Here is a 140,083-nt window from a genome sequence, read left to right on the forward strand (position 1 = left end):
TCCTGAGGTTGAGCCCTGTATCCAGCTCCCAGCACAGCAGGGAGCATGGTTCTTCTCCCTCTCCCTCTGCTGCTAACCCCTGCCTGTGCTCTCCTGCTCTTTCTGTCAAATAAATGAATAAAAAATCTTAAAAAAAAAAAGCTTAAAATATTACATATTCTTGGATACAAAAGCCATTGTAAGATATTAGTTTTCCTGGGTGCCTGGGTGGCTCAGTGGATTAAAGCCTCTGCCTTCGGCTCGGGTCACAATCCCAAGGTCCTGGGATCAAGGCCCACATCGGGCTCTCTGCTCAGCGGGGAGCCTGCTTCCCTTCCTCTCTCTTTGCCTGCCTCTCTGCCTACTTGTGATCTCTGTCAAACAAATAAATAAAATCTTAAAAAAAAAAAAAGATATTAGTTTTCCTTAAACTGATCTAAAATGTAATGCAATCTTGATTTCTAAAAATGCCAATCAGATTTCTTAGGAAGCAGACAAACTGATTCTAAATTTAACGTGAAGAGGTGCCTGGCTGGCTCAGTCAGAAGAGCATGTGGCTTTGATCTGGGGGTCGTGCATTTGAGCCCACATAGGGTGTTGAGATTACTTAAAAAAATGAACTTAAATAAATCAAAGAATGAATAAACACATTTAACATGAAAAATAAGGTTAAGAATGGTTGGGAACTTTTTCTTTTCTTTTTTTTTTTTTGAGATTTAATTTACTTATTTGACAGAGAGAGAGAAAGCGAGAGAGGAAACACAAGAAGAGGGAGTGAGAGAGTGAGAAGGAGGCTTCCCGCTGAGCAGGGAGCCTAATGTGGGGCTTGATCCCAGGTCCCTGTGATAATGACCAGAGCTAAAGACAGACGCTTAACAACTGAGCTACCCAGGTGCCCCATTTGGGAACTTTTCTTAAAGAGTAAGAAGGGCATACAAGCTTCTCTAGATATAGATTATAAAACTAATCATTTTAAAAGGTGGAACCGGCAAAAAGATCAACAGATCAATGGAACGGAACATAACACAAAGTCCAGAAGATCAAAATACATCTGGAAATGTAATGTATGATAAGGTGGCATTTCAAAGCAATGGACAAAACATGGAATATTTAATAAATGGTAATAAACTACCATGGATAGCTCTCTGGAAAAAATTAAAGTTGGGTCTTTAAATTCCAGATGATGGGCACCTGGGTGGCTCAGTTGTTAAGTGTCTGCCTTGGCTCAGGTCATTATCCCAGGGTCCTGGGATAGAGCCCTGCATGGGCTCCCTGCTCAGTGGGAAGCCTGCTTGTCCTTCTCCCACTCCCCCTGCTTGTGTTCCCTCTCTAGCTTTCTCTCTCTCTGTCAAATAAATAAATTCCAGATGAATCAAGGATTTAAAATTAAAAACAGGGTGCCTGGGTGGCTCAGATGGTTAAGCATCTGCCTTCAGCTCAGGTCATGATCCTGGGGTCCTGGGATGGAGCCCTACAGTGGGCTCCTGGCACAGAGGAGAGTCTGCTTCTCCCTCTTCCTCCCCCCTACTCATGCTCTCTCTTTGTATCTCTCTGTCTCAAATGGATAAATAAAATCTTAAAAAAAAAATTAACATGTACTGAGGGCTTACTAATATGCCAAGCACACCTTTAAAGAAATAAAAATTAAATTAAATTAAAAACAATGGCAGTTAGAAAAAACCATGAACATTTTTTTTCCTTGATAATCTGAGTAGAGAAGACTTCTAAAATGATACAAAAACCTAAAGGTCAAATGAAAGAAATGACAAATTCAATTATACGCAGTGTAATTTTTGGAAAGCAAAAAATAAATACTGTAAACAACTCAAAAAGATATACTGAATGCTTAAAATGATTTGCAGCTCTCAGAATAAAAGTCTTTATTTCTCTAACACATAAAGAACTCTAACATCAATAATAAAAAAGGGCACCTGGGTGGCTCAGTGGGTTGAGCCTCTACCTTCGGCTCAGGTCACGATCTCAGGGTCCTGGGATCAAGCCCTACACTGGGCTCTCTGCTAAGCAAGGAGCCTGCTTCCCCCCCTCTCTCTGCTTGCTTCTCTGCCTACTTGTGATCTGTCAAATAAATAAATAAAATCTTTTAAAAATAATAATAATGATAAAGACCACTCAATAGAAAAATGTGCAATGGATAGAGAGAGGTCTCAGAGAAAGAAATTTTTTTTTAAATGATTTTATTTATTTGAAAGAGAGACAGTTAGTGACAGAGATAGCGAGAGAGCACAAGAGGGGAGAAGAGAGAGAAGCAGGCTCCCGCTAAGCAGGGAGCCCCACATGGGGGTTGATCCCAGGACCCTGGGATCATGACCTCAGCCGAAGCAGATGCTTAACCGCCTATGGTGCTCCAGAAATATAAATGGTTTTTAATGATATGAGAAGATACATAATATCACTTGTAATTAAGGACTTACAAATTAAAACTACAGCAACATACTACTTTTCATTTATCCAATGGAAAAAATTTAAGAACTGACAGCCAATCACTGATAAGGAAGAATACAGAATAGGGTATATGGTGGGGTGAACTGGTTATATGAAGAACAGACACCCTTTTTGACTCAGCAATTCCAATTCTCTTTTTTTTTTAAGATTATTTATTTATTTATTTATTTGATGGACAGAGATCACAAGTAGGCAGAGAGGCAGGAAGAGAGAGAGGAGGAAGCAGGCTCCCTGCTGAGCAGAGAGCCTGATGCGGGGCTCGATCCCAGGACCCTGAGATCATGACCTGAGCTGTAGGCAGAGGCTTTAACCCACTGAGCCACCCAAGTGCCCCAGCAATTCCAATTCTGAATGTTCACCTAATAAATATGCTTACAGACATAGAATATTCACTGTAGCACTGTTGATAATGTGCTGGAAAAAATTTAAACGTCTATCTGGAAGGGACTGGGTAAACAAATTACAGCACATCTGGTAGTCAAAAAGTATGAGACACCTCTATCTCTAATGATATGAAATAAACTAAGATACATTAGCCAACAATGCAGGCTGTAGAACAGTGCATGTAGTATGCTACCATTTATGTGTGTGTGTGTGGAGAATTACTGAGTCCATGGATACCTCTAGAGGAATTCACAAAAAAGGGTAAATAATAATTGCTTCAGCAGAAAGAAAATGAGTGAGAAGAGAATAAAGGAAGACTTACTTTTCACTGCAAATCCTTTTATACCTTTGGGATTTTATAATACCTAATACATTACCCACTCCAAAAAAGCAATTAAAAAAAATTCTTTTGTAAAGATTTATTTATTTTTCTGACAGAGAGAGACACAGTGAGGGAGGAAACACAAGCAGGGCAGAAGCAGAGGGAGAGGGAGAAGCAGGCTTCCCGAGGAGCAGAGAGCCCGATGTGGAGCTCAATCCCAGGACCCCGGGACCACAACCCAAGCCGAAGGCAGACACCTAATGACCAAGATACTCAGATGCGCCCCCAAAAAACAATGTTTAAAAAAGTCTACAGGGGTGCCTAGGTGGCTCAATGGGTTTAAAGCCTCTGCCTTCGGCTCAGGTCATGATCCCAGGGTCCTGGGATCGCACCCTGCATTGGGTTCTTTGCTCAGGAAGCAGGGAGCCTGCTTCCTCCTCTCTCTCTCTGCCTGCATCTCTGCCTACTTGTGATCTTTGTCTGTCAAAAAAAAAAAAAAAAAAAAAAAAAAAGTCTACAAAGTAAAATACTCAAGTGCGAAACTATCAACATTGGCCGTAATGTATAAACTGTCCCAGTTTCTTGGGACGTTAATTATACTGAAGCTTGGCCCAGCAAATAGGAAGAAGAAATGAAAATCAGAACTAGGTACAGAATGTCAAAGAAAAACCTAATCTTCAATTTCTTTATTACATCTGACAGCCTGCCTAAGCCAGCTATGATTATTTTCCTGGAAGGCAAGTGTACCCATTGTGTATATTATACCAGTGGTGACCACTGTATTTCTGGTCTACTAAAACTACTGAAGATTGCTCAGGCCATGGCTATTAGCAAGTTTATATCAATAAATATTTACCAAGGAACTAACACTATATTGGCACATAAGACCAACAGAGCAAAAAACAACATAAAATAATGAAGCTTCTTCTTTTCTTTTTTAATAAAGATTTTATTTATTTACTTACTTGAGAGTGAGTGGGTGAGGGGTAAAGGGAGAGAGAGAGAGAGAAACTCAAGCAGACTCTGCACTGAGCTCACAGCCTGATGTGAAGCTCAATCTCACAACCTCATCATGACTATGCTCAACTGATTGCACCACCCAGGTGCCCCAATAACGAGGCTTCTAATTAGAAGAACAAAAGCTTTGTCAGAAGTTACTTTGCTACTATCAGCGATTACAAATAATTAGTAAGCACTCAAGTAATTGTTGAATACAGATACGAACTACGAGCTAGGTGCTGTGATACTGGGCTGCCCAAGACAGATATTACTTCTGACTTTATGAAATATACAGAACAGACTAATGGTGAAATAGGCATTATCCAAATAATTAATCAAAATTGTGATAAACCCTATAAAAGAGAAGTGCAGCATGCTATTAACTGAATCAAGGAGGATCAGAAGATTTCTCCACAAAACTGCTATTTAAGCATATTTTGAAGAACTGAGGAGCCACCTCCCAGGCAGAAGAATTAGCTACTACATGTCCAAAGGCCTTGGGTGAGCTTTGAACCTTTAAGGAATGGGGGGGGGGGGGAAGGTCAGCAAGACAGACCACTCATAATAAGAAGGTAAGTACAAAGACATTATGCTGGAGGAGTAAGCAAGGCCAGATCACACCTTGGTTTGTTTTTTTTTTTTAAAGATTTTATTTATTTATTTGACAGAGATCACAAGGAGGCAGAGAGGCAGGCATAGAGAGAGGGGGAAGCAGGCTCCCTGCGGAGCAGAGCCTGCTGCGGGGCTCGATCCCAGGACCCTGGGATAATGACCTGAGCCGAAGGCAGAGGCTTTAACCCACTGAGCCACCCAGGCGCCCCCAGATCACACCTTGTTAAATGAAGAGGGAAAGTCTTAAAAGGAAAACAGAAGTTTTCAGGTAAGTGACTTGCTTAAATTTGTTTTATAAAGACAATTCTAGCTGTTCTAAGAAGAAAAGATGAGGATATACTGCTTAAGGCATATATGTATGTAGTAAAAGTACAAAGAAATGCAAAGGAGTAATAAATTCAATTAGTGGGGTGCCTGGGTGGCTCAGTTGGTTAAGAACCTGCCTTTGGCTCTGGTGGTGATCCCAGGGTCCTGGGATAGAGCCTTGCATTGGGCTCCCTGCTCAGCGGGAAGCCTGCTTCTCCCCTCCCACTCGCTCTACTTGTCTTCTTCTCTCTCACTGTATCTCTCTCTCTCTGTCAATTAAATAAATAAAATATTTAAAAATTAAATAAAAATAAATTCAATTAGTAATTACCTCTGGCAAGGAGGTCTACAATGGAGGTTGGGGAAAGGAGGATGCAATCAGGTGGGGAAACACCAGAACTTTACTGGCAATATTTTATTTTCCTAAGCTGCAAGGTGGTTATGTTAAGTATTTATTGTAGTATTATTTATTACTTTTTCTATCTTAAATATCTCATACTACCCCCCCTTTAAAAACAAGAGTGAATGTGGGAAGACCATTTATAATTGATTGTAATAATCCTAGGAAAAGGTGACCTAGACTAAGATGGAGAGACTAAAGGTAGAGAAAAATCACAAGTCTGGCCTCAGTAAGTTGTTGATAGAGCCACTTAATTAAGTAGTACAGTGAAGAAGGTCTGGGTCTGGAGCCAAGATCAAGAGGTCAGTCTGGGCATCTCGATGCAAAGTGCCTCTTGAAACTAAGTACAGATGTTGAGTAGGCAGCTGGGATCAGAAAAGAAGTCTGGGAGGCAGACAAAAATTTGGGAGTATTCAAAATACATATTGTAACTGAAGCCACAGAATGGATGAAATCAGAGGACCAAGACTTGAGAAAGTACATCAATTTAATATCTGGTAGAGGGGCACCTAAGTGGCTCAGTCGGTTAAGCATCTGCCTTCGGCTTAGGTCTTGATCCCAGGCTTCTGGGATCAAGTACCTCATTGGGCACCCTGCAGGCAGCCCGCTTCTCCCTCTGCCTCTCTCTCATGAATGAATAAAATCTTAAAAAAAAAAAAAATCTGGTAGAAGAGGATGGCAGGCGGCCGCCAAGGGGGACTTGAAGGAATAGCCAGAGAGCAAGGCGGTAAAATCAGAAGCCAGGAGATAAAGAGTACTTCAAGAAGAAATTTTTGAATAGAAATAAACACCTACTGGGATGCCTGGGTGGGCCAGTTGGTTAAGTGTCTGCCTTCCACTCAGGTCATGATCTCAGAGTCCCAGGATTGAGCCCTATGTCTGGCTCCCTGGGAGTCTGCTTCTCCCTCTACCCCTCCCCACCTCGTGCTCATCACATGCACGCTCTCTCTCTCAAATACATAAATAAAACAAAATATTTTTTTAAAAAATATTTTTATTGGGGCACATGGGTGGCTCAGTGGTTAAGCCTCTGCCTTCGGCTCAGGTCATGATCTCAGCGTCCTGGGATTGAGCCCCATATCAGGCTCTCTGCTTGGTGGGGAGCCTGCCCCCCCCCACCCTGCCTGCCTCTCTGCCTACTTGCGATCTCTCTCTCTCTGTCAAATAAATAAATAAAATCTTAAAAAAAAGAAAAAGAAAAAAAATATTTTTATTTGTCAGACAGCACAACCAAGGGGAGCAGCAGGTAGACAGGCAGAGGAAGAAGCAGGCTCCCCACTGAGCAAGGAGCCCAATGCAGGACTTGATCCCAGGGTTCTGGGATCATGTGAGCTGAAGGCAGATGCTTAACCAACTGCGCCACCCAGTCACCCCAGTAAATAAAATCTTAAAAAATGGAAATAAAAATAAAATAAAATAAACACCTATTCTGAAATGGCATTTTAGGAACCTGAGGTTCAAGAATGAGTCAAATGGAATTCCCTAAAAACAGAAAGTTCAGATCTACCTTGTTCTGAACATCCCCCTCCCAAATGTTATAACTCAGTTAAGTAGCAATAAACTCAGTCAAAACTGATAAATCATACAAAGATGTAGATGAAAATAATTTTTGTAACTATATAAGACTTGAACATCCAGTTTAGAGATTAAAGGATAATAGAAATGTATGAAGTTTATTCCATTTCTATACAGAAAAAAAACAAAAATTTACTCCAAAATCCTGTACATTTCTTTTGTTTCAAATATTTCAGAGAATTTCCAAATTGCTAAACCTTTCATCATGTTAAACTGTAAGCATTTTGAGAGCAAAAACCACATAGTATTCATCTTCAGCATCTTACAGCATTCTTGAAAATAACTGAATGGAAAAAAACCAAAAACAAAAAACTTCCCTAAATGAATGAACAGCCACCTGAGTACTTTTGTCCAAGTTGTGCTGACGCTATAAGCAATACAGCTCAAAAATACAAACTTTAACTGAGGGCTCTACTCATTCCACAGAACACTTCTTTTCTCAGAAATAAAATGGTATCTGCAAAGAGATCTCGTCCCTGTCCTAAGGGGGGAAAACCCTTTGGGCAACACATTCCACACACAGGTTTCAATGACAAACTTGAAGGTTGTCAACCCCTACAATGTTTCCAAAATTCAAGAATGTACTACTACAGTATGCCAGACAGTACTGTCTGGTCATTCATTCTAAAGAGCAGTAGAAAATAGTAATGCTCAGACTTAAAAGAGTAAGTCCTTATATTTCCACAAAAACTAAACTCATCAGTTGCAGTAGTTATGTCTGAAAATTGTTGGCACTTAGCTGATATCAACAGTTCTGAACTGTGTTTTAGGTTAATGATATCAACTAAAATCTATTATCATATGTATTCTCAAAAAAATGGTCTAAAAAAAGTAATCCCGTTTTTCTTTGCCTGAATTTCTTTCAGATATTTTGGATAGGAGCCACACATGTTTCTACGCAACAAGCACCAATTAATAAAAATACATACATTTGCAAGTAAAAAAAAAAAAAGAAAGCACCGATTTGGAAATAAAGTATACTCCCAGTTGCACTAACTATCCAGACTAATGATAATGGGGGAAAAAAAAAGGGAACACAGCTCATTTATTTTGAAATGTGAACAAACCTCAAATAAAAAGCCCAGCTTTTTGGAACTCATCTCTTTGCATTGAATTAGGCATAGAACAAACCATTCATTTATTAAGACTATGATACTCTAGATTTTAATTATGTATTTTGTATTCTAGGATCCCAGTTACTGACTTTATAAAGTCCAGGAGAGCCTGGAGTTAGGGTGGTGGTGCCGCTAATCAGAGACAGACCCTCTATTCCTTCCCTTTTGCTAATTTACACAAATATAAAATATGAATAAAAATAATTATTAAGGGGGACAGTATTTAAGTAAAATTGTTATGATGAAGATATGTTAACTTCTTAAATCCTTTGGATTGAAGGCTGAAAGTCAATTCTACCTTCATGAACTGAACTGAAAGTCTCTGGGTCCTTTGCTTTTTTTTTTTGAGAGAACTGTGCTGGCTACCTAGCACAGACAGAAAACCAATTCTGAAGTCACACAACCTAAAAAAGAAGCTAAAAGTTTGGCTTTTAGAAAGGATGTTTGAAATGCTCTGGAAAACTGCACAACAGTTTAAGACAAGCAGCAGACAGTACCAAACCACTACAGATCAGGACAAACAAAAAAAAGAAAGAACTTCCGTATGGCTCCTATGTATTCTCTTCAAAATGCCCTTTCCTTACAATACTCTGCTCACAAAGATCTGGCGAACACTAAGACCACAGCTTTTCACCTTCTACCCAGAAGGGTCGGTGCATTTCTTCAATTCTGCCATTGTACAGCACTTAAGAAATCTAAAACAACTGCAATATACTATGCTAAATTCCAAAAAATATAAAACCAACAAAACTCCTGGAAACGTGGTTAACTACAATTCACAATACCTTTAATCAGAACCTTTGGAATTAAGTTTATTTTTCTGCATTTTTACTCTGAATAATACCTAAACCCTCTTTAGGGGGGTAAAGGATTTGATCCCTAAATTACATTATTAATCCCCTTTTCTACAGATATGTGATGTACTCGAGATATGCTGTTCTCCCGTTTATCAGAAACCAAAACCCCCTTCATGTACACAGTTTGATTTTTATAGCGCTTTCCCATATACTCACTTCCAAGTATACACAACACGAACATATAATAATTTTAGACTAATCAGGCGCAAGATAACGCTTATCCAGAACTTATTCTATCTTGATTTACTCGATTCCACCAAGTCCGGTCTTGAGGCTAACAAAATAAAGCGTGAGCACAATGAAATTTGGAGCATCGCAGGTTCTCAATGAACAAACATTCCTTCAAATCATAAATCCGAACCCGCCCACTTCGCAAAGAAAAAGTAATCCCAATCTTAGAAAACAATCTCAAGGGAAGGAAAACAACCCAAATTCTAAACCACACATTCACGTAAAGCCTTTCAACTCAAAGCTCCAAACGCAGCCACCAACCACACAATTGGCTACAATCGCAGCTTTAGCGCCTTCTCTTAATTTTGAATCTGCAGATCGAAGGGAAAACAAAACAGTTGTGCAAAGTTTCACGCAGCGGGAGGGGAAAAACCCATTTTAAGTAAAGGAAACATGTAAATCAAGAGGCGACCGCGCCATTCACCGCCCCCCCGCCCCCCCCCCATTCCCTCCTTCCAGCCCTCGAACTAAATCTTGTCTCAAACACTGACGGGAGGCAGGAGTCCCGGCAGCGGTGTTCGAGGAAGGAGTCAAACGAACCGCACACCGCCCGGAGAGATGTCAGGGGCCGAGCGTCGGGAGACAAAGACCAGCCCGCGAAGCGCCCGGGCGGCGAGGGGCGGCCCCGGCGCGGCCCTGCGCCCCTAACCGCCTCGAGGAGTTGCGAGCACCGCCGAGCGCCGCCCAAGTGCGCGCCCGGGGTCCTCCGGGCTCTCCGCCCGCCCGGCGCGGCCCCCGCCGCCCGGGCCCACCCCCGGGCCGTTTCCCTCCCAATTTGGGAACCGCGCGCCCAGGGACAAAGAGGGAGGGCGCGCAGGGGGCAGCGGGCGGCCGCTGGTCAGACGCCCCTCCGGCATCGGCGGGAAGTCTCGGCAGCAGCGCCCCCCCCTCGCCGCACTCTTCCCGGGACCCCCGTCCCCAGCGTTCCCCCCCCGCCCCTCCTCCAGCCTCCCCACAAGTTCTCCCGCCCCCCCCGGCCCCGCCCCTTGCCCGCTCCACAGCCGGCCCTGCGGCCGCCCCTCACCGGGCGGCGTGTTCCCCCGGAGCCGCCTCCTCCGCCGGGCCTCGGCCCGTCCCGCCGGCCGCCGCCTCATGTGCCCCGCATCGCCATCGCCTTCGCCGCCACCCGCGCCTCTCCTCCAACTCTCGCCGCCGCCACCGCCCTCGCCTCAGTCTCCAGTCGAAGCCGAAGCCGCTCCCGCCGCCGCCTCCCGCTCCCGCCGCCGGGACCCGCGGGGAGGCGCCTGCGCACTACGCGCCGCGGTGGGGGCGGGGGCGTCCCGCCGCGGCCTGGGAGCAGGGGGCGCGCGGCACGTGGCGCTCGGGTGGGAGGGGGCGCCCCGGAGCGCGCGGGCGGCGGCGCTGGCGTCCCAACTTTCTACGGTCGGGCCCTCGCGCGCTCTCGGGCGGTCCCGGGGGCGCCGAGCGTGTCGGTGCCCCCCGAGTGGAGTCTGGACCTGGGTGGGCGCAGACCTCGCCTGCGGGACAATTCATTCCTCTAGCTTGGCTCTCGGGACAGCCGTCCCCCGCGGCCAGTGCCTCACTTTGAGCGGGCTACTAACGGCGCCGTGAGGACACGCCTTACCTGAGCATCCTAAGTCGGTCCTACGAGCCCCGGAGTTGTCTTCTGTGGGCTCTGCCGAGGCCTGGGTCCAGTGTGAGCCCCGGAGTTGTCTTCTGTGCGCTCCGCCGAGGCCTGGGTCCAGTGTGACACATCAGGTTGCTGACGCCCGGTTCTAGGTTCTGCTCCTACTGGCCCTCGTCGGGTTAATCATCCTAGCTCCTTTGAGTCTTGGCTTTTAGTGGCGTTCTAGATACTTTCGAGGTCCTGGACTTCTCAGATTAGCAAGACCCTAATAGGCCATTTCCTCTTAACCCCTTGCATCCCAGCAGGATCCCATTCGAAGGACTTTCTGAAGAATTTGTATGCTTGGGAATCTCCAGCTTTAAACGGCCTCGCCTCCAGGGAATCTGGAAACTCCTCAAATGCTTTAAGTCCCGCCAGTCCGTGCATAACAACGGAAGGCATCCCAAGGAGATGGGAGAGTACTTCACTTTGTATGGAGTTTGACAACTCCTATACTCCTGAATTATCTCATCTGACCATCAAGAATAGACTTCCATTTTACCCGTTTGACCACAGAGGAAATTAAGCTCTAACAAATGAGGTGACTTGCTACAGGTCAAACCCTCCCATCCCCAAAGCCAGGCCGGAACTAACGGCTAGTCCAGAGGGCTGGCCGTCTGGCCCACTGACAAGTTTTATTTGGCCAGTATGATGTTTTCTAAAAGTATGAATTAATTGCCAAAAGTTTAAAATCCAGATTTTTGGCTTCTCTCTAAATAGTGAAAAAAAAAAAATTGTTCCCTTTGAGCCCTCTAGTTTCACCGGCTACTTCTGAGTAGTATTTTTTATGCAGGACTTAGCTGCTTGAATCATTTTCATTACCTGCTTGGCCTCTGTATTTAAGTTCTCCTCTCTCCCCACGGAACTTGCCATGCTCCAGTCATCCCCAACCACCTTCATTATCACATTCCCTCTCTACAAATGTATTTAAGATGACAAGTGCGAGAACCTTGTAAATATATGGAAGTATGATAAAGAACATGTCAAACTAAACACAGGAGACATCACTATGCTGATTAAAATATTCAAACTAACGTCCTGCTAGTGCAACTCTATATTCGTACAAATTGCTTTGGAAAATGACAATATCTACTAAGACCAAAACTATGTCTACACTGGAATTCCATGGAAATTCCACAGAAATGTGTACAGATGTACAACTACATGTATCAGTGTGCTCATAGCACTATTTGCAATAGCCAAAAAAACTGGAAACCCCCCAAATGTCCAACAACTAGAGAAAGGATAGATGAAATGTTGTAGTCACACAATGGTCCCTTATGCAGCAAGGAGAATGAACAATCTACAATTACACACAATATAAATGAATCTCTTGGGGTGCCTGGGTGGCTCAGTGGGTTAAGCCTCCACCTTCACCTCAGTCATGGTCTCAGGGTCCTGGGATCGAGCCCCACATCGTGCTCTGTGCTCAGCAGGGAGCCTGCTTACCCTCTCTCTGCCTGCTCCTCTGCCTACTTGTGATCTCTCTCTCTGTCAAATAAATAAATAAAATCTTAAAAAAAAAAAAAAAGGGGGTGCCTGGGTGGCTCAGTCGGTTGGGCGTCTGCCTTCAGCTCAGGTCGTGGTCCCAGGGTGCTGGGATCGAGCCCTGCGTCGGGCTCCCTGCTTGGAGGGAAGCCTGCTTCTCCCTCTCCCATTCCCCCTGCTTGTGTTCCCTCTCTTGCTATCTCTCTCTGTGTCAAATAAATAAAATCTTAAAAAAATATATATATAGATGAATCTCACAAAACTCCATTTATATGAAGTTCAAAAACAGGCTAAAGTGTCCTGTGCTGTTAGGTTAGTGGATACCTAGGGGTAAGTTTAGTCACGGGGAACATGAGGGGGCTTCTGGGGGACTGATCCTGTTCTTTTCTTGATCTGGAGGTTAAATACACGAATGTGTTCATACACATCTGAGCTATACACTTTTGATAGTGCACTTTTGTGCAGCATGTTAAGACTTCAACAAAAACCTTTAAAATGGTGGGGCTCCTCGGTGGCTCAGTTGGTTGGGTGTTCGACTCTTGGCTTCTGCTCAAGTCATAATCTCAGCGTTGTGGAATTGAGCCTTGTGTCAGGCTCTGCACCTGGCTGGGAGCCTGCTTGAGATTCTCTCCCTCTGCCTCTTGTCCCACACCCTCTCTCACTTAGATAAATAAATCTTTTTTTTTTTTTTTGAAGATTTTATTTATTTATCTGACAAAGAGACACAGCGAGAGAGGGAACACAAACAGGGAAAGTGGGAGGGGGAGAAGCAGGCTTCTAGCTGAGCAGGGAGCCCGACGTAGGGCTCCATCCCAGGACCTTGGGATCATGACCTGAGCTGAAAGCAGACACTTTAACGACTGAGCCACCCAGGCGCCCCTCAAATAAATAAATCTTAAAAAAAAAAACCCACAAAAACCTTTAAAGGGTGTCAAAATATTTGATTATATATGTATATATTCTATATTAATAGTTTATATTAAATGTTCATTAGGTATTATTTTCCTGTTCATGGATGAAACTGCTGAGGAAGGCTCACGATCTTTTAGGATTGACCATTCCTCATGATGGAGCTTGGGAACAATACACTTTCTATAATTGTTACCTTACTACCAAGCCTGTAGCCCGTCTCTCTTCTGGTAGATGGAAATAATGAGGGGCGCCTGGGTGGCTCAGTCAGTTATGCATCTGCCTTTGGCTCAGGTCACTATCCCAGAGCCCTGGGATCGAGCCCCACATCAGGCTCCCTGCTCAGCTGGAGAGTCTACTTCTCCCCTTCCCTGTCACTAACCCCTGCTCATGCTCGCTCTCTCTCAAATAAATAAGTGAAATATCTTAAAAAATGGAAATAAAAAGACCCATGGAAGCTAAGTTGTTTTACCTGCGGATAGTTGAAAATAACCCCAGAAATGTAACTCTTCTCTCTTTTATCACCTTCCCAGATAATGACATCTTTTAATTTAGTTATAGGTGATAAACTGAAGCCAGAAACCCAAGCCAGAGGATCTCTGATCCAGGCGGTCACCAGTGATGTAGGAAAGATGTTAGGGATCAAAGCCAACAGCCAAAAAAGAATTCTTGAGACGTCTTTGGTGCAAAAAGGTGGTTTTATTAAAGCACCGGGGACTGGACCGTGAACGGAAAGAGCGGCGCAGGGGTTGTGAGAAGCAATTGATGAAGTACTTGGAGTTGGGGGAGGTAAGGGAAAAGGGAGGTTTTCAGAAGAACTTTCATATGCTAAAGAGGACCTACCAGGTGCTAGAGGCTTTGCCCTTGTCAAGCTAAGGTTGTTTTTCCCTCTAGCAATGCATTAACATTAAGACAGTTGGGAGCTTCCTGGAGGAAGTTATACTTTGCCTGCCTCAAGTATGGGTCAACGGGCTGCAGGTATAAGAACATTTAATTTTATCTACAGTTCCTTCTGGAAGCTAGGTTATTGATAAGAATGCTTTTCCCCTGTAAATCACTCAGACAATTGTAAACGGAGGGAAACTCGGGTCTTGAAGGAGTGTAACCTCTATAGTGGTTACCTAGGGGAAAGGTTCGTCATGGGGAGCCATTTGTTTTTCATTCCCTTAGCTGTAGGGCTGAGGAATGTCACATAGATCCCACCTGGGTGGGGGAGGGGGTCGTCGCGTGTCAGCTTGTGCTGTGTCCTCAGCTTGCCTTCTGCTCCCTCGTCAACCAGGATCTAGAGCAGAAGGGCAACCGCTAGAATGTGAGTTCCCTGAAGGGAGGGCCACTGCCTCTCAGCTTCTAGAGCAGAGCACAGCACGTAGTAGGTGCTTAGCAAGTACATGCAGAGGGAATGAGTGACTGAGAGCATGCCCTGGCTAGCACAAAAAGACCGGCCACCCGAGGGAAGGAAAAGAGCCCCAGCTTCAAACAGGGAAGGGGTCTGGTTTCCAAGCCTCTGGCAGAGAGTGGTGGAGGCGGGTGTTGTGAGAACCGCATCACTTTTTATTCACATGGGGCCCAGGCAGGAAAGGATCAAAACCCAGTTTGAGAACTTGAGAGTCACCCTGGGGCTCTGTGGTTTGGGAACTGCAGGGTCAACTTGAAGACTGCAGTGTGTCACTATTTCCATTACACATTTTCCAGGGTCCCCACTTGGCTGATAAACTCAGAGTAGATTGCTGTGTCCTGGGGGATGGGAGTAAAGGCTCAGAGAGGTAGGATTTTCAGAAAGCTGCCTGCTGGCAATGGGAAGCCCTGTGGGCCCCAGACCGGCTGGGTAGTGAGGAAGCTTCCCGTTAAACCAGGTCTTGATTGCGTGTGCTAGTGGGGGGGGGGGGGCGGCGAGGATGAGCAGCACACCCTTCTCCCCAGAATCCCCAGAAGTTTCAGTTGACTTGTGGGACACATTATTTCCCCCTGCCTCCAGGGATGGTGGGTGAAGCAGATTTTTTTGTTGTCAAAAAATTTTTTGAATGTGTTTACACAAGTAGTGTAAGAAAAAACAGTAGGATGATCCCCTTCCTCCCTCCCAACTCCCCCCCTCCGCCCAGTGCTTCCCTGAGCCCAGTTAGCAGTTCCTGTGTACTAAAGCAGAATTTTAGGGACGCCTGGGTGGCTCAGTTGGTTAAGCGGCTGCCTTCGGCTCAGGTCATGATCCCAGCGTCCTGGGATCGAGTCCCACATCGGGCTCCTTGCTTGGCGGGGAGCCTGCTTCTCCCTCTGCCTCTGCCTGCCAATCTGTCTGCCTGTGCTCGCTCCCTCTCTCTCTGACAAATATAAAAATAAAAAAAAAAAGCAGAATTTTAAATTACGGTCAATTTACTTGCAAATGAGGGATAGGTGAAGTGTGTGCTGGAGATAGGGTTGGGGAGAAGCATCTGGGAGAGGACCGGTTCTGGTACCACCCACCAGGCGAGGACTTCTGAGAGCACCTAGATCGCAGTGTGCTGGCTCAGGAACTACCCTGCGTTGGTGAGAAGTGGTGTGGTAGGTGCAGTCTTTGAATTTCTGGAAGTTCTCTCTGCCCAGCTGTTTGTACTTGTTTACTTATATTTTTACGATGGTGGATGGTGGGAGAAAGTGATGGTGAAATGTACATGAAGTCCCATTATTATTTGCTATGTTAATTTTCCACTGTCAGCTGGTCTATAGTGGTTAATATTATTGGTTGGATAGCTCGGCCATTTACTTGCTGTGCGATCTGGCCGTTACTTAACCTCTCTGAGCCATGCTTTCCTCATCTGTTAAATGGGAACCAGATCCATCTGTTGGGGGCTGTTGTGAGGATTAGGTGCCTAAATCTTGTAGGCTCCAAAGGCATTAGTCCTCCTAGTGCTCTTCAGAGGAAGCCAGGTAATTTGGGTATTCAAAAGCACCCAACACAAGGATCTTAGCAAAACATTCAAATCTCTGGCACATCCATTCATCATCTGAGACAGGTGTGCTCAAAATTGGTCCTTCACAAGAAGTGATCCTACATCGTCAGCACTACTACAGCAGGAGGCAGCCTTCCAATCACTACCATCCACACCCTCTTAGAAGCTTTTTAAATGTGTGAGTAGTCTCCCCAGCAAGATTGGTGGTAACAAAGGCACTTTCCTGGCCCCAGGCCTGTGGCTCTTGGGGCTGTCCTTGGACAAATACTGCAACTGCAAGGTCCTTTGAACTCACTGCCTGCTTTTAGGGGAGGGGATGTTACCCCAGGCACTTTTGAGAGGCTGCCTTAGCCTAGCCCTATTATCTGGAAACTTCCACTGCCCCAGCCTGCTCCTGTTCCCCCCCACTCCCGGCACCTCAAGTCCCTGAGACACTACTATATATGGCCTCGTGTTTTCTCTCCTGTGATTTCCCCCAGCCCTTCAGCCTGGGTCCTCCCCCATTCCAACCCCAATTCAAGCATCTTCTGTTCCTCGTCCAGTTCATTCTTCAGCTTCCCCTCACTCACAGCACTCCTTAGCTCAAGGTGAAAGAGTTGCTGGCCCTCCTTTCCCTGTCTGGTCCATCAGCTCCCTTGGGCTATATATAGCATAGCAAATGCCTTAATTCATGCAGCACTTCAAGTCCTAGCCACCCGCCTCCCAACACAATAGGGAGAACAACCCCGAAGCTTCCAATTAGGATAAGGAAGGCCAAGAAAGAAAAGAAGGTTGGGGAAGGACAAGGGTATGCTGAATTGGGACCACCCGGAACGTGGCAACCTTTCCATCTGTTGTTAGGGACTTTCCACTTCTCCCCCAGCCTGCTCCCCCTTTCCTGACGCTTGCTCATTCTGGAGGAATAGGAGCAGGCCGTGTGCAGGGGGATTCTAACAATCATCTTATTTAACTCTTACAATGATCCTATGGGTAGATGCTACCTCCATTTTACAGATGACGGCATAGACTCAAAAGACAGAGTGGCAAAAGACCAAGTATTCAGAGAGTGGTCATTCAAGCAGCTGACTGACCCCATGTCTGCTTGTGGCCTACGCTCCAGATCCATTAAGTCTGTCTGCATCACTCAAATAGACCCTTTGAAATTAGAATTTCTATGAGTGTGACATGACCTGGAAGGAAAAAAGGTTTACTAAGTAAATTACTAATGTAGAAATGCTTAAAGAGAAATAATTATTGAAGACTTGGCATAGTAACAAAAATGCTATCGTAATTTATCTTAGTTGTTTACTGAAGTGGTACTCTACAGAAGTCTGTTCTTTGAAGTTTTAGTGTGCTTTCAGAAGTAAAAAGCAATTTTATTTCTTCTGTTTCAAGAGCTTCCCTCCAGTTTACAATCCTTCTCCCATTAGTCCAGAGCAGTGAGATTTGATTTTAGGAACAGTTATTAGTCTGGCTGGTTTTTTCTGTCACTTACTGTGACCTGGAGCAAGACATTTTACCCAAGCCTCAGTTTTTCATCTGTGAAATGGGAATAATAGTACCCACCTTAACAGAATTGTGAGGATTAAATAAAATAACCTACTTAAAGCAATGAGCACATTTCTGGCCCTGTAGGTGCTCAGAAAATCATAGTAACCATGTGCACTATTCTTTTCTCAATTCTGGGCTGAGATGCTCCAGGAGAATCAACAGAAGCCCCAGCAAGAAGGGAGAACCTCTCAAGGAAGTTGAACTTTGCTCTCCATAGCTTGGTCCCTGTTCTCCAAAGAGCATGAAGTTGATCCTGATTCTTGCTCTGTCTCATCCAGGCATTTCCATCCCCCTGCCTCTGGCCCAGATCATCCATCTCTTGAGAATTCAGGCCACCGTTGGGACCGGGAGAGGCGGCCCGGGAGAGTGTGTGTGAATGACTGAGAGGAGAGTTCCCATGGACGCTGGGGATATGTGAAGGCCCTGGGGAGCTGCTGTGACCCCGGGTCTTTTCCTAGAGCAGTGAGTGCTGGGGAGAGAAAAGAAAGACTTCAGCTGCTGGACAGATATCCAGGGCTGAAAAGGCCCTTTTGGACAGACACGTGGGGCTGAGGATCTAGGGAAGGAGCAAAGGCCTGGGATGGAGTGGGACTCTCCATAGTGTACTTCGATCTTTGTCCACTTGCTTAGGAACAAGAAGGTTCTTTCCTCCTCTTCTCTGAATCCAGGGTGCCACAACTGATCAGCAGTCCTAAGCTTCAGACTGGATGGAGGGTCTTTGTTTGGTCAGCCTGTGGGAAGCGGACTACAAGTACAAAGCCTGGAGACGGTCAGACCTAGATTCAGATCCCGACATGGCCAAGGGTGCTATGCACTCTTGGATAAGTCACTGAGCCTCTCAGAAGCTCAGTTCCCGGTCTGTGAACAAACTACTACTTACTGTACAGAACAGTTGGGAGGCCTGAAATGTAAGCACCTCAAACAAAATAGATGATAATGCAGGTTGTTGTCATCTCTGTCCCGAGAGAGCATGAGCGAGCATCTCAGCCCTGAGGGCAGTCCAAGGAGCCCTGGAGACGTGAGGAAGTCCTAGTGGTTATACCCTGGATGAATCTGCTTGATCCAGAAAGCCTCCTTTGAAGGATCAAGACCACAATTGGGATTTGGGGCGTGTTATTTACATCCCACATTGTTCGTGTTTGAAGCAGTGTAGCTTGCAGGAGAACCAAGGATCTCTATCGTTTCTCGCCTCTGTGTTTCCAGCTCTGTTCTCCGTAGCAAGTCCCTGTCTGATCCAGCCCCTTACTGCCATGGGAATTAACAGACCGAATCTAGTTAAGGGCTCCCGCCATCTATCTTTCATTACTTTCCAGTGCTTGGAGCTGCGGCCTGGAACTCAGCAAATGGGGGGTTAAGACAGATGCCCTGGCCTATCTCCTCCCCTCTCCATTCCTGACTTCAAAGTCCCCATTAAAGCTTGCTTCCCTGACCCCACAGTGGCAGCTCCATCATCGGCTCCTGGCCGGTTCAAAACAGCAGATGCTGAGCCCTGGCCGGGCTGCTCGCACTCTACTTTCTAGCCATCTCCTAGGGTAAGCACCAGCATGCTGAGAACCTGTGGGGCCGACAGTCCTCGCTCCTCCAGGAGAGAAGAGGCAACTAGGAATGGAGGCCACCTCCCGCAGGGAGGCAGTCTCATGGTCAGACCTAGAAGGCACCTCACAGGCAGAAGCCCTGGTCTGTGGACCAGGACTCTGCGACTCGGTCTAGTTTATGATCAGAGCAGATGTTTACTGGGGTTAGCAAGTAGAGCAATAGGTGTCACCTGCCCAGGGAGGGAGGCAGGGGTTCGGCAATGGCAAAGAACTTGGCAAGAGATGGAAATGGGAGCAGTTCAGGGACCAGAATTAGTTCCATTAGTACTAATGTCCAAAATCTATGCTAAATTATTCACAAATCAATGTCCACTCATTTTAGTCTTTGGCTCTGGTGATTCAGTAACCAGTGCTCTAACACTGGGATGACTCTAGCTCCCTGGGGCCAGATTCTGTTCTGTAGCTCCCTCAGGAACAACCGTCACAGATTCAAGGCCAGTGGGGGTCCCAAGGCTCAAGGCCTGTTCCTCCCACCCTCATCTGCGGATTTTTCCAGCTGCTTTTCTTGACCCAAGGATCACATAGGGATACAAATGGAAGTTTGGGGAGGGGAGGGGAGAGCAGGGAAAGAGTGAAGTCAGAATGAGCTGAGGAGGAGGCATATGTTAGAAAGAAGGGATGGGAGAAATGGCACTAGTGGTCCAGCCACCTGACACAGGAGACTTGGGACATCTTTTCAAGTAGTGGCTGTGCTGGGGCATGGTAAGAGAGGGTCTTAGCAGGCAACTCCCTCCTTCCTACCCTAGACTGAGGAGAATCAGAGTTCTTGTTATGGGGGTTCCTCTTTCTAGGACTGGGCTGAAGCCTCAGAGACCCAGCTGAAAACCCTGGGGCCAGGATCATGTCTGCTAACAAAGGCTGGTGGGCACCACCTGAGGGCGAAGACACTGTGTCTCAGAAGTTCCTGAGGAAGACCAGGGAGTCTCCGCTGGTGCCTGTCGGTGAGTAGGAAAGTAAGGGAAGAGGGCAAGGAGGGGCCTGCCCTCAGAGAATGGTCTAGTCTTTTCAAATGAAGCAGAGAACTCAAGTGTTCTGCCCACTGAGCACTCAACAGCCAGGAGAGGAGTGAACCAGCAGCAAAGGTGCCAAGGAACAAAGGGACATGCCCGACAAGGAAATGAGGGAGTCTGGATGGGTGGAGGTGGTGGCCAACTGAGGGCTTGGGGTGCAGGGAAACGTGGGGCATCAACACAGCGTCAGGAGAGGAAGGAGCAGCTTGGGGTCTCCCAGGCCTTCCTTCCTCAGGGTCTTGAGAGAGCAGGAAAGCGGCTGTGGGAGCCAACAGCGGTTGGAGAAGGGCCTGAGCAGAACCAGTGGGGGGAGGGGGTTCAGAGTGGGTGACACTGGAGGGAAGCAGCCACTCTGAAAACACCACAGAGTGGAAACAACTCAATATTCAGATGATGATCCCCCCTCCCTCCAGGAAGTGGCAGGAAAGCTGTGGTTTATTCCAGAGGCCCAGGCTGCCTAGTGAGGGGTCGCTCATCAGGGGAGCCATGTGAATGGTGACTGAGGCCCAAAGGTCACGTTCTCTGCCTACAGGCTTAGGAGGCTGCCTGGCAGTGGCAGCCTACCGGATTTATCGGCTGAAGGCCCGTGGTTCCACCAAGATGTCCATACACCTGATTCACACCCGTGTGGCAGCGCAGGCCTGTGCCGTGGGTGCAGTCATGCTAGGTGAGTGGCTGCTGGGGTCTCAGGAGAACAGAGCTGATTAGGCAAAATCTGGCTGTTGAGTCTGGACAGTTAAGGGATTACGATTTTAGTCCCTGTTCCCTATACTGGGCTCCACAGCAAGTCTTGGGTGACGTCCTCAACCCAAGCCATTTCAGGGTTCCCTGTTTTATCTCCCATCCTGGGGCCTGTGGGGGTGGTGCTCCGTTGGTTTTGTGACAGTCTGTCCTAGAGATGAGAAGTATCACACAGCAGAACATATGCTGAATTTCTCTTCCTCTCTGGGTTAAGAGGCAGACAGCTCCAGACTAGCTGTGTGACAATGGACAAACGCCCTTCTCTGAGCCTCGGTTTCCCTGTCTGACAGGATGATGAGCACCCTGGCTGGCCCACCTCGCAGGCTGCTGTGAGGTGTCCCAGGCAGGTGATCTGCGTGGAAGTGCTCTGTGAACTGCCAGCGGGGTGTTTCCCTAGGCCCTGTGGCAGGGTGCTGACAGCAGCTGTTGAGACCTAGAGCAACAAGATGAGCAGGGAAGCTGGACTCTCAGGGGAATGGCTAGAGTCAGACTCCTGGGCGAGCCAGACGATGGGGACAGGGTTCGGTGTTTTGGAACGTTTTCCCTTCTCCCTCCTGCAGGTGCTGTGTACACGATGTACAGAGACTACATCAAGAGATCAGCACAGGACCCCGGGGAGAAGTAGGACTCCTGTAGGGCCTGGGGCAGCCAGAGCCTCATCCATCAATCCCTGGTACGTTCCTAATAAAGCAGTTTTGAAGAAAATCAAGTCTCTTCTTCACAAGGGGGATAGTAGAGTAAGGGACCGACAACAGTGTGTGTCTGTCTGTGTGTCTCTGTGTGTGTGTGTATGGTTGCGAGAAGGGTTTAGAAGTCAGAGTCCTGGACTGAAGCCCCCAGCCCCAGGGCAAGGGAGACAAGAGCCTCTGGTCCCAGAAGCCTGACACCTCCCAAGCCAGCCCAGGTACTATCAGGAGGAGGAAAGTAATGAGGCAAGTGCGGGAGGGGGAAGGCAGAGGTAAAAAAGTGGCCTCAACATTCACGGGAGCACTGAATCGAGAGATAGGCATCCCTGCCACCACAGGCTGCTGCCCAGGGCATCCAGGCAGGAAGACTGCAGCTGGGAGAAGAGACATAGGAGACAACACATATTCAGAACCCAAGTGGCAGGACCACACTATGCTGGAGGGAAGGGGATGGGGGTGAAGATGAAAGGAACAGAGCAAGGCAGAGGTCAGAATGTTCTGTTCACTTAAAAACCATGTCTAAGGTCAAACTTTAAAAAAAAAACATTCCATGTAAATCCTGAAGACAGGGCCCCCTGGGGTTAAACACTTCATCCCCTTCTCCCTCCCGCAGTCCAAGCTCCGCTCTGGTCCCTGGGCATGGAGCCAGGCAGAGGCTGCAGAGGAACTAGGAGGCCAGATACTTCTTCCTTGCTGGAACTCTGGGTCGGAGGGTTTGGGGTGGTTAAAAACGGCCACAGCAGCTCTCCTGACGCTGACAACATGGAGTCCGGGTCCGCCAGGTCCCAGCTTCAAGTGCAGGACACAGCCTGCTGCAGGGAGCAGGGGCCGCTGGGAGCCCCAGCACTCACATGGGGTAGTTGAGCACAACATCCTGCTTGGCGAGCTCCAGCAACATGGGGTCATCGAAGAACTTGCTGATGCTTACGTCCTCGCTCAGGCCCTGCAGGAGTGGGGGCGACGCAGGGAAGAGCCCTGTGTGGTGGCCGACAGAGCTGAAGGCCATCTGAGACCTGTGCTGGTGCGGGAGAACTCTGGGCCAGCTATTTCAGGAATCGCTAATGGGACGAGGTGCTCCCCTGCCAGCCGGACTGGGCCCTGGGTCTGGGGGCCCGAGGGCTCTACAGACCACCTCTCTGCACTGTGCAGTGAACTGCTCCCACTCTTTGGGAAAAAGGTCCCAAAGGAAGAAATGAAAAGAAATCCAACTCCTGCCAAGAGCCCTGGGGAATGAGGGTTGGCCATGGGCTGGAGGGATGCATACCTTCCTGCGACGGGTTTTGATCATGAATTCCCGGGCCAGGTGAGGAGCAGGCTGTGGCTCCAGGGGGCGGATGACAATGCTCTTGTCCAGAGGATCACCGGGCACAATCTGAAAGGTAAAGTGGTTTCAGGGGGTCTAGGACTCTTGTCTAGGATGTTGGAAATCTCACTTGGGGCTTGAAAGGGAAACAGGCCAGAGGGGACTGGCCTTGAACAGGTGGGAGGCCACACTGGCTGGCCTGCACCGTTTTCTCACCTGCCAATGGTGGAAGACAGACAAGGAAAAGGCTTGCCCTTGGGTGTGAGTCCGCAAATCAGTCTCAAAGCCAAAAGAATCAATGGCGGGGATGAAAGCTTTGATGGTGTAGAGAGGGGAGCCTGGGATGGGTGCATCTTGAGTCACATGCCCCCTGCGATAGAAAAAGAAAGGCTGAGTCCCTTGTCCTACGGAGACCAAAAGCAGGGAAAGAATCCGGCCCCAAATGTATCACAACACAGAGTTCCCATCAAAGAAAGAATAACCACAATCATGCTACAGTGGGCAGAAAAGGCTTGGGGCCCTCAGTGTCCTTTCCTGTGGTTGTCAAAGGGGGCAGTGACCGCTAGGCAAGAGTGGAAACACTTGACGAGACAAGGTCCTACAGACATTCCCCTCACTGACACATTTCAGTCCTTTCCCCAAGGGCTCTCCAAGGAGAGAGGACCCAAGAAGGAATCTCAAAATTTTTATCTGCGGTGAAGCTGGGGATTGCCTTAAATCTTTCCCACTTCCTTCTGAAAAACCAGCTTAGTGGGTTTTTAGGAACAGAGACTGTGCAGGAGGCCCATCTGCTTCCCCACGGGAGCCCGGTAACTTCTTGCTGTGCTCCTGCTCTCTGCACCCTCCCTGACACACCATCCCGGTGACTCGCCTGCGCCTGGCTAGGACGGTGTACACAGCGGAGACACAATCCGCAGGGGCCTGGACCTCCACAAAGTAGTAAGGCTCCATCAGACGAGGAGTGGCCTGCAATGGGGCAAGAGAGGCTTCCTCAGCTTGGGGAAGTCTGGGGACCAAGGATCCGGGTAAAGAAAAACCTGGAAGGGCGGTAGTCTTGATGCCCCCAAAGCCTGGACTTCTACCTAACGCCCCGCACCAGGTCAGTGCCATCCACTCACCATGAGGAAGGCAGAATAGACGACTCTCCTCGCCGTGGGGATGATTTGGCCCCCGCCTCGGTGCAGGGGCTCTTGGGCAACCACTGCATCCAGGATCTTAAACTTCACATTTCGAATCACTGAAATGGAGATGGGGGAGCTGCTGAGCAAGGAGCAGTTGTAGTACTCGTCAAGGGCCCAAGAGCAGAGCAGCCAGGAGCCTCCAGCAGCGTGGCAGCTGGCTTGAGGCCACACAATCACCCTGCAGATGGGCGTTCTGATAGGGTACCAAGGCCTACAGCAGAGCACAGAAGTAAAGCACACATTCTTCGTGTTCGTTTCAGATCATGCTCAAGCATCGTAAAGGCTTCCTAAAAGTTTATGTGTTTTTCTTGCAAATGTTTAATTGTTTTTGGATAAAGACTAAGTTCGAGGAATTGCATATTGCTTCCCACTAAATCCAATCCTGGTCTATAAACCACTCTGATCCCACCTCCCACCTGATACCCCTCCTCGAACACATTCCTTCTCAGGACCGGGGAGCAAATGTCAGTCTAGGAGTAACTTCATTTCCAGAATGTCCCAAGCAATAGCACTAGGACAGGGAAGGACGAGGGGAGAAGGTGCTGCCCCAGGACGGGGGTTGGCCCTGTGTGTCCCAAGCTGCTTCTCCTGCCAGGGCCCATAGATCAGCCCAACTCACCTCAAATGCCCAGGCATGAGGCCCCTAGAGGGTTGGGGCAGGGGAGGCCGAGGCTCGGGTAGAACTTACACTCATCACAGAGGGGCCCCTCTCGGGTTCCCCACTGGAAACCTTGAACGATACTGTCCTTCACTGAGCCAAGAAGAGCCTTGTCCACCTGCACAGAACATGAGGGCACGTATGAGCAGTGACCCCGGCAACAACCAGAGTTTAGAGGGAGGAGAAGGTAGGTATACTGGTAAGAAGATTCACCAGAAGCCACAGAACACTCTGGGGAAAAGAATTACACTTTGTAGTTTCTTCCACTCAACAGCAAAGAAACCACCCCAATGGCTCCCACCAGTTCTGCTGTACCTCAGAGGGCAGGGTATCATCCACCAGGATGTTGGGGCCGGTGGCATCAGGGCCAAAAGCCCAGATGGAACGTGCAGCCAGCAGATCCCAATCGTACTTGGTCTGGAAGAATTCTCCCAGTTTCTTCCTGGGGGGAAGGAGGAGACAATGAAGGCATCCGGCAGCTCTGTTGATTCCTGCCTGCTGGGGTCACAGATCCTGCCTTCCTGGAGGACAGTTCGCTTCCTGGGACAGGTGGCATTAGAGACTGGGTAGGCAAGCTGTGGCGCCTCATCTCCTTTCAGCCTGGGAACCACAACCACGTTCTCACCTGTTCCACGTGATCTGGACCACCTCGTTCTCTATGTCCTCGGCGAGGCCTTTCTCAAGAGGCTCAGCAATCATGGTGATCTTGTTCCTAGTAATAAAGGACACAGGTAACGATGAAGATCAGCAGGACTTGCAGAAGGGGCATTCCTAAGAAAAGGCTGGCAAGGCAGGGACACCAGTAAGAAGCCAGAGGGCTAGAGTAGAGCAAAAAGGGTTCATCTTCTGTCTTCTTTCATTCAAATCTATCACCCTTTAAAACAGTGAGGTCTTGGGGTGCCTGGCTGGCTCAGTCAGTGCAGCAGGTGGCTCTTGATCTCAGGGTTGTGACTTTGAGCCCCACGCTGGGTGTAGAGACCACTTAAAAATAGAATCTTAAAAAAACCAAAAAACAGTGGAGCTGCTGCAGGGCAAAATTTTAAGATGATATTATACAGAAAGACAAGGCCACTCATTCTTGGGGTACCTCCGGCAAAGAACCCCACAGCATCATGTCTACAGGCCTAAGGGATGAGAGTGCTGGGGTAAAACTCAAGCATCCTAAGACCCCATCCCAAGGCTTGGGGGTCTCTTTCTCCACAGTGCTTGTGATCAGGGTGAAGAGGCATGGGGAGAGGAGAGTGTCCCCTGTTAGTCCCAGGGGCACTTGGACCCACCAGTTCAGTTCTTTTTTTTTTAGGTTATTTATTTATTTATTTGACAGATCACAAGTAGGCAGAGAGGCAGGCAGAGAGAGGAGGAAGCAGGCTCCCTGCTGAGCAGAGAGCCCGATGTGGGGCTCGATCCCAGGACCCTGAGACTATGGTCTGAGCTGAAGGTCCCACTTAGCTTTAACCCACTGAGCCACCCAGGTGCCCCCCGCCCCCAGCTCACTTCTTATTGGGTGTTTCAGCAAAGCACTTGAGTGAAGATGTTTCCACTACTGTCTCACAAAATGTGACAACAGGGTCAGCCACCTGGGGAACAGAATAAATTGTTAGGCAAGGTCTGAATTCATTGGAAGGACAATCTTGTGCCAAAGGGAATTCTGAGGTCTGCTTGGCACCACACCACCTCTGTGACAACACTCCGTTCTCAATCAACAAGCCCCACAGTGGGCGCAAAGTACAGACTGGCACTAAGCAGCCTGAGAAAACCTAGCAGACTGCGGAGTTTGTGTTCCTCAGCCAAGGGTAAGTGTGAGTTGAACCTGGGTGTAAATGATAGTCCCCCAAGGTCTCTTCCAACATCCATTCAGCCAATCCCCCCACCGCTCACTGAACATCCCGTAGCTTTGTCACTGTGGGCACTGGGGACAGCCTGGCAGGTCCCCGTTCCATTCTCAGCCCCTCCCTGAAGCTCCGACAGGGCCGGCTACCTGGAACTCAGTGTCTTCTAGAGCATCCATCCTCGGCACATCAGGAGAAGCACTTAAGACAGGTATGTGAGGGCACCCGCCCCCACCACCACAGGGGCTGGGAGAAAATATGTCTACCAAAGAGGAGCACTGGAACTGAGGGGCTACATCATGACCTGACAGCAAACTCAGGAAGGCCAGTCCTCACTCCCTGAAACCATCCACTGAGCCCTCATTTCCAAAGATGGGTTGTGTAACTGTTTTTTTAACGGAAGACCAAGAATCACTTTGGCTTGGGAGCTTTGACTTTAAACGTATGACATTGAGAATAACCCTGCAGAAAGGGGCAAACCAGATCTCAAATACCTTCCCATATAGGGAGCAACAGGTCATGCTCTACCCAAACACATCTCCTCCCCTAGCACCCCCCTCTTTACGCAGGCCTTCCAGGCGGATCAAGGGTTTGGCTACTTATAAAATCAGTCTGGAGCTGTGAGTCAAGCTCCTGGCCCGGCAGGCACTCAAGAAAGGGAACGCTAACTTACCTTGATGTCGATCTCTGAGTACATCTTCCGCAAGTCGTGCATCACACAGTCCAGGTAGAGCTCCCCAGTACCCAGAATCACATGCTCCCCGGACTCTTCCACCTGAAATGCAACAGCCCTGGGGTCACAGCCTGGACCTCTTATGCCAGCCACAACAGCTAGCAACAGAAGCAACGCGAAGAGCCCAGGAGGCGGTGCCTGAACCCAGTCTCAGCGAGCCACTGCTCAGCCTCAGTTCTAGCCTCTTCACGAAGGACCAGTGGGGAGCAGGGGCCTATGAGTTAATCCTCAAGACACTTGGACCATTCAGCATGGTGCTGCTAGGCATAAGGTCACTGACTTATTCCCGTCAGAACCGTTTAGGGAACACTCTGCCCTATGCCTAAGGACATAAACTGACCCTTCAGCTCCAGCCAGCTATTCAGAGAAGTACGCCAGAAGTCTCAGGAATGTAGAAGGATCAAAATGACTCACTTTTCCCTCTATATTTTCTGGAAAAATAAATTCAAAGTGTACTCTCCAGGACACATCTCTTTCCCATACTGTGGGCTATGAACACACACGCGTGCATTGTCACCCTCTCCCCAACATATCCTGCTTTGAAATGACAGCAGCAGATGCGAACATCTGCTCCTGACGCAGGCTGCTGGAAGCAGATCAGACACACCTGGTGGACAAGAAGCCGTGGGCAGCACCAACCCGTCAGCTGGGCAGTGGGGCCTGGCAGCTCGTGCACGCCCTGACCGTACCTTGGTGGTGAGGGATGGATAGCTCTTGTTGACCTTGCGCAGACCGTCCAGCATCTTGGGCAGCTCTGAGGGGTTGACTGGTTCCACAGCAATCTTGATGACAGACGTGGTGTTGAACTTCAGGGGCCGGAAAATCTGAGCCTGAAATTAAAAATGCAGAAGAATGAGGGCACCTGGCCTGAGTGGGCACGAGAGGTGCAGAAGTCAGAGAGGAGCAGACCACCCCCACCAGGAGCCATCGTGCTGCTTGGAGTTACTCCTGCACATTCTGGCAGAACAAAGAGGGAAAGATAAAGGAATTCCCCGTAGTTCCTAGCCTCTGAGCAGAGTACAGGGAGAATCAAGCAGGGTCAGATGTAGAACACTGAGCCTTGCTGAGGCCCAGGACCAGGAAGTAGCCATGACTCCGAGTTAGTACCCTATGAGTTCTTACTGCTGGTTGTTCATGGATGGTATGGCTCCGTGTGACCCTCTAGCTTAAACGAATCCAGCTGCCTTTTCAAACACTCTACCTCCTCATTGCCTCGAGGTTCAGTTATGGTCGCTGTCTTCACAATTGGTTGATCAACACCTTCGATCAGAACCCAGTTGCCAGCAGGAACACGGTTCACCTCAATGTGGTACCTGGAGCCACAGAGAAGCGAAATAAGGAGGGGTGCCAGGCACTGAGCCAGGAGCAGGGGTGAAGCAGACAGACACATTCCAGCAGGGGAGGGACACAATAAACAACCAATCATAAAACCTCACATACGTATAGGTGACATCTCGACAATGCAGAGGTCAGGGGCGCCAACCCCCCCCAGTGGAAACGCCACGTATATGTTCCGACTCCTCCCAAAACTTAACTACTAACAGCCTACTGTTGGCTGGAAGCCTTACTGATAACGTAAAAAGTCGATTAACACATATTCTGTGTGTTATATGTATTCTACACTGTATTCTTACAATAAACTAAAAAAAAAAAGAAAATACTAAACTAAGCTAAGTCCTAAAGAAGAGAAAATATGTTTATAGGACTATAGTGTATTGAAAAGGAAAAAAAGAAAAAAAAAACCCCACATTAAAGTGGACCCATGTAGTTCAAACCTGTGTTGTTCAAGGGTCACGTGGAGTTACCAACAGATCAGCACGAGAGAAAAGCCCATGGTACTCTAAGAGGACAATATAGGAAAACCCAGTTCCAGTTGGTACTAGTTGTAAGCAAGGCACTGGCCAAGGGGTACAAGGTAAGGACATGCCAAAAGCATCACAGAAGATACTATAACTGTCCTGGCTCATCAGTCTTCTGCCTTCTCGGGAACGGGTGGGCCTGGAGGAGGGGACAGGGGCTGTTGGCAAGGTGCGGCAGCAATGTCAGGAACGGGACTGCCTCCGCTCTGCTCGCTAGCTGAGAAGCCGAACTCAGGAACTCACAAGCAACCCGGAGGCCCAAGCTAAGTCTGATTCTGCAGATGGGGGAGCTATAAGGGATCCAGCAAAATCTTCTTAGTCAAAGAATAGTCAGTGGAGGCTGGGAGACCATTTCTTTTGGGAAGAAACATAAAGGTTATAACTTAGGAACACAGAAAAGGAAGAGAGGATTAAGAGTAAAAATAGAAATCCTGCCACCAAAGTTTATACAAGCCATTCAAAACGCAAAGGCAAGGCTCTTGGCATTATCCCAAGAGTAGCTGCCTTTTGGCCCTAGCAACTCTGGGTAGTAAGAACTGGAAGTCAACATATGTGAGGGAGGGTCAGCTGATCTATTGTAGGGGGTCATGCAGCTACTGTGCTTCCAAGCAGGACCACTCCCTCCAGCTCCTTGTGGTGGCTCCAGTGACAAGGCCAAGGTGTGCCTCTATGGGGGCTCTGGTTGGCAGTACCTGGCCACAGAGATCCAGAGGCGGCCCACGGTGCATATCTGGGAGTCCTCCTCATCCTCCAGTGTGTAGTTCTCCCCCAGCACTTTCACAGGCTGCCCGGCGTGGATGGTGCCGCTCAGCACCCGGCCAAAGGCATGAAACTGAACTCCATCATCTGTGCTGTACATCTTGGTAGTGTGGCACATCAGGGGACCCTGGAGATGGGGACAGAGTACGGGCTCAACCACACATATTCCCACGGTAAATACCATGGTCTCTATCTCCCTTGATAGCAATGACATGAGCTCCGAGAAAAGACTGCCCAGACCTAGAGGAAGATGCGTCAATCTCCTGGGAAAATTCCAAACCACGCCCTGACCCCTGCTTAGTTAACAGATGCCACAGGCAGAGCAACGACACTCTCTTCCTTTTCTTTAGGGGGATGAGGGCCATGGCAAAGAAAAGCAGATTTAAGATGGCAGACAGGCACTATTCACTTGCAAAATTACAAGACTTGCTTGTCCCAAATTCTTTCCGAAGATGTAACTCAGTTCTCAACTGGTTGGGTGTTTATGCCGAGAAACTAGACTGACTTAGGAACGGCTGGGAAAGACTGTTCTATTTTTTTATTTTTAATTTTATTTATTTACTTATTTTTAAAGTAAGCTGTACACTCAGTGTGGATCTTGAACTCATGACCCTGAGATCAACGCTCACACGCTCTACTGACAGAGCCAGTCAGGCGCCCCTGGGAAATATCTTTTTAAAGCCTAAGGCTAACAAGGTTAGTTGAATCTTTACTCTCTGTCAGGCACCACGCTGAACACAGTGTAATACTTTCTCTATCTTATTCAATTCCTGTAACAATCCCATACAAATTATTACCCTCATTTTACAGACCAAGACTCTTAGAAAGACTGAATAATGTTCCCAAGCTCACGACACCGTAACACCGGGCTCTGAATCCAGGTCTCTTTGCCTTTGCTCACGGAGAGTGGGTGACAAGCAAGGATGGAAAGAAGGCATTCTTTCTATGACCCAGAAAACGGCTTCCCCACACACGAGGGAAAAAACATTAAGAGAAATGGGGACTTTCCCTTACATCGGGGTCACAGTCGCTCATGGCCTCGCCGAGATCAGAATCCACGCCACCGGTGTAGGTGTGCTCAATCTTGGGCTTGGCGCCCACCTTTGGAGAGGGGATATGCTGCACACACATGTCCACAAAGCCTGTGGAGGGAGAAGAGCAGGCCATTAGCATATGCTCTTACGGGGGAAGTGGGTGGCGAGATTTGGGTCTACTTGTGGTGGCCAGAGAGCTGAAAGCGAGGGGACTGATGTTCAGCTCTGAAACTTGCGGCGCCACGCCTATGCCAGGGAAGAGCAAGAAGCAGGGCTCAGTGGTTCCGTGGAACTCAGCGGACAAAAAATTTCAAGTATCTCTACCAATCCACAATCTTGTATAGAATATAAACACTCACTGAACGCTTACACTAAGGAAGTACCCCATCTCTTTAAGATCTACTTAAAACAATCCCTCAATTGACTCTTTCCTTTTGGGAAACATTGCACACGTTTCTGTTCTATACATGTTCCTGTTTTTCTAACGGCTAATGAGCCACGCCAGAGAGGATCTCCGTTAGCACCCTGCGGAAGGCAGATCTGTTTTCAATGGGTATCTCCTAGGTTGGGCTGATGGCCTGCCCAGAATGAACTACTAGAATTATGCCCTAATTCCCACCCGACTCAGGACCAAGAGACTGCTGAGGGGGCCCTAAGCCATTGCTTTTTCTGCCTCCCTTATTTTACAGATGAGAAATTGAGTCACAGAAGAACTGGGGGGCTGGCCCAGGGTCTCACCACATGGAAGGGTCAGGGTCACAACAGGAGCAAGACTCAGGTCTTTTCCTAACCAGGCTGGGGCTTCTTCCACTGAGGCACATGCCTTCCGTGTCACTCAAATAGAGGAGACAGGAGCTCGGGGGAAAGAAATCCGAGCCTCGTGCTTTCCCACTACTTCATGTCCCTCAGGAGTCTACCTTCCTGACGGGCCCCTGGCAAAAACACTAGAACCTCAGAATCTGTTTCCCCATCTCCTTTATTTGCATGCTCCTCCTGGTAGGGAAATTTACTTGCTTCTGTTTCCCAAGAGAGAGTCCTTGGTACCGTCCACTGAAGAAGAGAGTTGGAAGAAAATCTGGGTGCTAGGCATCCCAGCTTGCAGTTTATTTACAAGAACCTCACACCTCTGAACACCCCTGTGGGATGAGGAAGAGCTCCGCGTGACACCTGGGGCAGAATGTGATGATAGGGATGGGAAAGGGGCTGTGAGCTCTTGTTACCTGTGAACTCGCCAAAGAATTTTTTGCAGACCAGCCTGAGCAGGGGCCGGATGTTCAGCTTCAGTTCCTCCTTGGTCAGGTGAATGCCAAGCTCGTCCAGAGTCCTGGGGAGGCTGGTGTCCACATCACCCACCACCTGTGTGGGTACGAGACACGTTAGCTGCAGTGATAGCCCTAGTGTGGTGCCTGCTACCAGAGAAGGCCAGAGGGCAATTTGATGGGTCACTGCACTAAGTTCTCTTCTACAGGAAGAGCTCTTGGCAAGGACAACCATTAGGTTCCAGGGAAATCTTCGGTACCTACTCTTTAAACCAACCCCGGGTGAAAAGGGTTTGGTTAAATGCCCACACCAGGCAATAAACCTGGACCTCTCAAATGGACCTTTAGTACTGCCCCCCAGGGTCTGCAAAGCAGCATCTCCTCAAACTCAGGAAATCCCTCACCCTTCCCTATTTTAGAGACTTCTCCAACTGAGAGCATCATTGTACTGGAAGGAACCAAAAAAGGTCACCTAGCAGTCCATCCACTGGTAGGGCAAAGCCAAGCTAAATCATTCTCAACAGACTCAAGGTCTCTACTGAGACGGATTCTATAAATTTCTTTTATTAATCCATTCCAGTCTGACACAAGATACTAAGCATTTTTCAGCACCAATAAATTTTAATCATGCTATTTTGTCTTATTGTTGCTATGTTCTATTTTTTTGTCAGTTGGAATGGCCACACACATTTTGTGTATGTGTGTGTGCCCACTGTGCACTGGGCTTATTAAACACTTGAATATTTTACAACTGTCTTGGAAAAAAGGTCTATGAAAATTCCCGTACAATGTCACCCTTTTATTTCTTACTTCTGCCTTTTAGGTAGCACAAATTCACACAAATGCAATGCTATTATGCTCTTTTCTATGAAGCATCCCACGTGTTTTTTTGTTTTGTTTTTTGTTTTTTTTTTAAAGATTTTATTTTTTTATTTGACAGAGAGAAAAATCACAAGCAGACAGAGAGGGGGAGGCAGGCTCCCTACTGAGCAGAGAGCCCGATTCGGGGACTCGATCCCAGGACTTGGGACCATAACCTGAGCCGAAGGCAGAGGCTTTAACCCAGTGAGCCACCCAGGTGCCCCGCATCCCACATGTTTAACTACATCCTTACCACTGTCTGATGGATCCTTTCTTCTTTTTTTCAAGTGAGCTCTATGCCCAACACGGGGCTTGACCTCATGACCCGGAGATCAAGAGTCGCATGCTCTACCCACTGAGCCAGCCAGGGGCCCCATGATGCATCCTTTTCAATTTGACAAACATCACATACATCCATACCCACAAAAGTCATTAAAAGCTAGCTCATAAGCCATTCTGTTAATGGACACAAAATACTTAAATCATTTGAGATGTACCATAATTCATTTAATCTGATTCTCACTGGTAAGCATTTAACTTATTTCCAGTTTTTTTCCCCCGGTGTTGTAAATAATGCTTTAACTTATACATTATATACATATCTTAAACCTGGAGCACTTTCTCAACTCAATCTGTAAATCAAATCCCCACAACTGAAATTATTAATTCTCAAGCATCATGATCTTTTGAATACAAAATCTTTACACCCATTTCTCCAGAGCCTTTTCCTTCTTCTGTATCTCTCCTCTTCACTCTAAATTCAGCAGCATCTAGAGGACTGTAGTGTTCTAGATCGAGAAGACTGGTGATCAACTATCCTCACACTTAGTGATACGAAACTGAGCCGGTTTAGGGGCAAGGGGAAGTCTGAGTTCACTAGCTTTTTCACCTCATGCTTACGAGGGCAGACCTGAACCAGGCGGCCTGACACACTCACCTGAGCGAGGATCTTATAAAGGGGCTCCAAGATAAACTCCACAAAGCTCCTCTGGGAGCTGCTGGTTGGGGCCTTTTTGGTGAACTTTCGTCTAAAGAGGAAAAAACAAGAGTTATGGGTGAGCCAGCAGGGAGAAGGCATGTCACCGATCCTAAGGGTATATCTCCTAAGTTCTGAATCTGAGCAGGGTCAAAGGGAAGGAGTGTGTATGTGATCACAACATTTCCAAAGAGAGATTCCTGAGAGAGCATATGGTTATGACTCGCACTCACGCCTGAACTGAGCTGTGATGTCCTCAAGAGGAACAGCCTCATTCTGCTAAGAGCTCATGAAGCCAATCCACTTACAGGAGGAAGGATCATGGCTTATGAAACTGTACGTTTTTGTTTTTGTTTTTTTTAAGATTTTATTTATTTATTTGACAGAGACAGAGAGATCACAAGTAGGCAGAGAGGCAGCCAGAGAGAGAGGGAAGCAGACTCCCTGCCGAGCAGAGAGCCCGATGTGGGGCTCGATCCCAGGACCCTGAGATCATGACCTGAGCCGAAGGCAGAGGCTTAACCCACTGAGCCACCCAGGCGCCCCGAAACTGTACGTTTTAATGTTAGGAACTCTTTCTCTGTCCTCACTTCCTGGGAAAATGGATTCTCCCTCTAGAGAGTCATTTCCCCACTCTACTTACGTTTTGGGGTTGAAATAAATGTCACCCCAGAGTCTTTTAGCAAATTCCTGGTAGTTAATGTCACCTGTAAGAGAAGACATACGATTATAACCTGTCTGAGTACAGTTTGAAAGCGAAAGTCTGTTTCAGGTGCGTAAGTGGTTTACAGCTGAGGAATTCTAGCATCTTCCTTTCCAAGGTCCCGACATTTCCTTCTACCCAGGCAGGCAGACAAGGATAGGACTGGCCCAAAGTCAACAAGACTATGCTGGAGCCAAAACGAGCACCTAGATGGCTCTCCATGTTTAGCAAGCAAAAAACTGAGCTATGGACAAGGGTATGGTTTATACTCTTTCCTGTGAGAAAACAGGCTCAGCTGTTCACGTGTTACGCTTTGCAAACACTGTTCCTTCTAGAAGTGGAGCTTAATGGCTCCCTCATTCTTCCCAGATCTACAGAAACTCTCTGCGGCCAGTGTGGGCAGTCTCCCGGCTGCAGTGCCATGCTGAAGTTCTGACTAGCCCTAAGCTTCTGGAAGGCAGACAGCCAGTCCTCTGGAGAGAAAAACACCAAAGCCAACCTTCATCTCATCTTTTACCAATTAATCTTTTTAGTTTGACTGTAACCCTTAATCCTGGTCAGTCTAAGCCAAGCAATGGGGCCTTTTAAAATTCAAGATCTCAGTCAAGAGCTCCTGTAACACAGTCAGCTGGATCACTGACGTCACCAACTAGCTCCCGAGTATTTCTATCCAGATGTCAGACTGTTTCCTCTCACTCGAGATGGCATACAGGGAATTCATCACCTTTTCCCTAAAGCTACGTTCCCCTTCAGACTGTTCTCTCTCTCAAGTAGGCTCCTTGGCACTTCAACCAAGTTCAAAATCTTTTTCTTCTGCACTTTGTTGATTACCAACTTCTCCCCTTCTTTCCCCCATTAGTGAAGCTCTCTCCTCTGCACCACTGTATCTATTACACATGTACCTCTACTACTGCGCTCAACAGACAGCAGAGCACACTCACAAGAACCAGGTCTAGCATGCTACAGAAGTATAATAAATGCTCACTGAAAGAACAGGAGGACGGCTCTCCAACCTATCTTCTCCTTTTCCATCTCACAGGTAACAGGAATCCAATACTCACAAGCCTGTATCTGAATATTGGTAGAAGTGTCTAAGTGGGTGTTCCTTTCTGCACCCTCTCCTCTCTCTGGCCCACCTTCCATCAGCTTTGCCCATGTCAGCCCACCCCAATCTTTATTTCCATTTATTAATTTTTTAAACATTACTTTGTGGCATTTCCCCCATTTATTTTACAAGTATATCTTTCTTAAGCAGGTTGTGAGGGAGAACTTGGATCTTGGGAAACACATACAGCCCTCAGGATACTACAGGGGCTGGGAAAGTGGCCTGGGGACATGGATTTCATGTCTTGTTTGCTTGAGAGGGCCTGGGGAAGGAAGCCGCCTCAGGACACAGGCTTCTGTCCTGCCCAGAAGCATCAATCTTACTCAAGGACTTCTGGGATTGGTGTGTGAACAGGTGGGGGAACAGGGTGGAGGGAATGTTGTCAAAGCACAGAGTCAGGTTTAGGTCGGCCACAGCGCAGGAAGTCTAGCTCCTGGGAAAGGAGAATTAGTTGAGGTATTGATTTTTGCAAGAAATCTTCCCTGTCCCCCCTCAGAGCATTCTCTGGATGTTTGGCAAAGAAGGGTCAGGGCCGCAAGCTGGTGTGGGGGAGCCTGGTGAGGGTTCTGCCCCTCAAGGTTAAGTTCAGCCCACAGCCGATGCATGTCCCTCTAGCAAAGGACAGGCTCTGTCTGCAGGTTTAAATGGTTGACTAAACCGAAAGAAGAAGAGTATTTTGTGACACGTGCGTTCATATTTCACTGCTCGTAAGTAAAGTTTTATAGGAACACGGTGAAACTCGTTCACTTACACATCGTCTGCGGCTGCTTTTGTACTCTGTCAGGGAAGTGAAATGGTGGTGACAGAGACCATGTGGCTACAAGCACCCCCAATCTTTAATAGCTCCCAACTGCCTAAAGGATAAAGTCAAAATTCCTTTGTCGGGCATTTCAAACCCTCCTTGATGTGGTCCCACCCCTGCCTGCCCACAGTTTTACTTCAACTCTTCTCCTTGGTGAGACAGTCCACCAATATTAAAGCAGGCCATGGGTCCAAACCACCTGCCTCTGGGCCTCCTTGCCCAACACTGTGAGTCTGGGATTCCCAGCTCCCTACTCTACACCTGTCCACCAAACCCCATCTCCTTCTGCCCAAGCTGATGCCATACACTGCTGTTCATCACTCTGTGGGTTTCTGTCTACCCCCTCCTAACTAGGACAGGGCATCAACTGTGGCAGTATGGTGTGATGGGAAAAACCCCCAAGTTGATTCTAGTCCCCAACCCATCAGGTTCTGTAACCCTGGGCACACTTTCCCATATTTGAAATGCAAAAGAAGGATTCAATGATCTCTGATATTCCTTCCAGAGATAACTTTATAGAAGTCCATGTGTGGCTTTACGCGATGACGTCAGAGCCCCCAGCTGGCTGCTCTGTAAATGAACAGTGTGTCTGAGGATGGGTGATACTCTCCGGAGGCTTAGGGCCATGTCTAGTCAGGAGTTGAAACATTAATACATGGTAGTTACAGAAACAGTCTTTGCTTCACATGCTGATATAAAGAACATTCAGAAACCTATAAACTAGAACCGTGCTCAGAGGAGTTTCATTTACGGTCCATCTATTTCCCCCGTTCCAAAGAGCCAGCTACAAACAACTAAAATATACGCCTGATGATAAAGCAGTTAAGTTACAACACATCTGTCTGTACCCTGGAGCCACAGGCAATTACAGAAAATAATTTTTAGAAATGAATTTTAATAAAACAGGCAAATGCTTATAAGCCACTGCTGAGTAAAAATCTATCTTGCATCATTATATATTTCATATGTGTTATCTCTCTCTAAAATGTGATCTCACTTATGTTGAACACTATACAGAGAGAGCACTGACAAACGTCTGCAGCACTTACGATAATGAAGTTAAGGGTAGATTTGCTTTCTGGATTGGATTTTACTGTATTTCTCAGTTTTCTACAGTGAGGATGCGGTAAATATGTACATATTTTAAAGAAGAAAGTTGTATTCGCCCATTTCTTTCATAAGAGCAAGCGAAGGACAACTCAGGAGAGAATAGAAACACTGGAGCTCCAGCGCCTGTCAGCTGCAATCCCGCTCCCAGAGCCTCTCCTCAGCTCTCAAAATGGGGTGATCATGACCCCCTAAGGGGGCAGAGCATTCAACCCTCAGGACACGGTTGTTACCATCGGAATCTGAGGGAACTGGGAGGCCCAGAGGCAGAGAGTGCCCGTCTCTTGAGTTGGGAAGCGGGTCCCAGGGCTCTGGCGTCAAGGCTCCCGGGACCTGTAAAATCATTCGGCCGGGCATCCCAGCGGGCTGCAAATCCAACATGAGCTCTCGGGTAGGCCTACAAAATGTTGATGTGCCTACATACAGTCAGAAAGACAGCGGGAAGCACACTAGCGAGACAGATCCCACCTCTGAGGAAGAGGTCTGAAAGGGCTGCGTGGGCATGGATCACTCCTTTCGGACAGTTATCTGTCTCACACGGGGAGAGATTCCTATTCCTAAAACGAGCTCCCCCTTCCCCCACTTCTTCCCCAGGCACCTTTATCTTTCTATTCTTTAGGAACCACTTAGCCAAAAGAAAGGACCTACGGGCCAAAGAGAGTGACAATAATGGTTGTGACAATAACAGTTGATAAGATGCTCCCCCAACAGGGGACGCCGGCATGAAGCCACTTCCGAACTCTTCCGCAGGCAAGGCGCACATGGCTCCGGGGAAGCTGGGAGGCAGACTGCCAGCCGGGGCTTACCGAAGGTGTCAGCATAGATCTTGGCAAAGGAGCCCAGCGTGAAGCAGATGCTGTACTGGGAGCTGGAGAAGCAGACGTTGCCCAGGAGTGGGGAAAGGATCAGGTTCTCGTCGGTGGAATACATGCTGAAACAGAGAGAGTCGTGAGTGCAGAGCCAGGCCAAGCAGCAACACCGACACCGCGCAGGGGTCCCACCACTCAGGGTCCCAGCCTCTCTCCAGCCCTTGCCCTCGGCACGCGCCGGCATCACACACTCAGCTTTGCCAGCGGCCTGGCCCAAGAAAGTGACACGGTGGAGTCGTGCCCTAGCTCCCAGTAACAAGCTGATTTCCCAGAGCCGGGAACTTCATGCACAATCCCAGAGAAGTTAACTGCACCGGACAGACAAGGGGAAACTTGGAGGTCAAAGACAAAGCTCTTGGAAAACAGGAAATCAATCTAATGTGGAAGAGGAGTGTATTTTGGAGAAATCTCAATTTCACAAATACAAACAGACATAAACACTAGAAATGGATAAATAACAGATGATAAGGGTAACTTTGCTCCTCACTCTAATTACCCTGTTCTTTATTGTTTTGTTTGGCTTCGTTATACAAATTCACATTAAAATTTTGTCTTAAAAGCCATGCAGAAGCCACAGCATCCCACGTTCACTGACGTTTAAAAGAAAACCAGTTGAACACGGGAATCCAATCCATAATCCTAGCCTTACTGACAGATTGTTTTACGGAATTTCTTTCTTTTCAAATTTTATTTATCTATTTGACAGAGACAGTGAGAGAGAGCGTGTGCGCACGCGAGCAAGGGCACAAGCAGAGGGAGGGGCAGGGGGAGGGAGAGGGAGAAGCAGCCTCTCCAAGGAGCAGGGAGCCTGATGTGGGGCTCAATCCCAGGCCATAACCTGAGCCAAAGGCAGGCGCGTAACCAACTGAGCCACCCAGGTGCTGTTTTACAGAATGTCTTAACTCATTTTATTATTATTTTTTTAAAGATTTTATTTATTTATTTGAGAGAGAAAGAGAGAATGAAACATCATGAGAAGGGAGAGGTCATAGGGAGAAGCAGACTCCCCATGAGCAGGGAGCCCGATGCGGGACTCGATCCCCGGACTCCAAGATTATGACCCGAGTTGAAGGCTGTTGCTTAACCAACTGAGCCACCCAGGCATCCAAGAATTTAGAGGTGAAAGTACTGGCTTATAAAAGCAGTTCCCTACCTATTCCACCGTGTCTCAAGTTATGTTCCCCAGAAGCAACAGCTTTCAACTCTTTTTTTTTTATAATTTTTTTTAAAGATTTTATTTATTTATTTGACAGACAGAGATCACAAGCAGGTGGAGAGAGAGGAAGGGAAGCAGGCTCTCTGCTGAACAGAGAGCCCAATGCGGGACTCAATCCCAGGACCCTGGGATTATGACCCGAGCCAAAGGCAGAGGCTTTAACCCACTGAGCCACCCAGGCGCCCCTGCTTTCATCTCTTTTAAAGCTCTCAGAGCACTTGCCCCATATTCCTAAAGAAAATGTTTATGCTGCCGTCAATTTGTTTAGAGGATGAGATCGGACTTCCTATTCTGGTGATCAGGATTTACTCCATCCCCCACTTTAATGGGGAACATCAAGACATCTAACATTTCATTTTGGGGGCTCCTGATGTTATGTTAGTCTCCAGTCATTCTTAGCTCTTCTGGGGCCAGGGAGAGGAGATCGCTGTTGAAATTAGGACTACACACTGAGGAGGTTCCTGAAGGTAAATCTGTCTCTGGCCATGGAGATGCTATCCCCAGTCCTTAACTGGAGAGGTCTTCCCTCAAAAGGACAGCCTTGTCCTGGGCCCTTTGAGGGGCCTCAAGAAGTCATGCAGTCCATCTGTCAGCCTGCAGATAAGACTGTGGTTAGGATATATTTAACCTATTCTTCCAAGTCACCTTGATACCGCGTTCTAAGGTCTCCCAGCCGTCACTCATACTTGTTAATAGAAGCCTGAGATGCATCTTGTTGAAAAGCAACCAGGGCCACAGAAACAAGAGCCAACAGTTCCTTCATTTACTGAGTCTGCGTTAGAAGGTAACAGCAGCTAACGATTCACCGGGCAGGTCCCGTATGCTAAGAAATGTGCTCAGCGTGTTATATCAAATATCTATCCAGCTTCTTAAAACATCCCATTAGGCTAACATTATTATATTCCCCTTTCACCAAGGTGGAAGCTGAGGCTCTAGGAGCGTAAGTCACTTGCCTAGTAGGTTTACACACTTGGTATGGGGTGAAAGTGAGACCAGCTCTAGAGGCCCAGGTACTGAGCACGATGCAGAAGTGAACATGTGTCTTCAGCTGCACAGCTGGTGAAGGCCCAGGGTCAATAAGGCCAAGGGTGTCGAATCAAACCCTAGAGGAACCTGGAACATGCCCAGAGCCTGGTCCAAAAAGCCCATTAAGCACTCCCAAGAGATCAGCATTGCCCCCTACGGGTGTTCAAGGTTAAGACGGATAAAACACAGAGCTCCTGAGGACAGGAAAGCCATGCCCAGGGTCCTATACCTTATGAGTCCATTGACCTCATCCACGATGTGCCGCAGCTTGTAATAAGCATCGGTGGGAGGCAGCTTCAGCTCCAGAATCAGCCGGTCGATCTTGTTGATGCACACGGTGACCGCCAGCCTCTCCTGCACCGCGTGCTTGATCAGCCGCTCCGTGTTCAGCATCACCTGAGACACACAAGGCCCAGAAGGTGGTGAGAAGAGCAAAACGGGCAGAAAAGTCCAAAGCAAAGCCAAAGAGGGTACTATCAGAAAATATGAAATGTGAGGAAAAGAGGACCTGGGGAAATAGATTGTTGGGTGGAAGCAGAGGGTATGTTGGCCAGAGGCTGATTCAGGACCTTGAAGAGGGCACCTGGCAGGACAAACAACCGCACGAATGATGCTGGGAGCCGGGTCTCTCAGGCCTGGAGAAGGGGTGGAGCCAGGCCCAGGGAGCACTTGGGGTGCTGGATGGAAGTGCGGATATTACGATCGACACACACTTTCTTCTTTTTTTATTGTTAATCACGTTTCCTGTACATGTGCAGAAATTGTTATGGATGTGTGCAGGGATGCAATGCCTGTGTTCAGTGAAAGGGTCTAGAAGGAATGGACCCCAAAGCAATGAATACATCCTGACCTTTATTTCTAAATACTAGTCCCCACTGTAAGGAGCCAGAACTCCTTAAGAAACAGCTGATTCCAGGTTTGGGGCAGAGAAAGCACAAAATGAGTCTAGAACATCTTTTTATGCCTAAGAGAAAGGCAGTACTTGAAAAAAGATGGGAAATGTCAAAAAGACAAAGAAGCCAACCCGAAGGAGCTCTACCTAACTGAATCTGGGATAGCCGGAGTATCAAGATATGGATAAGGGTATCAAGGATACCAATGGAGTATAACCCACCGATGAAATAAAAATCTGTATATCCATACTGACAATAAGTAAACAAATGAGGGAGAAGGGAAAGTTCTTCCTTACAACAGAATTCCAACCAAAAAATATAGAAGGAATAATAAAAGTTAGAAAATCACTATGTGCAACTACTATGGAAATAAACTAGGAATGATATATGGAAGATACAACTTCGGGCTGGCTCAGTCGGTGGAGGGTGTGATTCCTGGTCTTGGGGTCATGAGTTTGAGCCCCGCGTTAGGTGCAAAGAGTAAAGAAATGTGGGGCACCTGGGTGGTTCTGTTGGTCAAGCTTCCAATTCTTGGTTTTGTCTTAGGTCGTGATCTGATGAGTCATGGGACTGAGCCTAGCATCTGCCTCTGCACTCAGTGGGGAATTGGCTTGAGATTCGCTCCCTCTGCCCCTCCCCAACCTGTATCCACTCTTTCTCTCTCAAATGAATAAATAAATCTTAAGAAAAAAAGTAACATGGACGCCTGAGTGGCTCAGTTGGTTAAGTGGCTGCCTTCAGCTCAGGTTACGGTCCCAGGGTCCTGGGATCAAGTCCCATATCAGGCTCCCTGCTCACTCTGCCTGCTGCTCCCCCTGCTTGCGCTCACTTGCTCTCTCTCTTTCTCTCTGGCAAATAAATAAAATCTTAAAAAGAAAAGAAAAAGAAGAAGAAAAAAGTAACGGATGATAAAACTAGCATGCAAAGTTTGGAAAGGAGAATATATATGCAGACTCAAGATATATCCTCACAAATTATTTACTACTAAAGTGAAAATAGTAACTTTACACTGGGGAAACCTGGCAAACCCACCTGAACCGAGTGACCAAAGTTAGTATCACCAGTAATGGGATAAAGTGACACCGAGGGCCTCCTGATGTGATGGACTAAGAAGGACACAACTATGTTCATGTAGCATCCCTGTCAAAAATAACCTGAACGTAATCATGAGTGAGCATTCAGCAAACCCAAACGGAGACATTCTATAAAACAAATATAGCTTACCCTCTTCAAAAATGCCATCACAAAGGACCAAGAAAGGTTACTGAACAGTTTCAATTAAGAGACTCAGGGAGATATGGGGACTGAATGCTAGCCAACATCCTTGATCAGGAAAAAATAAATTCCATAAAGGACACTACTGGGACAGTAAGATCCAGAGAAAAAGATCTATACAATATATTGTATCAGTGTTAAATTCCCTGATTTTGGTAATTGTATTTTGGTCATGTCAGTGAATGTCCTTGTGCGGGCATGTGTACAGAGAAAGAATTACAAAGCAGATGAGAGTGCGCTCCTTGTACCGTTTTTACAACTTTTGAATAAATTTGAAATTATTCCAAAATGAAGTCAATTAGGAAGGGGGAGGAGAAAAAGCAACTCTAGCTCCCTCTGCTGGCTATCTCATCAATGACAACATAAGTGGGGTTAGCCAAATTACCTTTCAATTTAGAAATATACAAGACACCTTGGGGCTTTTAACTCCAGTATCTCTAGTTTCGAAAAGCGCATTAATATTTAAAATTCATTTACATTAATATACTTGCCTCCTTCTCTTTTAATTACATTTGTCATTTTATTTTGGGTCCTATCATTTTGAGCCTCACTGAGCAGGGAGTGAGGGACTCATACTGAGAACTAATTTTGAACTTCATATGCTGCCTTAATTTCAGAGCAAACTTGAGCCTTAATCCCACAGACTTGTAATCTCTGATTACACTCTGGGCATTGGGTGGGGCAACCCCAACAGGGAGGAGGGGTCAGAAGAGTAGAGGCAGACTCACGCCTTCAGCGGCATCAATGAACAGGACAACTCCATCTGAGATGCGCAAGCCAGCTGTGACCTCATCAGAAAAATTCACATGTCCTGTAAGACAAATGCCAAGTATGTCACTACCCGCAGGGTTCCAGGATGAGGCACAATTAACGTGTAGAAGGTCTGAGGGAACACTGCAAAAAAACACGTGAACCCCCAAATATGCCCTTTCCCTTCTCCCCACGGCTCCCTGCCGTATATAAAGTTCCACCAGTTAGAGTCACATGCTTGGATTAAACTTTCATACAGCAGGTCCCCAAACATCAAAAGAACGAAGTACTCTGTATGCCCTAGGAGGACATAACAGATCAACATTCACACACCAGCTTGGTCTCAACAGCAGTCAGCAGAGTTCTGCGGGGGCACAGGACAATTCAGAGGCAGGAGAAAGGGCCAGAAGGGCCTGGTGCACAGGAGACAATTCCTGGCAAGGTGCTGCTGGTGGCGGACAGAGGCTGAGAGGTATCAGGGCACTGGGCGCCTGAGGGTGAGAAGGTCAGTTTGTCAAAACTCCAATGTTTCTATTTAAAACTCTGCCCCGAGTTGATCCTTTCCCTAAGATGAAGACAGAGGCAGCCACAGGGCAAGGTACGCTGCTCCTGCGGTGACCTATATGGGCACTACCAGTTGGTGTGCTGACCCCATGGCCTCCTTCAAAAGACTGGGAGTGCCTGAGGCCAAGGCCATGTCTGACTCACCCTTGTTAGCAAGTGCCTAGCACGGGGCCTGACACGCTGAAACAAGTAAATGAATGAGGTTTAAATATTTTAGAGCAGAGCAAAGAGAGGAGCGAAATAGAAAGCCTGGTGCACAGTCCCTGCTAATTAGCTAGTCAGAAGCAAAGACTGAGGAAAACGGAAATTATTTCAATGGAAGGAGAAGTGAAGGGAACGTAAATGCAAAGATGAAATGCTCTGTTCTGTGCTGGAAAGAGCAAAAGCACAAAAAACAAAGAGGGTAAGGTTCTGATAGTAAACGGAATGTCCTACCTGGAGTGTCCATGATATTGAAGAGGTAAGATTTTCCTTTGGTATCTGGCAAGACCACCGTCACAGGAGTGCTTTTGATGCCAACACCTCTCTGAAAGTCACAAAGGCAGAGAGGTCAAGACTGCGTCCTACACAAGAGGGCTTCCTTCTGCTCTTGGGGCTTGCCAGTTGTGAGTAAGTTACACTGACCTCTCTCCTTGAGTGGCCTCTAACCAGAACAGCCCTTGCAGATGAAATATTTTGGTATTAAACATCATTTTTAAAGGGGTTTGGTTCAAATTTAAAAAAAAGTAAAAATAAAAATGAACAAGTAAAGCAAGATTAAACCTAACAGAGAACCCAGTGTCCTACAATCTTAACTTCATACACAGTTAACAAAAATAACTGAAGTATTGGGGCGCCTGGGTGGCTCAGCCATTAAGCGTCTGCCTTCAGCTCGGGTTGTGATCCCAGGGTACTGGGATCGAGCCCCGCATCGGGCTCCCTAATAAGCGGGGAGCCTGCTTCTCCCTCTCCCACTCCTCTGGTTGTGTTCCTTCTCTCGCTGTCTCTCTGTCAAACAAATAAAGTCTTAAAAAAAAAAAAACAACTGAAGTATCATGTAAGTAAAAAGAGACATCCTAGGCATTTAAGGATTTAAAAAAACATGGTACCCTTTCTGCCCCTGCTGCCACCATGGACCCTGTGAAAAAGCTTGTGGCGAGGGGGGGTGCACCCCACCCAGCAAAAAAAGCAAATTCTGAAGTCTACCTTGACTGCACCCACTCTGCGGAAGATGGAATCATGAATGCCTCTAATTTTGAGCAGTTTCTTCAAAAGAGAATGAAAGTGAATGGCAAAGCTGGGAATCTTGGTGGAGACTGGGTTGTATTGAAAGGTGCATGAGCAAGATTACTCTAACTTCTGATGTGCCTTTTTACAAAAGGTATTTGAAATATCTCACTAAAAAATATGTGAAGAAGAATCTACGGGACTGCGTGCAGTTGCTAACTGCAAAGAGAGTCGTGAACTGTGTTCACTTCCAGATTAACCAGGATGAAGAGCAAGATTAAAATGTATTTATCGGAAATATCTTATATGAGTTCTTGAATGAATCTTGGGAATCAAAAAAAAAACAAAAACAAAACAAAAAACCGACTCTCTGCAACACACATACATATATAAAAGCTCTAACAAGGGGGGCTCCTAGCCAGCTCAGTCAGAAGAGCAAGAGACTCTTTACCTTGAGGTTGGGAATTCAAGCCCCACATTGAGTATGGAGATTACTTTAAAAAAAAGGGGGGGGGGGACAAAAGACAAAAAAAATCTATTAAAAAAAAAAAAAGATAAGGGCGCCTGGATGACTCAGTTGGTTAAATACCCAATTCTTGATTCAGAGTTGTGAGCTCAAGCACAGAGTTGGGCTCCATGCTGGGGGTGGAGCCCACTTTAAAAAAAAAAAGTGTTACTTTTTAAAAAAGATTTATTTACTTATTTATTTGACACAGAGAGAGAGAGAGAAATAGATCACAAGTTGGCAGAGAGGCAGGCAGAGAGAGAGGCGGAAGCAGGCTCCCTGCTGAACAGAGAGCCCGATGCGGGGCTCGATCCCAGGACCCTGAGATCATGACCTGAACCGAAGGCAGAGCCTTATTAACCCACTGAGCCCCCCAGGCGCCACCCCCAAAAAAAGTTTTAACAAGAAATAAGTGTTTAAAAAAATCTAGCCAAACATATTAAAAAACAATAATAGCTAACATATGTTGATTGCATGTCATAAGCCTGCACCATTCATAAGCCTGCACTATTTCAAAACTTTTCACAGTTACGAACTTGAGCTCTCCATATGGTGATTTAAGAAAAAGAGACAGCAGTAAATAAAGGAGAGAGGAAAGAGAAGGGTTAGAGAGTAGGGGAAAGATCCAGATGGAAGAAGGACCCACCAGCTGGAGTGGGAAAGACGGCGATGTATGCTCACTGCTTTACACAGCAGACAAGCACAAAGACAGAGGAAAGCACTCTCAAAGAGAAGTTACTCCTAGAAAGAGATCATCATATGGATGGAATCATTGTACAGATATTTAGAATGATGTTATTTGGGGCGCCTGGGTGGCTCAGTGGGCTAAGCCTCTGCCTTAGGCCAAGGTCATGATTTCAGGGTCCTGGGATCAAGCCCCACATCGGCCTCTCTGCTCAGTGGGGAGCCTGCTTCCCCTTCTCTCTGCCTGCCTCTCTGCCTACTTATGATCTCTCTCTCTGCCAAATAAACAAATAAAATCTTAAAAAATAAAAAAAAAAGAGAATGATGTCATTTAAAAAATTCTGTTGTGGGGCGCCTGGGTGGCTCAGTGGGGTAAAGCCTCTGCCTTCAGCTCAGGTCATGATCCCAGGGTTCTGGGATCGAGCCCCGAATCGGGCTTTCTGTTTGGCGGGGAGCCTGCTTCCTCCTCTCTCTCTGCCTGCCTCTCTGCCTACTTGTGATCTCTGTCTGTCAAATAAATAAATTAAAAAAAAATTCGGTTGAGTTTCTGTATAACTTACAGCATAAATGTAGACATCATCTCTTAGCATTCCCCTACTAAGCAAAATTAAATCCAGTCAAGGGTAGGAAGGTCCCTCCACCCACCCAACCACTTGCCTGCCCCGCCCTCTTTTAAGTATTACATCAGGGGCTAACTGGCAGAAGCTGCAAGATAAAGAGGTACGAGGTGGGAATGAGAGAGGGTACAGAGCAAACTGTTAGCATAAAGGCTCCCCCACGTTCCCTGCACAGCTCCTGCTGGGTGCAGTGTGGGGAATAGTCAGACATCCCCAGGCACACTTACCTCCTGCTCTGTGAAGAGGATGTCAGTATAGCACAGCTTAAAAAAAAAAAAAAAAAAAGAAGTGCTGTTACTGTTACCACCTGACTCCAGACTCCTCTCCCACACAAACCATCACTTTCCTCCACCAGCTCCCAACTCAAGGCTTTCTGCCTCAGGAGGACAGATGGAAGACAGAAGGGTATCCTACAGAAATTCTAGACAATAAAACCAGTGCCTCTCAGATGGAAAATGCTCCTGGATGGGTGTTTTTTTTTTGGGGGGGGGGGTCAGGGCGGTCACTGAGGACCAGGTATGGCTGGATAGCTAAATTTTATCAAATGGACTGAATCCTAAAGTGGTAAAGGGAGACACGTGTGGCCTTTATGGAAACCCCCGTGTGTCAGAACACTCAATCCAGCAGACACGGAGCATTTATTGAGCTGAGACCTGTAGCCATATTCGGCCTCATTCACAGGCATTTAAATTTATCATGGAAACAACAAGGTCCAATTGTATTATATTTATAGAGTAGGCTATTAATACCAAGACAGGAAAGAATAGGCTATAAAAGTCAGGATATATCAGAACAGAGGAAAGATCCCAAGTGCAGAACACATCATCCAAAAATACTGCAGGTTAATATTCTCTACGCTCCTAAGAAAGTTAAAATTACTTTCTTTAAGGCTATGAATAGAGATTACAATTATAAAGCAGCACTTTGGAGGCATCATTATTTATAATGAAAATGGGAAGGTGGAAGGAAGGGGAAGGAGAGAGACACCCCTGTATATTCTCAATGGTTCATCCTAAACCCTCCACAGATTTTCTACTTACATCTTGGTCATAGCGCTTCCTGATTTCCGGGTGAGTCTGCTCTATTAAGCAATCTACAAAACACGTCTGAAAGGGAGGAGAAGGTTAAGATCTGCCAAACACAAAGGAAAATCTACTCTACCCTTCTCTCAGTGCCCAATACACCACATAATTTAGGGATAAGGAGAGGAAGAAGTGAGCAAGGAGGATTATGGGACAGCAAGGGATTAACACTGAAGCCACAGGATTATTTTCAAATGAAAGATGAAATCTTTCTTGGACAAGCATTCCCCCAGGAAATGAAAACTTATAAAATCAGAGTACGGCTCAATTTCCCCTCTTCTGTCCAGATGTAGACACAAGGCTGGAAGTGGCTTAGAAACAGGCTCCATCTGCTGCTCAGGAAAAGCTAGAATTTCACAGCAGTTTTCACACTAGGCATGGAGGGCCTCCCCCACACACACCCGGAGTCGGGAGGTCCAGCATTATGGCCTCAAACCCCAACCTGTGACTCTGAGGGCTGAAAAAATGAGAAGGAACAAAGAGAAATCCTATTCCAAGTAGCTGAAAGTTCTCTCACCTTGCCGTGGTGGAGATGGCCACAGAGGGTCACATTTCTGATGAGTTCCGAGTTATCCATCAGATCTGCCAAGAAACTGAAAGGAGATAGGAAAAGAGAAAAGGGACTTTGGCAAAAGCTTCCAAATGCAAAGTGGTGCAAAGGTGTTTCATGTATCTTGTCAGGAACAACTTTCAGACCAACTGGAGAATGCTCAGAGGCAGACATGAATTTCTATATCTACATAGGTCTGGCTTTGGAAACGGAACAGACTTATGTAACACAACCCACGAAATGAGATTTCAAAAGCAAGCAAGAAGAAAAAACAAAAAAAAAAGACCAGCAGGCACGCATGCACATACACAAGCCTGGTTCCTTTCAAAATCCTCAGGTTAGATTTGTTCCATTTATGCATCTACTCTATTAATGCAAAGGGGACTTAAAATTACTGTGAGTTTCTCTCTCTTTTTTAAAAGATGTAAAAAATTTTAGAGATAGAGATAGAGTGTGGGGGGGGTGGTGAGGAGCAGAGAGAGAGGGACAAGCAGACTCCGTGCTGAATGCAGAGTCTGATGTGGGGCCTGATCCCGTGACTCTAACATCACGACCTGAGTCGAAATCAAGAATGGGACACTAAGCCCCTCCAGGCGCCTCAGCTTCTTTCAAAATTGCCCTCAGAGCCAGTTAACGAAACTTTTCAGAAAACTCCACCTCATTGATGATTCCGAGGAGTTGCAGCTTGATCAAAACCAGCACTGTCTTTCTTGCTTACCACCCACATTAACTCATGGCAAGTCGCCTTCAGAGGACTTTGGCTCTTTGGAACATCAAGCCCACTTTCAAAGATTTGAGATTTTACAAAATCACCACTGAGAACACAAGGGAATCTGAAGCAAGTTCTAAAGATAACTGAAAAGCTATTTTGAAAATGGCTGAACGTTGGTAGGCGAGCTGAGCATTCGGAAGGGACCCCACTCTTCTGGACAAATTAGATGTCAATATGTTTAAAAAAAAAAAAAAGAAAGAAATTTCATTATCTAATAATGAGTCCCAAGCACTTTAATAAATGAGGACTTACAAGTGCATTTCATCAATGAAAATATTTTCAGAAATCCTGCGGCATGAAGTCTAAAGCCCTCTCCACATGAATCCACCTACCTGCACCCTCGTCTCCAAAATAAAGAGTTGTTATATTCCCCAAACGCTAAGCGATCCTACCACGTCAAAATAGGTTCTGGTGGCCCCAACACTGACAATTAACAATCCTCAGTTCTGCCTCAAAGGCCAGCCTCTTTTACCCAACTAAAGGGTTGGAAGAGAAAAGGCTGAGATCTGAATGAGAGCCAAGAGAAAAGTTAAGATGGGCTTAACTTTTCCAGCAACCATGCATGCTCAAGGAAAATTCTGGCAAATTGTAGGAGAGGATCTTTGCTTTTTCAGTTCACTAGCTACTTCAACCACACACCACATCCCACCTCCAGAGAAAAATGAACCCATACTATTTGTGCAGAGAGATAGAGAGACCTGAAAACTTACTCCATTTCATACACTGTGACAGGTAATGTCTGCTCCATCAGAGTGAATTTCTTGGTTTTCACCGGCTTAATAATAGGTTCTGGGGGGAAAAGAGTAGTGATGTGCAGGTTGGCATAACAAAAATACACAGCTCCATTCCGTTAAACTGAGCTTTCATTTTTTTTTTTTTAATTTATTTACTTATTTGACAGAGGTGGGGGGAACTGAGGCAGAAGGAAAAAGAGAATCTCAAGCAGACTCCCCGTTGAGCACGGAGCCTGACGCAGGGCTTGATCTCACAACCCTGAGGCCATGATCTGAGCCAAAAGCAAGCGTCAGACGCTCAACCGACTAGGCCGCCCAGGCGCCCCTAGACTGAGCTTTCATAATGTGTATGTGACATTAATTTATGTTGTTCTAAGGACTACTCATAGGTTGAAACAAGTTCTGGAAATGCTGTTCGGCACAAGACAGTGAAGGATCTGGAACTGTGGACTGAGAGACTTGGATTTCACTTTGCGGAGAAAGGGAGAGGGACTGGATATAGGCTGAGGTTAATGTCAGTTCAAAACCTCTCCTCCCATTTATAAAATCTAACCACTTCCCAGGAGGTCAATGAAAAGGATAAAAGAAGTAGAAAATCGGCACTATGAGGACTGGTTAAAGGAGTTAGGATTATTTCGATGGAAAAACAGATCACACCAGAGGTAGAACTTAAAAAACAATCTTGAAGTTGGGGCACTTGGGTGGCTTAGTCGGTTAAGTGTCGAACTCTTGATCTCAGCTCAGGTCTTAACATTGGGGTCGTAAGCTCAAGCCCCTTGTTGGGTTCACCCCAGGCATGGAGCCTACATAAAAAAAAAACAGGGGATGCCTGGGTGGCTCAGTCAGTGAAGAGTCTGCCTTCAGCTCAGGTCATAATCCCAGAGTCCAGGGATCAAGTCCCACACTGGGCTACCTGCTCGGTGGGAAGCCTGCTTCTCCCTCTGCCTGCCGCTCCCCCTGCTTGTGCTCTCTCTTTCTCTGACAAATAAATAAATAAAATCTTTAAAAATAAATAAATAAATAAATACTAAAAACAAAACAAAAACCAAAGATCCCCAAAACAAAACTAACAAAAATAGTTTTTAAGCGCCTAAACAGATATTCAGTAAATAAAAAAGTAACTCCCATTTGCTTCGTAATAAGCTGCGAGTTGTACTGAATATTAAAACAGGGTAAAAGGAAGCTCAATCCAGAAGCAGTACCAGAAAGTAGTAGAGAAACGAATCAGTTCATTCACTGACCTCTCAACACTGCCAACGACCATGACCTCAAATTCTAGATTCCCTCTCACCTCTCCCAGCCCGCCGCCTCCTGACTCACCAGTGAGAGGCTGGGTGTCTTCCTCCTGAACGATGGTCTCCACTTCGGGGCCGTACACCTCCTCGGCCGTGGGGTAGTACTTCTTGTCCTCGTGCAGCACCACCTCCATCCCTGGGTGGTCCTCATCATGGTCTCCTACGTCATCCTCGTCGTCATCATCGTCCATCTAAGAGCAACAGAGGGGATGAAGTCAGGAGAGGTGCGCGCCCTCCCTTCTCAGTGACTATGTTGTACCCGAGTTAAGAGCAATGGCTCCTCAGGTTGGATAGCTTCTTATTTTGAGTTCTGGGCCAAAGAATCAGCAGGGCAGGTCCTGCTCTTGTGCGGTCCTTCACAGTAAGCCATGGCTACCGCCAGCAATCCTGCTCCAAGCCAGCCCCTTCTTTAAATGTGGGTCACCGCTCACAAGTGGATTGAGATTGGAGGAAAAAAACGGCTTATCATAGCATATCCTTTTTTTCTTTTTCTTTTTTTTTAAAGATTCTATTTAGTCCTTTGACACAGAGAGAGGGAGAGAGATAGCGAGAGTGAGAGACAGAGCACGAGCAGAGGGGGCTGCAGGCAGAGAGAGAAGCTGGCTCACTGCTGAGCTGGGAGCCCAAAGCAGGCCTTGATCACAGGACCCTGAGATCACCACCCAAGCTAAATGCAGATGCTCAACCGACTGAACCACCCAGGCGCCCTGAATGAATTCTTTCTACATATTCCTGCCCCTGTTGAATACTTGCAGTAACATGGCACTCACTCACAAGATGGCGCATTCCCCCTCTGGAAAGCATAGCTGGAAAGCAGGTCTTTATAAAAGACTTTAAAACACCTCCTTAAAAGTGAACCATGGTCATAAGCAACACTGAACGAAGCTATGCCCTCTTCTGCCAAAGAGTCCTTTGAATAATTAAAAGTGGCTACTACACCACCTTTTATGTTCCAAAACATCCTGTTTTTTTCATTTATTCAACAAATACTTTTTTTTTTAAAGGTTTTATTTATTTATTTGACAGCGAGAAAGAGACAGCGAGAGCAGGAAAATGGGCAGGGGGAGTGGGAGAGGGAAAGCAGGCTTCCTGCTGAGCACAGAGCCCGATGTGGAGCTCAATCCCAGGACCCTAGGATCATGACCTGAGCCGTAGGCAGAGGCTTAATGACCACCCAGAGCCACCCAGGCCCCCCTCAACAAATACCTTTAAAAAAAAAAAAAAAGACTTATTTATTTTTAGAGAGCAAGCAAGAGTGAGCAAGCATGGGGAGGAGCAGAGAGAAGGTGAGCGAGAGACTGAAGCAGATTCCATGTGAAGCCTGACGAGGGGCTCGATCTCACAACCCTGAGATCACTTGTGAGATCATGATGTGAGCCAAAATCAAGAGTCAGAGCTTAACGGACTGCGACACCCAGGTGCCCCTCAACAAATACTTACTGGGCACTTACTACGTCCCAGGCACTGCTCTGGTATTGATAATACAGCAGTGGAAAAAAAAAAAAGGTGATGACATTTGAGTAAAACTCTGAAGAAAGAGAGAAAGCTCTACAAGTGGCTGAGGAAGAACATTCTAGTTGACTGGAACAACAAATTCGAAGGACCTGGGCCAAGAGGATTAGCAAGGAAGCCAGGATGGGGAGAAGAGCAGAGAAACGTGAGTCCTTAGCGAACAGAACGCATTTGATGGATGAGCTCACCGGGAGCGAGTGTACTGAGAGGAGAGGTATGGGGAACGGAGTCCTTGGGGTCTGCTGACACTCAGAGGTCAGGGAGATGAGGAGGCCGCAGAAGCAAAGACGATGAAGGAATGGGCCAGGGAGAAGGAAAACCATGGGGTTCCATGGAAGCTGATGGAAGAGGGGATTTTAAGGAGCGAGTGATCAGCCAGGTCAGACCCTGCGAACAGGTCAAGTAAGATGAGGACAGGGCCTGGGGACAAGGTTACTGGTGACGCTAACAAGAGCAGGTGCTATGAAACGGGAGAGGCAGAGGACAAAAATGGGTTTGAGAGGATGTGGAGACAGTAAGTATCAAAAACTGTTTTGAGTGTGCTGCAGAAGGAAGCAGGGTGATGGGAAGGGGGATATGGGATGAGTTCAGAGAAATACCGACACGCCCGTATGCGGACGGGGATGGTATAGCAGAGGGAAAACTGACACAGGAGCGGGGGAACTGCCAGGGTGAGTGTCTGGTGCAGGTGAGGAGGGATGGGACCTAATTTCTGGTAGATAAAAACATAAACAGATCATCCCTATGAACAGGAGGGAAGACAGATGGCACAGATGTAGGGAGGCGGGTGGAGGTACTGGTGGGAGCCCGTTTTCCTTCACACAAATCCCAGCATGTCAACTGCTTTCTTAAAAAGAAAAGAAAACCCTCCAGTGGTGTGCTGACCACAACCACCTTCTCCCGTCCTTACGCTCTTCTTCAGTTAACATGGCCTGACATTACAGTAGTTCCTGGCTTAGCCATACATATCCCACTGGTGGGGGCCCCAAAACAGCTATCAAGCCAGTTTCTTCCTGCCCCACACTGCTGAATGCACTTTGCAATTAATTGTAGGATTTTATGCAATAATTTCCAACTACCTGTAATTACTTCTAGCTGAGTGTCCTATTAGTAAGTCAAACGTGACCAGTCTAAAATGAAACTATGTAAGCATCTTCCTCTCATTTCTGTCTGTTAATAACCAGTGTTCTGCTAATTATCCCACCCACCCCAATTTCTCCCCTCCAACTCCAAACCTGTGCAGCCTTCCACCGTGATGAGCTCTTGGCCTCCTGACCCTTTCTTCAGTAAAGGAAGGGTCCCAGCATCTTGCTTTGATCATGTCACCCCTTCCTCCATGTTCTCCAGCCAAGGCATTCCAGGGTCTGGTCCCTCCTCTTGAGCCGTCCCCCAGGGACCAACTGCTTTGGCAATTGGGAGGAGAAATCTTTTCCTCTTAACATACTACCTCTGGGCCCCTGGTCACTGCATGCCTTTCAAGAATGTCCTTCCTTCTCTCCTGTCTCCATTATCAAAATCCTGTGCAACTATTTACTTGTATATACTTCAATAAAAAAATGTTTATGGGGCACCTGTGTGGCTTAGTCAGGTGGGCTCTGCCTTTGGCTCAGGTCAGGATCTCAGGGTCCTGGGATCGAGCCCCACGTTGAGCTCGCCACTCAGCGGCGAGTCTGCTTCTCCCTCTCCCTCTGTGATCTCTTGCTTTTGCTCTCCCTCAAATAAACAATATCTTTTTAAAAAAAAAAAGTTTTTAAAGAACATCCGTGCACCCTGTGTGGACTGGGAGACTATAGGAACTCCCATTCTGCCGGGAGGAGTATGGACTGGTGCCGGTAAGCTGAGGCGCCATCTGACCGCACTTATTAAAAAACGCTTAATTAACTACAAACACATTAAACATGGACATGATCCTGTGATCAGCAATTCTGCTTTTGGGAATATAACTCAAAGACGTTTTCATGTGGTGCAGGAGGGACATATCTGCAAATCTCCATCCACTGCAGTGTTATTTATCGTGAGGGAAGGCGACAGTGGTGGCAGGTCACCCTGTGCCCATCACTGAGAGAGTACTGCACACCAGGGATGACCAAGCAGCAGTCAGATGCCAGACCAGACAGACACGTGGCACCAGAGATGGACCCTAAACTGCCTCACTTGCCAGGGCTGGGTGGCAAACGTGAGAAGCAGAATGAGGCAGATAAGCTGACCCTTTACACTATTTATATCAACAACGCAATCGTTCACATTTGGTAGCTCATACACACGAAAAGACACACACACACGCTACAACAATAATTCGTGAGAAGGAAATACAAAGGCATTAATAAGTTAACTACACAAGAGCAGAGCCCTGCCCAAGCGACATTACCGAGGAGCCAGAACCGGAGTGGGATGAACTCAACACTCGGTACTGAGGTGAAAACATTCACACAGGGCCTAAGCAGTCCTTTTCCTTTACAGGGTATCTTTTTTACCAGCTTTAGTAAAATAGAATTCACATGCCACACAATTCACCCATTTTCAAGGCACGATTCAGTGGTTTTTAGTATATTGGGAACTGTGCAGCCATCACCACAATGTCAGACTATCACCCTAAAAAGAAATCCTGTACCCTTTGGTCATCACTCCCCAATTCCATGCCCCAAAACAAAGGCAACCACTAATCACTCACTCCACTTCCTCTCCCTACAGATGTCTACTCAGTCTTCAGCTCCACTAGGAATGTCACTTCCTCAAGATACTTTCTCGGTCACATCAGCCGAGAATGATTCCCCCCTTACTAGCTATTACTACAGTACTAAGTTAAAATGACCTGAATGGGGCACCTGGCTGGCTCAGTTGGTGGAGCACACAACTCTTGCCTTAGGATTTTGAGTCCCATGTTGGGTGTGGAAATTACTTAAAAATAAAATCTTGGGGCGCCTGGTGGCTCAGTGGGTTAAGTCTCTGCCTTCAGCTCGGTTCATGATCTCAGGGTCCTGGGATCGAGCTCCCGCATCAGGGTCTCTGCTCCGCAGGGAGCCTGCTTCCCCCTCTCTCTCTGCCTGCCTTTCTGCCTACTTGTGATCTCTCTCTGTCAAATAAATAAATAAATTCTTTAAAAAAAAATAAAATCTCAAAAAGAAATAATAAAGTAAGATAAAATAATCTAAATGGTACTTGTCCTTCCCTGCTTTATACTTAAATTTTTTGGTACTTCATCTCCCCTGGTGAGCAGTACATTCCTGGAGGGCAGAGATAGTGCCGTGGCTCTCAGTATTGTGATTCCTTGGGTATAGGGATTACAAATATAAGTGATTGCAAATATTTATTTATTTATTTATTTTTAAAGATTCTATTTATTTATTTGACAGAGAGAGAGAGAGATCACAAGCAGGCAGAGAGGCAGAGAGAGAGAGAGAGAAAGGAGGAAGGAGGCTCCCCACTGAGCAGAGAGCCTAATGTGGGGCTCCATCCCAGGATCCTGGGATCATGACCTGAGCCGAAGACAGAGGCTTTAACCCACTGAGCCACCCAGGTGCCCTAATTACAAATATTTAATGAATGAATTTATTTATTTACTTAGCCTAGAATTCAAGTATGTTGAGATCACTTTGAATTTAGAGTTTCTTATCCAATGTGTTAGCTTATGTAATGTGTGAATTTTTTTTTTTTTTAAGATTTAATTTATTTATTTGACAGAGATCACAAGCAGGCAGAGATGCAGGCAGAGAGAGAGAGAGGATGAAGCAGGATCCCTGCAGAGCAGAGAGCCTGATGTGGAGCTCAATCCCAGGACCCTGGGATCATGACCTAAGCCGAAGGCAGAGGCTTTAACCCACTGAGCCACCCAAGCACCCCGTCATGTGTGAATTTTATAAACTCCCCTATCTTCACCTAAGCCATAGATAAAAAGGTTGAAAAGAATGGAACCAAGTATGGATGACTGGGGCATGTCACCTCTGATGGTGATCCATTAATCAACGACTCTTTGGGTCTCACAGTTCTATCAGCTGTGACTTCTCCTAACTTTATTGTGACCCAACCCATATTCTTTTCACATGGACATCATGAGTTACAGTGATTACCTTAGGAAAAGTGAACCGGAATAAGGACCAAGAAGACTTTCTATCTATTAGAACTGCATGAAAAGTATTCACAAATTGCTTGTAAAATGAAAACTACCTCTTTAAAATATTTTTAAAAAGAAAAACCTGGTTTATAAAAAGAATTAAAAATTGAAATGCCTTGCTCAAATCAATATATATAATATCCACAGCATACCCTTGACCTGTATCTCAATCTAGTAATCATATTGAGAAAATCATTTTTATAAAACTCATAGGAGCTTCCTAAGAGTTCAACAATCATTTGTTTTAAAATTCCTTCCATCATTTTTACCGTGGATATACATTACACATACTAGCTGGTAGGTTTTTTTTTGGTTTTTTTTTTAAGATTTTATTTATTTTGGGGCGCCTGGGTGGCTCAGTGGGTTGAGGCCTCTGCCTTCGGCTCAGGTCATGATCCCAGATTCCTGGGATCAAGCCCCGCGTCAGGCTCTCTGCTCAGTGGGGAGCCTGCTTCCTCCTCTCTCTCTCTGCCTATCTCTCTGCCTACTGTGATCTCTGTCTGTCAAATAAATAAATAAAATCTTTTTTTTTTTAAAGATTTTATTTATTTATTTGACAGAGAGAGACACAGCAAGAGAGGGAACATGAGCAAGGGGAGTGGGGAGAGGGAAAAGTAGGCCTTTGGCTAAGCAGGGAGCCCGACGTGGGGCTTGATCGCAGGACCCTGGGATCATGACCTGAGCTGAAGGCAGATGCTTAACAACTGAGCCACCCAGGCGCCCCACTAGTCAGTAGTTTCTGGAAACATAGTGCCATATCTCCATCTTTGAAAAGTAGAAAAGTTGCCTAATTCACTTGCTAGCATCACAGCCATTCCCCAGTTTACTAAAGATGACCACAATGGCTCTCTCGGCTTACCTCTTCCAGGTCTCCCCCACCACGCTGACCCAGGAAATAATTCATCTGGGCATGAAGACTTGAACACGCAGGACTTTGGTTCTGCCTTCCTGCCGTCCTATTAGTATCACACCTCCACTGATCAGAAGTGGGCCCATCTACTTCTTGTTCATCTTGTTCTGAACACTGCTAACCTCTGATGTCTTCTGCAAGCCTCAGACCACTCTGGACTCATCCTCCATAGCTCTCCCGAAGGGAGTCGTGAGAATGTGTATCATCCTCCCTCTTTTTAATTAGAGAGAGAGGGAGACAGTGTGGGCATGAGTGGGGAGGGGCAGAGGGAGAAACAGACTCCCCACTGAGCAGGGAGCTGGATGCAGGTCCATCCCAGGACCCTGGGATCATGACCTGAGCCGAAGGTAAACTGTTAAGCGACTGAGCCACCCAGGTGCCCCTGTATCTTCCCTTTCTATTGCTTTTATTCACCTTTCAAAACCTAAGCTTATGAGGAAGTTGTCAGTGCAGCTGCACTTGGAAAAACGGACTACCTTTTCTAAGTTGGTGTTACTCATAACTGTCAAAAAGAACTTCAGGTAAGCGGAAGTAGAGCTATTACCGTGAACCAGAGCTTATATTATAAAAACACCCGGGGGGTACCTGGGTGGGTCAGTTGCTAAGCATCTGCCTTCAGCTCAGGTCATGATCCCAGGGTCCTGGATGTGATCGAGCCCCACAATGGGCTCCCTGCTCTGCGGGAAGCCTGCTTCACCCTCTCCCATTCTCCATGCTTTTGCTCCCTCTCTCACTGTGTCTCCCTCTGTCAAATAAACAAAATCTTTAAAATATAAAAAAATAAAACCACCCCACGCATGAAACTACCTTATATCCTCTTTTGGACCTTCAGTAGCTAAGCTTTGTATGGGAAGAGTAAGACCCCAACAAATCATATATTTAAAAGGTGCAATGTGAGAGATGTACACAGGATATTATGGGAGCACAGAGGATTCAGTGTCTTTTTAATTTTTTTTTTAAAAGAGAGAGATGAAAACAGCAATATATTTGTTTTACCTCATCAAGATCTTTGGTCTCTCTGCCCAATTCATCATCATCTTCATCAGAATCAAGCTCTGGCCCAATATAATTCCCAAACTCATCATACAAGTCGGTATCCATGATGCTAAAATTCAAGGAAAAGAAGCATTAGATTCCGGCAAGGTAACCAAGGCCTCCACAACACGGCCCCACATTTCTAACCTTATGGTTGACCATATCCCTTCAACACATCTCCTTTCCAGTTAGACCAACCTACTGGCGGCTCCTCCCAAAGCCCTGTACTTTACCATCCTCATGGTTCTCTTCTCCCACTCTTATATAATACTAAAAAATTTTTTAACTTAATACCAGAAAGTTGCAAAGTAGCACAAATATTTTTCTTTTTCCTAAATGACTCAAGGATAAGTTGCTGACACAGTGCTTCATCACCTCTTAATACTTGAATGCAGGAGTTGGCAAACTATGGCCTGGGGCCAACATGGCCTGCTGCCTGTTTTCACACAGCCCCCAAGCTAGAAATGCCTTTTACATTTTTAAATAGTTGAAAAGTATCAAAAGAATATTTCATGATATGTGCAAATTATATAAAAGTCAAATTTCAGCGTCTAAAAAAACAGCTTTATTGGAACACAGCCAGGCTCATTCATTTATAATGTCTGTGGCTGCTTTCACACTGTAACAGCAAAGTTGAGTAGTTGTAACTGAGACCATATGGCCCACAAAGCCTAAAATATTTACTATCTGGCCCTTGGTAGAAAGTTTGCCAACCCCTGCTTTAGTGTGATTCCTACATACCAGGACATTTTCCCACATAACCACCATATGACAATCAAAATCAGAAAATTAATAGTGACACATTACTACCACCTAATCCACAGACCTCCATTATTAGAACAAACTTCTTTCTTCTTTTTTTTTTAAAAAGTAAGCTCTGCACGCCCAGTGTGGAGCCCAACACGAGGCTTGAACTCATGACCCTGATATCAAGACTTGAGCTGAGATCAAGAGTTGGACACTTAACCGATGGAGCCACCGAGATGCCCTTAGAACAAACTATTCTAATAATGTCCTGCACAGCAAAGGTTCCAATTCAGGATCATATGTTTGCATTTAACGGTCATGTGTTTAGTCTCCTGCACTCAGGAACAGCTCCTCAGTCTCTCCTTGACTTTTACGACCTGACGCTTTTGAAGATTACAGGCGACTGATTTTTGTAAAATGTCCCTTAATTTGGGTATGTCTGTTTCCTCATGATTGGAGTCAGGTTTTGCATTTTGGGCAGGGATATCTCAGAAGTAATGCGGTGTTCTTTTCAGTACATCTCCTATCAGGTGGTATGTGATTTTAATCTGTCCCATTAGTGGTGGTGTTAATTAAATTGCTTGATTATGGTAGTATCTGCCAGGCTTTTCCAATGTAAAGTTATTTGTTTTCTCTTTGTAATTCTTAAGTGTTCTGTGGGTTTTCTCCACTTCAATTACTAAAATTCTATCCAAAGTAAAAATTCAAATGCCACCTCCTTCAAGCTTTTCTAGATCCTCAATTTCTCACTCCCCTACACTGCTATAACCTCTCATACCTTAATCAGCATTTAATTCGGCCTTGAATGGCAGTTAACTACTAATTACCCTCCCCCAACAACCATACAGTTTATAACCAATAAACAACAAACCAGAGGTCGTGTAAGGGTTACGGCTCTGGGATTGAAAGGCCTAGACTTGAATCCTAACTTTGACACTTATACAAGGTACTTTCAGGTTAATTACATCACTTCTCCAAATCTATTTCCCCAACTGGAAAATGGAGCGAGTGATCCCCCCTGCATGAAGTTTTCAGACTTAAACAAAATAGTCTGCGTAAACAACTTATCACAGTCCTCAGCTCAATAAATGTCAGCAAGCATTATTTTCTGGCCGTTCTTGAATACAGGAACCCTGTGTTCCTTGTGCCTTCCTGCCAATGCCCAACACAGCACCTTGCATACGCAGGAACTGGATGTTACCTGAACAGAATATTTAATTTTCAGATAGCGGTATTTATCCAAGTAAAGGACTGGCTCCAGGGCCTTGTAATTAAATGTAAATTATAACGGAAACTTTCATATCCATAGGGATTCTTTTTATTTCCCAAGAGCTATCACATCTGTGCTCATTTCATTCTTCCAAGATCCATGAAGTGCCTGCACACATTTTTATAAAAGGCTGCACGTAGGGGCACCTGGGTGGCTCAGTGGGTTAAGCCTCTGCCTTCAGCTCAGGTCATGATCTCAGGGTCCTGGGATCGAGCCCCTCATTGGACTCTCTGCTCGGCAGGGAGCCTGCTTCCCCCCTCTCTCTGCCTGCTTGATATCTCTCTGTGACAAATGAATAAATGAAATCTTAAAAAAAAAAAAAAAAAGGCTGCTCGTAGAACAAATCAAGCGCATTTCTGCTCCAGGGCCGTTGCACTTGAAACTCTTTTCTGAAATGCTCTTCCCTTGGATATTTATACCTTGTTCTATCGTTTCACTCAGGTCCCTACTAAAACGTCACTTCTGAGAATGTCACCATAAAACAGTCCTCCCATCACACTCTCCAACCCCCCACTTTAACGGCTTTATTATTACTTTATTGGTGGTAGTACTAGTCCCTCGCTCACATATATCTATTCACGTTACTTTCACTATCATCTCCCCAACTACAATTTAAGCAAAGGATTTTTTTTTTCTCTTAGAACTGTGCTGGCATAAAACGAAACCTCGATAACTTTTTGTTGAATGAGTGAATGGCTCCTACAAGGCACAGAGAAGATAGCTGACTTGCCCACAGTTGCACAAAACTAGTCACCAAACCTCACTGCAGCTTCCCGCTGTAACACCGGCTCTCAAACGAATACACAGTAAGGACGGAGGGAGCTTAGTAGAGAAGGGGTGAAGAAGGCACAGATGGAAGAGGGAGTAAGACAACGATCCCTGTCCAGGGAAGGAATTTTATGGATGGTCGACAGTGAGGGAACCCTGGAATCGAGATATGTGCTGGAGGTGGTGGTGGTGGTGGGGTCTTTCATTCCCTTTCCCGCTCCACGTTTCAGTTTACCCATCCGTAACGTGAAAGGGGACAGAAAACCTAAAACGTCTTTTCCAGATCTGACATTATTTAATTTCCATCCCACCCGGAGCAACTTTCTCCCACCGCTGACCCACGCCAGCTCACCTGTCGGCCCGCTCAGCCTAAAGCTCCAAGTCCGCCGCCGAAGACCGCGCTTCCGCCCCACGCCGCCGCACCGCTGCGCCCGCCGTCAGGAAGGACCCCGCAGACGCTGCCGTCGCGTTTCTGCCTCGAGGACAGCCCTCTGCCTGAGGACCGGCTGGGAGGAATGCCAACCACGGATCCAGACACCGGCGACGTGGGGTCGTGGGCCCTCAAACCAAGGCGTGGGCTGCTCCAAAAAGACCGAGGCCTTAGGAGGCAAGAATCTGGTCAGGCGCTTCGGAGCCACCCTGAAAGGGGGGGGCCTTCGGGACGATCACGTGGTCAGGCTGTTTGAGCAGTTGCTGAGCAACCACAGCTGCTGGGCGTGGTCTACGCTGAGCTGTGCGGTTCTCGTCTAGGTATTCCTAAAGAAAGCAAGGAAACCTAGGCCTGAGGTCCTGGGGTGAAGTGCTGGGGGGCGGAAGGGTTAGTTGTTCTCTCTCTTCAATTTGGGGGGGGCTCAGAACTGGACAGGAGCCGGGACACCTGAGTTCAGTTCCTGGCCTGCCCCGCCCCTTTCTCGGTGTTCGTTTACCCACGCCGGCGTGGAGGGAAAAGGTATGGGGTTGGTCGCAGACCTCCTGCTTCCCTGCCCTACGGCTGGCCACAAACTCTAGCTCAGCGCGCCAAAAGTCCGAGGTTCCGGGAGGTCTCCCAGGAAGTAAATGCCAGAACCCTCACTAGCACTCATACAGATGATTTCCCTGTAGAACGGATCAATCAGCCTCACATACGCAGAGGGTGCAGAAGTACAGTGGCAGAACTAAAGAGGATGCTCAAGAACCTACAGACCTGTGATCCAGACCTGGTCTGGACCGAGGGATTTGGGAACGGAGATCCCTGAACCCCTTCCTCTGCCACTTCTGCTTGACTTCCTACTCAGTCATTGCATCTGGTTTGGGTGAAAAGTATCTTTCCCCATTGAAAACACTGAATGATGAGTGAAATTTTATCCCAGGGCTCAGGAGTATACTTCACAATAGTTCTGCTTCTGTGGGAGGTCCTCTGTCACTCGGTATGGAGTGAGCCCATATGGAAGAGTGAAGGGACTGAATTCTGAGATCCAAATGTGTCCTCAGCAGAAGCACCAAAATTAAAATACTTCTGGAGGCAGAGAACAAAATTAAGACAGGACTCCAAACTGAAAGTCAGAACTCTGTATTCTATTTTCAGTGGCAAGTCTTAAGCAAGTCCTCACTGTGCAACAACTCAGCTCCCCTCTGTAAAGTAGAGGACTAGATTGTTTTAACACCCTCCAAGATAAGTAGAAAGTTATCCAGAGCACTTTGGGGTCATTCTGTAGGCTGGCAAAGAATACAGACACATCCTCCTCCCCCGATATTGATCCTCCACTGATGTCCATTCCCTTTGCCTTCCTAGAAACAGGCCATGGAAAGGAATGACATCATTGACTTCAAGGCTTTGGAGAAAGAGCTACAGGCTGCACTCAGTGCTGACGAGAAATACAAACGCGAGAATGCTGCCAAGTTACGGGCCGTGGAACAGAGGGTGGCTTCCTATGAGGAGTTCAGGTTGGCGTGATGCAATTTTTCTTTTTTTCAGCTTAATGCAGTTTTTCTCAGACCCTCCTGTTTTGGTGAACTGTAGGGGATAAGAGCATGTGCTTTGAAGTCAGATAATTTGGGGGCTCGGTCCTGGCCCTACCTGTGTGGTCTCATGCAAGTTGTTTAACCTCTCTGAGCCTCTATTCCTCATCTGTAAAAGAGAGCGACTATTGTTATCATTGAGTAAATTATTACGTGTAAGATGTTGAGCGCAGTGTCTGGCACGTGGGAGGCGCTCAAAATGGTCAGCCATTGTTGCCGCTGCTGTTGCTGTCCTATTGGCTTGCTGGAAGTTTCACCTCTAACATGCAAAGTGCAGCCACCTCACAGCCGCGCCCTCTTCATAGCATGAAGTCTATCCTCTGATCTCTTTCCTTTGCCCACAGGGGGATTGTCCTTGCATCACATCTGAAGCCACTGGAGCGGAAGGACAAGATAGGAGGGAAGAGGACAGTGGCCTGGAACTGTCATGCTACTCAGAGAGAGACCTCTCAGGATGAGGCCACTGAAATCTCCCAGGTAGGGGAGGCCCAGCCTCCTCAGCCCAGTAGGATCCTCTGCCCTAAACCTCCAATCTTGTTTTCTTACAACACACACTTCTTCCTTCTTTCTCATGTTAAGCCAACAGAGGCAGGTTTCTGCCTCCCATCCGAGAGAAAAGCAACCAGCAGATGGTGAGGGTGAGTTAAACTGGGCGGAACAAGTCAGAAAAGTGGGCTAGGCTGTTCTTCTTCACTCAGAATTTGGCTTGCACTCCCAGATCAGATTTAAGGTGCTCTGCCCCCATGTTATATGGTATATAGTGTAATCTTTTGTGTCAGTGTTGGGAGAGAGGCCCAGCCCGCCAGATTTTTTTTAAAGATTTATTTATTTATTTGACAGACAGAGATCACAAGTAGGCAGGGTGGAGGGGGGAGCAGGCTCCCCGCCAAGCAGAGACCCTGGTGCGGGGCTCGATCCCAGGACCCTGAGACCATGACCTGAGCCGAAAGCAGAGGCTTAACCCACTGAGCCAGCCAGGCGCCCTGCCCGTCAGATTTTTAACACTCACCTTGAATTCCTTTTTCTCTTTCTGAGGCTTCCAATCATCCCCTGTGCCCTGCTCAGAGTAAAGCCTGACTTACTCTCACAGAGCAGGACTGTGTTCACATTCATCAGTGGAAAATCCTGGTGCAACTGAGATTCTCAAATCGTGGCCTGGGTTCCTTGGGGCCCCCTCCCTCCCTGTCCCTTCCCAGTTCCCTGATCTGAAAACCAGACCCACAGGGACCACAGCCTACCCAGGGCTCAGAGAGCAACGCTACAGCTAAGACAAAACCCCACAGGCTCCCTTCACTGTCACTCTCTCACTGCCGCAGAGCAGCTGGAAGAGCTTGGGACTTTCTTTCCTTCCTTGTGATCCAGGAGAAAACCCTTTTCCAGCCTGAGACATCCGCAGAGTTCTACCGTGATTGGCGGCGGCACTTGCGGAGCGGGCCAGAGCGCTATGAGGCCCTGCTGCAGCTCGGAGGTCCAAAGCTGGGTCACCTCTTCCAGACCGATGTGGGGTTTGGACTTCTAGGGGAGCTGCTGGTGGCACTGGCTGATCAGGTGAGGCCAGCCGACCGGTTGGTGGTGCTAGGGATCCTGCACAGCCTGGCCGGCACTGGGCGCTTTGCCCTGAACCTGAGCCTGCTGAGCCCCACGGAGAGAGAGAGCTGCAGAGGCCTGTTTCAGAAGCTGCAGGCCACGAGTGCTCCCAGGCCCACAAAGGAGGGGCTCAGCCAGAAGGAGCGGGGTTTGGAGGAGCAGCCTGGTGAGCTCCAGGAGGAGGAGGAGAGGCTCCTGCAGGAGCTGCTAGGGCTGTACCAGGTGGATTGACAGGACCAGTTACCTGCAGAGGCCCCCAGTGACTACTGGAGGCATTTTTTGCTTGTTGTCCTGGGGGCTGCGCAGGACTGTAATGAGTGCCCACACCTAATTCCCTTCTCAACTTGGAATTTACAGAGGATATGCAGGAATCGAATCTTTCCCACTTCTCCAGCCACCTTGGTGGCTCAGTATTCTGATCTATGTAGAGCAGCAGGATGGTCAAAGGCCCAAGAACTTGAAAGAGGTTTGCTTCCCACCCTTAGAGTCTGCCAAGCCTCTAGCCTGCAGCCCTGAGAGATGAGTGTGTGCCCAACCAAATGCTGGCTATACCAGTTAAATCCTCTACTTAAAAAGAAAAGAAAAGAAAAGAAAATCATCAACCTTCCGTGGTAAACAAATACCGATCTCCATAGCGCTTAACAAGAATACCCCAAATCAATGAATGGACATTTAATCAGCAAATAATCAAATGCTACCTCATCGAGGTCCAGTATTTTCCTCGGGGCTGAATTCCTATGTAGGCTGGGCCTGGGAAAGCCCCAAGCCATCAGCTTGGGTCAGGCCAGCCTCCCAGGCTTCAGATGGCCAGACGTGCAAGCAGGTGGGTCTTCTTCAACTCCTGGATTACCCAAAGGGAAGACCTTTCCACCAAGCAAGCAGGCAGGGCCTGAAGCAGGAAGGCAAGAGATTTGCCTGTTCTAGCACCTGTGCCCTTGCTCCTCATTCCGGTTTCCCCTGACCCTTTCTTGGGTGAGTGCCAGTGTTCTAGAAAGGAGAGAGAGGGCCAGGTTCTAGAATGGTCTTTCCCTCAAGATCGCATCTAGAACATGAGAAGGGCATCTTGTACATCAGCTGGGAATAAACTTGCCTTGCCTTTGGCCGCTTCCCCGGCAGATTCTTACTCTTCTCCTGGCTGCTCAGTCCTTTCTCCTAAGACACCCACTCCTGGGAGGGATTTCTAGAAGCCCCGTAGGCCTTGAGGGCCTTGGTTTTGCCCTGCCCCCTCTGACTTTTGCCTCCTGTGGGCATGAACCTCGCCCACACCACTGTGCTCCTGTGGATGTGGGGGAGCCTCCAGGCCTTCGAAATTGTGGAGAAGGAGAATATTTTCCAGCGGACCCCCTGCCCAGCCTTTCTGATGTTCGACAACGCAGCCTACCTGGCAGACATGAGCTTCGAGCTTCCCTGCCGCTGCAAACCTGAGGAGGTGTCCACCGTGGTCTGGTACTATCAGAAGCACCTGGGCAGCGACCACACCAGAGTGCTCACGGACTTCGACGGGCGGGTGCTGACGGAGGAGTCCCAGGTGCACGTGGGCAGCGACATGCTGGTTCGCTTCAGCATCCGCATGTTCAGCCTGCTGGTTTTCCGGGCACAGCCCGAGGACTCGGGCTTGTATTTCTGCGGCACCCGCAAGGGGGACTACTTTTATGCCTATGACGTGGATGTCCAAAGCGGGGAGGGCATGGTAGCCACCTTCAAGGACCAGGGCCAGGAGCCGTTCGCAGACGAGCACCGCGGGAACCTGCACATCTTCACCACCTTCTGGGAGTGGACCCCGTGCGACCGCTGTGGGGTGCGAGGGGAGCAGTGGCGGATTGGCCTGTGCTACCTGCAGAGCCCGGGCCTGTCCCCGCGCTACCGCAGGACCCTGCCCGACGTGGTGTCCTGTGGCTCACAGGCCGTGCCCCAGAAGCTTCGGGCCCAGGCCAGGGAGCACACCCCCGAGCTCCTGGTGCAGAGCTGCGTGGTGCCCTGCGAGAAGGAGGAGGTTCGTGAGGGCTTGGTGGCCATCCTCAGCTACGTGTCCAAGGTGGGCAGCCGGCCCTGGCTGCCTCAGGTGCCCATCCAGTTCCACCAGCAGAGGCTGGGCCAAGGACTCATTATCTCCTGCCCCGGGGCCCGGCCAGAGCACGCCGTGGCCTGGGACAAGGACCGTCAGTACTTCTACCGCACACAGTACCTGCGAGGTGTCAACCGGTCCATGCGGGTGTTCATCGACCACGGCAACCACCTCCACATCCGCTTCACCCAGCTCAGTGACCGGGGCATCTACTACTGCTGGCGGCAGGGCGTGAGGGTCGCCGGATTGCGGCTGGGTGTCACAGCCCGAGGCCAGAACCGGGTCTCCTTCTCGGACCCTGAGACTCGCTCCGCTGTGCAGCTCACCCTGATAGGCTACCTGGTCATCACGGCCGTCTTTGTCAGCATTCACCTCTGTCGCTGCTGCTGTTACTTATCTCGCTGTTGGCCCAACTACTCCCCCTAGGTCCCCTCCTCTTCCCCGGCTTGGAAGACCAGTTGTGCTCAGATGTGTTTGTTAAGTGATCCTGGATGCCTCTGGCTGGGCTGTGCGGCAAGGGTGTGTGTGTGCCTGTGTGTGTGTGCACGCGCGCATGGGCATGCACACGCACATGCGTGTGCGTGTAAATCTGTTAGTTACAACCTGTTCCTGGCCGGTGGAGAAGCCTGGGGCAGATGAGAGATGGGGAACGGAGGCCAGTACAGAAGGAGCCAGAGTGTGCTTCTTCCAACTTCATGCTCAGAGAAGGAAGAAGTGAAGCTGATATTTATCAAATGGCCTTTTTGATGTGGGAACAGTGTTTGGGGTGTTTTTATTTTCTGCCTTGGAGGATTGCCAAGTGGTCGCTGGTTGAATTGGGGGCAGCAGGGAGAGGAAGAGGGAGTGGGGGAGTCTAGAATATGTCCTCGTCTCTGGAATGGCAGGTTTGGGAATAAAGGTAAAGACCAGAACAGGGAAAACGGGTGAGAAAAGTGGAAGTCAAAGTCAGGGCTTTCCCCAGGGCTGGGAGGTGAGTGAGAAGAGGGGCCGAGTGGAGGGCACTGGGGTGCCATGTGGAGTTGGGATCTGTCCTGTGGCTGCCACTGGGGGTTTTGGGGTCCCAAGACGATTAGCAGTGAGCAAGTTGAGTCTTGTCCAAGGCTACTTCCTGCCCTCTCCCCAGCCCCAGCCTCTCCTGAACAGATCAGCATCCACTCTGGTGAAGGCCATGGCAATTGTCTTTATTTACCTTAGTGAGTAAAGGCTGTAGTGGTGCCCGGAAGGTTAGCAGCAGTGGGTGGCAGGAGGGAGAGGGGGGAAAGGGCACCAGGACTTGGAAAGAGGGAGGGACTCTCATTTCTCTGGCTTTAGAAGGGCAAGGGAGACCCTGGAGTGGGCCCTTTCAGCCTACTTCTGGGCACAGATAGTCCTGTGGCTGTCCCCCACAGTCTTTCCATGGAAAAGCAGAGCACAAACCAGAGCCTTCACTCTGCTCGTGCCTCCACTTCCCGAATGGTGAAATAGAGTGCTACCTACAATACGAGGGTACATTTTGTGTTTGAGTAGGAGGGGAACCACAAGAGCCCTTGGTTAGGGAAAAGCAGCAGGTCACTGTAGGGTGGAGAGTGTCGCATGTACGGCGGAGGCTTCACGCAGCCGTGTTTGCTGGGGTCGCGAGGCAGCAGCTACGGTGGCTCCGAGGCCTGGATGGAGGGGTTATGCAGCAAGGAAGGGGCCTTTAGAAATGGGACAAAGCGTGTCCTGGGGACAGCAGCCCCTCTGTCCTGTTTTAGCAACTTCAAGAGGATGAGTCACTTCCTTGGTTCCCACAACCCAGAGGCCAGAGGCATCTGGTTACCCACAACCCCCAGCTCTGATGTCTGGCGTCTTCCCAGCTGCTTCCTCCACCATCTCCACCTGCCTCCCCTCCAGCCTTATGGAGGGAGGACTCCTGGGCTTGACCTCTCTCTGTATCCAACCTAGGGGCCAGGCAGCCCCCCTCTACTCCTTCCCAGCACCCCTTCCCTCTCCACTTACACTATAGATCCCCCAAGTGCTGAGAATCACACTCCGACACGCCCATGGCATGCCCACAGTGTGCCCCCATGTCAGCTCAGTGGGACTGAGACACTTGAATCGTCACTCAGGAGGCCCCTTGGGGATCCGGGCAGGCCAGACATTCTGTCTGGGGACTATTCCCAAGTGGTAGGATGTCACCGCCCACTCTCAGACTGTTCAGGGTCAGTCTAGAAGAAGAAACCTCTGGCCAGTGCTATCTTGCCTATGGGGAGTTCCCCTTCCTGTCTCGGAGTCTCTGTTGTCCTCCAGCAGCCCTAGGAAACTCGAAGGCCCACTTCCCAGTTACCCCCAGGGACCTCCGGCTCTGGCAACAGTTGCCATGACAATGGGGATTAGGGATGTGGAGGGCGATTTATGGGGTCCCAGGCCCTCCCCAACTTCTCCCAGTTCTAACCCCAGCTGCTGGCCACGCCCCTCCAGGCCGCCCCTTTGGGTGGGTGCCTTGTTAGCTGGAGTCACTGGGTGTAGGTAGGTGCTGTCTGCAGGTCTAGTACCCACAGAGTCTAGGGCAGCAAGCTGGTGTAGAGGTGGAGGGATGAGGGGAGCAGCCGGGGTGGGTGGGAACTCGGGTCTGGGGAAGTCCGCTATCAGAGGAGGTGGTAACAATCCCATCCGCTCAGGCCCACTGTGGGGCCACCAGCTGGGTCCTGCCTCACATCACATCCTTGTGCTCCTGCTTGGACTCCTTAATGACCTGCAGGGGACAGAAAAACACATAGTACATTAGTCAGGGGCTCACACAGACACCAGACCCACCTCTGCTAGGCCTTGTGACCTTGGAGAAATCCCCAGACTTCCTGGGTCTTTCTTTTCTATGAGAGTAACCAGGACTCCCGCCTCGCAGCCGCCAGGAAATGAGGTAACACTAGTGAGCCTTTAGCACCCTGCCCAGCACGTGGTGAGCTGATGTAAGTTTGGCGAGGACTGTCGTGGGTGTGACGGGAAGGGCTTATGTCAAATCCCCCTGCTTCTTATTTCTCCTGCTGGTTCCTTTTGTCAAGCCAGAAATTGAAAGTTGGGAGTGAAAGCTACTAACTTTAATTTTCTTTCTCTCTTTCCCCAGGCCTGGTGCTGGGGGAGCCTGCAGGCTTTCAGGGAGAAAGTCCGAATCAGGACTCCACCCGGTAGTCTCCACACCCAGGCTCCCAGGATCCGCTAGTGGAGGGGATAGGGAACTGGATTACATCCAGGGTCCTTCCCCTCTTCCAGAGCCTCCCCGAAAGCTCTTCCAAGTGACTGAGAACCTTCTGTGTGCCAGTTTAGGCTTTCTTCCAAAGCCCGCCCTCAAAAATTCCTGGAGGGAGCCCAAGCGGCCGGGGCCAGAATTTCAGGTCTTCCCCCCCTTACCTCTCCGTCCCGCATCTCCACGGTCTTTACCACGATGTTCCTCTTGAGGTGGCCTTCTGACACGGACTTGGTGTCCAGGCTGGTTTCTGCAGGCACGGGGACAGGAGAGGTCTCCTGTTGGCTCCTGAGGCACCAAACATCCTCCCCCACCCGGCTTCCCCATGAAACCCACAGTGATGGGGACTGAAAGTCTATCCAACCAGGCAGAGAGAGCCTAGGCTCTCTCAAAGGGGCTGGAGACCCCCAAATCCCCATGGTGCTAGGCAAGACCTGACCGCTCTATCCAGTGCTTTGCCCATTTTCCTGGTCTGGGTGCATTTCAGTCTCTCTGTAGGCTCTCATCTGCCCCCTGGCCTTCTGACACCCCACCGCTGGGCTAAGGAAGGAGCACACGGGCTTTGAAATCAGGCAGGCCAGAGCTCAAGTCTCAGCTCAGCCACAAGGCAGTAGGCAAGTTAATCTACCTGTCCCAGCCTCGGTTTCCTATCTGCAAAATGGGGATGATGGCGTCTACTTCTCTACGTGGGAGCAAAGAGTCAGTTCACTGAGATCATACGTGTTAAGTGCCTAGCACATATTAGTGTCCAATACATGTGGGTCCCTTTCCTGTTCCCCTGTCCCTCCTTCCCTCCTCTCTGCCACTTCTCTGGGCCCTACTGACCCTTTACTGTTTGGCGCTTGGCAGTATTCCCTCCACCTGCTCTGCCTGATTAAACTTCTGATCCTGAACTTGGCCCCTAGGCCACATATAGCTCATGTTCTTCAATTTCTAGAGCAGAAGAAGGGTTTTTTTTCCCCCCCTTTAGATAAGAATCATCTGAGGGCCACATCCAAGTAAGAAGTAATTTAGCTCCCCCATGCCCCCGAGAGAAAAATGTAACATGTCACACTCACTAATATTTAAAATTAAGAGCAGGGAGCATAAAACTTTATTCACTGCAAGAGCAGCGGTCCAGGGGGAAATAATCCTGTGGGCTGAATCAGCACTGAGCTGAGCCGCGGAGCCTCGGGGACAGAAGAATTGAGCAGAGAACCCAGCCACCAGGCACGGCAAGACCTGAGGGGCCCTCCCAGGGATAGGAAGAGGTGAGGCAGAGGCTGGCACTCGCCCAGAGGCCCCAGAGCATCTCCTCCGAGCACCAGAGGACATACCACTTTGAACAGCCACCAGCTCGGCTAGTTTAGCCTACATTTACCCTGTGCCACGTTCTGGGCTGTGCACTGAGGTCGCTGGGAAAATGACACAAGCTTGGCCCTTTAGGGAAACTTGGGAGGAAGGAGCCCAGGAGGGCAGGGAAAGCGAGAAAAGCACCATGTCTGAGAGTCTGAGGGGCAGGCTGCTAACCGAGAGCCGGCGGGGCTCCATTTACAATCTGGTGAGCCTGTATTGGTATAACTTGTATTGTGAGGCTTTTGAGATGTCTTGTGACCTGGTGACTTTCCCCTTCTTTGGTGCTTTTGCCCCCTGTAGTGACAAGCAGTTAAAAAGCAAAAAAAACAAAAACATAAAACACTCGGATGGGAAGAGCCTGCTCAGGGATCTGCAGACAGGGCAGAGGCTGAGACCTTTGCCCAGTTCTGCTGTAGGAGGGGGTGCAGGGGTAGGGAATGGGGCACAGGACAGGAGCAGCCACAAGCCCCACCTGGAATGCCCTGGGCTGCTGTGTTCTGGCTGGAAGCTCTGCGGTGAATTATGAAGATCCCAAGGAGACCCCTGGACTGGACCCCTTTGCCCTGGTCCTCAGCCCCAGGCCAGAGTAGCAGCCCACCTGGGGGAGAGGGCAGGAATCCAACCCCTTGCACACAAGGCCCTACTCTACTGACCTCGGATCTGCAGGTTGGAGAAGGTCTGCACGGGAATGGTGATGCTGCAAGACAGCAAAGGCAGAAGAGTGACCGCGCTGCCCAGGGACATCCCTGGAGCCAGGCCCTGGTCCGGGGTTAGCATGACAGCCTCAAGGCCCATCTCCTGGCTTTCTCCAGCCTCCAATATGCTCCCTGGGGCTGCAGGAGTCTGCAGGGTGCTTGGGTGTTGTCCGCTAGGGGGAAAGTCTCTATTTGAAAGAGTGGAGGCCTGGAAGATGGCAGGGGGAGGAGGAAGTGGGGGGAAAAGTTCCAAGTCCAAAAGAGACGGGTCAGGGGAAAAGAAGTCCAGTCTTCATTGGGAGGGGGGGTACTGAGTCTCTTAATTTGGGGGGTGACCCAAGTCCTCACCCTGTGGCCTCATCAACATTGCTTGAGTTGAATCCATTCATTTCTTGGCCCTTTATTGACTACCTGCTGTGTGTTAGGTGAGCAACGTGCTGAGCACTGAGATAGGAGGGGGCAGGACACAGGTGGAATATGACAGTCCCTGAAGGGAGAAAGGAGACTCCAGGGAGGGACAGCAGAGAGGATGCTGCAGGGCCATGGGGTGGGGGGTGGGGGGGTGCTTTGCAGCTCACCGGTTCTCCTCGCCCTCCAGCAACTTCCTGTATGTGGCGATCTCTATGTCCAGGGCCAGCTTGATGTTTAGCAGGTCCTGGTACTCCTGCAGATGGCGGGCCATCTCATCTTTGAGGCTCTGCCCCTCCTCCTCCAGCCTGGCCAGCGCCTCCTGGTAACTCGCCGCCTCCCGTGCGTGGCGCTCCTCCTGCTCCCGCATCTGCCTCTCCAGGGACTCGTTCTATAGGGTGGAGTGGACAGGTGCCTCAGTGCGGGGTCACACTGCCCATCCTAGCCTGTCCCCAGTCTCCCCGCTGCCCCCCAAGTAAGTTTTCAGAGCCCCCGCCCTCAGTCCCGGTCCTGTCCCTGGCTTGCAGGTCCCCCTGGGGCTCGGGCTTGCGTGCACCCGGGTCCCCTCCTCTCCCCTGGTGGCCCTGCTGGCACTTACCGTGCCCCGCAAGGACTCCAGGTCGCAGGTCAAGGCCTGCAGCTGGCGACGGTAGTCGTTAGCCTCGTGCTTGGCCTGGCGGAGCAGCTCAGCGTTGCGGGCCGCGGCGTCGTTCAGGTCGGCAAACTAGAGGGGAGAGGGCCCTGCGCTGAGGGGAGGCTGGGCCCCACATCGCGGGAGCTGTGTGGGCCAGTGGGTCTCTGGGAATTCAGGGAGATGGGCAGGACCCCAGGCTTGATGTCCAGGTCTCCCCAGGACTGGGACCCCTGGGTAGAGGGCACAGGAGGCCCCTGCCACGTCTCTAGCACCTAGCACAGTGCCTGGGTAGGGAATGAAGGACCAAATGATGTTTGCCGCAGAACCCAGACCCAGAATCTCCTGCACTATCCAGGAGCCTGAACCCTGGCCTCTCTCTCGGTGGCTGGGGCGTTCTGGTGAGCAGTACCCTGGGTTCTGATCCTTCTCTCTCCCCTAGCTTGCAGTGAAGCTCTCGTGGCTCCACCCAGCCTTGACATGCTTGGAGCCATCGCCAGCTTCTGCCACTCACGTTGCCCTGGGCTGGCATCTCTGGGCCCTTGCCCTGTGCTTTCTTGTACTCCAAATGCCCCTTCCCTCTTCTCTTCTTGTTCTTTGGCTGCCAGGCCCACCTAGCCCCAAGGCCCGCCCTTCTATGATACCCTCCCTGTCCCCCACATTGCATCTGTATAAACTCTGCCCAGCAGTGTTCTCTCTAGACACCGTATTTGGGTGCACATCACGTCCCCCGGGTGGGACAGGTCTCTGGACCCCGGGCAGTGCTGGCACACAGTGGTTGCTCAGTAACCCAGGACACAGACAGCAGAGGCATCAGGAATGCAGGCTCCCAAGAGCAATGGCTGGGGTTAGACATCCGGCTCTACCATTGACGAGCTGTGTGACTTTGGACAAACTTGTTAACGTCTCTGGACTTCAGTTCTCTCCTCTGTCAAAGAACAGTACTTTCTTCATAGTAAGTAAGTAAGATAATGCATGTAAAGCTCAAAGCCTGGCACGCAACGACATTGGCTAATAATAATAGTAACAACAATAATAATAGTAATAAGAAGTACTTATTCGGGGGAGCGCCTGGTTGGCTCAGTCGGTTAAGCGTCCAGCTCTTGGTTTCGGCTCAGGTCACGAGCTCAGGGTGGTGAAATCGAGCCCTGCATGGGGCTCCATGCTCAGCGGGAGTCTGAGACTCTTTCTCCCTCTGTCTCCCTCCCCTTCGGCTCCTCCCCCTGCTCATGCTCTCTGTCTCTAAAATAAATAAAATCCTTAAACAGAAAAGAAAAGAAATACTTATTGGAAGTAATGGTGCCTGTGTGACCCTGGGCAAGCCACCTCATTTCTCTAGTGACGGTCAGTCACCCGGAGAGGATCCTCTCCCAGCTTCCTCCTCCCTTGTTTCCCAGTTCTCTGGTATGGAGCCAGTAGGGCTGGCTACTGGCCCACAGTCAGGGCTACCTTGGACCGGTACCACTCCTCGGCCTCGTGCATGTTGCTGGACGCCATGGCCTCATACTGTGTGCGGATCTCTCGCAGGGCCGCTGTGAGGTCTGGCTTGGCCACATCCAGCTCCACGTGGACCTGCTGCCGGGCCAGCTGCTCCTGGAGCTCCTGCACCTCCTGGCCAGAATGAGAGAAGTGATGGCCAGGCGGGGGCCCAAGCTGCCCCTGGGGTCTCCCCACGGTTTTACGCCCTTGTCCGTCTGCCCCTTGGACACTGACGTTGGCTAAGGGAAACAGGGCAGTCCTGGTTAGAGGAAAGGGCATGGCCCAGGTTAGGGGAGCAGAGGGTAGTTTGGGGGCCTCATAGTGTCCTCCTTCCAGGTTCGGCTAGGCAAGAGCCCTGAAAGCGTGCCTGTGTTCTTGTGAGTGACCGAGTCCCTGTGGTGTGGGTGTGTCTGTGGGTTCCCAGATTGTACCATATCATGAACTCGGAATCCATAATCTGAAGGCAGAGAGCTCAGTGGTGTCTTTTTAAAATGAATGGCTTTCATTTAAATGGAGACAGGTGGCAGTAGGGGTGATAACAGAGAGATGTGTGACCTCAGCAAGTTCTTTAGCCTGTCTGGGCTTCGATGTCCTCCTCTGTTTCACAGAGGTCATACTGGAAGGGTTCCTATCTCACAAGGCTGTAGTGAAATAAAAAATGGGGCAACAAGGTCTATTATAATTCTTAGTAAGTGGGGTGTGTCCGTGTGAATTTCACCAGGGGCTGAAGGTGCTCTCTTGTCTCTAGGTCTGTCTCCTTCAGTCTCTCTCTTTCATTTTCTTTATCTCTCTCTGAGTATTTCTCAGGCTCAGCCTCTCTGTCTCTATCCATCCCAATCTCTGTGTTGGCCTTACCTCCTCATGGATCTTCCTCAAAAACCGAATTTCCTCCTCTAGAGACTCAATCTTCCTCTCCAGATCCAGGCGCGCTAGGGTGGCTTCATCTGCCTCCTGGAGCAGGGAGGGGCAAAGGCTGCTCTGGCCCCAGACTCCTCCTCCCCACTCCTTATCCTTGTCTGATCCCTCCTCCTGTGGCTGGGGAGAGCCGCACATTGCTCTGGAGAGCTGGGCTTGGGGGCTGTTTGTGTGAACTGCCATCAACCAATTGCCCCCCCTCCTCTCCCCTCCCCTTCCCTCCCCTCCCTTCGTGCCCCACCCCCCCAACACCTGTCGATAGGTGGCCAGGTTGTTCTCAGCATCCAGCCTCAGGTTGGTTTCATCCTGGAGCCTGGGGTAGGGGAACACATCCCTGGGTGAGGCTCTTCTGAGGATCTTGGACCCCTCCCCAGTCTCCCTGGAGGGTGTTGCCAGAGAGACCCCTCCCCTGACCCCTGCCCAGAGCCAGTGGAATGGCAGGAGCCCTAGCCGGGAAGGTGAGCAGATAAGGGTCTTTGCTTTAGCTCATTACTAATGTGTTTTATCAAGGCCGGTGCACCTGCTCCTGCTCACACCAGTGCTTTCACCAACACACAATCACTGCTGCGTGCACAAACACACTCATCCTCCCACCCTTGAGGGCACACAGGTGTGCCCTGCCAGCTCAGCAAAACCCGCCATCCCTGGGATCTCCTCTGACCTTTGGAAACAGTTTCATTAGAATCCCTGCCTCACAACTCTGCAGGCCAAAGCGGCTTGACCAGGGTCATGAGCTGGTGACAGGCAGCATCACCTGTGTTCCGAGGCCAGGCCTGCCTGCTCTTTCCCTCTCCTCCTCTCCTCCGGAGCCCCGTCCCCCTGGTGCACAGCAATCTTCCCTTCCCATTCCTCCTCTCTACGGACCCACAAGGCCATCAGGCCCCCCAGTAAATGAAATGCGAAGACCCCGTCTGTGGGGCCCCTGCCTGTGCGGTCGCTGCCTGTGGAGTCCCTGACTCCCTGCACAGCTCTCCCCACTACAGAGGTGCTGAGAGTACTCTGGCTCCTTGGCAATCAGACCCCTGTGACTTTGGGCCTCCTCCGTGTCCCTCCCATTATCTCGGGGAGCAAGGACAGCCCTACCCTCCCAGAGACGGGGAAACAACGGAGCCAAGCATCATGGAGGCAAAGTCCCCTGCCCGAGATCATGCAGGTCTGCAGGTGCTCCCGCTGGGGCTGGGCTGGGGTACGGGGGCATCTCCCCTGTTCATGAGGTCCCTCTCCCCGAGCCCACTCCTCACTTCTGCCTCAGGGTGCCAAGGTCCTGTGCCAGATTGTCTCTCTCGACCTCGAGCCGGGCGCTGCTGGCCGTGAGCTGGTCGAGCCGTAGCCTTAGCTCTCGCAGCTCAGCCTGGTAGACGTCGGCCAGCTTGGTGGGCTCCTTGGCCCGCAGCTGGTTCAGCTCTGCGGCCAGGGCCTTGTTCTGCTGTTCCAGGAAGCGCACCTTCTCGATGTAGCTGGCAAAGCGGTCGTTGAGCTCCATCATCTCCGCCCGCTCACTGGCCCGGGTCTCCTTGAAGCCGGTGTTGAGGGCCCCGGCCAGGGAGAAGTCCACCCGGGCCGGGAGTGGAAGTGGCATCCTGGCCAGGGAGAGGCGGGTGCCCGGCCCCAGCCGACGGCCAGAGACCAGGCCTCCCCCTACCACGTCCAAGGAGGAGGCATAGGAGCGGCGAGCAGCCGAGGCGACCCGTCTCCTCTCCATGCTGGCTGGGCTCTGGCCGCTCCTGGGAAGTGAGGGCTTTATGGAGGCGTGGGCTGGCCTGGCGCTGCCCAGGCTGCCCCTGGCAACGCCCACTGGCATAGCCTGAGGGGGAGGGGCTGGGCCACAGCTCGGCCATGGGGAGAGCTCCTCTCACCCCACTGAGGTCTCTGTGCCCAGAGGCAGGGCGACCCCAGCCTGGCCACCAACAGAGGTCCTCATGGGCCGTGCCTGGGGCTGGATGCTTGGTCAGTGTCCGCAACCACTGGGCCAGGAGGCCCTTTCCCTGGGAAGATGGGCCAAGAAAGGTCTGGATCAGATAAACTCTGACCTGCTTTCCACCTCTTAGACCCTATCACAGCGCTCCTCCTGCTAAGTGCTGGGAACTTGCAAAAAACAAATGTGTTCCCTCCTCTCAGAAAGCAGCCTGTGCTACAGTTTCCTGCTGAGCCCCATTCCCAGCAGACTGTTGGACTCCTTGGTCCGAACATGGGTGCCCAGCATTCCTGCTTGCTCTCCCTTCCCCGGAGGTCTAGGGCTTTGGGCTGCAACCGGACACCAGTCCTTTGTATAGAGGGTCAGTTGAGGCCTCTGTCTAGCAGTTGGGGGGTGGTAATGAAGGGAGGAATAGGGAAGCTTGAGGGGGCAAGAGCGGCGGGTGCTGCACTCCCTGACCTTCTCCCTGGACCACACATAAGCCCCTGTCTCAGTCCCACGGGGCTCCCTCACCCCTTGCCTGGCTGCTCTGCACCCCTGTCTGGAGCCGGCCCTGACAGCCACACAAAACACACTTACGGATGAGCTGGCTGTCCCTGCTCCCATCTTTGTTCCCGCATCACCCTGTTTCCCCAGCTACCCCTCACCTCCCTTTCACACTGGAGATTTATGTCCTTTGAGTTCCCACGCATCAGGCTGAGAGGATGGAAAGACCTCTGGGGACAGGTCAGTTTGGGAACCCAGGAGCCACTGGATCAACACTAGGAACCCAGGGCCGGCCTCCTGTAGCCTGACCCTTCAGATCTGTCCACCCTTGTGTTCTGATCCTACTGGGGGCCAGAGCCTCACCCAGGCCCCTCACCTCTCTGTGCCCTTGGACTTCTGGGAAGCCCTCCTCTCCCCCCCGCCCCGCCCATGCCTGGGCCTCTGATCCCTTCTCCTGGACACTTGCTGAATAGAGCCTTGTTTTCCACCACTGGTCAGGGCGCCACACGGAGAGGGCAGCCCCCGGAGGGCTGCGCTGTTTTTAATCCCAAGATGCCAGGCTGTTAGGCAGAGTACAGCCCAAGCCCCCAGCTCAAAGAGCTTCTCGGAAGCCTCCGAGGGGGCCGGGGTGCAGTGAGGAGCAGGCTCTGTGCCCACCCCCGGCCATTGTGTCTGTGCCAAGGTGAGTCATTCAGTGGGCACAAGAGGAAGGCCCCGTGGGGGTGGCCAGCTGGGCACTGCCAGGTCTCCAGCTCTGCAGACAAGGCCTGGCTGCTTGCCCCTCCCCAGCTCCCAGAGCCAGCTCACATCCCTGAGCTCCTACCCCACGCTGGGGAGACTCGCTCCATTTTGGCATGTTATGGGCTGCCTGCCGAGGTTTTCCCTGGTGAATCCCAGCACAGAGAGGGAAGGCGAGGGCCTCTAAGTCTTCAACCACACCTGACCCTGGACCTGAGCAGTAACATGGGGAAGGGACCCTTGGGGATGGGATGCCCTGTGACTTTTGATCCTGTTATGAGTGGAGGAGCTGGGAAAGTCATGGGGCATTAAAAGAAGAAAAAGATGGGACAAACCCTCATCCCAAGTCTCTCTGTGACTAGGAGTGGCTGTCCATCTAGCTCATTGGGCAAGTCACAGTGTGCAGCCTTCTCTCTTTGTTCTAGTGAAATGTAGTTGCAGTGAGTGTAAAGCAGTCTTGGGGAAGGGGGGAGATGGAACAAGAGCAGGAAAGGCTTGTCAGTGAGGCTCAGTGATGGGTCCCTGTGTGGTGTGTGACCCAGGCTTATTTCAGCAGCAGCAGCAGCAGCAGCAGAGAGAGCCCCCCCCACCCCGCCCCGCCACCGGACCTGTGTCACCCAGGCTTCCTGGCTCCACCCTCAACCTCCATCTGACCCTAGACCCATTCCCCACACTCAGCCCTTAACTATCCATGGATGTCCACACAAGAACCAGAAAGGTAGACAGATATGGCTGTGGTTGTTTGCCAGACTTTCATTATTTTGTACGACACATTCGTGGTAGAAAAATCAGAAAATACAGATAAGCAAAACGAAAAAATTTAATTAGCCATGATTTCACCACCTGGGGATAAACAGTACCAGATTTCCCCCCACATATATAAATTCATTTTTTTTTACAAGTGGGCTCATGCTGTACAAATTATTTTGTAATTTGTTTTTTTTTCACTCAGCAGTATGTTGTGAACATCTTTCCATATCAATAAATATTTATCCGCATCATCATTTTAACAGCTGCATGGTTTTCCACTGTATGCATTAATTTACCCAAGCCCTACTGTTAGACACACAGTTGTCTGCTCCCCTCCCTCCACTCCCACCCCCACCCCCTGCCGCGCCTCCCTCCCTCTCTGGTTCTGTTCTAGATCCCACTATGCAGCACTGTTGCCCCAGGCAGATGCAGCTCCCAGCCTCTGACTACTCCCATCCTCCTAGCTGGGCTCAGGCCCTGTTATGTGGCCTCTCCTTTCCTGGTTCCCTAATCGGAGGGCCTCAACGTTCCAAGCCCCAACCAATCCCTAGACTGACTTCTGCACAGACCACAGAAAGCTGCAGGCTTTGGAGAGAGGATGCCCAGATGCCTCTCGGTGGGACCTTCAGCCAAGCCATGCCCCACTTCAAGCTGAGAGGGAGACGAGATGGTCTCCTGCCCCCCACACCCCTCCCCTGCGTGGGGAGAATCTGCCAAGATGTCCTCCTGCCTCTTGGGACAGATCAGTACCGCACCTGGCCTCAAAGCACCCACGAGGGTGCCCTGCGTTTTCTAAATTGCCAGCCTTAGATTCAAGCCACTAGACTGCTGCCCATTGGCTCCCCTCGGGCCCCCACCCCGTTCCCAGTGCCTGGCACAGCATGGTGGTCCTCATGTGCGGGAGGGAGGAAGAGAAGTTGGGAGTCTCGAAGGGGCGGACTCCTTGGCTACTACTGAGTCCATCCCTCCCGCTCGAGCCCCCTCCCTGAGAAATGGAACCAGGCCCGGCTGGCCACTAGATGGCAGTGTCCGAGCGGCAGCAGGGTCCTGCAGTGGGGAGGGAGCGGGTCTCAAAGCCACAAGCCTGCTTTCCAAAACCCAGATTTCTATCACCCAGAAGGATCATCCCATGTACTCTCAAGCGTTGCTTCTGACTGCTATGACAGTGCCCTCTAGAGGAGAGCGAGGTCACGGCCATTCAGCTGCTCCATGATCTTGGACGACTTCAGGAACTTCTCAGAGTCTCCATTTTCACACCTGTAAAATGGGGACTCACAACACTTACTTCCAAGGTAGCGGGGAGGATAAATTCAGGGAAAGCTGGACACAGAAGTTGCTCGACAAATCACAGCTTGCATTTAACAACACCTACCCGGTGCTCTACTTATTTCTGTGTCATCGATGGGGTGGGCCTGGAGGGACGGGGCTGCGCCTGCCCCTGGGCGCTGCCGTGTCTTGTTGACCCTGCTGGGGGTGGACAGGGACACCATATAGGTATCTCCCCAGCACCGTTACCTGGGAGTGTGGACAGGACACAGGTGGCAGCAGCCAAGGGAGAGAGGGTGGGAGGTGACCCCATTTGCGCCCAGACCACAAGTTGCTCGAGGCTTTGGGTCTGCCAGGGACCACACATGGGTCATCTCTACCTGCCCTGGAGGAGACTGAGAGTAGAGGCTGTTTCCCAGCCTGCTTTCTCACCTCCCTGACTCCCCCTGGGGCTCTGTCCCTCCATCCTTGCCCTTCCCCAGCCGTAGACTTGAGGCCCACAGTTCCATCAGTTTGAGAAGTTCTTGGTGTGTTATCATGTCCCGTGGGAGGGGGTCTCTCCTGTCCCTCAGCCTGAGGCTTCCCCAGGAGAAGGGCCCCCATGGATAGGGGCTTCCGAATGTTAGGACCTATGACCTCTCATCAGAATGGAGTCTCCCTAAGGATGGGGTCCATCAGGACACCCTCTCTGCTGTGGGGGCTCCTTGATGTGAGCACCCATGGTTCACTGTCGGATGGAAGCTCCTCGAGGGCGGGGGCTCTCCCCCTCTCAGCCTGGAGGAGGGCTGCTTCAGGTCAGGGTCTGTCCCCTCTCCTATCATCTGTCAGCCTGTGCCAAGCCAGCTCCGCGGGTGAGAAGCACCCAGCTCCTGTGGCTGTTGAAGGGTTCCTAGAAGAACACCCCCAAGACTCCTTCCCCTGCCTCCTTCCTGGCATCAGTCAGCACATTGTTGGCGGCATCAGCTCGCTCACTTTGCACACCAACGTGGCAGGCTGCTGTGCTGGAGTTAATAAGTGCGGGCCCTTTCTCTCCAATCCCCCTCTTCCCACCCTCCTGGGCGCCCCAGACTGCCCCCCACTTTCCAGCCTCTAACCCTGAGACCTGCTTTTTAATTGCTTTCCCTGATCTGTTCTGCTCTCTGCTCCCCTCTGTCTCCTTGCCTGACTGCGTCCCTCTGGGAGGGTGAGAAGCGGGGGCCCAGATGTGTCCCGGGTGGGAGGAGAGGGCTGGCGGGCAGCCTGTTATTTCCAATCCAGTGGTCCTCCAAATGGACAGGATGAGCCAGGGAACAGGATGGAAGGGCTGTAGGCGGGCTCAGGGGAACGCTTCGGGAGGGCTGGAAAACACAGCCATGGTCTCCAGGCCCCTCGGGGTGACTCTGGTCCCTTTCTCCCCCCAACAGCCTCCATCCCAAGCCCTCTGAGATCCCTCTTCAGGAAAGAACCATGAGGGTGGGGGAGACAACCACAAACTAGATTCTGTCTGGGAGCCAGGATCCCCCAAACTTAGCTAAAAGCCAGAGGGACATTCCTGGGAAAACCCAGAGATAGTCAAACAGGGACATAAGAGGGAGGTCTCCTGAGTTAGTAGCTGCCAAAGGCTCCCCATGTGGTGACAGAGTCCCCTGTGGGGGTTGGTTGAAGAGCTGATGGCTGGGGGTGGGAGGACCCAGAAGGGAGAGCCCAGTCCCCCCACCTTGACAGGTCCCAACACCAAAGGAGGTTTGGGCTTACCCTCAGGTGACAGGGACAGGTGCTCCCCTGACTCCCTGCAGGGAGGGACAGTGTCTTGTTCTCTGTGTCTGCCGCTCCTGGCACTGAGTCTGGTTCTCTGGGCAGGACTTTGGACTCCAGGGTGGCTCTGCGCAGAGCCCCAAGGTAGGAGAAGGCCAGCGAAGCAGGGCGAGGGGTCTGCCGTGTCTGGGGGAGCCACTGATGGCCACGTCTCAGGGATGACTCTCTTTATGTAAGAACAATCCGATCTCGGAGCTTCGTCGCGGCCCACAGAGGTCAGCTGGGAGCTGGCTGTCAGCTCGCTGCCCCCCCTGCCCAGCCCCTGCCAGCTTCCTGTGAGGCTGAGACCAGCCAGGCTGCCCCCCCCCCCCCCCCGGCCAGCAGGACGCCATGCGGCGAGCACTCTCCCCCCGACCTCCTGTGATTGAGGGCAGGAGCCACACGTCCTTAACTCCACTGGCAGAGTCTTTGTACATTTAATGGGTCACACGAGAGCACATTTTCCACCACGGAGCCACGAATGTTTGCCAAGCCAATGGCCGGGTGCAGAACATCCTTGTCAAGAGTGACCCCTTCCACTGGCAAGCTGCCCCCAGCCTCGGAGAAATCTGCCTCGTGCCGCGGACCCCATCGTGTGAAGCTTGCCCTTCTGGCCCTCGTTACCAGCCGCCTTGTCCTGTGCCCGCTGCCTCGGCGCTTGCAGGGGTGACGGTGACCATCAGATGAGATAATATATGTGAGCGCCCCAGGAAACGGGCAAGTTATTCAATTTGAATCCAACCAGCGCTCGGCGAGGCCTCCCAAGGTCAAGGCACCACGCCAGGCCGCTGGGGGCTACAGATGGGAGGCTGTGGCGGCTTCTGTGGGAATCACGGAGCACCAAGGGGGAAAAAAAACTCATTAAGACTAATTGCAGAGGCGGGAACGCCAGGCGCACGGAAAGAAATGATGCCTGTTTGCTTCTAAAGGGAAGCAGTTCGGTGTCATGTGAAGAACCAGACCCTGGTCTGAATCCTGGCACGGCTGCTTGCTGTCTAACCCTGGGCGCGTTCTGTGAACCTTCTGGAATCTGTCCTCATTATACCTCTTAGGTCACAAAGTTTTGTGTGCTGCCTGCAGCCGGGAGGGACCCAGTGCTCCTCTTGTGGGTTCTTCTCTCTCCTCCTCCAAAAATGGAGGCAAAACTGAATGGGGCGGGGCTCACCAGGTAGAGGGGGCGGCTGCTTCCCCAGCACAGCAAGGACTCATTTGAAATTAGCAGCGTTATTTACACACGGCTCGCAATGTGCTAAATACCTTGAACATGTTTGTTTTCCCGAGCAAGTTAAACAGACTCCTATCATCCTGTTTACACTATTCATTCACTCAGCCCGCCGCATCTTCCTAGAGAGACGGAGGTAAACTTGGGTGGAACCCTCACCATCGGAACAGGTGCAGAGGAAAGCCACGAACTGAACCGGGGTGGGAATGGGGCTTCTGGGGCAGCGGGAGGAAGACTGAACGGGGTTCCTGCAGTCAGGGCTTAGCCTAGGGCCTCGCCTGACGTCTGGGGCCCCTAAACACTGTCTCTGACAGCAGAACTCGTTGCAACTTATGCCCAACTACAGATGGATGGAGCAGGCCTGTAGGTGTGACGGCTTCTGCACCTGCTCAGAAGAGGCCCTTAGTGGAAGATGGGGCCGCAGAGTAAAGGGGGGACTCACCCCGAGGCCCCAAACTAAGGCCCTGGAGGAGGCAGTAGGGGATGTTTTCTACACTTAGAAGTTTCCTGAAGTCTGGGAGAGCGGGGAGGTGATGTTATCCCACCCAGGTACACAGAAAGACACATACACTGACAATGGAGATGGTTTATTAATCATTATAATAAAAAAAAATCTATATCTACATGTACATATAGAAGTATATATGCAGAAATAAAGGATCAGAGGCTATAAATCGAGTATGAACAGCGCTCATGCCCAGGTAGTAGCATTAAAACTGAGTGTCCCTTTCTTCTTTATCCTTTTTTTTACACGGAGTGTGTATCCTGTTCCCAACAGGGCAAAAACAATAAAGCTGACCTCATTTGGAAATCGAGACACTAGTATCCTCTGCACCATCGCCAGGATGGTAGCCTGGGGCTGGGGCTCCTGCTCCAGGCCGTGGGGATGAGGCTGAGTGTGTCCCCCTCTCTCACCAACCAGGGAGTTGAGCTGGGACCCCCTACCCTGTACTCATCCCTTCTCCCTTGCACAGTGGCCAGGAGAGCACAGAGCCCTCTGTCAGATGGGAGGTGGGGAGAAATTTCCCCCAAAGCCACCTGCTTGCACGGAGAGCATTGTGAACTAGCGGGGTGTGACGGCTGCACCTTTTCTTTTTAAATTTATTTTTTAAAAGATTTTATTTATTTGACAGAAAGAGAGAGAGAGAGAGCACAAGCAGGGGGAGTGGCAGGCAGAGAGGGAGAGGGAGAAACTGGCTCCCCGCCAAGTGGGGAGCCTGACGTGGGACCCATCTCAGGACCCCGGCATCATGACCTGAGCCAAAGGCAGATGCTTAACCGACTGAGCCACCCAGGCACCTCAGTGGCTGCACCTTCAGAATAGCAACATGTTAACACTCAAGATGAATATCTGCCTGCCGAGAAGCTGAGTGTAACAAGAGGCTGATAAAGAGGGCAGGTAGAATGAATGGCGATGAGTGTTCATAAAGGAAGAGGGTGTTGGCATTCATTGCTCCAAGCGCAGGAAGGCAGGTCAGGGCTCCAGGCACAGGCAGTTCTGGGGACCAGGAGGGGTCGGTGGGTCAGGATACCTTGGCGACACAGCTCCCAGACGACAAGGCTCTCCCAATCCCCGTCAGTTCCTGCTGGTTGCCAGGGCAGCGGGGACTGGAGGGGGCCTCCACGGGCCAGTTGGCTGGGGCAGGCAGGAAGATGGTGAGGCTCTGTCCCACTGGTCCCCTCCCCCACCTCTCTCATCAGGGTCCCTGCGATGCTGGGAAATACCCCAGGCCCTCCTTTCACCTGCGTCTTGGCCCATCCTGTCCCCTCCTACTTCCTGTCTTCATCGGCCCAGACCATCCCTGTCTCCAGTGCCAGTCACCTGGGATTGCAAAGGGCCCAGCTGGCTTCTTCAAGGTGCTGCTGGGGAGGCGGGCGATGCGGCTACGGCCCCGGGCCACTCCCAGGGAGCGGGAGACTGAGGAACTGGAGAGGGAAGGAAGGAAGGTAGGAAGGTCACAGCCGTGCCTTGGGCTACGGGGTACCGCTGGACACTAAGTCTTGAGAACGGGGGGGGGGGGGGCGGGGGGGGGAGGCTGAGCACCAACAAGGCCAGATCTGAAGGCAGGAGAGGCAGTGGGGAGGGAGCTTAGTGGGGTGTGGGAGGGAAGTGGAGGTGGGGGGTGGGGGTCTGTTCCCCAGTTTAACCAGTGAACACTGAACTCCCTCAAGGAGAGGGAGCCTCTAGTCTTTCACTGAAGAAGGGAGCTACCTTTCCCTTCCGGTATAATCCTGTACTCGCAAGGGCCAAGAGAACCCCCTTCAGTCAGGGAACCTGGCGCTGGCCCTGCTCATGAGACCCCTGCTACCGGCTCCGAGGGGTCCAGAGACATAGCCAAGACCCCGTAGTTGGCTCAGTGCTTACCGCCCTGGGGAAAGTTCTGTCTCTCCCCATCTGCCGCCCCAGCCTCACCTGGCAGCTCGCCTCTTCTTGCGGGCTGAGGTCCCAGGGAAGGAAGATGTCGGTTTGGGGCCTTTCATGGTGAACAGGGGCACAGGTCCACTGTGGGAGGGAGGAAGGCGAAGGGAGGCAGATCAGGAAGGAACCAGAAAAGGGTACTTCCTCCCTCCAGCCCCCAGCTTGGAGGGTGGGGAGGTTGGACAGGATGACCTCTGAGGTTTCTTCCTACTTAAAGGTGGATTCCTCTCCCTGCCTCGCTCGGCCTGGGCTGACAGCTGAGTGACAGGCCTGTTCTGGGAGAACATCCAGATGTCAGTTTCTGGCACGTTCAGGGAACTGGAGTTCAAACAATCTGACCCTTCCACCTGCCCGGCTGTGAGCTTGTTACTGAGAGGTGGCTCAGGCGGTAGGAGGGGCAGGGGTGCAGTGGGCAGCCTGCTGCCCTTGGCCTCACAAGTGCAAGGTCAGTCTGCTGTTTGATCTTGGCCTTGGACTTTCCTCAGCTGGTCACTGTTCCCCTAACCCTGGCAGGTGAGTGGAAGGCAAAGGTGAGAGCTTCATCTTTTCACCAAAAAATGCTGAATAGAGTTTTCTGAGGATCCCCTTCCCAGGTCCAGATGCTGGGCTAGAGGGTAAAATCCGGGGTGGAAATGGCAGAAATATGCATTTCTCAGTGGGATGTGGAACTAAGACTGGGCCAGGGGGTGTGAGTGATCCAGAGGAATAGAGAAGACAAGGTCCCCTCCTTATTCCTGCTCCCACTGACCCTCCCGAAGTGTGTGGGGGGGTTCTCCGTTAGCCACTCATGGGCATGCCACAAACTGTCCCAGAGCTGGCAGCTTTGGAGTATGGACAGACAAGGCAGGGCCCCCAAGAGAAGCAGCCCTCCTGGGCCTGGGGACTGACACTGGTCAGACCAAAGGGAGGGAGACAGCAAACCAGGCTCCAAGAATCAGGCCTGCTTCCACTCCTTTCGGCAGTACCTCTGTCCCTTGCCGACCCCTGAGTCCCTGCCTGGAGGCCTGGGAGGGAGCCTGCGAGACCCACCTGGGAATGAAGGGCTGATCCAGCCTGTTCAGCTCCTGGGGGACATTCTCCCAGCCAACGCGTTCCTGGAAACCCAGCTTTGAGGGGGCTTCCTCCGAGAGATCAAAGGTGGCATTGAGGTCCCGAGCAGGCAGGGACAGAGGGGTGGAGCAGTTCTGCACAGCAGAGGGGCCCAGGGGCACCCGGCTTTTGATGACTGTGGCTGAGCAGATGCGAGGGGAGTGGCAGGACGTGGAGGCCTTCCCCCCTTTGGGGGTGGTGGGCCCGAGTGAAGGCTGAGCCTCAGGCAGGGACCCCCTCCTCAGGCAGGGCAAGAAGGACTGGCGCTGGCGCTTGGTTCCCGGCTTTGGGGCTGGGGGGCTGTTTGGCTCCGAGCGGCTTGGTCTCCTCCTCTTCTTCTTCTTCTCTGTGGGCCGCCGGGATACCTGGGCTTGGGTGCGGTCGGGCCCTGGTAGGACCCCGAGGGTGGGCATGAGGCCACTCAGTTGCCTTGCCATGGTCCGGGTCACGGGGCCAGAATAGCCTGGAGAATCTGGGCACAGAGAAGGCGGGTGCTGAGGGGAGATCAGGGACCGGCCAGAAGGAAGGCGAATGGGTTGAATTTGGGGAGAGAGACACTGGAGACACACAGGAGCCCCTAATTCCACAGGTGGGCTGCGAGTCCCGTGTAGCGCAACATGACCCAGCATTGGAGGCCCCAGGCGCCCTGCTGGACACAGAGCAGGAGCGAGACTCACCGGACTCGGAACACAGCTCCAGAGGCAGCCCCTGAGCTGGGCTGGGTGTGCCTGAGGCCTTTGCCTCAGGCTCAGCGTTTCCCTCTTGCACCAGCTGCTGTAGCGTCTCAAACTCCACGATCATGTCAGGGGTCAGCAGGTTGGCTGCTTGGAGCAGGGAGTACTGGCGCCGCGCCAGGCACAGCACCTTCAAGGCCAACCTGGAAGAGAGGGAAGGGGGTCCCAGCCCTCCTTAGACTCGGCGCCACGGCTCCAGGCATGGTGTGGAGCCCACGAGGGGCCGGTCCCCTGGCTCCCTCCTGCCTAGCTACACACCGCCCTCCCAGCGGTGGGTCCTGTTCTGCCGGGCCCTTGTTAAAGACCAAGGCTGGCAGAGATGGCCACAAGCAAGGCGGGGGTGGGGCTTCATCCCTAAATATGCCCCCCAACAAAGATAGGGACCTGGGAAGTAGGAAAAGGCACTAAATGGCCTCGGATCAGAAGGTCTGCGTCTCTTCTCAGCTCTGCCCCTCACTGCTACTATGATCTCGAATTAGTTCTTTGACCCAGGGGGCAACATGAGGCAGCAGCAGGGAGGAGCTGGGCTCAAGTCAGCCTATCAGCTCAAGCTCACGCTCCGACACTTCCCACTGTGTGACCTCGGAAGCACTCCTTGACCTCAGTCTCCACATCCTCAAAATGGGGATAACTGATGCACCCACGTCTTAGGGTTATGGGAAGAGGAGATGAATTATTAGATACGTAAACTGTTTACAGAGTACCAGCCACGTACGAAGCACTGTAAGGTTAACGATTTTCTGTAAAATGAAAACGTCTACCTTGTGAGGACAAGAGGAGACAGAATGAGATAGGCCGTGTTGGTCTTGGTTCTGAGAGGCCCCTCAAAAACGCACACAGTCTGCACTCCCTACTCAGTGGCTGGGATCCCGGAAGAGCCCGTGTGAATCAGTGCCCACTTCACATGTGCTGAGGGGCTATTTAAAGGGAATTATGAGGGTAATGCGATTATTGATGGTATAAATTTAGATTCTAATAAAGCAAATTTCCTTCCTGTGAGGCACACCTGTGATAAAAGAATGAACACAATTATCTCGGTGGGGATTATTCATGGCCAATCATTCATCCTCAGGTAGCAGGACCTGCCTGGACATCTCTGGGCCCCCTCCTCTGCCTTCAGTGTGTGCTCAGGGAATCCAAACTCATTTTACAAAGCAGCCTCCAGGCTTTTCTGAAAGAAGGCAGGATATAAATTAAAAAGGACATAGCAGAAACTCATTCGACGTCTGCCTGAGCCACACATTATAAGAAGATTAGACCACTGAGAGAAGGGGGTGTCTAGGGAGAAATGCATTGGCCTGGCTGTCGGGGACTCAAGCCTCTCCCTGTCCCTCTGGCCATGTGGCCCTGAGTGAATGCCTCAGGTCCCAATCTGGCCAGCGGGGAGCAGGTCTTTACCAGAGATTTCCAAATTAGTTTTCTAGAAACCCATCAGAGGACCTTGAAAATGGGACTCACTCTGCTTTTTCTGTTCTACATATTAAACTTAGCGTAAGATTCCATTTGAAAAAAGGACTTGGTAGCTAAAAAAAATTCTGAAAAAACCATTGAACTGGAAAATCTAAGATCCACTCAGGGCCCTGGTGGTCTAAGATTCTAAAGTCTAAAGCCAAAGAGAAATGATTTTTCATTATCTGGTTGTTAGGGTGTCTCCAAGTATGGAGAAGATCTAGCATGTTCTGCAGCCCCTGATATGTGGGGGTCTATCTGTCACATTTTATTAGTATCTATTATTAGCTCTAAGAAGTAGGGAGAATGAAGACCGATCCCCAAATCACAACTAGAACTGAAGCACTTTTCAGGTACCGCAAAACTAGAGGCAAAGCGGAAATGAGAACCCCAGTGTCTTCCGTCCTCACGGTGAGGGGACACCAGGGCACAGAGACCCTGACTCATCGGTGGGAGCCCCGGGACCAAGGGGACCTCCTGCCAGTGCATCCCTGCCACTCCAGGGCCCTGGGGAGTCAGCACCGCAGACAGATAATGAGCCGCTGATTATTCAGGCTGCGGCATTTTTGCTGAGTCGGGAACAGACACTCCCCAACAAGAAATAAAATTAAACAAGCCCTTCTGTCCGGAAGCTTTAAATATACTGCCTAGCGTGAAGCGTGCTGGGGAGGCAGGAGTGGGGTTGGCAGCAGCAAAGCTAAGTGGCCAGGGATTTATGTTCTAGGAGCCAAGAAAAAACATACTAGCAGGACCTCTCTATTAAAGACAGAAAGAAGGATCCAGAATCCATTTCTCTTTGGCTTTGGGTAGTGGTCTGTATTTACTTCTGAGAAGAAATGGCCATAATCTGTTGGTGAAGACACATGGTAAAGCACCTGGCACAAGAAGGTGGTCCTGGGATTCCTGAGTCTGCCGCCCAACTTCTCTTGGCTGCTTGGTTCCTCCCTGCAGGGGACAGGCAGCTCAGTCCCCAGACTGGGAAGCAGAGCACTAGGCCCGGGAGCCCCACGCTAACTTGGGGCTAACTTCCCAGCCAAATGGAATGGGTGGATGGAATTGGGTGTTTTTTCCACCAAATGGACAGAGTGGAAGAATAGAGAGGACGGTAAGTAGACAGAGTAGGTGAGAATTTCCAGTTCGTTGAAAGAAGATAAGGAACAATGTTGAGGAAAAAAGACGCAACTCTCAACTAGGGCAAAACCAAAACTTTTGCAACGTACTTAATACCAGCTCCCACCCCAGGAAGTCTGGAACCCATCATCTGCCACCTGGAACCCCAGAGGAGAGCAAGAAGACACCTACTGCTTAGAACGGTCTCTGCCCAAGTTCTGTGGGGAGAGGCAGCCTACGTCTGGCTTGGGCTGCAGGGTCAGGCTAGGGGACCTTGGCAGCTGGTGTCCGAGGGTCTGCTCTGATACCTGGATGGGAACCTAAGGAGAAAGGAAGTCATAGATAGAGGGCCCTGGACGGCCACTCTCCCCTACATAAGCAGATCTTAAAACCTTTCCATCCCCCAAGAGTGGGAATGATGACTCTTGGATTGACTGGGTCCTAGTTGAGACCTCCTCTTTCCCAGGCCGCTTCCCCTTCCCCGCTCCCCTTCTGGGGGCTTGCCCCTCAATGCAGACACAGAGGAGTTACCCTTCCTGCATAGGATCTGAAAGCCCTCTAATGACTAAGATGTAAGACATCCAGGTAAGGAACCCAGAAATGAAGGGAGTCTATGAGTTGGGGAGGGCCAATGCTTCCCAAGTTCCATCCCCTCTGTCCTACCTCCTTCTCCACTGCGTCTTTGTCCTTGTCTTCCTGGGGCAGCTCCGGGTCTGGTGAGTTCCCTTCCACGACCCTCCCCACTTGGGTCTCTGGCCCTAGGCTCTCCTCCTGAAGGACTGCAGACCCTGGGTGGAGCTCTGGAGTGCAGGGCTGGCTGGGAAGGCGGGATGGTGAGGGCTGGCTGGGAAGGCTAGTGGGGAGAGGGAAGGGTTGAGAGGTGGGAAAGCAGGGAGGGGCAGAGTCTCTGTGGCACGAGTTGGTATAGGGCCCAGCTTGGGTAACAAGGGGGCAGTAGCAGAGGGTAGGAAGTGTCCATGATTTCCTGGTTTAGGAAACAATGCTGCCTCCTCCCTAACTTCACCTTCTTTTAAGGAGGATATGCTGCTTCTGTGGGCTGGGGGTGTCACTAAGTCATGTGATAAGGAGCATTTCTTCTACTTTAATGTTACTTAGAGTTGCTCTTGGGACTATCTAGAAGGCACTGTGTCATATGAGAGCAAGCACTAGAGGCAACAATCAGTGTCTTGTCACCCAGAGTGTCACCGAGAGTGACAATCAGCGTGCTGGGCACGGGCTGGGAACCCTGGACCCCAGGAAGCAGCACAGAAGCTGGAGAAGGGGGGGCTTTCTCTGCTGAACCGAAGAGGGCAAGTGCTCCCACAGGACTCACAGTTGCTGGGAAGGGCCCGATTTGGGGGATTTCGGGAGGTCCTGCGGTCTGGCCCCCGCTCTCGCCTCATATACTTGGAGCTTCTCCCTCAGGGCAGCCACCTGCCATCAAAGCAACCAGTCCCTCAGAGCCCCAGGGGAGCGCAGAGCCCTGGCTGCGCCCCACGAGCCCCAGGGCCCAGCTCTGGCCCTCCCACCCCGCCTTGCCCTGCCTCCCCATCGAGCTCCCCAGGCGGGCCCCTCACCTCAGCCTGCAGCTGCTGGCAGACGGTGGCATACTGGCTGATGTGACAGTCCAGGCTGATCACGTTGCTCTTAAGCTGAGATGGGGGCCCAGGGGAGAGGTTCATGTGTTCATTCAAAGCAGCTTTTGGCAACCGCTTGCAAGAGGCAGGCTCTGAGCGAGGCACTTCCCTCACACTCCTGAGACTCACCCTTCCCTTCCCTTCCCCACGGGGGAACCAGACTGCAAAAGGGCAGTGAGTGGCTTGCCTGAGGCCACAGCAAAAGGCAGAAGGATGCCTTTGAACCTGAGACCCCTGACTCCCTGACCAGTACGCCCTCACCAGGCCAGGGCAGCTCTCACAGGCCAGTGCTTGGCCACCCTTCTGTTGTCTCCCTCTTGAAATGATTCTGCCTGTTAGCCCACTGCTGTAATAGCTTCCTCTTTTTTTCAAGCCTGGAGACTGTCCTGCCTCTCCCCGAGCTGGAGTCTGCCCAAGGATGGGGACTGAGTCGCTTCTATCCCAAAGAATTTCCCTGAAGACGGAGGCTAGGGAACATTTTCCCTCTGCCTTGGGGAAATGCTTGCTCTGGGTGTCGGAAAACACTGGTGGGTCCTGTCCCTTCCTTCTCCTGCCCCCCACCCCACGCCGGGTGGGCCATTTCTGGCCTGCACACACCGCGAGCTTGATCTCCTTGGCACGGTCGGCATACTTGAGGGTGTTGTAGGTGTCCTCGTAGGTCAGACTGGAGGGGCTGACAGTAGCGATCATCACCGTGTGGCAGTTGCCCCCAATGGAGTCCTTGAGCAGACGGGTCAGCTTGCTGTCCCGGTAGGGCACGTGAGACTTACGGCCCTGGGGGGACAGCAAGAGGGCATGAGCTGAAATGGCTGGGCAGGACTGATTCTGGCTGAGACCCAGCAGCCGGTGGCCCAGGGCCGGAGGGAAGGACCCTGGGTTTCGGGCACTCAGTGGCTGTCCCGGGCAGGCCCCCGGGGCTGTGTGGCTTTACCTTGGCATCGGCCAGGGCGTTGAGGACATTGATGAGGGCCAGCAGGGATCGGTTGATGTTGGCGCCCTCCCGCAGCCGCTCCCCCTTCGCATGGGTGCTGGACGCCCGCTCCGAACCGGCCAGGTCAATCAGGCTCATCTTGGCCACTCGAAGGGCCTGAGTCAGACCTGGAACCCGGTCCTGCTGCTTCACGAAGATCTGCGGATGGGGGGAGCGGACGGCAGGGGTGAGGGGCACTGGGCATCAGGAGCCCCAGCTTCAGGCTCCAACCCTCGACCCGTCTCACCTGGAAGATGGCATGGGAGCGGGAGGACGTAGCGTTGGCGTCAGTTGGGTGCTGCGTGCGGTTCTGGTTCCCTCTGGTCAGCAGCTCCAGCAGCTGCTCCGCGGAGGTGGGCTACAGAGGAGATGCCCAAGAATGGTGCTGTGGTCTCCCCAGCCGAAGAGCTGCTCTCCAGAACCACCCCAGGGTCCAGGGCATCCCCAGACCGCCTGGTGTGAGAGAACCCTGGAGAAGCAGCGGGGTTACTCCCGCCACCCGAGCCCCGTCCCACACCTGGTGGAAGGAGAGTCCTGGCACCACCACGCCCTTGTCGGGGTCCTCCCGGATGGCGAGGGGCCCCTTGGGCTCCAGGAGGTCATGGATCTGTTCATTGTACACCTGAGGAGGAAGGAGGCAAGAGAGAGTCCTGAGAGAGAGGGCCCTTCAGGAACCCTCTCCCCAGAGGCCAGGGGCGGGCAGAGGTGCAGGGCTGGGAAAGCCTGGCAGGACGCCGAGCCAGGAGTGGCCCCCTGCAGGACATCGGTACACGGTGAGAGCAGGACAGGCAGGTTTCACTCCAATGTGGTGTCTCTCAGAGCCTCATCTGTGCCCTCTGGGCTGCTGACTCCCTCCCACACTCTCTGTCACTGGGGCTTCTCAGGCCTGGGAGGGAACAGCCCTACCTCCTGGTAGCTGATGAGAACCTCAAATCGCTTCTCCTCCTGGTGGGCCTCAAGCCGCCTGTAGAGTTCCATGGTTGTCAGGTACATGATGCCAGGGTCCCCCTCTCTTCCCAGCATGGTGTGTGTCTTCCCAGCCCCGGTGGCCCCATAGGCAAACACTGTGGGGGACAGAGTTGGGGGAGGGCGGTGGGGGGGGCCGATCCGCCTTCCCTAGGAGTCCTCTGTGCATTGCCACCCAGCCCAGCGCCCCTTTTCTCCCCAAGCCCCTTCCTATGCCTTCCTGTGGTCGGTTCCAGGGCTCCTACCCACTCACACCACCCTGCGTTCACACTGCAGCTTTGCAGCTCCCCGTGCCTATGGCCTAGCTCCCCGCAGGCCTGTGGATGCCAGGGCAGAGGGGTCTCCACTGCGCATGGGAGCTTCTCCCTTCCCTGGGGGGGCCTTCTCCAGGCTGGGCAGCTTCTTCTGCCGAAGGCCTGCGGTTCTCTGTTCCTCATATCGCTTTCCTCAGTTTATAATCACACATTTGTGGGGCTGATTTGTGATTAGTGTCTTCTCCCCCGTCTAGAGCACAAGCCTCAAGAGGACAGGAACCACGTCTGTGTGACCCACTACTAGAGCCTGGGAGGGTGTGTCACACACAGAACGAAAGGGCCAGCACCCTCCTGGGCAAGTGCCCAGCTGAGGGTAAGGAGGGCACAGTCACGGGACATGGGAAGCCCTCAGAAGAAAGCAGGGAGGGGCGCCTGGGTGGCTCAGTGGGTTAAAGCCTCTGCCTTTGGCTCAGGTCATAGTCCCAGGGTCCTGGGATCGAGCCCCGCATCGGGCTCTCTGCTCGGTGGGGAGCCTGCTTCCCCCTCTATCTCTGCCTGCCTCTGCCTCTCTGCCTACTTGTGATCTCTGTCTTTCAAATAAATAAATAAAATCTTAAAAAAAAAAAAAAAAAAGGAAGGAAGCAGGGAGGCAAGGCCGCTACCAGCTGGGGCTTTCCCTCCTCCCTGCCCCGGCTCTCACCTGAGCAGTTGTAGCCCTGGAGGAAGCTGTCCAGAACGCTGTGGGTGGTGTGCTGGAACACGTCCTGTTGGGTGGCCGCCTCACCAAAGACCCGGTCAAAGACAAACGTCAGGTCTTTGCCCTTCTTCTTGGGGCCATCGTGGGTGCTGCCCCACTTGAGGCCAAGGAAGCCCCCGTCGGGCTCCTCAGGGTCAAACACCAGCACCCGCTCATCCACCACCTGAACCACAGGCCGCCGCTGACTCTCCAGCTCCCGCGGGGTGGGGGGCCGGACCCGCACCACGACCCGCACCTTGCTGTCCTCCACTGGCATCACCATGGCAACACCTGGGCAGACACACAACAGAGAGGAGGACCGATCTGACCCCAGCCCTGACGAGGTACGCCCTTAGCCTGACTAGTGTTCGAGGACCTTCTCCCACTCCCTCCCCAGCAGCCGATCTCCATGTGATACCTCAAGAGACTAAGAATATTATTATTAATAAATATCTCTTTGTCATAGCCAAATGACTTGAGGTTTCTTCAGAGGCGTATGACTGGGCTTTTATGTCCCAGTAATCTGTCTACTCCTGTGCCAATACCCCCGGTTCTATTCCAGTCCCTTATAGCATGCTGCTTACCGAGTGAGGCAAGAACCATTCCCCTCCCAACCACTACCGTTAGTCTTTCTTTCTCCTAATTTTCTGAACTATTTTCAGACATTTATTGTTCTACGCCCCCCCGTTTTAAAAAAGATTTTATTTATTTATTTGACAGGGACGGACACAGTGAAAGAGGGAACACAATCAGGGGAAGTGGGAGAGGGAGAAGCAAACCCCACCCTGAGCAGAGAGCCCGATGCGGGGCTCGATCCCAGGATCCTGAGATCATGACCTGAGGTGAAGGCAGACGCCCAAGCTACTGAGCCACCCAGGCGCCCCTGTTCTACTTGCCCTTAAGAAAATGTTATCAATTCCATCTCCAACCCAGAACACCACCCCCTCCCATCCTGTTGGAATTACAAGCGAAATAGTATTGTTTGCATATTTATTTTATATGAAAGCTTTTCATGCAGGGCGCCTCGGTGCCTCAGTCACGTTAGGCGGCCGACCTTGATGTTGGCTCAGGTCATGAATTTTTTTTTTTTTTAAGATTTTATTTATTTGTCAGAGAGAGTGAGCACAGCAGACAGAGAGGCAGGCAGAGGCAGAGGGAGAAGCAGGCTCCCTGCCAAGCAAGGAGCCCGATGTGGGACTCGATCCCAGGACTCTGGGATCATGACCTGAGCCCAAGGCAGCTGCCTAACCAACTGAGCCACCCAGGCGTCCCTCAGGTCATGATTTTAGGGCTGTGGGACTGAGCCCCATGTCAGGCTCCACACTCAGTGGGGAGTCTGCTTGGGATTATCTCTCTCCACCTCTGCCCCTCCCCGATAAAATAAATAAATAAATCTTTTAAAAAGAAACCTTTTCATGCTAGAACATGGTTATTGCCTTTTGTTAATTCAGGTATTTCTTATGCCCCTCACTAAGATGTTATAGTTTTCATCTCTTCAGATAGGTTCTGTAATTGTCTTTTTTTTTTTTAAGATTTTCTTTATTTATTTGACAGACGGAGATCACAAGTAGGCAGAGAGACAGGCAGAGAGAGAGGAGGAAGCAGGCTCCCCGCTGAGCAGAGAGCCCGATGCGGGGCTCCATCCCGGGACCCTGGGATCATAACCTGAGCCAAAGGCAGAGGCCTTAATCCACTGAGCCACCCAGGCGCCCCTGTAATTGTCTTTTTAAGATAATTCCCAAGTACTTTAATTGCTCTTATGAATGGAGCGCCCTTCCCCATTTCTGTACTGACCACTAGTATGGAGAAACACAATTGATAATGATACATTTGCTTTCTAGTCACCACCCTTAAACTCTCTGATTAGTTCCAATTGTTTTTTTATTAAAGCTTACTGGGTTTTCTGAGTACACAATTATATGTCAGAAAACCTCTCCCTCCTCCCTTTTTTTTTTTTTTACCTTTTTTTCCTCTATGGTTATACCAACTATTTTATTTCTTATGTATTGCATTTCCTAGAACTTCCAAAACAATATTAAATAATAGTGATGAGGGGCGCCTGGGTGGCTCAGTGGGTTAAAGCCTCTGCCTTCGGCTCAGGTCATGATCCCAGGGTCCTGGGATTGAGACCCACATCGGGCTCTCCGCTCTGTGGAGAGCCTGCTTTCTCCTCTCTCTCTGCCTGCCTCTCTGCCTACTTGTGATCTCTGCCTGTCAAATAAATAAATAAAATCTTAAAAAAAAAATAATAGTGATGATAATGAGTGTCCTTGTCTTGCTCTTGATCTTCAAGGAAATGTTGCTAGTGCGTCACTAATTAGAAATTAGTTTTGGACAAATAGTTAATTATCATAATAGGAATTTCCTCCACTCTTATTTGACTTAGACTTGTTATCGGAAATGTCTAGAACTTTATTTAATGATCTCAGCACCTCCTGATGTTTATGTGGTTTTTTTCCTCCTTTATTTTGTTGATGTGGTAAATTTTTTGATAATTACTTTTGGTATCAAACCAACCATGCATTCTTGGGAAAAAATCCTATCCTCGCCATACTCAGGTTTTTCATTTTTATTTTTTATTTTTTTATTTTTATTTATTTATTTATTTGACAGACAGAGATCAAAAGTAGGCAGAGAGGCAGGCAGAGAGAGAGGTGGGGAAACAGGCTCCCTGCTGAGCAGAGAGCCCGATGCAGGGCTCGATCCCAGGACCCTGGGATCATGACCTGAGCTGAAGGCAGAGGCTTTAACCCACTGAGCCACCCAGGCGCCCCTGGTTTTTCATTTTAAAATGGCTAAATGTGTCAACCTTCTCTTTTACGGTTTTTAAGTCATATTTAAGAAGACATTCCTTCCCCAGGGTAATTTTCTTATATTTTTGTCTGATACTTTTTCTTTCCTACATTTAGGTCTTTACCCAGATGGAATTCATTTTTTTTTTTTTAATGAATGAGGTTTCTAAATATCTTTTCTTTCCAAATGGTAAGTGATTATATCATTTACTAAAGTGCATTCTTTCTCTACCAGCTTGAAATGGCTCATTTAACAGAACTAAATTCTCATATGAACATGAAATTTATTTTGGGGCACTCTGTGCTACTCTACTGATAAGCTCCTTTCCTAGGAACTTGCTGTCGTTCTATATTACACCTCACCTTGTTCTTTTTCTTCACTGTCCTTGGGCATCTTGTCTTGCATATGATTTTAGAATCAGCTTACAGAATTCTATGAAAAAAACTTGCTTAAGATTTTGGGAGTTTTTTGCATCTATAAATTATTATGAGGACAATTGACATCTTTACGATATCAAGTCTTCCTATCTAGGAACTTCATCTCTCTTTTCTTTTCTTTTTAAAGATTTTATTTATTTATTTATTTGACAGACGGAGATCACAAGTAGGCAGAGAAGCAGGCAGAGAGAGAGGAAGAAGCAGGCTCCCTGCTGAGCAGAGAGCCCGAGGCTGCGCTTGATCCCAGGACCCTGGGACCATGACCTGAGCCGAAGGCAGAGGCTTTAACCCACTGAGCCACCCAGGCGCCCCATATCTCTTCTCTTTATTTGCTTTATATAAACCATCAGTAAAATTTCATAGCTTTTCTCAAGTGAGTTTTGCCTATTTCTTGATAGGTTTGTTACTGGTTATTGTCTAGTCTTTATTATATCGTGAATAGGCCCTTTTCAAAATTGCATTTTCAAGAGCACATGGCTGGCTCAGTGGGTGGAGTGTGCGACTCTTAATCTCAGGGTTGGGGTACGTGGGTGGATCAGTTGGTTAAGTGTCTGCCTTTGGCTCAGGTCATGATCCCAGACTCCTGGGATTGAGCCCCACATCAGGCTCCCTGCTCAGTGGGAAGCCTGCTTCTCCCTCTCCTATTTCCCCTGCTTGTGTTCCCTCTCTCACTGTCTCTCTCACTCTCTGTCAAATAAACAAATAAATCTTGAAAAAAAAAAAAAATCTCAGGGCTGTGGGTTTGAGCCCCGCACTGAGTGTAGAGATTATTTAAAAACTAAATCTTTAATGGGACGCCTGGGTTGCTCAGTCAGTAGAGTGTCTGACTCTTGATTTTGGCTCAGGCTGTGATCTCAGGGTCATGCGATTGAGCCCTGTGTCTGGCTCCCTACTTAGCAGGGAGTCTGCTTTGGATTCTTCTCTCCCTCTGCCCGTCTGCTCGCTCACACACACTCCCTCTCTCTCTCTCAAAATAAAATAAATAAATCTTTAAAAAATAAAGTCTTTAAAAAAAGCAATAAAAATAATAAATAAATAAAATTGTGTTTTCTAATTCATTTTTTTTATTTGCCAGAATGTAGGAAAGCAACTGCTTTCTGGATGCAGATCTTGTACTTGGCCACATTACTGATCTCTCTAATAGACTGTCATGGGTTCTCTTAGGTTTTTCAATTAAATGATGATATAGTTTGCAAATAATGACAGATACTTTCTATCTTTAGCCCTTCTATATTTAGTTCCCTACCCTCTACTGCCCATTAGGAATGGGCATTAATTTTTTTTAATAAAGATTTTATTTATTTATTTATTTGACAGACAGAGATCACAAGTAGGCGGAGGGGGCAGGCAGAGAGAGGAGGAAGCAGGCTCCCTGCTGAGCAAAGAGCCCCATGCGGGGCTCTATCCCAGGACCCTGAGATCATGACCCAGGGGCAAAGGCTTTAGCCCACTGAGCCACCCAGGTGTCCCATGGAATGGGCATTAAATTTTATCAAATGTTTTTTGGCAAGGGCTGAGATGATAACAGTGCTTCTCCTTTAATCTTTTTTGTTTTTGTTTTTGTTTTTTGGGTTTTTCAGTCGGGCTCGTGGGGCTCAAACTCTCAACCCTGAGATCAAGATTTCCAGGCTCCACTGACTGAGCTGGCCAGGAGCCCCATCCCTTAATCCATTAATACAGGAGGTAACGTAGGTAGATTTCCTGATGTTGACCTGGTAATAATATAGATAATAATTATCTATAATACAGATGATATATTAATATAATAATATAGATAATTATTATCTATTCCCTCTTGTATTTCCCTCACACCTCTCTCCCTGCTTTTCTCATTTCTCCATCAAGCCAGCCTACCAAGGGTACAGATGGGATTTCTGGAATGCAGGAGTCATGGTTATCCTGGAAAAGCTCATCCCAACTCTTGGGATATATTAAAAGGGTTAAGGAACAGGGGCTGTTTCTGGAGGATATAAATGATGAATGTTTTCCCAGGAAAGATTTTTTAGGTCCCACTGTTAGAACCCAGGTCATTCAGCAAAGAAAAGTAAGATTTCTCTCTAATACTCTAGCAAATAACTCATGTTTTCCTTTGGGAATGAGGCAGAATTGAGCTGATTTGAAACTCTTGTCCCCTACCCCCAACACATCTTCATTCCTTCCTCAAGCAGAACAAGGGAAAGCTATCAACCAATAATCATCTTGTTACATTGCATAGTTCTTTCCCTGTCCCAGCCATCGGACTGCCACAATAAACAAAAAAGCTGAGTGCTCACTGTGGCAGGGGTTGTTTTAAACACCCTAAGCATACCATCTCCTTTTCAGCTCCATCGCAATCCCACAAGATAGATACTATTATTAGACTCATTTTTCAACAAGAAAATTGAGACTGAGAAGGGTAAGCAACTTGCCCAAGATCCCAAGGCTAGTAAGTGATGGAGCTTGGTTCCAACCCAGGCAGTCTGACGGCAGACTCTGCTCTACTGCCTTACAATGGTATTATATATTACGCTCTCATGATCACATTGTTGTAATAGTCCCATGTTTATATAATAATTATAATCCTTTTTATGTAACTAGCATTATGTATTCGGCAAACACTTTCAGATATATGGACTGTACCTAATTTTCAACACCCGGAGAGAGTTCCTGACTCTCATCTTTGCATTCCTGCCCCCCCCAGGGAGCCCCACTCTTGTACCCAGAGAAGTGAGGGCAGAGGGTGCCTGGCCCGACCGTCTAGGTCTATGCTGTCTGGCTTAATGGCAGTCCCAGCTCCCCGCGGGGAGGGTTTGAGCTGAGGAAGAGCCACAGAGCAGCCCAACATTCTAAGCAGGAAATTAAAAAGGGCACTGGCAACGGAATGCGCATAACCTTTACAGTCCTCTCCTCTCCGCCTCCTGAGGGCCAGGGAGGCAGACTGTTTGCCTAATGAGATGTTTTCCTTCTTCCTGAGACTGCGCTGGGGGCACGGGGTTGGGGGGGGGCAGTTAGGGTGACACTTGGCAGGGCTGCAGCTGGGACGCCTGGGTCCTGGTGTCTGCTCTGCATCTGACCGGTGGGGAGCTCTTTCCACCAGCAATGGCAATGTCACATCAGCTTCCCCTCTTTGAGAGCCAGAGAGAGAACAGCTTCGGATCTGCTCCCACCCCAGGGGGATGGGGAGATTAATGAGAGAACGTTTGTCAAGTTTGCTTTGATCCCCGGTTGGAAAGAGCATTTCAGCCCAAAGTACAAGGGAGATGATTCTTTAATAAGATCTTCAGGGTTCCGAGCCAGCCACAATCACGTCCTGTTTCTAACCCAGGGCAGCTCATTAAAACCCAGAGGCTAGTTCGCTGCCGAGCTGGGTCTGGGAAGCCAAGATTCAGTTGTTTTCGGGGTAGGCTCCTCTGCCCACTCTCTTAGGGTTAAGGTTGAACAAGCCCCACTTCTCTAGAAGCCCCTGGACAATTTCTGAGGACTTGAGGGGATCTGCCTGCAGACACTGGGAGCTGGGAAGGTGGAGAAGGCAGCTAGCCCCTGGATGTTCTGTTTTCACAGGGGTTGCTGTAGCCCCCTTCCTTACTCTCTTAAATCTCTCACGCAAGTGTGTTTCTTGTCCTCAAGCTTCAAAAGAGCAGGACCCCCTTCTGATGTAGTCTGGGCACCCCAGATACCTAGACACCAAATTCAGCATGCACTAGATGCTGTATGGTGTTTGTCCTAGGAATGAATGAGAGCCAGGGAAGAGCAGGGTCTGAATCCCAAAGTTTAAAAACAATTACTATTATAGCTACCATTTGTTGAGCACGTAATTATGCATTAGGCCCTATGCTAGCAGCTTTACAAATGGTGTCATTTAACTTCTGCAACAATCTCAGTCTGTAGTTACTGATACAATTGTTACAGTCGTACACTACAGGGGAAACTGAGGCTCAGAAAGGCGCTTGTCGTAGGGATGGTAAGTAGCAAGGCCAGAACCTGACCTTGTTCTGATGGTCACCAGAGGCATTATTCTTCATCCTAGGCTATTCTGCTCTGCAGCCTGATTTCTGCAGAGTTCCTACCTCCCCTGACTTTAGTACCACAGGGCAACATCCAAAGACCACTGGTTCTTTCTACCAGGGTCGTTCAGAGGAAGGAGCGGTCTTTTTTTGGCTTTTTATATAGACAGTTATAAGGCCATAATGGATGATAATTTTGTTTATTTCTTTCTAATTTTATTTGTATTTCTTTCTCTTGTCTTACGGTTCTGGCTAGGACATCTAGTACAATCTTGAATGGTGGCAACAATAGTGAATGATCATATCTTTTTCCTAATTGTACAGGGGATCTCCTGTTATTTCACTTTCTGCTGGTTTAAGGAAATTTACCTCTATTTGTAGTTTACCAAAAAATTTTTTTAAAAGATTTTATTTATTTATTTGAGAGAGAGAGAGTGAGTGAGCACAAGCAGGGGGAACGGCAGAGGGAGAGGGAGAAGCAGGTTCCTCGTTGAGCAGGGGACCCAACAGGGAGCTCCATTCCAGGACCCTGGAACCATGACCTGAGCTATAGGCAGATGCTTAACCGACTGAGCCACCCAGGTACCCCTTAGAGATTTTATTTATTTATTTTGAGAGAGAGAGAGCAAGCAGGAGAGAACAGGGGCAGAGAGAGAGAATCTCAAGCCGACTCCACACAGAGCCTGAGGCAGGGCTCGATCTCATGACCCTGAGATCATGACCTGAACTGAAATCAAGAGCCAGATATTTAACCAGCTGAGCCACCAGGCAACCCTAGTTTACCAAATTTTTAAAAATTCATGGATGGGTACTGAATTTTATTGAATTCTATTTCTGTGCCTAATGGGATAGGTTTTCTTCTTTAATCTGTAAATGTGTAAATTGTATTAGATTTTCTAATCTCAAACCATATTCATATTCCTGGGATAAACCCCACTTGGTCATGATTTTTTTTTATATATAAACTATTGGCTTCTGATTGCTAATATTTTATTTGAGATTTTTACAACTACATTTATACAGGAAGATTGGCTGGTAACTTTCTTTGTCTGATTGTTGATATCACAAAATAGACTGGAAAGGTTTTCTTTCTTTTTTTTTTTTAGGGAGATTTTGTATAAGATTAATTTCTTGTAATTGCTTATACATTTCTGGTGGAGTTTCATGGGGGGATGTTGTTTTGTTTAGTTTGATGGGGAGATTTTAAATGAATTCAATTCCTCAATGGTTCTAGGTGTGTTCAAAATTTCCATAACTTCTTGAGTCAGCTTTGCTATTTTGTTTCCCTAGAAAATTGTCCAAAAGCATTGTCAAAGGGTGTTCTACTGAAGTCTCTTTTTCTCTTTAATCTCCAAGTAACTGAAGTTATGCCCCTATTTTCATTCCTAAGATCATTCTATGTTTCTTTTCCTTATATCTTAACCAACATTGCCAGAGGGTTGGCTTTTTTAACTAGTCTTTTCCAAGATATAGCTTTTGGTTAAGTCAATCCTCTCTATTACATAACAAAATCCTATTTCATTAATGTCTTTGAACTCCTTTTAAAAAATTTCCTACACGTGTATTCTGTTGTTCTGTTCTATCTTAAAGGGCCAGAAGTGCCAAAACCAAGAGGGGAGGCATCCTAGGAGCGGTAGCAGAAGGCATAGTTTTCTGTCATACAGATAGTCTTTCCATTCCTTCCTTCATTCAATCAAATTATTTACTGAGCGCTCCAGTAACTAATTTTCGGCAGCTGGCACAGCTCTGCAATCAGTTCTTCCGTAGGGATGTGCGGAGAGGGTCTTAGCGACTCCACACAGGTGTGCAGGAGTCCCAGGTCTCCAGTTCTAGTGAACGGGAGGACCTTTCACAGAGCGGATGCACAGAGGACAGGACCCGGTGCAGCTGTACGGACCCAGCCCAGGTGCCGTACAAATGAACAGAGGGACCCCGATCTCCACGCAGATGTGGAAGGAAGAGCCCCGCTCCCCGCACCGCCCCCCGTCCTGTTGAGAGGACACCACCCAGAACCTGCTCGGTCTCCACGCTGCACCTTTGGGTCTGGCACAAAAACTGCTTCCGCCCTGAGCGACGGGGTCCACCTGAGTGCCGGAGCCCGCGGGGCAGACTCCGCCGTGGGTCAGAGCTTACCCTTCGTCGGTTCCCCGCCGCTGCTGTCGCCGCTCGCAGCCGGGTCCCTCCGCCGCAGTCCGGAGCCCCAGACCACCCGAAGGCGCTCCCCACACCCTCCTTCCCACCCGCGCCAACCTGGGCCCCGCGCCGCACGTTCAAATTAGCCGGGTCGGCTCATCCGCGCTTCCCATTGGTCCCCGTCCCGACCGCTGATTGGCTGTTTCCTAAGTAACAAAGTACAACCTCGGAGGTGCCGGGTGCAGTCAACTGTGCGCCTGCGCACTTCCCCTTCCTGCTTGCTGGTTTTGAGATCGTCTCTGGGCTTGCCTCGCCAAACCCACAGACACCTGTATGGGGCTGGGGTACCGGGAAAGCGCGGCCCACTCTGTCGTACCTGGGACTGGGTTCATCACCAGCTGCAGCAGCCAGATACCAAACACGTTTTCAAGTCTTTTTCTGTGGGCTAAGACGGCGTCTACCGATTCAAGAGGGACTTTTTAGCCGCTGTCCAGGGGCTCTTCTCACTCCGCGACCCTCCCAAGAATGGACTTTTGAGAACAACCTTCAGATGGGAAAGCCATCGGAGACAGAGAATGGCAATTCCACCCCTTCGACGGTGTCAGGAATATTATGGACTGATTGTTGAATACGAGGCTTGGCCCCTTAGAGCACCACTGTCTACATCCTTCATAACCGCCTGCTTCTTGGATTCTGGTAGGCCAACCTCATGCTGATCCTCAACACTGGAGGTTGTGGAGGTCAAAGAGAGAGCCCTGCACTGAAATCAGGAATCCTAATTTCAGCCACTATTAGTGCCGAGACCTCGGAAGTGTCAGTTTCCTCATCCATAAAATGGGGTGAATAGCCTGCCCTTCCTTCTCACCTAATACAGCATGTATGTGAAAGCCCTCCAAACCCCCAGCATTTGTAAGGGGATAGCTTTGTATGAATCTGATCAGGATGAAACAGGTGGTGGCCGCCAGGAGCTTGCCAGTTTCATTCGCCTGATCTGTCCCCACCCTGGGACAATGAGCAGGTCTGAGGCATGTGAGAAGCAGGAGGCAAACTTCCCTCAAGATAGTGGAGTCACTGGGGCGCCTGGGTGGCTCAGTGGGTTAAAGCCTCTGCCTTCGGCTCAGGTCATGATCCCGGGGTCCTGGGATCGAGCCCTGCATCAGGCTCTCTGCTCTGTGGAGAGCCTGCTTTCTCCTCTCTCTCTGCCTGCCTCTCTGCCTACTTGTGATCTCTGTCAAATAAATAAATAAAATCTTAAAAAAAAAAAAAAAGATAGTGGAGTCACTGTTTAATACCTGGTTGATTTGATCCAAACTCTTCATTCACCTACCTGGACCTCCCTTGCCCGCTACACAATGGGTTAGCATTGTTGTATTGGGGGAGAATAAAATGAGAAAACGATGGGAAGGTGCTGTCACTGTAAAGCTACAAGAAAACCAGGGTATTCTTGCCATCTGCACTACCCAAGAGAAATACAACTGTTGAAGAATGGATTCCAGTTAGGGACCCCCTCCCCTCTCACAGGGGTATGCATTTTTTAAAAAAGATTTTACTTATTTATTTGACAGAGAGAGATCACAAGTAGGCAGAGAGGCAGGTGGTGGGTGGGGGAAGCAGGCTTCCTGCTGAGCAGAGAGCCCAATGTGGGGCTGGATCCCAGGATCATGACCTGAGCCGAAGGCAGAGGTTTAACCCACTGAACCACCCAGGCACCCCAGGGGCATACATGCATTTTAACAGAGTTTCAGGGTGTAGTTAAGGGTTTGGGGTCCCCAGGAGCCACCAGGGGAACAAGTTCCTTTTGTGTCCTTGTCAGACAGGTCTTGCCTTGGTCCACTTCTGGTTTGGATAATGAGCTGGAGAAGGTGAGGCGAGGCAGGGGCCAGAGGCTGTCTCAGCTGTGGGCAATGGGAAGGGGACACTTAGCTTGTTGCAAAGATTAGAAATAATGCAAGTGTAGCACACTGCAGACATTCGGTGAAATGGTCATAGGTGTTCTTGTGTTCATTCTTCCAATAAGTATTTATTGGTGGGCCCAGAAGATAGAGTGGAGAGTGATAAACGCCACCTCCTACCTTCATGGAGCTTGCCAGTCTATGGGAGAAAACAGACAATTAAGCAAGTACTAAAAACAATGTGGTATATGGACTATAACGAGAACAATAGAGGGGGTCGGGGGGGAAGAGGCATGCAAGTTGGAGCAAAAGGAGCTGTTCCTTGGATCTCAGAAGCCAAGGGAAAGGGGTTTTGCAGGCAAGAGAGTCAACGGAGTCCGTGATGCTGAGAAGCCTTGGTAGGGCGTGCCCAGGCCCACCTTAGGGAATACAAATGGAAAAGCCCTGGGCCCTACGCTACAGATGTTGATAAAGGGAGATTAGCCTGGCATTGGCCTAATCCGAATTTCCAGGCCTAGAACCCAGATGTGAGGGTTAGGTGAAGAATTTTTGCCCTGTACGGTGGCAGATGTTTCTGAACTGATATGGCCAATATGCTGTGAAAGGTGACAGGCTCTCTGCTCTTGTGAGGTGTGTGGATATCTTACGCTCTGCAACAGGCAAGACCCCCCACCCTACATGCTCAGAGGAGGCGGGGGGCGGGGAGCACGTCCTTTCAACTGCACACTTCTCACTGCACGTCCTTTGCACGCAGGTGTGGCAGTCACTGCTTCAGATATAGAACGATTTTAAAAGGTCCTTTAACCAAGTCCGAGACCTCGTTCAAGGTCTGGCCTAGCACGGAAGTCAAGCGCAATGAGGATTGAAAAGTGTTCCCTCGGTTTATCAACAAGAAGGTCATCATAGGTGGCCTTGGCAGGAGCAGTTTCAGAGAAGGGCAGCAGCCGGAGTGGGAGGTGAGAAAGGAGTAACTATTCTTTCAAGACATCTGGCTGTCCAGGGGAGCAGATGAAGGAGACAGAGGCTGGAGGGAGATGTGTGGTCAAGGGAGGATTTTTAAGGAGACACGTAAATGATGACGGGAAGGGGCTAGATACTGAGGGAGCTGCTGAAGAGTAAGGAGAGCTGTGATGATCAGTTAGGTGAAGTCCCCAAGAAGGTGGGAGATACAGTGATCAACCACTCCGGTTAGTCTAGCTGGGACTGAGGGGCTTACCAGAATATGGGACTTCCAGTTTGAAAACCAGGACATTCTTGGGCATGCAAGGACAGATTTGGTCATCCTGGCGGGGGAGGGGGGCGTGCTTGGATGCAGGGCACAGGGGCAGGCTGGGCCTTGGAAGGGGGGACCGCTCTCCCATGGAGGCAATGGGGGGAGAGGAGAGAACCAGATGCAGAGAAGTTTGTGGATTTTACAGTAGAAGTTGGTGGGAGGTAGGAGATGTGATCACCCATTGGATAATTAGCTTCACGTTCCATCTCCGGCCTTTGCTGCCAGGCCTCACACATAATAGGTCCTCAGTAAAACTGGCAGAAGGGATTAGAAAATGGATGAGATTGGGGGCAGGTGTCACAGGTTGGGTCCTCTGTGGAGCAGACTCCGAGGTGGGGATCATGGGGCGGGAAGTTTACTGGGGTGTGCTGTTGGGACGAACAGGTGTGGAAGAGAAGGAAGGGAAGCAGGACTGGGCAGAGGGTTTCTTGGAACTCACACAAACAAGGGCCTGACCCACTGAAGATGTTCAGTAATGTTGGAACAAGCAGAGCAAGTAGAGACAGGCGGACCACGGCCTCGAGATATCCCTGTGTTCTCACCCCAAAACGGAGGCCATAGAACAGAAGGTGGGGACGTGGGGGAGTCCACATGGGACACGGGACAACTCAGGGTGCCTATTCTCAACACTTAGCTCCACATCTTTTGTGCCCCCAACAGACCCTTTCCCTAGTGCCCCACATTTGCTTTGGGGTTACCGGGGTGGGAGAACACCTTCATCTTCTTTGACGATCATCATCACCATCCCAGACATTGAAGTGCCACCAAAAGATGTTTAAATCACGGGGCTCAGGGGACTTGGGTGGTCATGCTAGTAATGCATTTGCATTTTGCTTTATAACTTAGGAAAACAGGTTCTTAATGCACTATCTCACAACGACCCTTCAAGTAGGTATTTTGACTGGCCCCGTTATATAGATGAGGAAACTGGGACTCACAGAGGTCACATGTCTTTTCCTAAAACACCGAGCCTGGCCAGGACTTGAACCCACTTCTTCTGTCTCCACTTGCTGCATGTCTACCGTTTTCTGCTGTCTCTGCACCAACATGAGCAACCCTGGCTCCCTCTCGGGGTCTCTGTTTTCCCAGCTGTGTAATAAGGAGTTATCCATTCGGTGGTTTTGATTCTCAGTTTTGGTGGATGGGACAAATGGGGAGCACGTTGAAAGCAGGTAGTTCCCCCCTTTTTCCCTCCAGCCCCCAGCTGCCACCTCTCAGGAACCTTGCTCCCCCTCCCAGTTCCCCACATGTGCAGACTCTTCACTTCCACTTTATTATCACCTCATTTGTAGGATTTTAAGGTTTGTTACCTGGAAGGGAGCGAGGAGCTCACACCTCCAGTTCCGCTTTTCAAATATACCTTCATTGCTTGTGAAAATAATCTTATTAACAGCATCTAACCTGCTACAGCTTATGGGGGCACTCAGATAAATAAATGCTGAAGGAACCAGGGCAGGGGAAATAGCACAGCTAGCTGGGGTAGTGCGGCCTCTGGACCCCTGGGATTTTCTCCTGGCCCTTGGGGTCCTGTGAGGGTCGAGAGAATGCAGGTGAGGCCCCGGGAGCCTGGAGCAATCGGCTGTCTTCTCTGAGCCCTTGCCTCCTGCCTCCTCCTCTGGTGTTCAGAGATCCTCCGGGGAAACAGCTCCCATGCCTCCGCAGCTCCCCTGTCTCCTGGATGCTTGTCCGGGATTGATTCTCCGGGCAGCTCCCCCTCCGAGCGGTAAATGGAATATCGGTTACCAGGAGTGAGGCGGGAGGCAATTAACCCCCAGACCTCGCCATGGCAGATGTGTTTGTAGCAAGCTGATGCGGCGAGCTGAGCGCACCTGCCTTGCTGTCCTGCAAAGTCATCCAATTAGGACAGTCCCCAGCGGTGGGCTCCTGCTGTCCCCTCTGGTGCCCATGACCCCAGAAAGCAGGGCAGCCCCAGCCCCTAGGGCTAGCAGCTCGCTGGGCACAGGATGGCCTACCGTTCCTTGTGTGGGTGAGCTCCAGGCCCACCTCCGTCCTCGCACCCCCTGGCAGGGACATTATTCATTAATTAATCACACATCTTTCTAAAGGGGAGGCAGTCTGGGGAGCTTTCTTCCTTCCTCCAGAGTGGGACCGCCATTCTGCCTGGGCAGCCTCCTTTCTACCAGCCAGCCCTGCCCCCCTGGAATGATCTTGTGCCAGAAAGCCCTTGACCGAGAAGGAGGAGAGACACAGGCCCTGCTTTCAGGGAGCCCCCGGTCTGAGGGGAGACACAGCTCCTGCTCTCAGAGACCCCCCTAGCTGGATAAAGAGACAGAATTTGTCCTTCAGGGAACCCCCAGTCCCAGGGGCTGGTTTAGAATGCCCTCGTTTAATAGAAAAAGCAGTATCTACCCTCAGAGCCACTAGAGGAAAGCCACAATCTCTGCGTCTAGGAACCCCCTCCCCAATCCTGGTCTTAGTGGAGATACACACCTTACCCTCTACTTGCTCAAAAACACTGTCTTTAAGGACCCCCAGTCTGATGAGGACCCAGAGATCTTGCCTTCAGGAAGCTTCCCATTCTGATGGTGAAGACACAGTCCTTGCCCTCGGGTATCCCAAGCCTGAGGGGAAACAAAACAAAACAAAACAGACTTTGCCCTTGGGGATGCCCTGTCTGATGGGGGAGACACTTTCCTAATGGTTCCCCTGTGGCTGGGATGCTGCCTGAGTGACTTTGGGTATCCCAGGTGCCCTGCAAAGGAAAAAAAAAAAAAAGCACTTGGCTTCAGTCCAGTCCTAGTTATGCCACACACCACACACTTGCTGCATGACCATGGGCAAGTCACAGATTTTCATCAGACTGTGATTTTCTCATCTGCAAAATGGAGATATGAGGCCCATCCCTCAAAATGACAAGAGGATTGTCTGGTCACCAGAAATCAAAGCAAACAAGCCAGCCAGGCACTCCCTACAGAAATGATTAACATGCTTTTTACTGAAGCAGAGGTCCCAGACCAGTCCTTGTTGTCTCTGGGGAGGGGTGGGGAGCCCTCCCAGGCATGTGGCTGTGTGATTCCAGGCCAATGTGGCCATTAAAGAATCACAGGGGGCTGTGGGTGGCACTGGGGGCAGGGGGAAGCGCCTCCTAATCTAATCGCTTTTCCCGAGGAGACTCTCATTCCAGCCAGACCTGCCAGGGGTTTTATTGGGTCTGTGGGGACCCGCGGATTTCAATCTCCAGACCCCACAGGGAAGGAACAAGCATTAAGCTAATTTTATTAAATGGCCACAGCTGGCAGTAGGGGGAAGTAGGGGAGAGAAGGGAGAATAAAGAAAGTCATTCAAGACTGCCAGCCATGACAAGGGTCCATACATGGGGCCTCACTGGGAAGGAGGCCACCCCTCCTTCCTGTCTCTCCAGCTGAGCCGGCTGGGGGAGGGGAGGCCAGATGGGACTTTTCCTCAATATAGAGCCTTGGGACTCTCCAAGAGGCTCACCCCAGGATGGCTGCCCAGCACAGATGCCTGTAAGTACACCAAGCTTCTGTAGGGCGGGGGTGGGAGTGGAAGGGCTGGACCCAGCAGGGACGGAGCTGCCTCAAAGCCATTCTTCCCCAATTCTGCTTTAAATATCCCAAATCTTTATGAAGTATGGCATCCCGACGAAGAGCAAGGTCTTTGGTTCAAATACTGACATTGGCCTTTTCCTAACTCTGGGACCCTGGAAAATTATTAACCTCTCTGAAGTTTGAAGTATGAACCTCTCTCAGTTTCCCAATCTGAAATGGGTAAGATAACAGTGCCCATGTTATTGGACAGGGGAGCACTTCCTGCCAGTCCACCCCACCCCACCTACATATCTATGAGATAGTATTCATAAGGTGGTCATGTGATGTCTGACACAGAGTGGGTACTCTCTAAATCTTAGCTCTTTTTTTTTTTTTTCAAAGATTTATTCATTTATTTGAGTGAGAGAGCGCACATGAGCCGGAGTGGGGGAGGGAGAAGCAGGGGGAGGGGGAGAGAGAGAATCCCAAGCAGCTTCCATGCCCAGGGCTCAATGTGGGGCTTGATCCCAGGACCCCGAGATCATGACCTGAGCTGAAACCAAGAGTCGGGTGCTTAACCAAGTGTGTCCCCCAGGTGTCCCTGAGTATTAGTTATTATTATTTAGCAATGTCCTAATGGCGACTGTTGTGGGTCCCCGTTATAGGAGAGGAGGGCGGCAGGGGCAGGACAAGGAGAACTCGGTGTGTTGTCTGGAGCCGGGCTTCTGGGATTCGAGTGCAGTCACAGAACTTAGTGACTATGTCACACGAAGCAAGACATTTGACCTCCCTGGAAGAAGAACAAAATCTACTCACGAGCCTCTCAGGGCTCTTGGGATGGTTGAGCAAGATGCCATTATTGGAAGCGCTGTGCAAGCTTTCAGTGACGTAGAAATAATAAAAGCTGCGTTTATTGGACACAGACATGATACCTCTCGAATCCTCAGTCATGCGAGGTGAGTCTTGTCACTTATATTTTATGAGAAAACTGAGGCCCAGAGGTGAAGCACCTGGGCCAAAGTCAACCAGTTTTTGGTGCAAAGTGTGTTCCTGTCATTGCTGTCACTAACCCAGAACTGAAAGAGGAGGGACTTGCCCAAGGTCACACACAGTGGTACCAGACTGAGAACCGGGTTGTCCCAGTTTAGACCTTGCTGATGCCGCTTTCAAGGACAAACAAATGGAACTTTCCCGCCATGGAAGGTGATGATGGAACTGGGCTTCTTCCCACTTCTGTTGCCCAGGCTGGAGCAGCTCAGACTCTAGCACCTGGCTGCCCCCAGATCCATGGGAAACTTCCAGCAGACCCCTTTCCCTTCTGGAAGAGGGCAGGGTTTGTGGTCCCCTCCTGCAAATCCTCTCCAGGGCACAGACCCAAAGCTAGCGGGGTGGAACTGTTTTTATTAGAGCTTTGGTCAGACGGGGCGCAGCCGGGCTGGGGCTTTAGCGGGTGCTGGGACGCAATCCGGCCCCAACCCACCCCTCTCCCAGGAGGCACCACCCCTGAGCTGGAGGGCAGAGCATCCGAGCACGGAAAGGGTCCCCGCCGAGATCTGTCCCCAGTCTGGGGCCGGCTGGCGAGCAGGGTGGGCCATAAACAGTCTTATAGTACAAATATACAGCGCGAGCCGGGGCGGGGGCGGTTGACACCGCCTCCGGCGGACCAGGACGGGGCGCGCTCTGGACCCGGCTCTGCGGCGAGGCGGCAGGAGAGCCTAGCCTTCGGCCGGGGCGGTGGTGAGGGCGGGCCGGGGGGCGTCAAAGCCGGGATGGGCCGGCAGCCGGGGCTGGGCAGAGAGGGGTTGGGTGGTCCTCAGCCAGCCGGGAGGGGAGCCCCGGGCGGGGGTGTGGGCGGGCGGATACGGGACGGAGAGGGGCGCGGGGAGCTCAGTCGGAGTAGATGATGAAGCCCGAGAATGTGCTGTATTTGTTGCTGTTGCCGCCGTGCGCTTTGCCTCCGTCCAGCTTGATGAAGACCTCGTCGCCCGCGTCCAGGTGCAGGATCACGCTGTTGCTGGCGTAGTCGTAGTTCTGGTCTGCGTCCTGGGCTATGGCGCTGGCCCGCACCTGCGGGGGGCGGTTAGGGGTGGTGTGTGTGAGAGGGTAGGCGGGAGGAGGGAGAGAAGTAGGGTCGGGGAGGGAGGGGGACTGTCAAAGGTGCGGCAGCCACGGGAGGGTGGGGGGCAGCGGATCTTGGAGGCCCTCAAAGCCCCGCCTTCAGCTCTCAGCCGGCTTCTCTCCCATTACCTCCCCCCTCCTTTCCAATGCTAACTGTGTTTTGGGACTGGGTTCTAGAGGAGCCCTGGATTTCTAGGGCTAGTGTCATCTGGATCTGAATTAGGAATCGAGGTGGAGTTGGCCTCCTTAATGCCTCTAGGTCTTCCCCTCTGGCCTGCTGAGGCCCTCAACAATGCCTCCAGGATGTCCCAGCCTGGACCGCCCTCCTTGCAAAGAGGAATTCTCTGGAATACCAGCTGATGGAGGACCACCCCTTCTCTCCTTATCATTCCTTCCTCTCTGCTTTAACTGTAGCAATAATGCCTTACTTTTCAGCCATACCCACCTGTGCTTGCATCAGTGGATGGACACAAGTGTGCTCCTTGGCCCCAAAGGCCAGGTGGCTAGACAAATGCCAGGCTGCTACTAAGCAACCACCCTAGCACCAGAACCCAATCTTTCAACTCCTTGTCTGTAGTTCATGCTGGAGTCTTTCACAGTGGAGCAGTGAGAGGGAAGTCCTGGTAATTATTTCCCCTCCCAAGGCTCAGTTTGAGCCTGCATCCTGGTCTCCAAAGAGCTATTGCTACATAGCCCGTGACTATTACCGCCGCCCCCCACCCCCCTGACAGAGGACTTCTGGCTCCTCTTATCTCTCACCCCAGGGTGGTAGAAAGGAAGTAGGTGGAAAGAAGAGAAATCCAGGTTTTACATCTTTCTGTGACCCTCAGTCTGATCTGATATCCTTGCTGGTCCTTGTTTTGGTGGGAGAGGGGAGGGACAGGCAGGACGGTGAACAAGACAGCCCCAGCCTTTGGGTGTGAAGCCTGCTGTCACTCTTGGGGGCTCTGATTATAATCAAAAGATACTGAGGGAGGGCGGGGGCGGTGGGCAAATTCCCTCCAGGCATGCCTCTTCCACAACTGATCCAAGGCCTGAGCCATAGGATCTGAGGCCTCTCCAGGATAGCCTGGGTGGAGAACCAGAAGAGAGGGGCCATCTCCAAGGTGCAGGCTTGTGTTGGGGGGGTTCTCTCAACCCGGCCCCTCAATAGCCCCTCTCCACCCTGTCCCTTCCGTGAAGGCAGTTCTCCCCCAAGTGCTGACAGTCTGGCCTGGCCACAGGCAAATAAGGGGAAGGGCCCCATCTCCTTCCTGGGCGGCAGGCAGAATTTCCAGGTCCGCTGGGCCACAGTTGCTGACTCAGCAATACGTCGCAACAGGAGGACTCGATGCATTTGCATGCGGTCTGCCATTTAAAGTCCAGATCCTTCCAGCCCCTTCCCTCCCCTCAGGGAAGGCACTGTTTGGGGGGCACTTAGCTAGGAAAGCTCGCAATTCAGCCAAAGGGAGAGAAAATCAAACAAGGGGAAGGCGCTGTCTGTCTCGAAGTTCAGTTCTTCTGTTTAGAAAATGGATAAGAAGATCCCGCCTCACCACTGCAACCTTTATAAAAGCCTTTGGTGGTGAAGAAAAAAATTTTAATCTTGATGGGGCTTTTGTGCTACTAGGCAAGCGCTCAAAGCAAGCAGCCAACTTCTGTATTGTTCCCTGGGCCCTAATCCTCGTAGTATTTATTATTACACATGCATTTCATTATCTTTGCTAATAAATTACTACTAATAACAATTATTTTTATTACCCAGATTAATTTAGCCTTAACTCATTAAAACAATGTGCTTCTTAATAGCCAAATCCATCAGAACAGAGTCATCTGTCATCGGGGTTCTCCTGGTGATGTGACAGGCATCAGAACAGTTATGCTTATGTTTATTATTTATTCATCACCATGATTGTTGCTGTGATTATCCTAATTATCCATGGAGGCAGGGAGAATTTATGCCCCTCCATCCTTAGACGGTGGGGGATCCAGGAACAGAACCCAGGGGTCCTGATTCTCTGCCTGCGACTGGAAACGGTGGAGGCATCCAACTCCTCCTGGGGGCCAAGGGGAAATTTGGGGACTGGAGGTTGCCATGGAAGCAGGAAAGCAAGTCTAGGATTTGTCGCGAGGGGGCGCTGTAGAATCACCTCCGCGAGCGCTGCCCCAAGGGAAACTGAGGCAGTGGTCTGGCCAGGGCCCTGGCAGGAGGAGGGGGAGAACCCAGCAAGCATGCCCCTGCCCCCCGGTCATGCTGGGGTGTCAGAGGTGCAGGAAGGGCTCCCACAGGTAGCCCACCGGGCCCGCAGGGGACACGTGCTGTCACACATCGACCGGGTGGGTCCCTACTGTGCTAGGCACAGGGGTCTGCACCGTGAAAGGTATTCAAGGCTAGAAAAGGACAGCAGGAGCCCCTCTCCCACTGTCGGGCGCCAGGCTGGGCTCCAGTGAGGCCTTTCCACAGGAGTCCTCAACTCATACACTACCCTACCTCTCACCTCACTCAGGCTCTGCTGTCTGAGTCCGTCCCCATTTGTAATACACGCAACTTCCCAAAGCCCCTGCCCTGGATGGTTGGCACCCTGGCCATGGGCCCTGGCCCATTCCCATACAGTCCACTCTCCCAGCCCAGTTTATTAGTTTCCTATCTTCCCTGACCCATCTGAACTGGGGACACTTGAGGCAGCTGCAGGGAGCTTACCTCACTCAGGTAACCCCCAACCTAGAGCCCCTTCCTGGGGCTCCTCAGATCCCATGTCCTAATGACCAGGGCTTGGTGCCATCAGGCTGTGCAATGGTGACCCAGGCTCCTCTTAGGGAGCCTGGGGGGCCTTGTACCAGGCAGGAAGATAGTGTCCCCTCCCCCTGTCTTGCCCAGGGGAAAGCCAGGGAACAATTTCAGCTCAGCTTCCTTGAGGAAATTCTGGAAGCTTTTCTGCAGGCGGGAAGCCAGAAAGAAAAAGCACAGAGCCCAGCATTGCCTCTGGTCTTGAAGTCAATTGAGGCAGAAGCCCCTCTGTTCTCTTCCCGTCCATTGCCCAGGGTCGTCCTTCTTTCTCTGCTCACTTGGATGTCCTCCTCTACCTCTAAGGCAGGCTTTTCCTACACTTGATCTTCTTATTTTCTCTCTAGACATGTCTCCTTATCTTGGGGACCGCCCCAGGTTCGCCGTCTTCTCCCCTGACCAGGTTGGTCTGAGTTGGGGCAGGGCCCACTGAATCATTCCCTCCAGCTAACACGTTTGGGGACAGGAGTTGCCAGCCGGGCTTCCAGTCCTCCTCTAACACACTAATTGCTGGGGTGTGTTGTCGTGTGGTTGCCACTGTCCCCGCTGCACAGACCATGAGGTCCCGGAGGGCAGGTGGAGCTGTCCCCTGCTACCTAGCTCCGAACCTGGCACCCAGTAGGGGTTCAAAATGAATACGGGGGATGACTTGTGAGATTGAATGAGTCTCTTGAGCTATCTGGAAAGACAAGTCACAAAGGATGTACAGGTGAGGGGTGTAGGCCCCCTTTTGTGTGTGTGTGTGTGGGGATGGTTTGAGTAACTGTTAAAATGCTGGGTCTGTGAAACCATTAGTTAAAGCCACCTGCATTTTCTTACTAGCCTGGGGTCCCACCTCCAGTGAGTACCTCCTTTTGAGGCTCTGTGAATGCCTTGCCCCTGCTGACGGAGAAAGGAGAGCCTTTGAGACAGTTTCACCTCCCAGTGACTAAAGCAAGTGCCCCTGTCCAAGCACACATCACCTGCGGGGCCACCTCTGGCCTCATCTCTAGGGCCCCGCTGCATCCTTCCCAGGTCGTATAAGGTCTAGGGCCCACTCGGGGTCTGGTGACCAGCTCCCTCTCCGGGCAAAGTGGGCCCCCAGCCCCCTGAAACCTCGGCTCGGGGCCAGCCCAAACTTTCTTTGGGAAAGGAAGACATTCCATTGATGAAGGTGACATTGCTGTATCCCTTATAGGTGATTAATAAGGGGAATCATGGGGCTGTCTGCTGAGTGAGCCCTCACTGGACACTGAGGCCTCCCATTGGGTCAGAAACCAAGGACAAAGAGGAGAGATGCAGGAAGCCTGACAGACACAAGTGGGAGAGAGACACTCAAGGAATAAAGAGGGGTGTGAAGCCCAGAAACCCCAGAGGCCAGAAACCCCAGAGAGGCAGATAGGACTGGTGGACACAGGAGAGAGCCAGGGACAAGAGAGAGTAGGAAAAGAGGCAGGCAGGAGAAAAAGAAGAGGGGGTAGACTTACAGGTGCCTTGTAATCGTGCTGACTCCCATGCCTGTCCTTTCCCCCACCCCCAAGCCAGGCTCTGCCTCAGGGTAATACTGCAGTGGGAAGGGTTCCAACAGGGTCTTGGGTCCCAGGCGTGGGAGATTCCTTCCCAACTCCCACCTCCTAGCTTTACTCCAGACCCTTGCTAGACTCCTTCTTCCACAGGAATGCTCTGCCTCACCCCCCCCACCCCCATGATCGGGGAGTGCCCTAGGCCACCATGGTCTAGGAGCACTGGAAAGGGAGGGTGTATCAAAAGGGAAGGGAGCTGGGCAAAATTGTCACCCTGGGGCAGGGTTAGGTCGAGGTTGGTCCGGGAGGAGCGGGAGGCAGCAGTTTCTGAGAGCGCCATGCACTACCTTCCCAGTTCCCCCATCTGAGTGCAGGTATGAGTCTCTGAGATGGGGATAGGTGACGAAGAGGATCCCCAGACACTCCAGGAGTCAGGCGCTGCAGCTGCATGATCCGGGGAGGGGGAGTTTCCACCTCTTTGCCCCGCCTCAGGAGGAAAAACTTTTCCCCCCAGGCTGCTTTCTTGTGCCCGCAGCTCTAACACAGCGGGAAGCCACGGGGATGTCCCCGGGTTTTGCAAGGGTGTCAGAGAGGCCCAGGGGTCCCTTCTCAGGGCCAGAGGCTGTATTGCAGCTAAGGCTTTGCGCCCCTGGCTCCCTTTGCCTCTGTGCCCAAAACGTTTTGCTTTCTCGGCTTGCGCGCCTAGCGGTGCGCCTGGACGCCCGCCGGCGCCAGAGGCTGCCTTTCCTCAGAGCCCATCTTTGCCCTCCCCTAATCGCCCGCTGGTATCAACCACAGTCCCAGCTCCCAGATAGCGCAACCCAAGGGCCAAGCCCCCAAGCACAGTCCGCGCGCCTGGGAGCGCTGCGCCCTGCTTATTTGGTTTTATCTCCTGCATTTCCATGCCGCGCGCGGGTGCCCAGCAGCGTCTGCCTTGCAGCCAGTGCCCAGGATCCGAGGAGTTAGTGCCAACCGGTCCACCATTCCCGCATGTGATGCCTAAGCGGGGCCGCTGTAGGGTACCCGCTGGTACCCATACGTCCCGGGCTCCCTGGGTGCCCTGCCCCCAGGCCAGCCCCATGCCCCCGCCGGGCCCACCTGGCCGTTCTTGCAGAGGTCCGCCCACATACTGGTGCCGTCGCCGCCGCGCATGAGGACGTGGTAGGTGAAAAAGTAGGTGCCGGGAATGTTGCACGTAAACTTGCCGCTGGTCGCGTCGTAGTTGTTGCCTAGGTTGGTGACCACGTCGTCGAACTTGAGCACCTCGTAACCCTCGTGAGGGTTCTTGAGGCCGGCGTAGAAGGCCACGCGTGGCACCGTGGTGTAGGTGGCCGTGCTGATGGCGCCACTGCCTCCTGCACCCGGCAGCCCGGGAGGGCCGGTCTTGCCCGGCTCACCCTTCTCCCCGGGTGGCCCCACAGGACCCGGAGGACCTGGGTCCCCAGGGGGCCCGGGGGGGCCTGGCTTGCCTGTGCGGCCCGGCTTCCCCTGGGGGCCCTGCACCAGCGTGGAAGGCGGGGGCGCGCCGCTCTGCTCGCTCAGGGCGTCGCCGCCGTCGGGCCGCGCGCCGGCGCCGGGGCCCCGCGCGGGGTAGGGGTCGCATACCATGCGGCAGGTGCCGAGCATCTCATAGTGGCCGTCCGGGCCGCCCGAGCTCACCAGCACGGGGATGAGCACCACCAGCACCAGCAGCATCACCACGCCCGCAGCGGCCGCCAGCAGCGTTTTCCGGCCGGCGCGGAGCCTGGGGAGCGCCGGGCCGCCCGGCCGCGCCGTCGGGGCAATGGTGCCGGCGGGCGGGGGGCGCGGGCAGGGCGCCCGCGCTCAAGGGCGGTCCGGCGGGGCTGCGGGCATGGGGCCGGGCCCGGAGCGCCGCGCTGCGCTGGATGCGCCGCCGAGCCCAGCCGCCGGCTCCTGCCTCGCGCCTCCCTCCCGCGGCGCGGCCGGACTGAGAGCCGCGGCGGCCGCGTCCTGCCCGGCTCCTCCCGCCTCCTAGCTCTCGGGCCACCGCCCCCTCCGCCCCGCCCCGCCCCACCAGCTCCGCGCTGCTCGGCGCCCGCGAGGGGTGGGGCTGTGGGAGGGGCCGGCACCTAATTGGGCCGCTGGTGGTAGGGCTCTGCCCACCGAGGGGGGCGGGGCCGCGGAGAAGAAGGCCGGAGCCGGGAGAGGAGCGGGGAGACTCAGGGAGCTAGAGACTGAGATTCGGAAAAGGGGAGGATGCTAGAGTCTGAGAAACTGTAGAGTTTCCTACAGGAAAGGGGAGAGTAGGGACCAAAGACCGAATGGAAGAGAGGGCCACAGGGAGAGCTAGAGAGCGCCCAGGGAGACGGAGAGGAGAGGCCTCGAGTGTCGGTTTTAAAGAATCAAGAAAATCGAGAGGGAGGCTCCAGGGGCCACCGCACGCAGGGGGTGGAGGCCGGGGTGGACGGTTCCCCAGTCTGCTGGGGACAAAGAGCAATTGAGGGGCGTATAGAGTGGGGAGCAAAAAGGGACAAGGAAGACGCTGAGAGGGAAGAAGAGTAGAAGGCAAAAGGAAGATGGGGAGGGGGCCATTCTGCATTCAGCCCTCCCAGACCACCCGTTCAGGAGATCTGGGGGTCATGTGCCTGTCGGGGTGCCCCGTGAGATCCCGAGTAACTGACAGCAGCTACCCCTTCCCTTTTCTGGATCCTGGCTGTTCCTCTAGGAGGGGCGGGATCTTCTAGGCATGCCATCTTGCCTCTGCCCCTTCTTCACCGAGCTCCAGGCCAGACAAGGCTGCTTTTTCCTGGGGGGGGGGGGGGGGAGTGTCCTCCATTTTCGTCTGATCACTCCGGTTGTCCCTGCTTTTAGACAAGGAAGAAATGAGTGCCCTAAGAAAGTGGGCATCCATCCCACTTCATTTCTTCATTCTGACCAATACAAACAGTCCCTGGGTGGTAGCTCCCTTTTCCAGCCTCCAAGAGGGGAGACTGGTTTCACCCAGCCCCTCAGCTCCTCCACCACCCTGGCCTCCTCAGCAGCCCCCTGCCTCTTCTCCCCATCAGGTTGCATGAGGCAACAGTCTTCCTCAAGTGCAACAAAGTGTTTAGCTTGCATAAACGGAAATGTGTCTGCTTCCATCAAAATATTTGTCACATTATTTGAGGCCCCGCTCATGCTGCCCCACTGTTCTCCTTCTCCCTCCTTTATCCAGCCCACCAAGGAGGGCTCTGCCTCCAGAGGCCTCTGGCCGCAGCTAAAGGATGACCCTCCAGCCTCTTCCTTTTCTTCTGAGAGGCCCTCCTCCCACCTCCCACCCTCCTGGTGCTGACTGGTCACAACCGTCCTTATGATTCTCTGGCTTTCTGTACCCTAAGATGAGACTGCTTACCCCACGCAGCACTGGGAGGAGGAAAAGGACATGAGAATATCAAATGAAGGGCTATGAGAGAGAACTCTGATGTCAGAGCCCAGTTGGAGGGACCCCCGAGCACCAAGGAGGGAGTTAAATCAATTCAATAAATAGCGTTTATTCAGGGCTTACTGTGTGCCAGGCTCTGTATTGAATGCTTTACATACATGATCACACTGGAGCTTCACACCAAGCCCTAGAGGTAAAGCCCATCGTTTTTCTCATTTTACAGATGGAAAGCCGAGGCTCTGGCAAGTGACGAGATTTTTCCCAAAGTCACACAACTAATAAGTGGTAGAGTCGGGATTCAAACCGGCAGCCCGACTCCCTTCCAACCCGAGAGCGACTGGGTCTCCAGGTACGTTCAATGCCCAAAGGGAGGAAAGTGTTAAGTCCGGGAGGAGGGGGGCGCTAGGCTGGCTGAGGAGCTAGACCTCCCAGACTCGGAAAGAGTCGTCTTCAGCTATCAGCCGGCCTCCTGTCCCCCACCTTGGTTTCCCCCAATATGTCTCTTTGTAGAGCGACAAGGCTGGTGACCCGAGGGACAATTGCGTGGTCTTTAGCCTGTGATTTGCACAGTCCCCCTCCCCCCCAGGTTCTCACGCACATGGGTCTCTCCCCTGCTGTGCAGCTGAGACTCGGCTGTCACCCGCAGCCCTCCCAGGACCCGCCGGGAAAGTGCGGCGGACGCCCCAGGCGGAGGACCAGGAGGGAGCGCCCGCCTCCCCCCACCCGGGCTCTCGCCGCGTCCGTGGGGCGAGCTCCGCGCGGCGAGGCGGCCTGCCCCCCGCCCCCCGAAAGAGCGCCCGCTCCCTGGCGCGGTGTGGCGTCTCTGTCAGCCCAGCCGGATTCTCCCCGCTTCGCTGGAGTGGAAAATAACGGCTTCAAACTTTGCAGAGAGGAGCTGGTGCCAGCACTTTAATTAACAGCCATCTTGGCCTGTGAGCCTGGGCCACCGGCTCCGGTCTCCCCCCACCCCCCGCCCCACCTCGGCCCCGCCCAGGTCCCCCCCAACCCCGGGGGGAGACGAACCCCTACGGCTGTGTCGGGCGCCCCTTTTCCTTGGGGGAAGTGAGGACCCGGCCGATTGGGGGACGGACGGTGCCTTGGGGGGAGCCCCTCAGTTTACTGACCGAGGACCCTCCTAGTCCTCCCACTCCATCCACCCCAAATTCGCTAGAGCTTGGTGGTTGAGGATTCTGGAATTAGATATCTGCGTGCCAGTCCCCGCTGGTGATTTTAGGATAGTCTAACCTGCAGCGCCTCAAGTGTCCTCCTCCGGAAAAAGGGTTGTGAGAATTCAATGAGATATCATGTATGGAAAGCACTGGGCTCAGTGTCTGACCCTGGTTAGGCCAGTAAATGGTGGCTAATATAATTATTTCACCCCCAGGCTAAGAAGTCCCTTCCACCACCCTAGGCCTTGGGTCTCCTTCTCCTGACTTCTTCCTACAGGTTGCTGTGCTTGGCACTAGGATAGGAGGACAATGGCCTATGCTTCCAGGTTCAGAGACAAGACTAGATGAGTGAAGAAGGACTTTCTGGCTTTCTGGCCTTTTCCTCAGCCACCTGCCAAGGCCAAGGACCCGGTTTACAGAAGGGGGAAGAAATGAGCCCTGATGGAAGGGATGGAGAACAGCATTATCCCTGGCTGGGATGTTGCCGTGCTGGGGGCTGAAGACCCAGCTTTGCTTTCCCTCCTGTGAGGGGGAGCCCCCTCACTCCTACAGTCCCTGTCGTTTTGGGGGAGGGTGCTGGGCATGACCGTGGTGTATGGAGGGTGCGATAAATTGAGTAAGATCCTTCATTTCCACATGGCTGACTTTAAGAAACCAGGTGGCTGCTCTGTGGTATTTTGGGGTTCTTTGAATGAATGTGAGTGGGTGTGAATGTGTAAGAGACGGTTTGTGTTAGCGTGTGTCTGGGTTTGTGAGTGATGACGGGGGTGCTGTGCCCTGAATCATCAGGCTGGGAAATTTGCATTCATTTGTCCCCTTCTTGCAAACATCGAGCGAACGAGGGAATGTGGTGTGGTTGGGCTGGTGTGCCCCTCAATGAGGAAGACCTAAACCATATCCCCAAGGAGCTTGCTCTCTGACAAGTGACTTAGGCAGCAAGCAACGGTAAATGTTATGATAGTTATTAACGTTCTCCCTGCACTTATTAAGGGCAAGATCTTGTTCTAAGCACTTTAAGTGGATTATCTTATTCAAATTTAACAACCTATTATCCTGGACTTAAAACTATTACATGGCTTATATCATTTAATATCAGTAACCCCATGAGGTAGGCAGTGTTATTTTCCCCTTTTTATAGCTGAGAAAAAAATAAGGTTTGAGAGGAGGTTTGCGCTAGACTATATGAAGCACAGATGAAAAGCTCCGTGCCCAGAGGACTCCAGGAAGACTTCACAGGGGAGGTGTCACTTTTTTTCCGTCTGTCTATGTACCCAGGCATCCAACTTCCATTCGTTCTATAAGTTCATATTAACTGACTGTCCACCACATCTCTTGTTATCACATGACAAAGTGATGAGCTTGCAAAGGCTTCTGACCCTTTGTAGTTTACACTGTATGGCAGGAACCTGGACAAGCAACTGCTTGTGTAGCTTGACAAGCTGCCTGGGAACATGTGGGGTGCCGCAGGAGCACGCAGCAAGGTCAGTTAAATTCAGGTGGGGGGAGGCAATCACGGGAAGCTTCCTGGAGGAGGTGATGGCAAGTTAAGCCCTGATGAAAGAATGGCAAGTTGAAGAGGGACGCCACCTGAGGTGGAGCTAAGAGGGAGGGCGTGAAGATTATTCCAGGCCTAGGGAAGAGCTTGCGGGACATTGTGGGCTGTGACAAGGAGGGTATCATCCATCCTAAGGACCATTAGAAACTACTGAACCGTGTTAAGTGAGTGATATAATCAGATTTTTCAGACTAGAAGGATCACTCTGGCTACTGTGAAGTGGAGGGGTTAAAACTGAGTAAGTATCATGGACAGATTAGGTAGGAGGAAGTTGCAGTGATCTAGGTGACAGCTGATTGTGGCCTGATCTTGATGGGATAGGAGCGGGGTGGGGAGCAGGAGATTTCCAGGTTTCTAGAAGGATCTAGAAATTTTATGAAATGAGTGAAGATGGACGAATGTTTTTGTCATCACCTGGGAACAGATCTACATACTGTATTTCATTTAATCCTCCCTGGAAGGCTAGGGAATAAGCATCATCATCTTTGCCTTGGACATGATGATGTGGCGGCTCAGAGAAGTTAAGTAACTTGCTTGGGATCACACAACTGGTAAGAGAGAGAGGATTAGAATTCAAGTCTGTTTGACCCCAGGTAGGGGCTCTTTACCACCGGCCCAGAAGGCACGTACCTGGTAGGAAAATCAAGGAAAGGCACTTGAGTGAGAAAGAACGGCTTGGATCAAAGTCCAGTTGTATAAAAGGCATGTTTTTGATTTTGGGTTGAAGCCACTGGCCTCGGGTCCTGGCTTGGGCAGGATGGAGAGCTGGGAGCAGGAGACAGGCTGGCTTTCTAGGCTGGTAGGCGGTCAACTTGCCGCATGTGTTTAGAGAAGTCTCATCACATCTTTAGGGCTTTCATACCTTTCTCTGCGTTGGAGAACTGTCCAGGGCAGCCCTGAGAGGCTGCGATTCTCCTTTTAAAGAAAACTCTCCATTGACATCCATTAAAATATTTAAAATCCCCTTATGACCTTTTAACTCAGACACTTTTCCAGATCCTCCATGGGAAAAGCCTCCATAATTTCAGCCCCCTTTGGAGAGGGAACGTTTGGTCAGAAAGTACAGGAGAACGCAATTTGTGTTATGATTTGGGGTGAAGGACCAGGACACACCTCAGTGGGCTGAACCAGCCTGGGATTAGGATTCCTTGGTCTGGCTGGGTCTCAGAGGCTGGTGAGGAACCCTCTTTAGGAGCCCCTCCCCCAGCCCCATGTCTGGAGGAGAAGTGAATGGGATTAAGGGGGGCAGAGCCCAAGCACCTAAGTCACAGTCAGGTTTTCACACGTTCCTTCTCCAGAGAAGTCTGGGCTTTGTGCCTGGGGGCTCCAGAGACCTGCTCAGCCCCGGACCTCCTCCTCTCCCCACCTCAGACCAGCAGCCGCCTGCTGCCCGTCCCAACCCAACACTGGGGAGGCAGCTCTGAAAAGGCCCCGGCTGTGGGACAGGAGACCTAGTAGGAGGTTCATCTCCCCTCAGCGCAGCCTGCATCTCCCGGCTTCATGTATAAGTAATGAGGTTCTGTAGCCCCAACAGGAACCAATATAATGGCGGGTGCGCAGGGTCAGCCTGAGAGACAGATAGCAGGACGCGGGAGTGACAGGCAGCGCAATTATGCTGAGCCTCTTGCAAAGGCAGCAGGGAGAAGGCCCCCGCCTGGCCAGCAGGGTCTGCTTGCTTCTCCCCTCCTCCCACAGGCATTGACTATTCCAGAACCCCCGGCTCCCAGACCAGGTGGTGGAAGGCAAGGAAGAAGGGAAGGACTGGGGAGAGGGCAGTGGAGCAGGAACTGGGAGTTGGGGAGCAGCTGGTTTTCCTGGGTTCTGGGGAGAAAGCTTCCTCCTCCCCAGATTGTCTGGGGAAGGTCTTTTCTTTGGAAGCCCTGTTTCTTCTAGGAAAAAGCTTTCCCACATTCTTACCCCCAGGAGACTGAGAACTTAAGGTCTGGAAAGGTCTTAGAGACCTCTCCTTTGACAGACGGGGAAACTGAGGCCCAGAGAGGAGAAGTGGCTTGCCCCAGGTCATACCTATCCGAGGCAGAGCCAGATGGGAGCCCCTTGAACTCTTTTCGGGGCCCCATCAGTGGGGGTCAGGAGGCAAGGGAAGGAGGGGCTGATTGCTCACCCCTGTACTAGGTGGTCCCCACAGACCCTCTGGGGGTATCGCAGAGGTTGCAGCTCAGAGAGGTCTGACAGCTGGGTGTGCGGGTTGGGACAGTCTGCAGCACCATCCTTGGAGGGCCCAAATCAACCAGGGGGAGGGGTAGTCCGGTCCCTTGTCCTTATTCGGGTGCTCACATTGGAGCGCCTCAGCTCCGTATCTTCAGTGACTGAGACAGGCTCTCTGAGGTGGCAGAGCCCCGAGAGCCACGGAGCAGGGCGGCAGGGGCTTAGTAAATGTTCATTAAACCAAACCCCCGAACAGGGCCAGCTCCAAGGACGTGCGATCTCACTATCTCGAAGTTCTTCACAATTTTTGAATGGAGCTCCACGTTTTCCTCTTGAGCCTGGGTCCTGTAAAGTACATTGCTGGTCCCTTCCCGAAACAGAGATGTGGTTTATTCTTGGAGGGGCTCCCCTGGCTTTTCCCTGCCTCAGCCTCAGCCCAGGGCGTCCCAGGCAAACGGGAGCACAGAGCCAGGAGAAGCGGGTATGTGAGGGCATCTGAGGGTCTCTAGCCTATAACAGCTGACTGTACATGGCAGGGCCGGGGTGGGTTGGGAGAACCTGGCTGCTCTAACTTGTCGTGCATAGGCCTGCACTTTGCCCGTCTGTCTATCTGTATGTCCATCCTGGACCCAGGTGGGGGGCGGGGGGTGCAGGGTGTGTGGAGGTGGGTTCCAGGACACAAGTGCTGGTCCCAGCTGGAGTTCCCTGTCCCTGGGGGAGACATGGGCCCCTCTGCTGGTGTGTACCCGTCCCTTGCTAGGGCAGAAGGGGCTGGCGAGCAGTGGGGTGAGATGGGAGGCTTAATTAGCAGTTTGAGCCAGGCAGCAGGCGGTGGGCGCAGAGCAGGCTGACTTTTCCCGCTATAGATCTGCTCTCCAGGAGAGGCACTAGCTGGCTGGTTTAGGCTCTGGCTGGGCTATTTTAGGAATATTCTTAACTCTTCCCCTGCCGCTGCCATCACCGGACCTCTCTGCCAGCTCCAGACTGTCCTTTTCCTGATCCCTCCTCCCCTGTCCCTGCTTTTCCTCTCTGGGAGCTGAGAAGGTCACAGTTTTCTCCGAGGTGAGGCCAGATATTTTTTTTTGCCAAGGAAAGCTCCCATTTTTGGCCGCCTGAGCTTCCCTTTTTGCCCTGACCTGCGTCTTCTCCCTCTTGCCTTCATTGTGGCTCTAGCTTAAGGAGACTGGCAGATTTTAGCATTTCCCTAGCTCCTTCTCACCCTGTGAAATTGTGCTGGTTCGGTTCCCTGGCCATAGGGAACAGCTGGCTTGGGCCCCTGGGAGAAGATGGGAAACCACAGTCATGGCCTCTACCCCCTGATAGGCTCCTCCCTGCTTGACTTTGATGTCCCATTAGGGCCAAATTTCCAGTTGGGTGTCCCACACAAGCAGCCAGGACCCCATAATGTCATGGGACACCCGCTTCCTACTTTTTTCTCCCACTCCAATGCCTGGCCTCTTAGACAAATCTAGGCCAGGACACAGGCATTACCTGGGCAAGGCCAAGGGGAGTCCACTGGGGCCCAGGAGGGTCTACCATTAATAAATCTGAAATTCTATTTAAGATAGAGGAAGAGATCTCAGCTCACTTGGCGCTGGGAATTCCTGTGTCTGTTCTGGGCCTGTCTGAGCTAGGAGACCCCGGTCACCTTGGACTTCGGTACCATCCCCCGGGCACAATGCCTTCTGGGTCTAGGCCTTGGAAGTCACTGCCAAGTGCCATTGGGAAAACTCGATTTGGAGATCCTGGAATATAACTGATGATTCCACAGAAGTGCCCAAAGGCCTATGTTATGCCTGATACTGCACAGGACACCGGGAATAGATCGATAATTGATAAGGAATCTTTGCCCGAGAAGGGATACTCTCTTGGGCTGGTTCCTCAGGGTGTCTGACCATCAGCCTGGGCCACGGTGTTGACAGACTGGGACAAGTGAGCCCTCCCCAGGGCTGTCACCTAACATAACCTCCTCCAGGTCCCCCAAGCAGCCCAGCTCCCGAAACCACAGGGCTGACTGGGGTAGAGCGTGAGGTCAGATGGAAATGCTTTACTCCTGAGGGAGGCTACAGAAGGGACTCTTGTGATTGGAATTGCCTGAGCTGCAAGTCCTCAGCCTCCAGTGTAGAAAGATCCAGATAGATTTATCAAGGCGTCCTGGGGAAGATTTTGAGTTCAGAGAGACTACACACTCTAGGGGCTCAGGGAGAATTCTGTATCTTTTAAAAAATAAGACCCCCTCCCATTACCCCTAATCGAGAAACATGAATAGGAGGCAGGAGGCTTGGCCATAAAGGAGGCCCCCTCCCCCAACCCAACATCCCCGGCCCCCCTCCCCCCAGGTAGGGATGGTGCAGGCAACCTGAAGCAGAGGCCGCTGGGGAGATTTCTGGCTCCACCATTCCAGAAGAGGACACACTGGGGCATACAGGCTCCCCTTTGGCAAAACGAGGAGCTGAACCCAGGGGTCCTGGCCGCCGGCCCCTCCAGTGCAGCCCTGCCTTTCCGTCCCCCACGTTCCCTCCCTTTCAGCTTCCAGGCTGGGAGACCCAGCTGGTGGAGGATATCTTGCTCCTCAGCAGCTGGGATTTGTAAATATTTATAGGAACAGGGAACAGATCAGTGGCTGACAGGCCCAAGGAGCGGGCAGGGGCCCTGCCTGGAGCTCAGAAGCTCCATTCCCCCTTCCCCACACCCTGACCTGATTTGAGGGAGCCCAGGATGACAGAGATGGGGGTGATCAAGCTGGGGATGGGGCCGGTGGCCTCCACATTTGGAAACAGAAGCTCAAAGGATGCATTTGTCTCTCCACCACTGGGCTCTGCTTCCATACTGAGAGTTGCCCTCCTCCTTCCAGCCCCAGCCCAGCTCCCGCCTGCTCCTGCACCCATTGTCACACTGCCTCACCCTCGCACACATCCTTTCAACACTCACATACATTCATGGTCTCATGTACTCATGTACATACACGCTCACACGTGTACACACACACTTTCTAACATCCACACTGATCTCACTCTCACACACACATGCTCACACCTTTGCACACACATCAACTCACACTCACGATCCCCTGGGATTCCCAGGTCCCAGCCACTCCCCACAGGTCTTAATCACAGGTCCTGGGAGAGAACCTCTTGCTTCCTGTGTGAGGTGGGCTGTGTGTGTGCGTGTGTGTGCGTGTGTGTGTGTGTATGTGTGTTTAGGGAGCAGGGGGCATTGGCCCTGAGGTCAGGGGGTGAGGAAGAGGGAGGAGGAGTGGATAGAGGTGTGGCCCAAGAGCCATTCAGAGCTGATACCAGCTTGGAACAGGAGCAAGACAGAGACAAAGGCAAGACACGGAAATGGAGACTGAGCAGGGTCAGGACAGATGGGGCAGGAACTGGAGACAGAGGGCCCCCCCGGATGAGAAGCTGTCATATTCTTGCTCCAGTGGCCTGTGAGACCAGCCCCACCCCCCAGCTGGAGCCTCTCCCCTCTGGACCTTGTCACTGTGACTTTGCTTTGCTGCTTGGGCAGCGGGGAGTGGTGACAAGCAGAGAAGACAGCGCCCAGGGCGGCTGGCTGGGTCACTCTGGCCGGCCTGCCAACTTACCCATCAGCACCCATCTCGTCACCCACAGGGGTCCAGATGAGACCAGTGACCTGCCCAGCTGCCCTTACCTCACAGGACTACCCCAGGGGGAGGGAGGCAACTGGACCCTGGTCTCCGAAAGACCTTGCCCAGGCCCCTGGCCACTGAATCTGAGCTTAGGAACCAGGGGATCTCTGAGCTCCGGGGCACCCAGGACCCACCAGACATGGACAGGACCCTGTGGTGTTAGGCAGGGGCTTGAGGAAGGGGTTGGGAAAGAAAGCCACAATGAGGAACCAAACATGTTTTTGGCATAAGCTTTTTATTTCATCTGCTTTTCCATACACAAGAATGATGTCCTTATGCCCTGGGCCCCTGGGTGCCGTGTTAAATAATCATCGCTCTCACTTCGGGTCTGTCTCAGGGTGTTCGTTCTGGGGCATCAATCAGTCAGTGTGTGCTCTGAAGCCTGGGAATGACCATTTCTATAAAATCAGAAAGGCAAACAAATAATAATAATAATAATAAAAAGTAGGGGAAATTGCATCGGCTGCTGTTTTCCTGTTTTTCAATTGTCGGTGCAGCCTTCCACCCAGTTTTTGATGTTCTGATTGATTCATGCTTTCACGGGTTCATTCATGTATTTGCTCAACAACCATGATTCATCCAGGTGCCAGGCTCTGTGCCGCATCCCGGAAGCCAGTGTGAAAGCCAGACAGGGCTCTTGCCTGCGAGGTATTTAGAGTTGATCGAAGAAGACAAACAAATGCACAACAACGCATCATGCCCCCAGGAGACCAGGGAGCAGTGTCCAGGCGCCCTGCCTGGGGACCCAGATGTCCTGCTCTTCCAGCTGAATGCTTGAAAGTGACGCAGAATCCTTCTCTCATCCCAGGGTCAACATCCCTTCCCCCCATGTCTGCAGGTTTTGCCTCCCGGGCAAACTGACCATCTGAGGATGGTGGACAGAGTGTGAAGGTGAGAACGACTCTCAGCTTGGACACTCACTGGCCAGGTGACCTCAGGCAAATCATTCTTCTCTCCCAGTCTCAGTGTCCTTCTATGTTAAAAGACAGTAACCAGTACCCATCACAGTGGTACCATCAGCATCAAATAAGATTTAAGTATATAAAACACCAAAGATGGTGCCTGGCACACAGTAGGACCTCAGCTTATGCTAACCCCCCACCCTGCCCTTTTTCCAGTGTTATACACCGCATCTCTCCTCACTGGCAGCGGGGAAGAAACTTGGGTGGAGGGTGCGAGAGAACTTGGGGGGTCCATGCACTATGAATCTGTGCTTCATGCTGTCCTCCGGGGACGTCCAGTTCTGCTCTGAAGGGAGCCTCCTCTTTGATGAGAAGAGAGTGGAGAAGCCTGGCTTTGCCCCATGGACTATCTGAACATTCCAGAGGAACAGCCCTTTTCTTCATCCTGTTTCACCTCTCTCTGGCTCTCAAGTTTATAATTTTTTTTTTTAGATTTTATTTATTTATTTGACAGAGAGAGAGAGATCCCAAGCAGGCAGAGAGAGAGGGGGAAGCAGGCTCCCTGCTGAGCAGAGAGCCTGATGCGGGGCTCAATCCCAGGACCCTGAGATCATGACCTGAGCCGAAGGCAGAGGCTCAACCCACTTAGCCACCCAGGCGCCCCTCTGGCTCTCAATAAAAAAGCATCACTGTGGGTATGTGGTGGTGAGAAGGTGGTGGTGAAGGTGGTGATGGTGGAGGTGATGTGGAGATGTTGGTGGTATTGGTGGCAGTGGAGGTGGTGATCGTGAAGGTGGTGTTGATGTGATGGAGATAGCAATGATGACAGAGAAGGTGGTGATAGATGTGATGATGGTTGGTACTGCTGGTGGTAGATGATGGTGGTGTAGGAGCTCAGTTCAGAATCCTACGCTCAGATTTTGAGACCTAGGAGAGAGCTCAGTTCTAGCTAATCCACTGAGGGCCTACCATGCGCCAGCCGGTCCCGTGGTACTTGCATCGTTTCCATAGCAATGCAGAGAGATCACGATCTCCTTTTGCAGATAAGGATACCTCGACCCACCAGGAGTTAGTGAAAAGAGGAAGAAGAGCAGAAGAATTGTGCTTAGGTTGCACATTGTTCACAAACTTCCTCTTCCAGGAAGCCTTCTGGGATTCATCCCACACAGTTTCACTCCCTCTAACTCCTCTGACCACTCCTTCCATCTCAAAACTATCTCTCTGACTCTAAATCTTGAGTCATGGTGATGATGATGGTGGTGGTGGTGGTGATTGCAGGGTGGTGGTGGAGATGGCAGCGGTGATGGTGGTGCTGTAGGGCCTGTGATAGTAGCTCTTGGATGATAAGAATAAGGTAAGTCCTTCTGGAGGGAGTGGGGAGCTTGGCTGATCACTACCTTCCTCTACCTCTTTCCCTACCTCTTTAATAACAGCTACTATTTACTGCATGTCGCCCATAAAACAAGTGTATGCTCAGTACTTTATGTGTAATCATTCATTTAATCTTCCCAACAGCCCAGGCACTAATATTTTAGAGATAAGAGAGCTGAGGCACAGAGTGGTTAAGTAACTTGCCTAAGGTCATGCAGCTAGCATGTAGCAGAACCTAGACTCAGACTCAGCCACAGTCCCACACCAGCGTCTCGTACGTACAAGAGAGCTGGTGGGTAGAGAGAGAGAGAGAGAGAGTGAGTGTGTGTGTGTGTGTGTGTGTTGTGTGTGTGTGTATGGGACTTTAAGGCTCCACTGTCTTGAGGTTTCTATGGCCAAGCAGTGCCATCTGACTATCTTCTGGCCCACATCTTTCTTGGGAACTCTGGCAAGGGAGGTGGGGATCCTGGATCTGTGGAAGGAGTCAAGGTCCCACCAGTTGGTGGTCACAGAATGGGAGAGCAGAGGACACTCTGCCTGGCCTGCTGCTGGCAGCTCACCCCAGTTTCTGCCTAGGGCTCCCGCCCTCGGGAGCTCCATCCGGCTGGCCTCCCTCCCTCCCAGGATCTCATTATATCCCTAAGAGAAACTGACAGCCTCAATATCTTACTTTGCAAATATAGTTTTATTCCTTCAATAAAGCCGCCTGCGCAGGGGAATGTTTAAGCCCCGCTCTCCCCCGAGAGCCTCATTTGAATTTCTAAAGTCTTTAGTCCTCCAATGGGGCAGCCGGGTAATGAAAACGCAGTCGCTTACAGGGGATTCATTTCCTGTCCGGTCTGATCGGCAGCCACCGCCGCCGCCATGGAGGAACTGGACTGACCCACGGAAAAGAGAACCGCTGGCTAGCTGGATGCTGGGGGGCAGGGGGTAGAGAGGCCTTGGCAGGGACCCCTCCCCAGGATCTCTAGGCCCAGAGTCCCCTACACAGCATCTCTTAGACCAAAGTGCTCCCCCAGGGACCCCATCCACCAGCCCCTGGGGGTGATGTCTGCTCCCGGGCTGGACCCCCTCACTCCAGGACAGCACCTACCCCAGGCCCCCATGGGAGTCTCTAATTAAAGGACCGGCACGCCCCTCAGGGACTCATTAGGCCCGCTGTGCAGAGAACATTTAATCATTGCTCAGAGCATCGATTGGAAAATCAATTTCTTTGTCTCTCCGCACGCGGCGCTGGAGAAGTGGGGGGAGTGCTGACCTCCTTCTGCTGCCATGTAAAGTGCCGCACATTTAATCAGGGAACAGAAATCAATTAGCCACTTACGAGGTTGGCTTTAGTTACCGAGTCGGCAGGCCCGCGCCACGGCTCAGCCGCTGACAGCAGCGGATCTCTACACCCCACCAGGCTGGCCGCTCTGGGTATCCCACCAGTTCTCTGGGACCCCTCCCCATGCTGGACACCTGTCATCCATATAGACCCCCCCGAGAACCCCGAAGCAGCCCTGCAAGCCTCTTTAAACTCCCAGTTCATGGTCACCGCCTCCGGGGCTGATCCCTTCCCACTGCCCCAGATCTCGGGGCTTCGCTCTGCAAACCCTGGAGGCCACAAGCACATGGAGACTCAGCAGACGCCGGTTCAAATCCCAGCTCAGCTCCCTGCTGGCTTCTGGGAGGCTGGGGTTGCTTTTGAACCCCTCTGAGCCTCAGCTTCCTCATGAGCACTTTACTCATGAAACAGAAAGGATGATAGTCCCTGCCTTGGGCAGAGGGTAATGGAAAGCCAAGGAGACCTCCCGTGGTGCCCACCACCCATTCTTCCCTCCTCTCTGTGCGTCCCTGCCCTGCTGTGCGTCCCCGCTGCCCCCTCACCTGGGACGCTGTCCCCTCCCTCACCCCCATGCCCTCCCCACACCTCTCCGGGGAGGGGGGTGGGACATACAAGCTTCACGGCACTGTCTCACACACCCAGTTAGACACACCCAATTACACAGTGTTGTACACAGTCTGCATGCCCCATTACACACAGTTCCGCAGAGTCTCCCCCACAATGACAATCACTGGGCTCCCGTCCCCTCATCCAGGGCACACATCACCTTCACACATGCACAGCCGCCCTGCTGCTGCTCACACACACGAGCACACTGGCCCGGTGTCACCCACGTGGGCCCGCCAGTTTCACCTGAGGGCCCCCCACCCCACAGGGTTGCACACCAGTGGCACACCCGCTCACGCGCGCACATGCACGCACACGCACACCCGCCCCGTAATAATATTAGACATGCCATTTCTTTTGCATGACAGTTCCAGTGGAGATGCTCAGAGCTGTCACTTGGATGAAAAATAATGCATAATCCTCGTCTTCCTTCCTTCCCTTCCCTTTCTTTCTTCCGTGTTTAATGAGCTCCTAAAAATATTCCTTGCTGTCTCGCCGAGGCTGTGGGCTAAGTGTGAGTCAAGCCTCACACCCCCTCCCATACCCCTCCCGCAGCCCCCTGAGTGGGCTGCAGGATGAAGGGGTCGAAGTCAGTCTCCGTGCTTGATCAAGCCCAGGTCAGGCGGAAGGAAGGCTCTTGCCCAGGCTCTATAGCTCTCTGACTCACCACCGCCCTTCAGCTAGCCCACCTGAGCTGGGACTGAGACACGGGTGGGAACAGGAAGAAAGGCAGAAGTCCCCTTCTGCTACCTGATCACCCTCAGCAATGCCCCCCACCCCGCAACTCCTGACCCATTGCCCACGGATGGCCCCATCCACCACCCTGCCCACCTGGAAGGAGAGGCCAGCCTGGAACCAAGGTCCAAGCTCCTTGAACACCTACTTCATTGTCCTCCCAGAACTCAGAGGAGAAAGGAGGAAAGGCCTCCCTGAAACCCCAGCTTCTAGCAGCACGGGAGCCTGGCTTTGCTGGGAAAGTTGCAATTCTCAAAGCTTCCTCCAGTTCATCCTTCAGGCCTCGCAGCAAAGTCACCTCCTCCCGAAAGCCTCCCTGATTCACCCAGCAGGAGATATTTATTCACAGTACAAACTGACACACTTTTATAATATTAAATTTACAGAGGAGAAGCAGTCATGCCTTGTGGGAACTTTGTCTCTCGTGGGACTCTCTCCATCCTGTGTTTTGTTTCCTTGTGGTGTCACCCCCATCATATCCTAATACCTTCAGACTGGGAACCCAGCTGGCCTGCTTAGAGAAATGGATGGATGGATGGATGGATGGATGGATGCAGAGACAGAAGGATGGATGGGAAGTGAGAGAGTGAAGAGTTCAGCATCATGAGGTCAGGAACCTAAATGTTCACCTGGTTTCTGTGAGCATTTGCTATGACTTTGGGAGAGTCAAAAGCCCTCTCTGGGTCTCCATTTCCCTATCTGGAAAGTGGGAGAGCTGGGCCATGCGATGTCCAAGGCCTCTTCCAGCTCCGGCAATCCTCATTCTACAACTCTCCATAACGACAGATGGAGAAAAGCTGTCTGTGGCCTCCGACGTCCCATCCCACTGTGCAAAGGGGCAGTGTGCTCTGACCCCCGTGGCGGGAGCTCACAGCACAGCTCTGGGCTCTATTTCCCCAGGCTCTCTCTGCCTCCCCCTCTCCCATACCAGTCTCCTCACTCCAGTCTCGTTCATTCCATTTCCATGTCTTCTTTTCGTTCTCTGTCCCTTTTCTTGCTTTTTCTGAGCCTGCGTCCTACCCATTGGTAGCTCAGAGCAAGTGTGCCCCTCACCTCCCTTCCTCTGCCTTCCCTCTCCCAGCCCCACCGGCACCAGGAGCCCCCTCCTCACAGGCCTCCCCACTTCGTTCCAGCAGCTCCAGTCCCGAAAGGTTAAGCTAATAGCAGCTCCTTTCCCATCAGCTGCTTTTGTTTGCTCTACATAATTGCAGGAGAGGGGGGCCTGGAGGCGGCCCTCCCCGCGGTAGGAGTCGTAGCGGGTGCACAGGGAGGGGGCTGCGCAGCCTTGTCCCTGGGAAGGGGAGCCCGGTGAAGGTGGCACTTACGGAAATCAGACGGTAGGCTGTGCAGGCGCTGATCACGTGGGACAAGAATTGGGCAGAAGTCCCAGCCGTGGCCGAGCTGCCTGGAGAAGAGGAATGGAGTCCAAAGAAGAGCGGCCGGAGACAGTTACTACCCCTGGCAGGAGAATCGTAACAACATAAGAAACGTTTACCAGGCAGGTAGCCACGTGGCAGGCCCTGTACTGAGCACTTCCCTGCCTTTATCGTGTTGCTCTTCCGAGATTCCGAGAGGCAACTGCTGCTTTGGAGCCCACTTCCCCCCAGCCCCCCGCCCTCTGCCTTGTGCCCATTTTACAGGAAACTGAGACTCCAGGAGGTTGAGTCACTGCCTGAGGTCACAAGTCACAGTCTCAAGCAGAAACTGCTCCTAATCACTCCTGCTCAGAGAGGGTCAGGGCTCGCAGGGACCTGGCAGGCCAACCCACTCATGGTCCAGAGGGACACAGGGTAAGTGACTTGTCCAAAGTCCCAAAGCAAGTTGTCAGAATTCGGCTGCGGATTCAGGTCTGAGGCAGAGGGGGTTGCTTCACCTTCTGAGCCGAAATCCCCTTGGGAGACATCCTGTGGGCGGGGTGCTTGGGTGAGGGGCAAAGAGGTCGACAAGGCGGGCGTCCTGGGAGGTGGCATGTGCCCATGCACAGAGGGCGGCCCACGCAGAGAATGCTCCCTCTCTGCCAGGAGGGGGCAGGCCCGGCCTCCTGCTGGTTTGAGTATATTCAATAATTCATCAGGGACAGAGAGGAGCCCGGAACAGCAAGCAGAAGGTGGGGTGGAGAGTGTCACAGCAAGTGGTGGTGAATTGAGGCCAGCCCCAGGGAATTTGGAGACGGGAAGTCCTCAGGCTTGGTCCTCGGGCTTGGGTCCTCAGCCTGTACCTCTCCCTGCAGACTTGGCACCCCCCTGGCCTCCACGTCCCTGCCTCCAATCCCAGGTCTGGGGCGCTGCCTTCTCCTTCAATCAGGACAACCTGCCTCTCTCTCTCTCTCTTTTTTTTTCCCCTCAAAGATTTTATTATTTTTTTCTCTTTCTTTTTTTTTTTTTTAAAGATTTTATTTATTTATTTGACAGACAGAGATCACAAGTAGGCAGAGAGGCAGGCAGAGAGAGAGGAGGAAGGAGGCTCCCTGCTGAGCAGAGAGCCTGATGCGGGGCTCAATCCCAGGACCCTGGGATCATGACCCGGAGCTGAAGGCAGAGGCTTTAACCCACTGAGCCACCCAGGCTCCCCTAAAGATTTTATTTTTAAGTAATCTCTACACCCAACGTGAGGCTTAAACTGACAACCTTGAGATCAAGTGTCTCCCACTCCACCAACTGAGCCAGCCAGGTGCCCCGGGACAACCTGCTGCTTGTTTTCCTCTCAAGGGATGAATGCACTCGGAGCAGGTACAGTCTTTTTTCCCCTTTGGACGTGGGGGCTTTTGAGTGGGGTCTTCGAAACTCTGATGGACACTTTCAGTCTGGGGCACTCCGTGCGTCTGGAAGTTGGGAAGCTTTCTCTTACAGAGAATGAATGACCTGCTTTTTGGAAAAACTTCTGACAGGTGGTCGAACTCCACCTCTCGTGACTGCCGCATGCAAACCTGGTGCTCCCTGCACATGTGCCCACAAGCCTGCAGCTTGTCCAGAGCTGGGGTGCTGCCCAAGAGCTGTAGCCCACCGCCCACCGCCCACCATGGATCCCCCTGCACCCCCATCTGCAGCTCAGGGCACGCCCCCACCTCTCATCAGCACTGTTGGCGGTGGGAGGTGGGGCCAGCCGTGAAGGGCCGGGTGAGTAGATGGCCTCATTTGTATTCTGAGTGGCCAGGAGGTGCTGTGGTTTTCTCTGGGAGAACTTCATCCTCTCCCCCAGCTCCGTCTTTCGAAACTTCTCCAAGCAGCATCGATACTGGGAATCGATTCATCAATGAGCATCCTGGCCTTGAGGCCCACAGCCCCTGTGGAGTTTTGCTGCATCTCTAAGCACTTCAGCTCCCTGCCCTCCCCCTATGCCCCCCCCCCACCATCACTTCTAGAGACCTTGACCTGCCTTCGGGTCTGCCATAATACGGGTCTGCCATAATCCCAGACACTAACCCCCCACCTCAGGCCCAGGATAGCTTTGCTTTGACAATGGCGGGAATGTAGCCTGGGACTGGAGGAAGACCTGGGGTAGGGAACCAGGGGCTAAGCTCGGTGTTGCTTTATCACGCAACATGCAGAGTGGGAAAGGGGGTGCCATGCCACAGCCTCCAAGCACTGACCATTCATCGTCTACTTCTTAACACTGACTAGCCAAGTGACCATCTCCAGCAGTCCTGACCACCTTTTGACCCAGCCCCAACCTCCCAACACTGGTGGCCCCGCCCAACTAGCTCTTCAATGTCAACCATCCATCACTGACCAGCCACGATGACCATCACTGACTAGCCATACCTAATGGCCCAACATCAGCATGTTGATACATCCTTTCAACACTGGCCACCCATACCAACATCTTTACCCCAACATCCAGTAGCGACCTCAATATGGAGCTCCCCAAACTGACTACCCCAAACTAACCACTCCAATCCAATCTCCACTGGCCATCTGACACTGTATCCAACAAGGACCCTACCACCTACCACTGACGGTCATCTGTGGCTTTCTGCCAGATCCCACGCTTTACCTACCACTCTTCAGACACCTGCTGGTCACAGCTGGACTGCCCTAACCCTGACTGGGCACATAATCCAAACTTCCTCTGGCTCCTGGGACCTGTCCTGTCAGCCAGTGGTGGACTGTTGGGTCTCTAGTCTTGCTCCTTTTCAGCTGACCAGGCCCTAAGGACTCTTCCCAGCTGGCACTGACCAGCAGCAGAATTTGGTTAGGAGGGTTTTCCTCACTGTCTCTGGGCTGTCCCCAGAAAAGTCTGGCTTCTGCTTGCTGGATGCCTCCATCACCCCTTGCCCCCGCACCTCCAAGCCAGGGTGGGTGTTCATTACTAGGAGTGACAGTCTGTGGAGGGTCATGGTTCTGACCTGGGCTGATCTCACAGGGAAAGCTCCTAGACTGCTCCCCTCCATGCGAGCTCTAGGGGGAAGGTGGCACTGCTCCCTGCCCACTCCCTTCCTGAAGCCCGGGAAGGGGTGGACGGTGGGGGCTCAGGGTGAAGGAGTTAGGGGCAGGCTCTGAGGAGGGGCGGGGATAAGGTAAACTGGAAGGTGAAGGGTCTGTAAGGGCAGCGGACGGATGACAGCCTGGCCAAGGGGAGGCCGGGGGAGAGAGGAGGATGAGAGGTGGGAAGGGGGGTGCGGTCTTTGGCATGGCAGGACTGTGCGCTGTTCTGGCTGCTCCTGGTC

General features: G+C 51.1%; 7 protein-coding genes across 8 annotated transcripts; 3 read left to right on the forward strand and 4 right to left on the reverse strand.

Annotated features, from left to right (window-relative positions):
- The first annotated feature begins 19,831 nt into the window (after positions 1-19,831).
- HIGD1B (HIG1 hypoxia inducible domain family member 1B) lies at positions 19,832-21,765 on the forward strand. The gene is made up of 4 exons (XM_080826124.1): positions 19,832-20,018; positions 20,108-20,257; positions 20,859-20,993; positions 21,628-21,765. Exons 2-4 carry the CDS (start codon positions 20,158-20,160, stop codon positions 21,690-21,692), a joined length of 300 nt encoding a protein of 99 aa, XP_080682250.1. The 5' UTR covers positions 19,832-20,018; positions 20,108-20,157; the 3' UTR covers positions 21,693-21,765.
- Positions 21,766-22,235: 470 nt separating this feature from the next.
- EFTUD2 (elongation factor Tu GTP binding domain containing 2) lies at positions 22,236-62,752 on the reverse strand. Its single transcript, XM_080825458.1, has 28 exons — positions 62,666-62,752; positions 59,490-59,598; positions 51,986-52,151; positions 50,642-50,720; positions 49,127-49,202; positions 48,568-48,633; positions 47,755-47,790; positions 44,951-45,041; positions 43,930-44,012; positions 41,263-41,429; positions 38,729-38,853; positions 34,849-34,912; positions 34,167-34,257; positions 32,330-32,465; positions 31,090-31,217; positions 30,009-30,202; positions 28,659-28,770; positions 28,147-28,287; positions 27,398-27,499; positions 26,390-26,472; positions 25,521-25,607; positions 25,211-25,337; positions 24,926-25,013; positions 24,175-24,293; positions 23,928-24,022; positions 23,273-23,426; positions 23,018-23,125; positions 22,236-22,696 (listed from the first exon to the last, which is right to left on the reverse strand). Exons 2-28 carry the CDS (start codon positions 59,592-59,594, stop codon positions 22,601-22,603), a joined length of 2,919 nt encoding a protein of 972 aa, XP_080681584.1. The 5' UTR covers positions 59,595-59,598; positions 62,666-62,752; the 3' UTR covers positions 22,236-22,600.
- A 1,341-nt stretch (positions 62,753-64,093) lies between these two features.
- DNAAF19 (dynein axonemal assembly factor 19) lies at positions 64,094-66,129 on the forward strand (the record flags this gene model as incomplete). Its single annotated transcript, XM_080826942.1, has 3 exons — positions 64,094-64,236; positions 64,656-64,788; positions 65,674-66,129. 3 exons carry the CDS (start codon positions 64,094-64,096, stop codon positions 66,127-66,129), a joined length of 732 nt encoding a protein of 243 aa, XP_080683068.1.
- A 1,018-nt stretch (positions 66,130-67,147) lies between these two features.
- FAM187A (family with sequence similarity 187 member A) lies at positions 67,148-68,389 on the forward strand (the record flags this gene model as incomplete). The annotated part of the gene is made up of 1 exon (XM_080826992.1): positions 67,148-68,389. The coding sequence occupies one exon, from the start codon at positions 67,148-67,150 to the stop codon at positions 68,387-68,389; it is 1,242 nt and encodes a 413-aa protein (XP_080683118.1).
- Positions 68,390-69,130: 741 nt separating this feature from the next.
- GFAP (glial fibrillary acidic protein) lies at positions 69,131-78,466 on the reverse strand (the record flags this gene model as incomplete). Of its 2 annotated transcripts, XM_080827117.1 has the most annotated exons (10): positions 69,131-70,676; positions 71,330-71,415; positions 72,675-72,794; positions 73,154-73,197; positions 73,774-73,994; positions 74,202-74,327; positions 75,684-75,845; positions 76,569-76,664; positions 76,881-76,941; positions 77,870-78,330. In XM_080827117.1, the coding sequence occupies 10 exons, from the start codon at positions 78,328-78,330 to the stop codon at positions 70,635-70,637; spliced, it is 1,419 nt and encodes a 472-aa protein (XP_080683243.1). In that variant the 3' UTR covers positions 69,131-70,634. The 2 variants fall into 2 exon arrangements, with proteins under 2 accessions (XP_080683243.1, XP_080683242.1); XM_080827116.1 differs by lacking the exon at positions 72,675-72,794 and having other exon boundaries at positions 77,870-78,466.
- Positions 78,467-85,350: 6,884 nt separating this feature from the next.
- On the reverse strand, positions 85,351-96,425 carry KIF18B (kinesin family member 18B; the record flags this gene model as incomplete). Its single annotated transcript, XM_080827254.1, has 15 exons — positions 85,351-86,414; positions 86,601-86,704; positions 87,192-87,281; positions 88,227-88,780; positions 88,944-89,163; positions 91,772-91,899; positions 92,243-92,432; positions 92,913-93,013; positions 93,157-93,231; positions 93,814-93,990; positions 94,148-94,345; positions 94,434-94,544; positions 94,704-94,808; positions 95,093-95,250; positions 96,107-96,425. The coding sequence occupies 15 exons, from the start codon at positions 96,423-96,425 to the stop codon at positions 86,302-86,304; spliced, it is 2,643 nt and encodes an 880-aa protein (XP_080683380.1). The 3' UTR covers positions 85,351-86,301.
- Positions 96,426-114,049: 17,624 nt separating this feature from the next.
- On the reverse strand, positions 114,050-120,241 carry C1QL1 (complement C1q like 1; the record flags this gene model as incomplete). The annotated part of the gene is made up of 2 exons (XM_080827436.1): positions 114,050-114,229; positions 119,645-120,241. The coding sequence occupies 2 exons, from the start codon at positions 120,239-120,241 to the stop codon at positions 114,050-114,052; spliced, it is 777 nt and encodes a 258-aa protein (XP_080683562.1).
- Positions 120,242-140,083: the final 19,842 nt, after the last annotated feature.

Source organism: Martes martes (genome assembly GCF_963455335.1).
Source record: "Martes martes genome assembly, chromosome: 16".
NCBI classification, from domain to species: domain Eukaryota; kingdom Metazoa; phylum Chordata; class Mammalia; order Carnivora; family Mustelidae; genus Martes; species Martes martes.

Excerpts from the sequence above, each read along its gene's own strand:
- EFTUD2 (XM_080825458.1), bottom strand. The coding sequence starts at position 59,594 with ATGGATACCGACTTGTATGATGAGTTTGGGAATTATATTGGGCCAGAG. Across the intron at positions 32,466-34,166 it reads TTTATAAGATCCTCGCTCAG|GTGGTGGGTGATGTGGACAC; the intron begins GTGAGTGTGTCA and ends GTACCCACACAG. Across the intron at positions 25,014-25,210 it reads ATGATACCCTGCCCTCTGAG|GTGGACAAGGCTCTTCTTGG; the intron begins GTACAGCAGAAC and ends TGTTCTGTGCAG.
- HIGD1B (XM_080826124.1), top strand. The coding sequence starts at position 20,158 with ATGTCTGCTAACAAAGGCTGGTGGGCACCACCTGAGGGCGAAGACACT. Across the intron at positions 20,258-20,858 it reads GTCTCCGCTGGTGCCTGTCG|GCTTAGGAGGCTGCCTGGCA; the intron begins GTGAGTAGGAAA and ends CTCTGCCTACAG. Across the intron at positions 20,994-21,627 it reads CGTGGGTGCAGTCATGCTAG|GTGCTGTGTACACGATGTAC; the intron begins GTGAGTGGCTGC and ends TCCCTCCTGCAG.